Raw genomic sequence first — 141,862 nt, 5'->3', positions numbered from 1 at the left:
CCCTCTTCTACCACTGGTTTTTCAGCCACAAGCTGTTTCTGCACTCAGGAATATCCTCAGCACTATCAACTCAACAAAAGAGAGGATTCAGTTCTTCACAAATGCTTCTGACAAGCTGAAACAAACCCCCTCCTTTCTCTAAGGGCTTGAACACATTGGAGTCCCTTTCCACAAAAATGATCAGGGGGTTGGACCACCTCTGCTTCGAGGACAGGCTGAGGGAGCTGGGGGTGTTCAGCCTGGAGGAGGCACTGGGGAGACCCGATAGCAGCCTTCCGGTACCTGAAGGGGGCCTACAGGAAGGCTGGGGAGAGACTGCAAAAGCCTGCAGTGACAGGACAAGGGACAGGGGATTCAGACTAGAGAAAGGCAGATTTAGATTGGATATCAAGAAGTTCTTTACTATGAGGGTAGTGGAACACTGCAACAGGTCGCCCAGGGAGGTGGTTGAGGCTCCTTCCCTAGAGATATTCAAGGTGAGGCTGGTAGAGGCCCTGGGCAGCCTGATCTAGTTGGGGATGTCCCTGCTGACTGCAGGGAGGTCAGACTGGGTGAGCTTTGGAGGTTCCTTCCAACCTGGACCATTCTAGGATTCTTTCCTTCCCCCTCTAACATCCAAATGAATCCTTACCAGCTGCACATGGCTAAGTTCACCTCTGCCAGCTACTGTGCACTAGTGTCTTGCACATGGTTTGACTGGCATTTGCAGCATGAACAGACAACTACCATGAGCTAGAAATAAAAACACTAATGAGCCAATTCTCACAGTTTCATTGTGAACCATGCAACTGCTGTTTGCCCAGACCACGAGCTGAGGAACACTCCCTACCTGATGCTGTCCATTCCTACAGGCAAGTCTGAGGATGGAGACACTCTGATGATGAACTTCCAGAGGCTTCTCTCACATTTTTCATTTCCACTCCCACTCTTGTCTAGGCTGTTCCTCTTTGAACATCCTTGCTGCTGTTCTCTGTATCATTTCTAGTTCTGTATGCCCAGCATAAGAAGGACACAGAGCTGTTGAAGCAAGTCCAGAGGAGGCCACAAGGAAGATCCAAGGGCTGAAGCAACTCTGCTATGAGGACAGGCTGAGGGAGCTGGGGTTGTTCAGCCTGGAGAAGAGAAGGCTCTGGGAGGACCTTAGAGCTGCCTTCTAATACCTGAAGGGATCCTACAAGGGGGCTGCAGAGGGACTTTTCCTGAGGGTGTCTAGAAACAGGACAAGGGGGAATGGTTTGAAGCTGAGGGAGAGCAGGGTTAGACTGGATGTGAGGAAGAAGTTCTTCAGTAGGAGGGTGCTGAGACTCTGGAACAGGCTGCCCAGGGAGGCTGTGGCTGCTTCCTGCCTGGGGGTGTTGAAGGCCAGGCTGGATGAGGCCTTGAGCCGCTGAGTGTAGAGGAGAGGTGTCCCTGCCCATGGTGGGGAGGTTGGAGGAAATGAGCTCTGAGGTCTCTTCCAACCTGAGCCATTCTAGGATTCTGTGATCACTTCCTTCATGCTGTCCAGCAGAGGAGATAGATGGAAGCCATCTCTCATGCAATTCATCTCTAGATGGACAGCAGAAGGAAGGGAGTGATACTCCTCATTACTTGGCCTTTTTAACCCCAATTGGCCCCCAACTCCTCCTTGCCATGAGATCTAATTCCCAGTTATTAGGAGCTGTGTCCCTTTCTATCATGGAAATAGTTTTGAATATTCTTTATTGCTCTGTGGAGCTGTATTGTGCTTCCAATGATTACAAACCCTGCAGGACAGATGAACAGAGTGGAGTATATGAACAATAACAGGGTTTCTTAAGAGACATGAACTGCTTCTAGGCTGGCCTGGTTTTAAAGTACCAGTTTTAAATTTAAGGGAGTACAGATCACCTATTTCACCTCTCACATGAAGCATTTGCTGTGCACAGACCCCAGACACTTGGTGGCTCACAGAGAGTTCCTCAATCTAACACTGTAGCCCGTAACTCACAGCTTAGTTCACTGTAATCCCAGATCAAACAAGCATCAAATGCACTGGCCCAGCTGCAGGAACTGTTCACCTTCTCTGTACTCACTTTGGAAACAGTCCAGGAAAAGTTTCTCTCACACCTCTCACAGGGAGGTGACACACCTCCCTGTCACCACAAACCTCAGAGAAACCAGGCTGAGGGATGCATCTCTCTGGAGTCCTTTCACTTTCCCTCATCATTATTCAGCCTAACACCAGTTAGGTTCTGGATACCCTTCACCAGCTCACTGACTGAGCCACTGCAGTGGATTCCCCACTTGTATTCCTCATTCCCTCTTCTTCCAGCATTGCATCTACCCTGTGCCCCTCTTTGTTCCTTCTTGTGAACTCTGGGTCCAAAAAATTATCAATATAAGTGTGTGGAGTGGGGTTCAGAGGAAGCCATGAAGATGATCCAGGGGCTGGAGCACCTCTCCTACAAGGACAGACTAAGGAGCTGGGGGTGTTCAGGCTGGAGAAGAGAAGTCCCAAGGCCTAAGAGCAAGACCTAAGAGCAGCCTGCCAGTAGCTGAAGAGGGCTACAAGAAGGCTGCAGAGGGACTGTTTGCAAAGGCCTGCAGGGACAGGACAAGGGGCAATGGTTTGAAATGAGAGAAGAGCAGATTTAGACTGGATCTGAGGATTTAGATTGGGTGTGAGGAACAAGTTCAGCACCACGAGGGTGGTGGATTACTGAAACAGGTTGCCCGGGGAGGTAGTTGTGGCCCCATCCCTGAGATCTTCAAGGTGAGGCTGGACAAGGCTCTGAGCAACCTGATCTAGTGGGGGATGTCCCTGCTGACTGCAGGGGGTTGGACTGGATCAGCTTTGGAGGTCCTGTCCAACCCAAACCATTCTATGAGTGTATGTTAACAGAACAAATCCTGCATTATAAGGACCTGCATTTCTGTGGATGCTTTGACCTGGGATTAAAACCAAAAGACATGGGGGGTGAGGGAGAGCTAACTAGAGCACTACCAGTAATGGAGCTGAAGTTTAAGAAGCCATAGAAAATAATCTCCATACCTCTGGGAGATCATTCCTCTTATTCTTATTGTAGTAATTACCAATTCAGCAAGGAAGAGGTTTTCCTCCTAGCATCTACAATATCAAAAGACCAGAGAAGCACATTTCTTTTCCTCTTTTTGACCCTGAAATGGCAGATGTGCCTAAAGCAACCCTTTAATCAATCTGCATTTACACAGCACAATGTGATATACCCTCCCCTGCAAGAGGCAATTCCTAAGCACTGTAGATATTGAGAGTGTCACTAGGTGCATAAAGAAGCACAGAAAAAGGTGGGCTGGAGGTGAAGTTCATACCAGCACTGCTGCAAAACCATGTACACATCTGTTATAACAACAACATTTTCTTTCTCCTTATCCAGGTGATTATTTTGTCCCACTCTTGTTCTCCTACCTGAAAGCAGATACACAGAGCTGAAACTCTTCTCCAGTTTGCCCAGGAGCACAGTAAGAAAGCAGTCAGACGAGAGAGAGGTCACATCTTTAGAGCTTTGGTCATACACCACCACTTCCTGCTTGCAATCGATCTCAATCTGAAACACAAGGAATGCAGGGTCAGATATGAAGGGGGAAATTATTCAAGCACTACTTCATCACCCCTCTAAGGGTGCCCACATTTGCTCTGCAGCAGCTGGGGTACATGTACTGCATCCAGTACAGGAAGGACGTGGACCTGATGGAACAGGATCCAGAGGAGGGACACCAAAGTGGTCAGGGGGCTGGAGCAGCTCTGCTGTAAAGACAGGCTGAGGGAGCTTGGGGGTGTTCAGCTGGAGAAGAGAAGGCTCCAGGCTGATCTAAGAGCAGCCTGCAAGTATCTGAAGGGGCCTACAAGAAAGCTGCAGAGGGACTGTTTGCAAGGGTCTGCAGGGACACAACGAGGGGCAATGCTTTGAAATGAGAGCAGAGCAGATTTAGACTGGATGTGAGGAACAACTTCTACACAATGAGGGTGGTGGAACACTGCAACAGGTTGCCCAGGGAGGGAGTTGAGGCCCCATCCCTCGAGATATTCAAGGCCAGGCTTGGCAAGGCTCTCAGCAACCTGCTCTAGTGGAAGATGTCCCTGCTGACTGCAGGGGAGCTGGAGTGGATGAGCTTTGGAAGTCCCTTCCATCCCAAACCATTCTAGGATTCTATGGTTTCTTAGACAGCTGTATGCAAGCCAGTTTTTATTTTACACTTAATACACCTGATGAGCTTTAGTTCCTCTGAGAGTCTGTAAACTGATCATTTGCTCCAAGTTGAAGCTTGCTCTGCAAATTTCTACCATTAGATAATTTTAGGTCACTTGTAAAATGCTTCACCTTCAACTAGCTTGGCTGGTTTGTTTAAGAACTAAGCTTTTTAAAAGAAGGCCCTACCTCAGCTTCTGTTTCTGGTTGTTATTTTTGTCTAAAGAGATCTTAAATTGCCTCCAGCACACACATATTTTGGCCATTCAGACAACTTCATGTATAAAACATGCTTTAGATACTACTACTAGTAGTAGTAAGAAGCTGCAGTTTTCAACATCTCAAAGGAAGAATGTAATAGATTATTTCTGTACCCATTATATTTGCAAGAAGCATCAATGGATTAAAAAACCAAACCACACCACACCACAATCCAAACCCTTCCAACTACTCACACAGAAAGTGTTTTAAACAGCAAGTAGGACTGACAGAGCTGCAATTTCTTTGCACACTGTATGAGCACTTGCTAAGCAGCCCCTATCACCACAGACCCCAAAGAAGCCCTCCATGTTTAGCAGCAGAATGCTTCCTGCCTTCATGGCACTTTGTTGCATGGGACTGTCCTTGGCAAAACATTACAAGAACCCTGAGAGCATCCTGAGTAACTGTTAGGGTTGGAAGGGACCTCAAGGATCATCCAGTTCCAACCCCCCTGCCATGGGCAGGGACACCTCACACTACAGCAGGTTGCTCATAGCCACATCCAGCCTGCCCTTCAAAACCTCTGTATTTCTAAATCCCTCCCCATTATTCTGTCACTTTAGGGAGAGAGCAGGCTATGAAGAATCCCAAAGATCAGAGTCTCTTGGATCAGCACAGAGCTCAGCACAACTCAGTCTCCTACTTTCTGTGGGGTTTTGTAAAATGAAATACCTACAGATAGACTCTTTCAAGTTGCTTTCCAGGCAGTCCTTTAAGCAGATAGAAGGAATGAAGGGAAAATGACCCCTACCTTGTGTTTTGCTGAGTGCTGAATGAGCTCTGTAATCAAAACTTTGTCCTGCTGCAGCCTCCTCTTCATCAGCTTGGAGCAGTTGATGTTGATGGCATCCAGGATGTGGGACGTGTTGTACTCCACGAAGGGGCGGCTGTCAATCAGCAGCAATTTTTCTGTGCCTCCCTCCAGCAAAGCCACCAACTTCTCAGCCACCATCAGTTGAGTCCTGATCATCTCATCGGCCATGACAACAACGAGGCCTCTTCCAGCACCTCCCTGCCCGGTTTGCTGCGGTGATGTAATGGCTGTGCACTCAGAGGCTTAGCCACAGCATTGCACCAGCGGTGTGCGAGGTCATGCTGGTGGCGACCGGCAAAAGCGACCTGAAATCCATTTCCAGCGAAGAACTCTTCAGCTGAGTGGTTCCTCTTGCTTGCAGGGGATGTGCTGGGAGAGAGGGCTCACTCCACAAAGCAGCCCCTCACATCTGATTCAGCAGGAGGTGGCTATGGAGCAGCCATTTCACACTTCACACAAAAGATGCTCTCTGGCTGCTGCTGCTGCTGCTGCGTAACATCATTCTTTACCTTTGCTCCCACCCATCAGCCTTACACTGGACTGAGAGCCTGGAAGAGGAGAAAAACAAAACAAAACCCAAGAAAAACCAGATGAGGCCATGAAAATTTCCAGAAGAAAACACTGAGCTGTGTGGCTAGCTGCACAGTGATCTGTACCGGCCAATGAATACACTCCCGAGAAGCTCCCCTCTCTGCTGCCTGTGCCAAACACCTAGTGAGAGTATTTGCAAGCACAGCCTCTGAATCTGTTCCAATGATCTTGCCTGGACAATTATCTTGGATTTCAGGCAGCATACCCTGCCTTAATTGCAGACTTTTGTTGCCACTAGCTCTGCCTCTCCACCAGACTTTGTCAGAATATAATGAAGAGATACCGCACTAAATCATGGTGCTTCTTTCAATAGCAAAAACTAATTAAATGCATTTCAGCACTTCACCAAGTTGTAAAATGAGTTAAGATTGAAGATTTTCAAAGATCAAGGCTTTGGGAAGTGTTTCACAAACCAGCTCTGCAAGTCAGGGAACTCAAAGTGTGAAAAAGAAAGGGCAAAGCTTAGGTTCACCTCTCTCCTCGGAGAACGTGGACGAAGAGAAACGAGGGGAACAAGATGGACACCAGGACACAAGCATGGTGTTTGAATTAATTATTAGACACAGAAGAGAGGCCTCATGAGCACCTAGAGAGCAGGCCCAAGGAGCAGCCCTGTGGAGAAGTGTTGGGAAATGGTTTGAACATCTGTGCAAGTTAGGCCTTGAAGGATTTTCTGTTATTAATATAGCAATGGAGTAGGAGTTGTGGAAAAGTTTTGATGCTTGGTATGATGAAGTCAAGCTGCCCTTGAGAAGGAAGGCAAACAAGATAAGAAGTAGGTGAAGATCTGGGAAAAAGGGCAATTAGGAAATTCCACAGAGTAGTGAAAATAATGATGTAACCTTTTAGAAAGTAACCAATAGTGTGTGTTAAATTAGAATAGAATTAACTATGTATAAGATAAGACTATAAATAAGGAAGTGTGGAACAATAAAGTTGAAGCTTGCTTATCAATCATATTGATTGCTGCGAGTCTTTCCCTCACCCTCCTCGCCGATGGATTTCTCTTCCCGACAGAGAAGGACCTGGGAGTCCTGGTGGACAACAAGTTCTCCATGGGCCAGCAATGTGCCCTTGAGGCCAAGAAGGCCAATGGGATCCTGGGGTGCATTAAGAAGAGTGTGTCCAGCAAATCAGGTAAGGTTCTCCTCCCCCTCTACTCTGCACTGGGGAGACCTCACCTGGAATATTGCATCCAGTTTTGGGCTGCCCAGTCCAGGAGAGACAGGGATCTACTTGAGAGAGACCAACAAAGAGTTAAAAGGATGACTAAGGGACTGAAGCACTGCCCTGTGAGGAGAGGCTGAGAGACCCAGCTGAGGCTTAGTCTGGAGAAGAGAAGACTGAGAGGGGACTTAATAATTGTTTCTAAATATCTGAGGGCTGGGTGTCAAGAGGGAGGGGACAGGCTCTGCTCACTTGCACCCTGGGATAGGACAAGGGGCAATGGATAGAAACTACAGCACAGGAGGTTCCACCTCTATGCGAGGGTCACAGAGCACTGGAACAGGCTGCCCAGAGAGGCTGTGGAGTCTCCTTCTCTGGAGACTTTCAAGCCCCATCTGGATGTGTTCCTGTGTGACCTGTGCTAGATTCTATGGTCCTGCTCTGGCAGGGGGGTTGGACTCCATGATCTCCAGAGGTCCCTTCCAATCCCTAACATCCTGTCAGCCTGTGAATACACTGCTGAGAGGCACAGCAGTGAGCACTGTCTCTGGCTCACCTGGATCAGGTGGGACAGTTACAAAGAGGTGCAGGACACTTTTCACACATGCCAGATAATATCTGAAGCAAACTGCACTTCTTTAAGATTAGAGCCTGACAACACCTGAACCACATCTGTTCAAATGGCAGCAGCAGAGCAGCAGAAAAAAAACTGATGTTCTTCACCACTGATTTGTATTCCTGCCTCACAGCTGTCCTCAGGCATTTCAGAGACTCAAAAATTACACTTTGATGGAACAAGGCCCTGTAGGAATACTCCTCAAAGGAGCCACCACAAGAGATTTGACTGCACTTTTGCAGCCACAGACATAACAGCAAACATGAGTCAACTTGCTTTGCCCTCACAGTTCAAAACTTGGCCTCTTGGTGCAACCACAGATTTTGAGAGAGACAGCCTGCTTAAGGATGTGAGAAACCACCCTGGAGGAAACAGAAGGCACACCTTCAGCTGCCCCAGTACTCAGTACAACAGGGGACATCTGAGGGTGGTGACTTCTTCAGTGGAAGTTGCAGAGCTCACGGGTGAGAGCTGGTGTATAAAAGGACAAGTCGGACAGAGTTCCTCACCTCCGTAGTGTGGCAGACTGGAAGTGAGAAATCTGGGCTCAGATCAGCAGAGGGTAAAAGGCAGCCAAGCAAGAAACCAGGTTTCTCTCTCTCTCTCTGTGTATGTGTGTTTCACAAGCATTCCCCTTTCCTGGTTGGGGAAGCAATTTCAGGCCAGCAAAGCTAAGGCAACATTTCTTGTGCAAGGCTGAGTCTGTCTTCGAGCAGCTCTCAGGTCAGTTCTGGTGCGTGCCAAGCTACCTGTCACCACACAACTGTCACAAAATGGAAGTGGACAGAGAGAGAAAACAAAAATCCAATGGATTCACACTCTTGAGGCAGCAAAGTATTGGTCAACAGAAGCAGGGTAGAAGGATACAGCCCTGGAGTCCTCAACACAGAAGGACATGGACCTGCTGGAGTTGGCCCAGAGGACAGCCACAAATATAATCAGGGGCTGGAGCAGCTCTGCTATGAGGACAGGCTGAGGGAGCTGGGGGTGTTCAGCCTGGAGAAGAGAAGGCTTCAAGGACACCTAGTAGCAGCCTTCCAGTACCTGAAGGGGGCTACATGAAAGCTGGAAAGAGGCTTTTGACTAGGGCTTGTAAGGACAGGATGAGAGAGAATGGATTGAAGCAGGCAGATTTAGACTGGAGATTAGGAAGAAATTCTTTCCAGTGAAAGTGGTGAGACACTGGAACAGGTTGCCCAGGGAAGCTGTGGATGCCCCCTTCCTGGAGGTGTTCAAGGCCAGGCTGGATAAGGCCTTGAGCAGCCTGGGCTAGTGGAAAGTGTCCTTGCCCATGGCAGCAGGGTTGGAACTGGATGATCATTAAGGCCTCTTCAAACCCAAAACGTTCCATGAATCTATGAGAGCTCTAGTATTTACTTAAAGTAGGAGGCTGCCAGGTTCTCTTGTTTAGCAAGGTCCCAAGGAGAAGTCCCAAAGTGTGATAGTACCAGAAACAGAGAGAATGAAAACAGAAGCCCACTTAGAATCATAGAATTGTTAAGGTTGGAAGGGACCTCAAGGATCATCCAGTTCCAATCCCCCTGCCATGGGCAGGGACACCTCACACTACAGCAGGTTGCTCACAGCCACATCCAGCCTGGCCTTCAAAACCTCCAGGGATGAGGCTTCCACCACCTCCCTGGGCAACCTGTGACAATCTCTCACCACCCTCATGGGGAAGAACTACTTCCTAACATCCAATCTGAATCTACCCATTTCTAGTTTTGCTCCATTCCCCCCAATCCTATCACTCCCTGACACCCTAAAAAGTCCCTCCCCAGCTTTCTTGTAGCCCCCTTCAGATACTGGTAGGCCACAATAAGGTCTCCTGGGAGCCTTCTCTTCTCCAGACTGAACAGCCCCAGCTCCCTCAGTGTGTCCTCATAGGACACCTCACTAGTTTGAATTCTGAAGAGCCTTCTGAAACACAGATTGAAATCTGAGACAGCAAGCATTTAGAAACTAAGAAATACACCCAAAGTGAAAGTTGCAGATTGAAGTTTGTGTGTTTTTAACATTCTCTTCTTTGGAGTTCTGTAGTTTGTCAGCTGCTTTATTTTCCTGTTATTACTTGGCCTTTAAGTCAGCAATTTACCCATCAAAACAAACTGTCTAGCTCACGAACAAACTGTCTAGCTCACAAGGGAGCTGAAGCCAATTCCCACTAGAGCCAGTGGAAAAGTTTTCTTTGAGTTCAGTGGGGTTGGTATCTGGCAGCCTCTGAGACCACAATTCATGACAGGACACATTACAAGAAATCTGAAAAAAAAAGATAAAGCTGGGGGGGGGGGAAATGGACACAGTCATCAAGTTTCACTTTTCTCATCCCCTTACATAATGGCAGAGTCTTTTGATAGCTTAAGAGCTCTGGCTCTGTAGCATTAGAGTGAGGGCAAAGAGAAAACCTCATGGCTGTCCATGGGAAATCTCCAGCTCTTCTTGCAATGCTCCATCAGACTGGCATGAAACAAAGTTTCCTTCAGTTTTTTTTTCCCTTTGGGTTCTTGAAGTGAAGCTGTAGCTTTTGCAGAATGTAATTTCTTGAAGGCCAGTGACATCCTGGGGTGTGTTAGAATGGGTGTGGTTAGTAGGCAGAGAATTCAAGGGGGACAGGGAAACACAGGAGAGAGGCCAGTGGAGGGAAGGCCATGATGATTAGGGCACTGGAGCATCTCTCTTTATAAGAGAGGCTGAGAGACCTGGGGCTCTTTAGCCTGGAAAAGACAAGGCTGAGAGGGGATCTGATCAATGCTTATCAGTATCTAAAGCATGGAGGTCAAGAGGATAGAGCTGGCTATTTTCAGTGGTACCCAGTGACAGGACAAGGGACAATGGGTACAACCTAGAACACAGGAGGTGTCACTTGAACTTAAGGAAAAACTTCTTCACTTTGAGGGGATTGGACCAGGCTGCCCAGAAATGCTCTCTTTCTCTGGAGACTTCCAAACTCCACCTGGACATGTTCCTGTGCAACCTGCTTTAGGTGAACCTGCTTAAGCAGGGGGGTTGGACTCGATCTCCAGAGGCCCCTTCCAACTCCTACCATTCTGTGCTTCTGTGATCTCCCACACAAACAACAGTGGGTCTCCCACTGCTGCCACAAACTACAGGGTCTCTCTTTGCTTCAAGGATTCCTGTTCCCATCCCAGGTGGCTTAGATGGAGGGAAGCAGGCAACCACATAACTGGAAGCCTGACATTTAATATGTGCAAGTGATGATTCAGTCACCAACTCACATTTTGCATGGACTCCCAATTTCTAGTTCTACCACTTTGCCTCCAAGCAATTCCCTTCCATCACAGCACACCACCTGCAGTTTCTCTCAGCCTTTGGCTCCTCTGATAGCAACTATTTTGAAAGAGGCAGATGTGGTGAGAGTACATTTCTAACATTTCCAGAACGATGTTCCAATTCTACTTGGGCTAAGGAACTAGCAGAGAGCTTTAAGAAGCCTTCTTACAACAGCTAACAGACTTCTGCCTCACATAAGAGGACAACCTTGGGAAGCTGAACCTTGGTGTCACAAACACTCAGCAGTTTTGTTCCTGACATCACTAATGGCTGCTTTGTCAGGTGCCTGCAGCAGTGCTCCCACATACGTCACTGTGGCAGGGCAAAACACCAACAAAAGCACTTTCCAGCACCTGAACATGAGAAGGTCCTGAAGAGCAACCTTTTGCCTGCTCAGCCTGAGACACCTGCAAGAGTTATTATTTTATTTTAAAGGTGTCTTCTCTGCTTTCTAGAGGCACACAGATGCAGATGTGAAGGAAGAAATCTCTCCCCCTCCAGTCAAATCTCCTTCCATGTTTCTCAGAATGAGCACTGGCACAAGAGAGAAACCCAAAAGCTGAATCAAACCAGAAGCAGGAGAGCCTGAACTGCAGGACACATGCCACTGCTGTCACATCAGCTGTTTGCAAAGGACTCTTTGGCTTCAGTGTCATCAAGCTGTGAGCTGCCAGTGCCAATACCATCAGCAGCAGGCCCTCCTAGCACAGTCACATGTGATACTCAAAAAACAAGGCTGGATAAACCTCTGCAGCAGAGGTCTAGGGGGTCACAGGGTGAATTCCCATTCCTTCAGGGTGTTTTCCCCCCTCAACATGTATGACAGCCATAGCACTCTCTCATCAGCCTGAGACTGAAACAGAAGTTGCTCTGGACAGGTGCTTGGAATGTATACTACTAGGGACTGAGTGATGAGGAGAGGAGAGGAACAGTCCCTGCTCAAGTTGCCACTTAGCAGAGAAACACAAAGTGTCTATGGAGCACAGGGGAAGTAAGATTTGTAAGAGACAGTGAGGAGTGTCTACACTTCTGAATTCAGCAAGCAAGTCAATCCATTTCTGAGATCAACTCTGTAAGCCAATGTAAAGCCTGAGAAATAAAATGCAACTGAGGGTACAAGAAGCCTAGGTCTTGCCTGCCACTGGGAAGGACACACAGGAGGTTACAAATTATAGAATCAACCAGGTTGGAAAAGACCTCAGAGATCATCAAGTCCAAGCTATTACCTAATACCTAACACCTCATGACTACTGGACCATGGCTCCAAGTGCCACATACAATCCTTTTTTGAACACTTCCAGGGACAGTGACTCCACCACCTCCCTGGGCAAATCCCTGTAACTCAGAAGAGCTCTGTTAGCCAGGGTTTGTGTTCCTCAGCTGTGGAGAATGAGGGTGTCTTTCGTGTTTTCAGGTGATTCAAGTGTCATCATCTCACAAGCACATAATTTTCTTCACATTGCTTGGTGGGGTGGAAGAACATGGAGTATCCCTCACCATCCCTCCAGTGGCCTTCCAGTTATCTGAAGGGGGCCTACAAGAAGGCTGGGGAGGGACTTCTCAGGATATCAGGTAGTGATAGGACTAGGGGGAATGGAATGAAGCTGGAGGTAGGGAGGTTCAGGCTGCAGGTGAGGAGGAAGTTCTTCACCATGAGAGTGGTGAAGCCCTGGAATGGGTTGTCCAGGGAGGTGGTTGAGGCCCAGTCCCTGGAGTTGTTTAAGACCAGGCTGGCTGAGGCTCTAGCCAGCCTGATCTAGTGTGGGGTGTCCCTGCCCATGGCAGGGGGCTTGGAACTAGATGATCCTTGTGGTCCCTTCCAACCCTGAGTGATACTATGATCCCGTACACTCTCCACAGTGATAAAGGAGTGAAGAGCAGCAAGGAAGTCACCAGGAAGTAGAAAGCTAGAGATATGGGGGGTTAATTACACTTAGGTACTGTGTTCATACCAGAGAGGCACAATTTCCCCCTCCTTTCCCTTGCTTGCCTGTATGACCAGAATGGCTGCTTCTTTCTCTTTGCTTTCAGTGCCTCTGTACTTTAGATCTTTACCTGCAGCCAAAACGGACAGTGTTCATTTTCACTTCCCTGCAGAAAGGGCAGCCAAGTGCATTTTGTATTTCATGTTGTACAAGCATAACCCACTGGAAAAAGACAAGAATTTTCTGTTCAGTGCTCTTCTGACCTTCATCCTACTTGACCAACTACTCAGTTTTGATTCCTAGTCCTAACAAAAAGTCACCCCACTGCACTGTGCTCACCAATCTGAAAACTGAGACATGGAGAGAGTGAGTCACGAAAGGAATCAACTTCCCATGAATAAGATGCATAGAAGACTTCCAGTTTAGATTTTGAAGCTTGCTGTTTCTACACCTTCTGCTCAGCAACATCAGCAGGGCTCTAACAGGGTTAGACAGTACGAATGGACCTTCTCTGTAGAGAACAGTAAGCCACTGCTTGCCATACAAACAGTGGCAGTGGAAATACTCTCTTGTGTTCTACCAGCAAAACAAGCCCAAAAAACACACCACCAAAACACCACATTTTGCTGACTGACTCAACACAGCCCTCAAACACTTGCAGTCTTCTTGTAAATATCATCCATGCCCAATCACCAACACCAAGCAATAAACCAGATAATCATCGCTTCCATTTGCCAAGAAGCCAACCTTTGACATTCACTGTGGAACAATAAACATTTATAAAGCATTACAGCAGGAAAGCCTGACTGACAGAAGGTGAGCTCATGGGCAGTGGCAGAGCCTGCTCTTGTGATGTTACATCACTCTGTTCAACAGCTCAGAGACTTTAGCTGGGGATGGGACGAGCTTTGACAAGGCCAAGTGCCAGGTCCTGCACTCAGACCACAACAACCCCAGGCAATGCTATAGGCTTGAGGCAGAGTCCAACAGAAAGGTGGCACAGAAAGCCAATGGCATCCTGGCTTGGAGCAGCAATGGGGTGACTAGCAGGAGCAGGGCAGGGATTGTCCCCCTGGACTCAGAACTGCTGAGGCCACCCCTGAGTGCTGGGTTCAGTTTTGGGCACCTCCATACAAGAAAGACATCGAGGGGCTGGAGTAGGTGCAAAGAGGAGGGCAATGAAGCTGGTGAAGGGCCTGGAGAATAAATCTCATGAGGAGTGATTGAGGAAGTTTGGGCTGTTTAGTTTGAAAAAGAGGAGGTTAAGAGGAGACCTCATCACTCTCTACAACTACCTGAAAAGATGTTGTAGAGAGGCAGGGGCTGATCTCTTCCCACAGGTCATTAGTGACGGAACAAGAGGGAATGGTCTCAAGCTGCACCACAGGAGGCTGAGGCTGGACATGAGGACAAATTTTTTCCCTGCAAGAGTGGTGGTCAGGCATTGGAATGTGCTGGGAGGTGGTGGAGTCACCAACCCTGGATGTGTTTAAAGATCACTGGGATGTGGTGATTGGGGATACAGTTTAGGGGTGAATTTTGTACAGTAGGTTAATGGTTGGATTTGATGATCCCATTTCCAGCCTGAAGGATTCTGTGATTCCCTTCTCCATCCATACAAGCAAGAAGGTCTTTGCATTTCAAACACTGCAGGCTCACAGCATACAGCTCTGTGTCACCCAGAATGAAAGCTTACCTAATCCATTGCAGACAAATACTGGAATACAGAATATTTGGAGTTTCCTACTGCCTGAGACACCAAGGCAACCAGGAAAAGCACAAATGGAGTTTTGAGAGCTGATTCTCCCTTTATGATTTCCAAGTCAAAGCAACTGAAACTCCTGGGAGGACTTTTATATGAATTCATTACTGTTTTGTGTCGAAGGCAATTACTTACCCACATGTAAGACAAAACCTGAATAGGTAGAGCAGGACAGAGGGTGGTCCACATTGAAAGGCCAGCAGAGGGAAATACCTAAACATAAGAAAAAAAAAGTATAAAATCCTTATTACAAGACTCCAAAAAAACCACCCAACAACCCAGCAAATGAATTTTACTCTTTCAGTGAACCTGTTTGCTCTTAACTCTCCCAAACACATGAAAACCTAGAGGGAAAACCTAGGTGAAAAGGCTCTGAAATACAAAGTGATGTTATCCTGATTTTCTCAAATCAATCCAAACACCACCACAGCAAAGCAACTCTCTCCACTATCTTTAAAATGAAATTAAAAGGCTAGATGGTTAAAATAAACAAGAAGCAAACAAACAACCCACAGCAGCCCTCCAAACAATTTGACACATCACCCTGCTAGAAAATGAATCTGTAAATAGTATTTGCATCATTTCAAGCCCATTCACACAGTCTGGTTCAGTGCCTGTTAATGTGGGAGGCTGCCATAGTTAAGCCAAATTGCAGCTGTGTTCTGCACGGACAAACACAACATAGAATGGTTTGGGTCAGAAGGGACCTCCAGTCCAACCCCCCTGCAGTCAGCAGGACATCCCCCACTAGATCAGGTTGCCTCAAGCCATGTCCAGCCTCACCTTGAATAACTCCGGGGCTGGGGCCTCAACTACCTCCCTGGACAACCTGTTGCAGTGTTCCAGCACCCTCATGCTAAAGAACTTGTTCCTCAGGTCCAATCTAAATCTGTTCTGCTCTCATTTCAAACCACTGCCCCTCATCCTGTCCCTGCAGGCCTTTGCAAACAGTCCCTCTGCAGCCTTCTTGTAGCCCCCTTCAGGTAGTGGCAGGCTGCTATTAGATCTGCCTGGCGCCTTCTCTTCTCCAGGTTAAATAACCCCAGCTCCCTCAGCCTGGCCTTAAAGCAGAGCTGCTCCAGCCCCCTGATCATCTTTGTGGCCCTCCTCTGGCCCCTCTCCATCAGGTCCATCTCAGGTAATCAATCTCATTCCTCCATATGCTAAAAATATCCAACACTGGAAACTGGCAGCCCTGGTGCCCCCCATCATTACACAGTCATACTCACAGAGCTTTCATGCCAGACACCTGCTGTTCATACATGGACAAATTAAATTACAGCCTTCACATCAAGAAGCAAAAATAACCTTAGTGTCAGTTGCAAACTGTTTCCTAGGCAGCTAAAAACATGATTCAAACCATCACTATCAAGAGATGACAGCTCCACTGAATTGCTGTAACCTAAACCGTGATGATCACTTCTTGCCAAGCCCTGCCTCATTACACAGCCCAGGAGTGGCTCTGCACCACGTAGTAAATGATACAACAACCACAGAGAGTCACTGCAGCAAAGGGCTGAGCACACAACACCACTCAGGGAAGAGTTTCCAGACCCAAGGCATCTCATAAGGAAAAAAAGAGTTGCAAGCATTGCCTCCCTCATTGAGCAACTGTTCTACAAACCTTGAGAATGCCAAGAGCAGAATATGGGGCTGGAGTGCTTCAGACAGAGGAGTGACGAGCTTGCCACCCAGAACACCCTCTGCTCTCTGGAGTGGACATCTCCTTTTTATCACCAGAAGGTCCTAGCCTGGAGATCTTCTCACTTGTCCATCATTTGCACACAGGTGTATGTGTGGGAGAGCAGCAGGGCAAAGGAGATCTGTTGAAGACTGTGCCAGGTCTGTTTCTCCCCCTACCTGCTCCAGCCGGCAGATACCCTTGTGAATTCCAGAAATAGGCTCACCAGATCTCCCTTGCTTGTTCTCATCCAGCAGCAGATGCCAAGCAGGAGGCAATGCAGGATCCCAGAATGGCTCAGGTTGGAAGGAACTTCAGAGCTCATCTACTCCAACCTAACCCCTGGGCAGGTACACCTCTCAACTAGACTTGGCTGCTTAAAGCCCCATTCAACCTGGCCTTCAGCACCCCCAGGCAGGAGGCAGCCACAGCCTCCCTGGGCAGCCTGTTCCAGAGTCTAACCACCCTCCTACTTCTTCCTCAGATCCAGTCTAACCCTGCTCTCCTTCAGCTTCAAACTATTTCCCCTTTCCTGTCTCTAGACACCCTCAGGAAAAGTCCCTCTGCAGCCTTCCTAGAGGATCCCTTCAGGGATTGGAAGGCAGCTCTAAGGTCCCCCCAGAGCCTTCTCTTCTCCAGGCTGAACAACCCCAGCTCCCTCAGCCTGTCCTCATAGCAGAGGTGCTCCAGCCCTTGGATCATCTTTGTGGCCCTCCTCAGCAAACTTGCTGAGGATGAAGAGCTCATCCTGCTTATAGCAGTTGCTGTTACCCTCTTAGCTCATTCCTGGAAATCAAAGCTAAACTGGTGCTTAAGGCTGGCTAGGCTCTGCCTAGATACTAGACCCAAAGATCAGTGATCACCTTGTGACAGTCCAAGGAAACAAAGCACTGGGATGAAAGTCATCTCCTTCTTGTCCCTTAGTACTTCCTATTGTTTCTGAAGCATCTCTGAAAACTGCCAGGTACTCTTCACACTCACTGGAACCTCTCCAAAGTCCTTCCAGATGCACCAGCTACCACCTCAGCAAACCACATGCTGTTTTTTCCCACTTTCATGACTGGAAGTAAATCAGGAGTTTAAAGGACACCCCCCCAGAGCCCTCATTTCACCACTGGGCACAATGAATGCTGCTGAAGAGCCGTTGAGAAACAAAGCAGATACTTCATTTCAGCAGGGCTTACTGGAAGGAGGTGTCACGTTTTCAGAACAGGATCTGCTGGTGATTGAAGGCTGAGCTGCTGCAAGCTGAGCCCCAAGCACTTAGTGCACTCGGAAATTCCCTGGCAATGCTGTTAAAAAGGAGCAGACATTTCCTGTAATTTTCAGAAACATTTTATATCTCCCCTCCTCCTTTGTAGCCTTGGTGGTAAGAAGGGGGAGAGAGAGCATACCACATTGCCATGAAGTGCAATATGAATGAATCACTCAGGTTCAAAGTGGAAACCTCAGCTACCTGAGCTCAGGAGAAAGCTTAAAGCAAACTTCTCTCATCGTGAAGAGGCCAGGATTTTTCTGCTGACTTTAGGAAAAGCAGTATGCACACTTTCAATTGCAGGCAACTACAAAAGGATGTGAACTTGCCTTTTTATTCACTGCTGGCAAAGGAGAAGTCCTCCAGGCCTTCCTGAAATACCCTTTTCTGTTTGCTAGATTTAGCAGTGCAAGCCTTTTGTTCTCCTCTCTTGCTCAGGACCTTCCCTAAACAACCAAATGAACCCACCCAGTCAGGTCACACAGAGTGTTCTTCCCACAGCTATGCAGTGCTGCTGCATCAAGCAACCTAGAAGCCAGAGACAGACTCAACAGTCAAGCACGTCCTGCACTTGGGTCATGACAACCCCAAGCAATGCTGCAGGCTTGGGGCGGAGTGGCTGGAAAGCAGCCTGGTGGAAAAGGATCTGGGGGTGCTGGTGGGCAGCTGAACATGAGCCAGCAGTGCCCAGCTGGCTAAGAAGGCTGAGGGCATCCTGGTCTTCTCCCAGGCAGCCAGTACCAGAACAAGAGGACACAGTCTCAGGCTGTGCCAGTGGAGGTTTAGGCTGGATGTTAGGAAGAAGTTCTATACAGAGAGAGTGATTGCCCATTGGAATGTGCTGCCGGGGGGGGGGTGGTGGAGTCACCATCATTGAAGGTGTTCAGGAGGAGACTCGCTGGCTTGCTTGGTGCCATGGCTTAGTTGTTTAGGTGGGTTGGATTGGTTGATAGGTTGGACACGATGATCTTGAAGGTCTCTTCCAACCTGGTTTATTCTATTCTATTCTAAACCCAGTGTGTCCAGCAGGAGTAGGGCAGCGATGGTGCCTCTCTGCTGGGCCCTGCTGAGGCCAAAGCCTGAGCACTGGGTTTAGTTCCGGGTGCCACAGGCATAGGCCTCCCATGAAAGATGCTAAGATGGGACCTTCAGGTAATGGTTAACCTTGAAGTCTCAAGGCTTTTTGCCTAGTGAGGGATTTCAAGGGGTAGACATTCAAATAATATGGGTCTGCAAATAAGCAGCCAAAAATTTAAAACCCAAAGTAAAAAAGAAGGTGCTCTGCTTTGTAGGCACTCTCTGATGCAAAGAGCAGGAGCATCTGAAGCCTTGTGCAAGAAGCAGGCCGGATTAAAGCCAGGGCATAATGATGGCAATTTTATTAGGGAAATAGATCAGAATAGCTTCTGGGCAAGGCAGGGGTGAATTTCTTGCAACAGGCTTTTTAATGACTCGTCTCTTACATGAAATTGAATGACTAAGGATCAGAGTGAGTCAAACTCCTTGAAGCACAAGAGGCTCCTGACCCGCCTCGCACTGCGGTACACTGCGGGTTAAAAGGGTTCTGCTCCTTCACCCATCTGAGGAAATGACACCAGCTCCCCCGGAAGACAACGTCCACGTTCAACCCCTTCACACCAGGGCATGAGAAAGTTGGGAAGGAATTTCTTGCATTTTTTTTTCTGAACTGTCAACATTAATACTTTGTTTCTTCCTGCTTGTGTCTGAAAACACAGCCCTGCTCGGCGCTGCCTGCACGTCCTGTGGGCTGCACAGGGAAACAGCTAGGAGGTTAAAAATGTAAATAGAAAGAAGCATTTATTAAATCTCATGGCAAATTCATGAAAAACAAAACCCTCTGCAGACTGAAACCAAAACAAGTGTTGTGAAAAGGGAATGGTACCTAGTGATAGAAGCACACAGGAGCATCAAGGAAGGCACGCTGAGACCAATAGACGCCGGCATTACAGAGGGTCCCAGAATGGCTCAGGCTGGAAGGGACCTCAGAGATCATCTCCTCCAACCTCCCCACCATGGGGAGAGACACCTCTCAACTAGACTCAGCTGCTCAAGGCCTCATCCAACCTACCCTTCAATAACCCCAGGCAGGGGGCAGCCACAGCCTCCCCGGGCAGCCTGTTCCTGGAGGCTCCCTTCAGGGACTGGAAGACAGCCCTAAGGTCCCCCTGGAGTTTTCTGCAGGCTGAACAAGTCCTGCATCTCAGCCTGTCCTCATAGCAGAGGTGCTCCAGCCTATGGATCATCTTTGTGGCCCTCCTCAGCAAACTTGCTGAGGATGAAGAAAGAGCTCATCCTGCTCATGGCAGTTGCTGTTATCCTCTTAGCTTATCCTTGGAAATCAAAGCTAAACTAGTGCCTAAGGCTGGTTAGGCTTTGCCTAGACGCTAGACCTAAAGATCAGAGATCCTCTTGTGACGGTCCAAGGAAACAAAGTAATGGGATGAAAGCCATCTCCTTCTTGTTCCTTAGTACTTCCTATTGTTTCTGAACTTCTTCCTCAGATCCAGTCTAACCCTGCTCTCCCTCAGCTTCAAACCATTCTCCCTTGCCCTGTCTCTAGACACCCTCCTGAAAAGTCCCTCTGCAGCCTTCCTTTAGGATCTTGGTTCTAAAAGGATTCTGAATAGCACAGAGAAACCAAAGGTGTTCCCTTACATGCCATTTGTATTACCCTGTTTGAAGCACACTTCCAAGCATGCACAGCTCCACACAAATCCCTAAACAGGGATTTGATATTGCTCCAGAATTTGCAGAGGTGCTCTGCTTTACACAGCCCTTTAAGAAGGAACCAGGGAAATCCTAAGCTAGGGCAGCTCAGTATGCTCCAGTAATTGAAGTAACGTGGCAAGAGAATGGATAGATATGGATGTGCTGGAACGTGTCCAGAGAAGGGCCACAAGGATGATCAGAAGCCTGGAGCTCCTCTCCTATGGGGACAGGCTGAGAGAGTTTGGGCAGTTCAGTCTGGAGAAGAAAAAGCTCTGAGGAGACATTATTGTGGCCATTCAGTATCTGAAAGGGGCCTACAAGAAAGCTGGGGGTAGACATTTTAGAGTGTCAGGTAGTGACAGGGGAATGGAACCAAGCTAAAGGAAGGCAGATTCAGATTAGATGTTAGGAAGAAGTTCTTCACCATGAGGGTGGCAAGATTGCCCAGGGAGGTGGTGGAAGCCTCATCCCTGGAGGTTTTTAAGGGCAGGCTGGATGTGGTTGTGAGCAACATGATGTAGTATGAGGTGTCCCTGTCCAAGACAGGGGGGTTGGAACTGGATGATCCTTGAGGTCCCTTCCAACCCTAACAATTCCGTGATCAGCTTCAGTGAACATGGAGCCAACTAAAACATTTAGAAAGAAGCGAAGTAGCTGCAGACTGCAGGATCCTTGTACTTCCTAGGTGCTCAGCAACAGAAGCAGCACCAGTCATTTGTCAACAATCATGGCTGCATCAACATGTAACACTTCTTAGGTTTATAATTCCTTACTGATTATCCATCAATTCCTGCTAACACTGCTGGGATCACTTTCAGACAGACTTCGAGGCCACACGTGAGCAGAGCAGAAGAATGAGTAAGATTCTGGTACACAATTCTGAGGTTTTTACCTCCAGGAAACCGATCCTGAAGGATAAAGGTATATGATGGGTGGTCCTCAATCACTTCCTTTATGTGAGGACTGAGGTCTGAGCAGGAAAAAAAGAGCCAAGGAAGGAAGTCTGCAGCACCCCTCGAACACACACGCACCTTCCTCATCAACTCCTTCAACACTTCAGATGGTTCAACTTGGAGCTGAGCCTCAGCAGTCAGAGGCTGGGGCAGAAATAAACAGCTTGCACAAGCAACACTCTCTGCTATTAAGTTTTCAGAAGCGACTTAAAAATTAGGTCAGTCTAATTTGTGGCTGGGACTTTGTTCTTTCCCTGCTATGAACTCACAATGATGTCAGTCTCATGTTCAAACATGCCACATTTAGCAGCATGCAGGCTTCCTGAGAGACTCTCTCAGCCTTCCTTTGTGCAAAAGACTTCTGCCAGATTCTTAGCTCATACCTCCCTGACTCAGCCATGCCACTCCAGTTTCAAGGGAGTTGCACTGGCTTCCCGTCAAACACTGCAGAGTTTGGAGGAAGGGAGAATTTGTTTGGTGGTTTCTGGGGCTTGGGTTTGTTTGCTTTTTGTGCATTTGACTTTTTTTTCCTTTACTCACTAAATGCTTAAGAACATGTAGCCATCTTCAGGTTATCATTTTAGGCTCCAGCTTCATTACACAACACCCAGCAGAGTACTGGTCGTTAAAGGGTGCATGGGAGAAAAGGTGTTTGGAACTAATTCAATCCACCCTTCAGTACTTAAAGGGGGCTTACAAGAAAGATGGCAAGAGACTTTTTAACCAGGGTCTGTAGATACAGGACAAGGGTTAATCACAGAATGTGAGGGGTTGGAAGGGACCTCCAGAGAGCATCCAGTCCAATGCCCCCTGCCAGAGCAGGATCACCCAGGGCAGGTCCCACAGGAACAAATCCAGGTGGGTTTGCAATGTCTGCAGAGAAGGAGACTCCACAACTCTCTGGGCAGCCTGCTCCAGGGCTCTGGCACCCTCACCATACAGAAGTGTCTCCTTGTGTTGAGGGAGAACCTCCTGTGTTCCATTGCTCCTTGGCTCATCACTAGGCACCGCCACAAAGAGCCTAGCACCTTCACTTTGACACCCACCCCTCAGATATTTACATACAGACACTGATCAGATCCCTTCTTAGCCTTCTCCTGTCCAGACTAAACAGCCCCAGGGCTCTCAGTCTTTATAGCAGAGATGTTCCAGACCCACAATCATCCTCATAGCTCATATTTTTTAAGCATGACAGCTTGTGAAGCACAAGGATGATGTTGTCTGTCCAGATACAAAACTCCATGTAAGCCCTGGACCCAGGAGTAAGCTTTTGCAAGTATCTTCAACTAGACCCAAGTGAAGCAGCTGTTTGAACCACCACTGCTGTTTGTCATTCCTGGATGGCAAAAGACAAAAGAGAGATTTTAAAAGCAGTTATTAGTTGCTTTCCCTTCTCACCTACCAGCAGGAGACCCACTCTGAGGTGCCACCCAACCTCTTCCCCTCTGCTTTCCCCTCATCCTCTCAGGCAGGTCCTATCAGCCTTCTCTTAACTCGAGGGCAAAAAAGTCAGGGGGGAGTAAAAGAAACCCATCAAAAAGTACAAAAGTACTTCAAGCACTATACTTCTCCCACTCTCTTGTTCATGATGCTGAAGGTCCCAGCTGGTACAAATATTTGTCTTTGGGTTTGGTTGGTTTTGAACTATCATCTCAGTATGTTCATCAACATGGTTAGGAAAGCATCTCACTGTCTGAGGAGAAGCTGCATTATCTCAGGGGCACTTCCAGCACCACAATAAATTCCATCTGCTCTATGAAAGGAAACATGCAGGTGTGGTTCACAAGAGCTGCACATCCAACAGACCCCCCATGATTACAGAATCAGCCAGGTTGGAAGAGACCTCCAAGATCATCAAGTCCAACTTATCACCCAACCCTAACTAATCAACTAGACCACGGCACTGCGTGCCTCACCCAGGCTTTTCTTAAACACCTCCAGGGATGTTGACCCCACCCTGGGCAGCCCATTCCAATGGGCAATCTCTCCTTCTGTGAAGAACTTCTAAGATCAAGCCTAAACTTCCCCCTGTGCAGCTTGAGACTGTGTCCTCTTATTCTGTCACAGGCTGCCTGGGAGAAGAGACCAACCCCCACCTGGCTACAACCTCCCTTCAGGTAGCTGCAGACAGCAATAAGGTCACCCCTGAGCCTCTTCTTCTCCAGGTTAAACACCCCCAGCTCCCTCAGCGTCTCCTCCTAGGGCTTGTGCTCCATACCTCTCCCCAGCTTTGTTGCCCTTCTCTGGACACGTTTAAGCAACTCAACATCTTTCCTGAATTGAGGGGCCCAGAACTGGACACAAGACTCAAGGTGTGGCCTAACCAGTGCTGAGTACAGGGCACAATGACCTCCCTGCTCCTGCTGGCCACACTGTTCCTGATCCAAGCCAGGATGCCATTGGCTTTCTTGGCCACCTGGGCACACTGTTGGCTCATGATCAGCCTACTGTCAACCAGTACCCCCAGGTCCCTTTCTGCCTGGCTGCTCTCCAGCCACTCTGTATCTGCAACTGTCCAAGGGTACTGGAAAAGCAGAGAGAGGAGACTTTTTTTATGAGCTTTAAGAGGGACAAAATGAACCCAGCCCTGCGCCCCAGCAGGCACCAAGCCCTTCCTTGACACAGAAGAAAAAACCAAAACTTCCAAAACATCTTCACATCCATCTTGTCCTCCTTCCCAAACAGGAAAAGAAGTGCAAGGCACATCCTGAAGTATGTCATAAATTACCCAATGAATGGCATTCCTCATGGAAACCGCCTGGCTGAAGCTGTATCACTGCAAAGATGCATTAGAGGACAGCAAGAAAGCTACAAGATAACCTCCTAAAGAGGTTGGAGTTCATACCAAAGCAAGAAAGTCCTGGAGTCATCAGAGAGTTCCTAGATTTGTGGTACATTGTTCCCATAAACAAACTTCTCTCTGGATTACAAAATTGTTTATTGTTATTAACTCAGACTCGACCTAGATTTGGATTGATATTCACTGGGCTTGTTCCAAGTTTTAAGTGGGGTTTGTGTTTCTGAAACCTCACTTGCCTTTTTTGCTCTGGTGAGACCTCTCCTGCAGTGCTGTGTCCACCTCTGGAGCCCTCAGCACAGGAAGGACATGGACCTGATGGAGCAGGTCCAGAGAGGACCACAAAGATGACTCGGGGCCTGGGGCACTTCTGTTGTGAGGGCAGGCTGAGGGAGCTGAGGGTGTTCAGCCTGGAAGGCTCCAGAGAGTCCTAAGAACAACTTTCCAGCAACTGAAAGGGTCTCCAAGAAGGCTGCAGAGGGACTGTTGGCAAAGGCCTGCAGTGACAGGATGAGGGACAATGGTTTGAAAGGAGAGAAGAGCAGATCTAGATTGGATGTGAGGAACAAGTTCTGCACCAGGAGGGTGGGGAAACGCTGCAACGGGTTGCTGAGGGAGGTGGTTGAGGCCCCAGGCCTAGAGATCTTCAAGGTCAGGGTCAACAAGGCTCTGAGCAACCTGCTCTAGTGGAGGATGTCCCTGCTGACTGCAGGGGGTTTGGACTGGATGACCTTTGGAGGTCCTTTCCAACCCAAACCACTCTAAGATGTTTCCCTGTATTCTTAGTGCATACTCAGATTCATATAGGGATGAGTGGCACGAAAAGACTGACCCGAGTGAGTAGAAGTAGTCATTCCACAAACACACTCAAGAGCAGCCATTTTTTACCAAAGAGTGCCAAAAGCATTTCAGATGTGCAGCCCTAGATGAGAAATCTTTTCCAGAAGAAGCTTCCTCCCTGCCTGCATTTGCCCTCTCTGCTAGGATTCTGGCACAGGTCAAAGCATGCAGGAAAAGAGCTGAATGCAGCCACAGAAGTGGAGGTGACAAGGAAAGAGGGGAAGGAGAAGCACTCCTTCCACCCCCTTCAGGCGTCTTACTCTGCAGCCATACCACCATGCTCAAGCCAGAGCAGTGAACTCCTAGGGCATGCACTCTAAAATCAAGTAATCCATGGCCTGGGAGCTGGGCAAATGCAAGCACAAAGCCAAGGAATTTTGTAGAACATATCAGGCTTCATTTATCTTAGACTGCTTGCACCTAGAAGGAAATGTATCTAGTCTATCTGTAGCTACAATGCCTATTCAGGACAGAACCATTCTTTAGTTGATTAGATGGTGTCGCATGATAGGTTGGACTCTATGATCTCAAAGGTCTTCTCCAACCTGGTTAATTCTATTTTATTCCCAGTCTTGTGCTCACCTTCAACCTGAAGTGTAATTTTGCCAAAGTTCAGCTTTATGGCACTGTACTGAAAGCATAACCACACAGGACCACAGGATGTTAGGGGTCTCCAAGTCCAACCCCCTTGCCAGAGCAGGAGCGTATGATCACACAACAATAACTCTGAGAAGCAGCTTCAGGTTTGCTAGGGAAACCACCTGGCACCAAACGTCTGCCTATTGGTATGCCCATGGCCACAGGCCTGCAGCTCACTCAAAAGACAAAGAAGCTGCAGAGATACATATTTTTTTTTAACTACTATTTTTTAACATGTATGGCAGCTAAATTTTCCTGATACTGCAAGAAAGCTTCAGCGCAGGGCACAGGCAGTGTGCAGAGGAAGCACAGAATCACAGAATGGTAGAGGCTGGAAGGCACCTCGAGAGATCAGCCAGTCCAACCCCCCTGCCACAGCAGGATCACCTATGCCAGATCACACAGGAACTCATCCAGGCAGGTCTTGAATATATCCAGGGAAAGAGACTCCACAACCCCCCTGGGCAGCCTGTTCCAGTGTTCTGTCACCCTCACAGGGAAACAATCCTCCCTCCTGTTTCCATGGAACTTCCTATGCCTCAATTTCCACCATTGCCCCTTGTCCTGACATTGGGCATCACCCAGCAGAGCCTGGCTCCAGCCTCTTGGCACTCACCTTTCACATATTTATCAACAGGGATGAGATCACCTCTCAGTCTCCTCCTCTCCAAGCTACAGAGCCCCAGCTCCCTCAGTCTCTCCTCATAAGGAAGATGTTCCACTCCCTTCATTATTTCATGGCTCTGCACTGGACTCTCTCAAGCAGTTCCCTGAGGTCCTTCTTGAACTGAGGGGTCCAGAACTGGACACAATATTCCAGATGTGGCCTCACTAGGGCAGAGTAGTGGAGGAGGAGAACCTCTCTCAATCTGCTGGCCACAGCCCTTCTAATCCACCCCAGGCTACCATTGGCCTTTCTGGCCCCAAGAGCACATTGCTGGCTCATGGTCAACCTTCCATCCACTAGGACCCCCACATCCTTTTCCCCTTCACTGCTCCCCAGCAGATCAATCCTCCACCTATACTGGTCCATGGGATTGCTCTTTCCCAAGTGCAAGACTCTACACTTGCCCTTGTTGAACTTCATTCAATTTCTCCCTGCCCAGCTCTCAGCCTGTCCAAGTCTCTCTGAATGGCAGCACAACCCTCTGGTGTGTCAGCCACTCCTCTCAGCTTGGTGTCATCAGCAAACTTGCTGACAGTGCACTCGGTGCTCTCATCGAGGTCATTGATGAATATATTGAACAGTACTGGTCCCAATACTGACCCCTGAGGGACTCCACTAGATACAGGCCTCCAACTAGACTCTGTCCCATTGACCACAACTGACTTCTTCCCTTCAACCAGTTCCCATCCACCTCACTGCCTGATCATCCAGAGGAGATGCTTAAATCTAAGCCTCACCAGCTAGCTCTGAACTAAGCCACCAACTTCGTGTTTAAACTTAGTCTTTGATAGGAAGGTGAGTTTATGACATGGCACTGCCACAGAGCTTACCACCCTTGGGTTGAATGCTTTCTCCACAGCACAGTGCAGATGGATGAGGCCAACCATGCCAAGCTGTGCTATCCCCCTCACCACCTCATCCAGAAGGATTTGTTCTGCAGTTTCTGCTGTGTGCCACCACAGTACCAGACACCAGAGGAAGCACATGATCTCTTCAGCTTCTGTTACTGCTTCTGCTCAGACAGACAGCATAAGGAATGGAAAAATCAGCTCCCCTCCAGCACACAGAAGCTGCTGCAGACAGCTGAAGCGGTCTGCACATGTAACTGAGTGCAAAGCAAGCTGGAAGGAGAGGGGAAAAAATGCACCAGTGCCCTAAAAAATGCACCTGGCTACCAGGCATTAGGCTGTGACACCCACTGCTGTCCTTAGAGATGATACACCTTTACCTTTAAACAAAGCATGCACTGCCTAGATAGGAAAAGGGGCTTTGTCCACCAGGAACTCCTGCCCCAACAGATGGTGCCTGCTGCCTGGGTCTAGAGACCTAAAGCCCTGTGGCATAGTTCATAGCAGACCATTGCCACTTATGCTCAGTGGCCTTAGTTTTGTGGTGTGTTGCAGGTAAAACCCAAGCCAATTAATGCTTTCAGCACATCTGCAGAGGCAATATGAGACAGCACCAGCATGGAGATTGTTCATGCAGCCTTAGCACAGCGTCCTTGGTCTTACCCAGCACAACAGGGATGGTCCTTACATAGGCACCTTCCTCAGGGCAGTACTCATTCACTTGAGGGCTAATTACTCAACCACAATCCCATCTGCTTTGCATTCACCTTAAAGAAAATCTTATGCAAAAAGGTAAGAGCTTGGCTAGGAGTCTTTGGCCCAAGATCCTCATACCAGTGCTGTGCTGCTTGCCAGGTCATCAGTGAGTGCAGTCCAGGAGTTTGCAGCAGACAGATCATGCCAAACTGGAAGAACTTTGTCAGTAAAATAAAATCTTTAAGCCTAACAGCAGAAAGTGCTCTTTGTGCTTCACTAATCTTGCCAAACTATACTGTAGGCAGCTACAATTAATAAAAGTGTTCTTAGGAAGCTTAATGACAACATTGGAGTCATGGTTTCTCTGCTTCAGGTAGACTGGAATGAAGAAAACCAAAAAGTTTTCTGCAGAAATGTCTCCTCCTGTACTGTGGCCCCTCAGAAAGGGAGAAAATACTCCCAAGGGAGATGGCTTCACTACAGATAGCAATTGAAGGGGTACAGGTCTACAGCAACTGAAGGGGTACATGTCTACCCAAGAACATCATCTTCTCTGCCTCCCCATGGGCAATACCCATGAGGAGAGACCTCATTGCTCTCTACAACTACCTGAAGGGTGGTTGTAGACACCCTGGGCAGCCCATTCCAATGGGCAATCACTCTCTCTGTGTAGAACTTCCTCCTAACCTCCAGCCTAAACCTCCCCTGGTGCAGCTTGAGACTGTGTCCTCTTGTTCTGGTGCTGCTTGCCTGGGAGAAGAGACTGACCTCCACCTGTCCACAACCTCCCTTCAGGTAGTTGTAGAGAGCCATACATTGGCATTTCACACCCACTGCTGGACCTCACTCAAATATCTTAAAGCAGTGGCTCCCAGACAGGACAGTGAATGGTCTGGGCACTGATCTGGTTTGACTAAACCACAGCCATATCCAAACTTCTTTTGGTGAACAACTGACATCAAGCAAATGATAGGACAAGGGACAATGATTTGAAATGAGAGGAGCAGATTTAGAGTAGGTGTTAAGAACAAGTTCTATACCATGAGGGTAGTTGAACACTGGAACAGGTTGTCCAGGGAGGTATTTGAGGCCCCATCCCTGGAGATATTGAAGGTGAGGCTGGACAAGGCTCAGGGCAACCTGGTCTAGTGGAGGATGCTGACTGCAGAGGGGGTTGGACTAGATGACCTCTGGAGGTACCTTCCATCCCAAACCATTCTATGATTTACTGCCTTAACATTAATGTTTCTTTTCAGGGAGAAAAGATCACAGAGGACCAGACTAACTAATAATCTGAGTACATTCTTTTACTATTTTAGAGGCACAATTAAATACTCCTGGAACCTTCCACAGACTGTCTGCCCATCCAGTAAAGCTAAAGGCAATTCCCGTGGTGCTCCACCTAACACTTGCTATTTTCACACTTTAAATACATTCAGGTTTTGCCATGAGAAAGCTTTTCTGAGGAGTAAGTTCCATGTCTGAACTCAGCAATTGCATTACCAATAATTTCAGACACAGAAAACTCTTAAAACCCATCTCTACAGTGCTGATAGTCCAAGCAGGAATGGTGTGTTGCACCCACCATGGCAGAAGCATTCAGAACTTCACAATGAGGTGTGGTGAGTAGGTGAAGAGAGGTTCTCCTCCCACTCTACTCTGCCCTGGTGAGGCCACATCTTGAATATTGAATCTGGTTCTGGAACCATCAGGTCAAGAAGGACCTCAGGGAATTGCTTGAGAGCATCCAGAACAGAGCCACAAAGCTGCTGAAGGAAGTGGAACATCTCCCTGTGAGAACAGGCTGAGGGAGCTGGGGCTCTTGAGCTTGGAGCAGAGGAGCCTGAGGGGTGCCCTCATTCTTGGTGATAAAGATGTGCAGGGCAGTGTGGGGAGGATGGAGCCAGGCTCTGCTCAGGGATGTCCAAGGACAGGACAAGGGGCAACGGGAGCAAGGTGGTGCCACAGGAACAGAAGGAGAAACTTTGTCACTGTGAGGGTGCCAGAAGAACAGGCTGCCCAGAGAGGTTGTGGAGTCTCCTCCTCTGGAGGCATTCCAAACCCACCTGGATGTGCTTCTGTGTGACCTGCCCTGGGTGATCCTGCTCTGGCAGGGGGCCTGGACTGGATGTTCTCTGGAAGTCCCTCCAGCCACTACCATTCTGTGATTCTGTGAAGCAAGCAGCCAGTGTGCCACCACCAGGTTACTATGACAGGCATCTTCTGATTTTCTCCCAACAATTAAGAAAACCTTAAAGTTAAAAAATTATGAAGGAGAAGAACAACTCTGGGCCACCAGAGTCTCACAGGTTTCAGCTCAACTATAAAGAACAGGAGATTTTAAACCTGCTAAAAGGTCTGGTTATTTTATTACCCTATTTATAGTATTATCATGATCAACTGTATTTTGATTCTAATTTCTGAATCCAGAGCTCAAGTGTTTGAGGTTGGCAGCCAAGCTAAGAGGGAAATGAACTTGTGGCATCCTACACAAACAGTTCAGTGAAACCCCAGCATTACATCCTAGCACTTGACTGGCATTTTAAAGACACAGAGCTGAAAGCTCAGCCAGAAAGCTTCCTGAATCCTTGGAGCTTTGAGCTCCCTAAAACAAAATACCTTGGAAGCAAATCTCAGTTGAACAGTTGTGCACGACGGCACTAAGTTCATGTGCACTGCTTCACCGAGTTCACAGAGAACACAGTTAATAGCAGTGGTCAAAGGGATGTGTCCTACTGGAGCAAACCCAAGTTCACACAGAGACTGTTTTGAGGCTTGTCAGGAACTACCAAATGTAAACCCATCATTTCTGACCCCTCATCTTGCCTTAAGATTGCTGTCTCCAAATTTACCTCTCAAGGTCTTCTAGCAACACCCCCCTGCAGTCAGCAGGGATATCCCCCACTAGATCAGGTTGCTCAGAGCCTTGTCCAGCCTCACCTTGAAGATCTCCAGGGATGGGGCCTCAACTACCACCTTGGGCAACCTGTTGCAGTGCTCCACCACCCTCGTGGTGCAGAACCTTTTGCTCACATCCTATCTAAATCTGCTCTTCTCTCATTTCAAACCACTGCCCCTCATCCTGTCAGTGCAGGCCTTTGGGAACAGTCGCTCTGCAGCCTTCTTGTAGCCCCTTCAGGTACTGGCATGCTGGTATCTTCTGTCCCTTCTCCAGGCTGAACAAGCCCAGTTCCCTCCCCCAGATGATGAGGAAAAGTCTTTTTCTAGGAAAAAATAAATTACAAAACCAAACAAAAAACCAAACCAAAGAGCCTGTATGTGACTGCTGGAAGAAGAGGAGGCACACGATGGAAGAAATCACTCCAAACCTGGTGGTTTTGAGTCAGGAAAACATCAGAGTTCTTGCAGTTCCCATGAACCAAACAAGGAAAAGAGGGAAGAGTCAAGCCAAACCTCTTTAAAGAAGGAAGTAAAAGGAATACCAAGCCAAATTCAAGAGGAATTTAATTTGAAGGAGAATCAACACTCTACTTCAGCCTAACCACAGCACGACATGCCAAGGGATGTTTTTCATTCCATATTTACTCTTTACCTGGAAATAAGAAACTAAAGCTTTTCCCCTGCTCCCCACTGGAGTGATCTCAGTGCTATGTCACCAAGCCAGTTGTTTGCATTAGTTCACTACTAAAGGACAGTGGCTACAATGCAGCCAAGTTCACCACACTCATGGAAGGAATCCTACCAAAACTAGTATCACCCTGTCATGGTTCAGAAAGGGCCATTACAGAATCACACAAACCCCTGGGTTGGAAGGGACCTCCAAAGGTCATCTAGTCCAAGCTTCTGCAGTCAGAAGGGATATCCTCCACTAGAGCAGGTTGCCTTGAGCCTTGTCCAGCCTCACCTTGAAGATCTCCAGGTATGGGGCCTTAACTACCTCTCTGGGCAATCTGCTGCAGTGTTCCACCACCCTCACAGGGCAGAACTCGTTCCTCACATCCAATATAAATCTGCTCTGCTCTCATTTCAAACCATTGCCTCTCAGCCTGTCACTGCAGGCCTTTGCAAACAGCCCCTCTGCAGCCTTCTTGTAGCCCCCTTCAGGTACTGGCAGGCTGCTATTAGGTCTCCCTGGAGCCTTCTCTTCTCCAGGCTGAACACCCGCAGCTTTCTCAGCCTGTCCTCCTAGCAGGCCCCTGATCACTTTTGTGGCCTTCCTCTGGATCCACTCCATCAGATTAAGACACAGCCAGGCCAAAAGATCCTCAATTTAAGAAAAGAGAGGAAATTAAGAGCTGGATGTTTAGTTTCCAGCTGAGTCTGAAAGTTGTGGAAGGTATACATAGCACTTCACAAGGAAAGGGAACAGGAAGCCAGGGAAGAAAAGAGTCATTATGTTCAAATGGTAACATTTTCATGAGGTTACACAGGCCAAATGAGCATATCCCAGAAAAATGTGAATCCAAGCATGGGTGAAAAAACAGAAAGCAGAATGTGAGAGCAGATAGGGGGATGGAGGGGGAAGAGCCTCAGAAGAGCAAAGTCTATCAGAGGGGAACGTGTATCCTCACAAAACGAAAGACTGCAAGAAATGGTGCACAAAAATGGAAGGGTGCAGTTACATTGGATACTAGCAACCAGGTAATAAGAGCTGAGAAAGCAAAACCAGGTTTCACTAGAAAAGCTTCTCCCACACAGGATGCTGGCAAAAGTTAAGTTTGAGATGGACTAAGATGATCTAATGTCAGGAGTGACCTACTGAAGAAAAGAAAGTGATTAACACTACAGAAATTGGTTAACACTAAGCTACAATGTCCTCAAGGTTTATTAGGGAATTAAAGAATGTAAGGGCTGATCAGAAAGCAGAAATATGTGATGCTCCTTAAAGCTGTGCTAGCACAGGTACACAGGGCTTGTAAAACATGCTGGAGGCTAGAGACAAAAGATAAAAAAGAAGGGGAAGGAGGAAAAGCACACATACAAATTACAAGCAGGGCAACAAAACCCAGGCTGTGCCTTCCTCGAATGACAAAAGCCCTCCGCTGGCAAAACGCTGCCAGTTACAAGATCGGCACCGAGACGCCACAGGGACAGCAAGTTCAGCAGTAGGATGCTCTGGATTCCTACCTGCCCTATACATGATCTTTGGCAACACCATCTCTTGAAGTCTGGATGACACTGCACTACAGCCATGCAACAGCAGCTCTGCAGGGCTCCAGCTAAACCAGCCCAGAGTAAAATGGTTCTGCAAAACCCCAAGAATATTCATAGACTGGTTTACATTGGAAGGGACTTTAAAGATCATCTAGTTCAAAGCCCCCTGCCATCTAGGGCAGGGACACCTTCCTCTAGATCAGGCTGCTCAAGGCCTCATCCAGCCTGGCTTTGAACACCTCCAGGGAGGGGACATCCACAGCCTCCCTGAGCAACCTGTTCCAGTGTCTCACCACCCTCACTGGAAAGAATTTCTGCCTTATCTCCAGTCTAAATCTGCCCTCCTCAAGCTTCAATCCATTGTCCTTGTCCTACCTACAAGCCCTTGTCAAAAGTCCCTTCCCTGCTTTCTTGTAGCCCCCTTCAGGTACTGGAAGGCTGCTCTAAGGTCTCACCAGAGCCTTCTCTTCTCCAGGCTGAACAGCCCCACCTCTCTCAGCCTGTCCCCATGGGGGAGATTCTCCAGGCCTCTGATCATCTTCGTGGCCTCCTCTGGACCTGCTCCAGCAGCTCCATGGCCCTCTTATGATGGGGGCACCAGGACTGGACACAGTGCTCCAGGTGGGGGTATCAGCCTACTAGTACTCTAAGTAAATGCAAAGAACAATCAAAAACTCCAAATTACTTTGAAAGAATTTAAAAAAAAAAAAAGAGTGTTATGATTAATAAGGAGTCAGAAACACTCCCTGAAGAGGAATGGGAATGCTCAATCAAGTTGTGAGTTTAACCAAGCCCTCCCCCAGAGCAGCCCAGCAGAGATGAGCCAACCAACTAACAAATGAGGAAAATGAGAAGTCCACAAGGAGAATCCTGAAGACACTTGAAGTATTTGAATCAATATAAGGGGAAAAGAAACAAACAAACAAAAAACCCCAGCTAGGGTGGGAAAAAACCCCACACCAAACCAACCATTACTAGCCATCCATTCTCAAAGCAGAAAAGTGATGTTTTGTTTTAAACCAAGTAAGCATGGCACTTAAAAAAAAGATGCTTTCAAGCTTTCAGTAGAAAGGGACCAGATGTGAATGTCATTTTCCTTTGAATGATCAAGAACTGCTCAGAAATCACAATCACATTCAACACAGATGCACCATAAGCTCACATTTTGGGAACGCTCAAAATTTACCTGCCTGCTTCAGCACTGTGACCACTACAGTTACAGACTAAGTATTCTGTGATGACCAAGTGTTCATGTACCCTCTCTATTCCTTACACCTAGATGTAGCCTAGGAATGCTGATAAGCAAGGCTGTTCTCCTTCACTAGCTAACTAATTGCTTCTTTTACATAAACCAGCAAGAAATCGCTTTGCATGAAAGCTTTGGCAGACAGAAGCTGCTCTGCACAGAGCATGCAGATGAACACAGGCACACGTTCATGTATGCACAGATGAAAAACCAACACACACAGAAAAAGTAGTGAGAGCAGTAAGACAGGGAGGGGATTCTGCCCCTCTGCTGAGACCTCACCTGCAGCACTGCCTGCAGTTTTGGTGCCACCAGCATAAGAAGGACGTGGAGGTGCCGGAAGAGGGCCACAAAGATGATCCAAGGGCTGGAGTACCACCCTTATGGGGACAGCCTGGTTAGAATTGGAGCTGTTCAGCTTGGGGAATAGAAGGCTTCAGGGAGACCTTAGAGCAGCCTTCCAGTACCTGAAGGGATCCTACAGGAAGGCTAGAGAGGGACTTTTCATGAGGCTCCATCAGGTCCATGTCCTTCCTGTGTTGAGGGCTCCTGAGCTGGACACAGCACTGCAGGTGAGGCCTCGCGAGAGCAGAGGGGCAGAATCTCCTCTCTCCACCTCTGGCCATGCTTCTTTTGATGCAGCCCAGGCTGCCACTGGCCTTCTGGGCTGCAAGTGCACATTGATGGCTCCTGTCCAGCTTCTCACCCACCAGCACCCCCAAGTCATTTTCTGCAGGGCTGCTCTCAACTTCCTCATCCCCTAGCCTGTGTTGGTATCCAATGCTGTTTTCTGCCAACAGGTAGACTTGTCCAGCTGAGCTTTGATGTGGAACAATTGACATTTGAAAGGGAGAAACCTTTCAAGGAGGAAGCTCTGCTTGTAGATTTTCACTTTGCCAACATAAGCAGAGAAAAATGAGGTACATAAATGACAAATAGCTAGGTAAGAAGAACATTTGTACCCCCAGTTGCACCAAATACGAAGCCTTACTTTGGTGACTACAACAGGAAGATGTTTGTAGGTGTATTTTCACAGTATCAAAAGTATCACAGTATCACCAAGGTTGGAAGAGACCTCAAAGATCATCAAGTCCAACCTGTCACCACAGACCTCATGACTAAACCATGGCACCAAGTGCCACATCCAATCCCCTCTTGAACACCTCCAGGGACGGTGACTCCACCACCTCCCTGGGCAGCACATTCCAATGGCGAATGACTCTCTCGGTGAAGAACTTTCTCCTCACCTCCAGCCTAAACTTCCCCTGGTGCAGCTTGAGACTGTGTCCTCTTGTTCTGGTGCTGGTTGCCTGAGAGAAGAGACCAACTCCCTCCTGGCTACAGTCCCCTTTCAGGTAGTTGTAGACAGCAATGAGATCTCCCCTGAGCCTCCTCTTCTCCAGGCAACTGAGTTCTAACTCAACTTAGTTCTAACTTAGTTAAGCAAAGATACATTAAGAATGTGCTACATTGGATATCTACACCAGTATTAGGCAAGTTCCAGTTCAGGGAAGGCACATGAAATTATTTTTTCCTTCCTCAAGACCTATAACATCTCTTATATGCTTAAAAGTGTTGGGGTTTGTTGGGTTTCTTTGTGGGTTTTTTAACCCAAAATTGAACAGCAGACCACTCATGTTAATACTGAGGTGGAACTACTGCTGAACAAGTAACCACACACAAACTTAAACGCTCAACATCCCTCCCAAGTTAATCCATAACATAAATTCTTGGCTTTGAAATAGTCAAAGACCTAAATCATCAGCAGCATCTTGACATTTTCTCTGAATTATCCAGCAAGCCATTTTTTTCTGCCAAAGTACACAGCCTCTTTAAGGAAAAGGGAAGAAAGGGGGAAAAAATGAAGAAAAGAGGGGAAACCACCAGCAGCAGCCTTTTGAAACTCCCAAAACAAACACTGTGTCTCTCTAAGCTAGCAATTGCTAACAGTGTCCCTGTATTCAGCTTTTTTTGAGTGCCTGCCACTAAGCAGCACATAGGAACAGATAGTCCCAAAGCTTCCTGAAAGGACAAGACCTGAACCTTTAAGCTGGATCAGACCCAATCCACCCACCTCCCTTATTGCATTACTTCCATACTGCTGACTGAAGGAGTAGACAAAGTCAGTGACTGTAAAGAACATTCTGCCTATTTTAATGTGAAATCTTGAAAATCCTCACCACAGTGCAATTAGAAAGATCAGATGATCACTGGTGGAACCCTCTCAAAATCCTGTAACTAGAAGGGGGGAAAAAAAGAAGAGTGTTGAGCAGCAGCTGCATTTTCACTTAGCTATGCAGACATTTCATAGCCACTTTGCCATACTGGCTTATGTCTGGGGCTCTGAATAAAAATAGCTAATGTGCCACTAAATAAAGTGCACAAAGGAATTGCCAGGGCTGCTTTTGCCCATGAAAGGCAATGGTCATTAATAGCCTGTATTTGCAGAGGCTGTCAGAGGAGCAGCGTGCCTGAGCTTCCTCCCCAGCTCCCTATAGGTTTAGCCATAGATGAGGCAGCAAGGAGAAGACATTTACACATTTCCTCGGTCCAGAACAGGTCACACCTGCAGGAGAGCTGGCAAATCAAACAAGCTTTGGCTAGAGAAAAAGATTCAAGTCCTGTGAATTTGAGGGGGCAGAACCATAGAATCATGAAGGCTGGAAAAGACCTTTAAGATCATCCAGTCTCAGCTACCATGACCACTAAACCATGTCCTGAAGCACCACATCTACAGCTTCTTGAACACCTCCAGGGATGGGGACTCCACCACCTCCCTGGGTAGCCTGTTCCAACCTCCCACCACTCTCAAGAAGTTTTTTTTTCATGTCCAACCCTGGCACAACTCAAACCCATTTCCTCTCATCCTGTTGCTGGTTACTTAGGAGGAGAGCCCAACACCAGTCTCACTCCAACCTCCTTTCAGGTAGCTATCAAGAGCAATAAGATCTGCCCTCAGCCTTCTCTTCTCCAGACTAAACCACCCCAGCTCCCTCAGCTGCTCCTCACATGACATGGCCTCCAAACCCCTCAGCAGCTTCAAAAGATGTCTCTTCATAGCAAGAGTACCTTGGGGAACAAATGCAGCGCTAGTATTAGGTAGTGTTAGCATTCCAACACTTTCTTTTGCTGTCCCAACCAGTATCTTGGAGATTGCCACTTTTAATGACTATTATTTTTACATCCATTTTGTGTTTGAAGGAATTGACTTTCAACTATACTTTGAGGGGAAGTAGGTAACAAACTGGCTACTCATCCAGTCATGACTGAGCTGCATAAACAGATTTGGATGTTACGAACAAGCTCTTTAGCATGATGGTAGTGGAACAACCACAACAGGTTGCCCAGGGAGGTGGTTTGGGCCCCATCCCTGGAGACATTCAAGGTGAGGCTTGACATGGGTCTGGGCAACCTACCTAGTGGAGGATGTCTCTACTGACTGCAGGGGGGTTGGATTAGGTGAGCTTTGGAGGTCACTTCCAACCTAGCCCATTTATGATTGTATGATTTTTCAGGTACCTTCAAACAGGTCCACCTGGAAATCACAGCAGGCAGGCTGTGAGGCACACCGAGGGAAAAAGGCTTTGGCAACTGGGTGGTATTCAAATATGGACCACCTAAGAAGCAGAATGGAGGACTGAGGTGCCAGCATGCTCACCATGAGTCAGCCATGAGAAGTCAGGGATTTTCAGCAGCTGGACAAGAGAGCTCACTCTTCTTACTAGGGAAAATCTCTCATCATACATATTCAGATGAAATTGAAATGAAAATGAACATTGAATTGAATTAAAATTACATGCTTGTAAAACCAAAACAAAAAAGGGAGACAGCAAGCCACAAACATGCCCTAATTAAGTCTCCCACTATCCAGGAGAACAGGAAATTTACCAGCTCTCAAAAGGATGGTGTCCACTTGCCTTCATCTGATGTGTCTTCCTGAGCTATGAACCTGTAGGTCAGTGATTGCTGCTTGCCTCTTCTCAGTAAGGTCTCAGAGCACTCTGTGTACAGCTTGAGAGCTTTTAGGAAATGGAAATTACATGGGAGCAGCTTGGGAGAAAGGGCAACTACTACATCAGGCCAATATAGGAAGGACATGGAGCTGACAGAGAGGGTCCAGTGGAGTGCCATTGAAAATGATAGGGGGTTGGAGCAGCTCTGCTACAGAGGGCAGGCTGAGGAAGCTGGGGGTGTTTAGCCTGGAGAAGAGGAGGCTCTGGGGAGACCTGATAGCAGCCATCCACTACCTGAAGGGGGCTACAGGAAGGATGGAGAGAGACTGTTTGCAAAGGCCTGCAGTGACAGGACAAAGGACAATGGCTTCAAACTAGAGAAGGGCAGATTTAGATTGGATACAGGAAGATGTTCCTTTTTCTGTGTGGTGGGTGGTAGAACACTGGAACAGGTTGCCCAGGGAGGTGGTTGAGGCCTCTGCTCTGGAGATATTCAAGGTGAGGCTGGACAAGGCCCTGGGCAGCCTGATCTAGCTGGGGATGGCCCTGCTGACTGTGGGGAGGTTGGATTGGATGACCTTTGGAGGTCCCTTCTGGCCTGGACCATTCTATGACTCTACTAAGGCCTGCTGCTATGAGAAGAGACTTTGTCATCAATGCAGAACTCAAGCTACGGGAAAGGAGATTTTCAGAGCACACCAGCCTTGCACTCAAGGTGTTGGGATAGGCAAAGTAAATCCTACCCAAAGTGGTGACACCATTTGTCTTTTGCTAATCTGGATTCAACCCAGTGCATACCTTCAGATTTACTGGGACCTAAAACATCTCAATCCAATGCACAACGATTCGTGCTCTAATCGTTTGCTGCAATATGCTTTGTCCTGGCTTCAATGCTGTCAAAGCTTTATGAATCCTCAACATTAAGATCTAGTTTGTTCTGTTTGTTCCCCAAGTATTCCTAGTAAGAAGCCTCTACTTCAAGTCTCTTCTTTCAGAAAGGCACTTCTGAGCAAGATGGAGTCAGAAGTGAGATGCATAACAAAGTTTTTTTCCTTTCCAAGTCACTTCTCTCCCAGTCTTGCAGAGCTCAAACAGCCTCCCATAGAACTATCAGGGACAGCAGGGGTGCAAAGCAAGTAAAAACCACCAAGTCTCAAGCATAATTTGGAAAGAAGGAAGGTAGGAAATCGCCACACCTAAGCAACACCAGCAGGTGTTTCCACCTGCAACAAAAATCCTTGAGGGAACTGCAGAAGTGATAGGTGCTGTATCATTCCCAGCCAGCATTAATACGACGAGTGGAAATTAATCTCTGCTTGTTCTCTAGGCAAATATTCTTCATGCTTATGACCCACCTCTGAAACCAAGTCTTGTTTCAGTAGCAAGATGGCCTGCTGAGAGAACCTAAACCTCCCCTGGCACAACTTCAGGCCATTTCCTCTACTTCTATCACCTGATACTAGAGAGAAGAAACCAACCCCACATTGCTCCAACCTCTTTTCAGGGAGTTATAGAGAGCAATCAGGTCTCCCCCTCAGCCTCCTCCTCTCCAGACTGAACACCCCCAGTTCCTTCATCTCCTCATCAGCCCTGCTGCTCTCCAGGCCCTTCTCTGGTCCTGATCCAGCCCCTCAATCTCTTTCTTGGAGTGAGAGGCTCAACACTGAAGCCAGAATTTGAGGTTTGGCCTCACCAGTGCCCAGTGGAGGGGCACAATCACTTCCCTGCTCCTGCTGGGCATAGATGAGATCCTCCATCTCCTTGCAGGAAAGTAGGAAATGCTGCAGGAAGAGCAGCATTACCACTCTGGATAGCACATGAAAGACCTTATGGAAGACAACAGTGACATGTATTCACCACTAATGCAAGCCCCTGCACACCACCACTTGCCTGTCTTTATTTGCTGAACAACTGACAGATGCTTGTAACTTAAGCCAGAGACTAAACAAGGGCAAAGATTTACCTGAGGAGGTCAGTGCAAGGAACTGGGTTTTAGTCTCTGAGAAACAGGATGAAAACTTGAACTACACAGGGCAAACTTGGAGTTCCAAGAACACACTGAGGAGAAGCTACATAGGTTACTGGCAATGTATGGCTCATACTGTGACCAAGAAAGAGCAGAGATAACTGACTTCCTCTCAAAGAAAGACCTTGTTTCAGCAGTTCCTTTCAGACAGCCACACAGCATAAATGTTACAGCACAGAAAAGCAGCAGCACAGGAGCTGGGGTAGGTCTGTGGCCAAAGAGATCATCCTGCATGCCCACAGCCCCACAGGAAACCTCTCAGAACTGAGGCACCACTCCTTCCCCTCTCTCCTAGCCTGCCCAATTATTAATTTGGGTTTGTTGGGGGTTTTTTTCAGCTGCCAGAGCATTTCGTAGGGACACAAGCTGGAAAGCTGCCAGCCTTCCCAGAGCCAAGTCTGAGTAGGTCAGTCTTGGCTCAGCAGCAGACCACATAGCACAGCAAAAGGAAACACAAAGGCCTTGAACTCCTGCCCATCTTTCCTCTCGCCCTCCACACACACACCCTAGACGCAGCTCCTCTTTGATCACCGAGCAACAGTAATTCACTGGTGGCCAACACCATCTCCACTGGAGACTCTGGCAGCTGCCAACAGACCCTAGCCATGAGCAAATCAAGAACTGCTCAGATCCAAATTATGCAAATACAGCAGTTGCCAAACTTCACCATTAATGTGCATTTTTGGCTTCCTTCAGGTGTCATGGGAAGTCAGAGAGTAACTAGAATGGGGAGTTCTTATGTGGAGCTGCCAAGCTAATACCAGCCTGAAAGGTTCAGTGAGGAAGAGAAGTAGTGATACAAACCTCCCTGCTCCCTGTCTTCAGACAGCAGCAACACTGCAGCAGCAGAGGACAGATCAGCCTCTAGCCTTCCACCAGAACCAGCTTCATCTCAATTAGCTTTGGTATCAGATTTCGATACTATTACACTAGTGATAAAGACAACTCCTGAGGATAGGATACCTACTAATAACTAGGAGGTAGCCTGAAGTTAGTGCTCATGAGCTGAGGTTGTTCAGCCTGGAGAAGAGAAGGCTCCAGGAAGACCTAACAGCAGCCTGCCAGTACCTGAAGGGGGCTACAAGAAGGCTGCAGAGGGACTGTTTGCAAAGGCCTGCAGGGACAGGACGAGGGGCAATGGTTTGAAATGAGAGCAGAGCAGATTTAGAGTGGATATGAGGAACAAGTTCTGCACCATGAGGGTGGGAGAACACTGCAACAGATTGCCCAGGGAGGTAGCTGAGGCCCTATCCCTGGAACTATTCAAGGTGAGGCTGGACAAGGCTCAGGGCAACCTGCTCCAATGAAGCATGTCCCTGCTGACTGCAGGGGGGTTGGACTAGAAGACCTTTGGAAGTCCCTTCCAACCCAAACCATTCTATAATTCTATGCCACCTGCATGCAAATGACTCCTGGTCTTCAGTTAATTGCTGGCTTTAGTCCAGGTAAACATCCTGATAGGCATCACCACGCCAGCTATCACCTATGGATTTTGATTCATCAGAAAGGAGAGGCGCATCTGTAATTGACAGCCCTAAAGAATGATGCATTCCCCTTTGTTTATGAAAGGGGACACCAAATACCACCAATGCTGATACAAAATGTACTGATACTTAAAACGTTCTACAGAAACCCTCCATGTTACTGCACCAAACCTGGCATCAGTCCCTAAGGAATTGTAGGGTAAGTGAGGGTACCATTCAACACATCAGGGACACTGAAAAGCAGCTTCTTAAATACCATGGACACACACAACCGTCCACAAAATCCTGCAAGAAGCATTCAGTCCTTTGATCAGCCTCACAACAAATCTGTAGGGGCAGGTCCACAGGATTTCCAGGCAGCAGAGCTGTGTCCTGGGCTGTATCAACACAAGTGTGACCAGCAGGACAAGGGAGGTGATTTTGCCCCTCTGCTCTGCTGAGACCCCACCAGAAATACTGCATCCAGTCCTGGTGCCCCCAGCATAAGAGGGACATGGAGCTGCTGGAGCAGGCCCAGAGGAGGCCATATTAGATGACTAGAGGGCTGGAGAACCTCCCCTATGTGGACAGGCTGAGAGTTGGGGTTGTTCAGCCTGGAGAAGGCTCTGGTGAGACCTTGGAGCAGCCTTCCAGTACCTGAAGGGAGTCTACAAGAAAGTGGAGAAGGGACTTTTTGCAAGGGCTTGTGGTGATAGGATAAAAGGGGACGGACTGAAGCTTTAGGAGGGAAGACTTAGACTGAGATTAGAAGAAATCCTTTCCAGTGAGGGTGGTGTGACACTGGAACAGGTTGCCCAGGGAGGCTGCGGATCTCCCCTCCCTGGAGGTGTTCAGCACTAGGCTGGATGAGGCCTTGAGCAACCTTGGCTAGTAGGAGGTGTCCCTGCCCATGGCATGGGGATGTGGAATAGGATAATCTCTAAAGTCCCTTCCAACCCAAACCATTCCATCTTTTGACAGTAATGACTCTATACCACCTGTCTATTAAGGACTGTCAACACTTGAACACTATCCATGATGGCTTCCTAACTGTTCTTGCAGGGGAATAAAGGGAAAAAACACACCTAGACAATTCAACAGCCACACTACAAAGTGAAAGCTATCATCCTGCCTTCTTGTTCTTGAAGGAAAACCCCCTTCAGCTGTCCTTGCTGTATGTCAGAAATACTCACTCTGTATTTCAAACAGAGTGAGTATTTCTGAACAGGACTGGGGATTAAGCCATCAGACTTTGCAAAGACAGATGACTGAGCAAGGCCCTCACCTTGCACAAGGCAAAGTTTTCTTGAAGACCAGTGAAAGTAACAGAAATCAGTGGCCAACCTGCCCACTCAGGATTTCTTTTTGCAGAGATCTAGAATCACAGAATGTCAGGGCTTGGAAGGCACCTCCAGAGATCACAGAATCACAGAACGTTAGGGGCTGGGAGGGACTTTGAGAGATCCCTAGTCCAACCCCGCTGCCAAAGCAGGATAACCTACACCAGTTCACACAGGAACTCATCCAGGTGGGTCCTGAATATCTCCAGAGATCACCGAGTCCAACCCTCCCACCAGAGCAGGATCACTCAGGGCAGGTCACACAGGAACATATCCAGGCAGGTTTTAAAAGTCTTTAGAGAACCTCAGTGTACCCTCTGAGAGCTTTTTAAGGCCTCCATGAAGTACTTATCTTACAGGCAGCAGAGAGGCTGACCTGTGCCACCATTCAGTCCCTAGGAACTCTGTATGCCGTCACTCACCCCATCTGCGGCCGCTGTGCAAGTAGAGAGGCACAGGACTCCCAGGACAGAGTTATTTTGCCAAAGAAGGTGCACAGGCACATGGCAGATACAACCACAACTTCTCCCAGGGGCTGAGGGCTGCTGCAGACCCAAAGGAGCCAGGGCTCTCAGGGAAATCCATTTAACACATTCCTGCACGGCTTCTGCCGGACCCGTTCCTATGGACAGTTGAAGCTATTCTGGCTAAAAGCAAACATCCTTGCCAAGCTCGTTGCCTTCACTGAAAGAGGAGCATGCATTTTACAGAAACAAAGATGAATTGAGCTCACTTTCTCCTACAGAAGTTTTGCTGGCGTGATTTGGTTCCATTTTATCTGCTTAGGTGGCTGTCAAAAGCAGAGCAGGAATGAAGGTATTTCTGCTTCTTCATACAACATGTTCCATTTTCAAATGCTTCCCTGGGTTTTCTGGCCCTTTATTAAGCCATGCAACATTTTGCAGCTGCCACCTCTAATTAGCACAGGAACTGTCACCTTCTCTGCTGCTTTTACTTCATTGTTCACTTTAAGAGAGGCTCAGAAACTGTGGATTAAGGTACACTGGAGGACTACTGTGTTAAACAAGTGTAAGGACCAGAATGTATCACACCTGGCTTTTTTTATAGACATTAATAAGCCTATTCAGTATAGGTAGATTTTTTTTTCTGAATAACCACTACTCTTTGTATCTTTTCTCCTTAAAAATTAAAGCTAAAAAATACTTGCACACCCTCCCTGTTGCACACTTCTCTCACATTCAAATGGAAATCCCCAGACGACCAACACAACTGACCACGATGAATGCTTCAGCCTCCAATGGGAAGTGGGATGAACATCATGAAAAGATATTAAAGCTTACTATTTTCCCCTCCTCTCCTCTCAAAACACAAGAGTCTAAACCAACTCCTTCTGGGTCAGTTGTGACCTTGCAAACTGTGCATCTACCAAACCACACGCCTCCAGGAATAGCTTCAATCTTAAAGCACGGATTACAAAGTTCCAGTTGGGGTTTTGGTGTGTGTGGGGGGTTTCTTCTTTTTAAGAACCCCCAAACACACACATCCTTACAAAGAAAATCAGTTCAATCTGCTCTCAGCTTCCCAAACTAGCACAGATCTATTTATTCTACAGGGTATATACACAGAATGTTTGGACACACACACACAAAAGTTAGTCGTAGGTCAGACAATGCAGCTCGCTACGGCTGCACCCCTCACTCGAAGGAAAACCCAAAGACTGATTCTGTTGTTTCAGCACGTTGAAACGACAACCAAAAGAAACAAAATTCTCCTGCCTTTCCTTTTCTAAAGAGAACAGCTTCCCATCTGACCACTACCTAAATGGGGTGTTTTTTTGGCCCTTGAAAAATTCAGCCATTGGTCAGGCTTTGCAAACAGGCACATCCCATACACCTTCACCGGCACGCAATGATGCACGCTCAGTTCCTCATCCCTGCTTCTTCTACAGCAGTAAAAAAAAAAAGAATTAAGCCAGCAGGGCATCTGTCAGGCCACATCCTGGCATCAGCCACGGAGCTATGAGTTTACAGGACCGCAATACCAGGTTAACAATTTGCAATGTGCTTCACTCCTCGACTCCACGGCAGCCCTCCATTTTGTCAGCTGCCTCAATTTAAATGTTTTCCAACTTGAAGGCAGAACTTCCAACATTTCTTCGGGAGCATCCTCGAGCATTTTAAGTGCAGGAAAGCCTCTTCCGAGCCAACACTGTTTCCCCCTAAGTTTAGAACCGCAAACGCGCACGCCAAAGCTTATCAGCAGCCTCCCCAGCCATCCCCTGCGGACGCTTTAGGGGCGCGCTGAAGAAGCCAGCGGTTTCCTTCTCACCCCTTCCACCGGCGAGCTGCCTCCCCTCACCCGCACCGAAGGCGCCCGGCTCTCTCTCCTTTCTCCCCCTGCCTTTAGGAGGAGAGGCAGGTGGATATCGGGAGGTGTGCCACGAAGGGACGACGAGGAGGTGGAGGCAGAAGCCACGGCGAGCAGCAGGCTGCCGGCCGGCCGCAGCAGGTAGAAGACGCGCAGAGCGAGCCGCCGCTGCCGTACCCTCCTCCCTCTCACCCCCGGCCCTTACTACCTGCGGAGGCGGCCGGAGCCTGCCCGGGCCGGGGCAGCGACCTGTCGGCTGCGGGCGCTCTCCTCCGGAGGTGAGGGGGCGGCGGGGAAGGGCATGCGGCAGGACGGAGGGAGGGGGAAGGGCTCCCGCCGCCCGCCTCTCCCTCACCTCCCTCCTCCTCCTCCTCCCCGCCCGGCCCGGCCCAGCTCGGAACCCCCCCGCACCCCTCATCCCCGCGTCGGCGCTGGCTACCATGGGCCTGTCCCAGGCGAAGGGTCCCTGAGCTCCTGCCGGCACTTACGGTTTAAGTCCCTGACTGTCTGTCCTATCCCCTTCGCAGACATAAAAGTTGTTGCCACCAGCCTCTCCGCTGCCGCCTGAAACAACTTTGTCTCCTTCCAGCAGCTGGGAAAGTTCTTTTTCCTCCTTCTTCAGTTAAAAAAAAAAAAAAAAATTAAAAATTATATATATATATATGTATTAAAAATATATATATAAACCAAAACAAATTATGTGTAAAAAAAAACCCCAAACACACCCAAAAAACACCCCAACCAAACACCTACCAAAAAAAGGAAAAAAGGGGGGCAAGCAAACCCCCAGCAATTAATAGAAAAACTATATTGGGGGCTCTTTAAGAGGAGGAAGAGTGAAGGAGGGAGGGCAGAGAAGAAAAAAGGAAACATTTGGAGCTTTTTCCCCTCCTCTCCTCCTTCCCCCCCTCCCCCCCCCCCCCGCCAAGATGGCTTGAGAAAATTAAAAGGGGACAGTGATGGAGAGCTGTGGGGGTGCGACACGGCACCGAAAAGCTTGGGAAGGAGGTTTGGGATCGGATCTTCTCGTGTTTCGCATCTGTTTGTTTGTTTGCTTTAAGCCTTCGGTTCCCCAAAGAACCCAAACGCTTACAAACAAGCGGGCAGAGCAGGCAGGCACAAGGCACAAGGGAAGGGAACGAGCGAGGGAAGAGTTTCGCTGGTCAGTAAACTTCAAGCTGCTGGGATGAGGTCATTGGTGTAAAAATAAAACGATGGCGTCATTTGAAACCAATCCCAGTGAATGAACTCAGCCGGGGGGTGAAGGTGGGGGGAGAGGGAGAAGGAGAAAGGGAGGAGCGGGGAGAGAGGATCCCTGCGGGGAGACGGAGGCCAGCGGCCGCCGCCGCGCAGCCCTGCCGGCGATGGTGGAGGGAGGGGAGGAGGTGTGGGGGGCGGCTCACGCTGCACCATGCAGGCACGGGGCGGGGGGGGGGGCACACGCGGCCGCTGACCCCGGCCTCCGCTGCAGCCGCCGGCCCGGCCCCTGGGAGGCGCCGGGGCCGCGGAGAGATTCAAATGAGGCGGGGCCGCGGCCCTTCACCGCCTCTCGACCGGTTGGGAAAGCAGGCCGGAGACGGCCTGCCCTCGCTCCTACAGCCCTCGCTCCTACAGCCCTCGCTCCTACAGCCCTCGCTCCTACAGCCCTCGCTCCTACAGCCCTCGCTCCTACAGCCCTCGCCCCTCTGCGCTGACCTCTGCTGTCCTGGCGCCGCAGGGGCCTGTCCCGCCTCATTGTCCCCCTCACTGTGGCGCCGGGGCCTGCGCTGGTCTCTGCGCCCAGCAGGGCGTGAGCCTCACTGGGTGCATGCCACAGCACGGCTGCCATGGGGAGTCCTGTCCCTCAGCAGCCTCATGTTGCCACTCCCGTGGTCCAGCCACGTTCTGCTCAGCACCACCCAATAAAGAGCCCTTGGTCCCACAGCAAAGATGCAGATATGTCTCTTCCAAAAAAACAGCGCTGTGCAGTGCCATGACGAACACTGAGGATGTGACACCTTCACATCCTCAACTCTGATGTGACCTGTTGGCCATGTGTCACATTGAAGGCTTTGGTCCTTTAAATAACCTTGTGAAATAATTTATGTTGGAAATGGAAACCAAATGAGGACAATGAAAGTTAAGATACACAGAAATACAATTAATTTTGTCTAACCCATACCTGTTCTGGCCAGTACCAATGTTTACTAGCAAGTTACATCCTTTGAAGGTTTGATGACTTCTGCCTTACATACTCCTTTTCTAAGTACACCAGAATGTTCTGCAGCCCTCCCCCTCAGGGGCATCACCTCCAGAGGCACTGTCCCTAAGAGGAACCTTGTGGCGTTGCTGGGTATGCAGAACGTCTTACACAGCAGAATTCAAATCCCAGTCAGTTACTTGCACTGGCTTTTGAATCCCTGAACTGTGACACAAAGTCTTAGAAGACAGCACAAGAAAGAGGGACATGGGTCCCTACGTGCTTGGTGGCTACCTTTTCCAACTAAGTGCCTTCGGAAAGGCACGTGGCTGTCGCCCATGGCAAAGCTGTTTGTGTGGTTGGTGTTTCAGGCAGCAGGCAACTCAAAACAAATTATGTGATGGTGGGCTCTGTCCTGGCAAAACTCAACAAGAACCACCTTGGTGAAGGCTCTGGTGTTGAGGAGTTGCAAGCTGTCTCTTTGGAGGAAGCCTTGTTGGCATTCATAGTGAACAGTTACTTGGCAAGGGAGTGTAGAGCCAGCATGGGAGACAGTATCATAGAATCAGATATGACTTCCAGAGGTCATCTCGTCCAACCTCCCTGCAGTCAGCAGGGACATTCCCAACTAGACCAGGTTGCCCACAGCCTAAGCAGAGTTGTAAGCAAGCCAGTCTGCACCAGGCAGTGACAATGCAAACTCAAAAGCATGAAGAAATGATGGTAAAGCCATTTACAGCAGTGCAGTCACTATGTTGTGTGTGTAGGTCTTGTAATAGCTAATAGCAGTTTAGATTTTTTTGTCTCAGGTCACCAGTGTCCCTGGAGATACCTTTCACAACCCTCCCAAGTGCCCACAGTGTTGAAAGTCTTCACAGTTAACTGCTGCTTAATGGAGCTAGGCCTGACCCATTTTACTGACAGGTATCAGAGAGCATGCCAGAGGAACTGGAGGTGACAGCCAGTGCCCCTGCTTATTCACACCAGAGCAGTGCAGGAACAAATAGTTCCAGCATGGTTCTCCTCACAAAGAGAAGTGGGGAGCAGTGGAGAGAGGCTGCATGGTGAGGAGGAAAGACCTTTCAGTTCTCTCTTCCCTTGTGCTGCCTCAGCTCAGTGACACCTTACATAACTGTGCTTTGTTGAGGTTTTTTTGTGGGTTTTGTTTTATGTAATTGGGAGACTGAAAATGGTTTCCTTACTATACAACTATAAGACTAAAAAAGCACTTATGATCTTTTGGGAATGTTTTTATTTTTAGCTGGAAAAAGGGATACGTACAGAAACCTCTAGGACAGCAAGCCAGAGCTTTTTCAAGCCAGAGTCAGAATATTTCTCTTTTTTAATGTAATAAAAGATGCAGCTAAGCCACAGCGCTGTCACAATTAACTCCTGCAGGTTGAAGTTCTCACTAAGAACAACTTTTTATTTTCAGCTGAGCTTGAGCTGTGAGGCTGCTCTGGGAGAGCATGGGGCAGCGGAACTCTTCGTGCTTGTTACCAACCTGAAGACACAAACAGAAGAGTCTGGAGGACTCGGGCACTGCAGCATCTGACCTTGCTTCATGGAAACGAGCAGCCGTGTCCTTTACCTCCTGCTCACAGTGGGTGAAGTGTGCGTGTCCTGGCAGCTGACATGCCTCAGCTGGCAGGTGGTCACTTCTGAAGGAGCATGTCAGAGTCTAACCCCATCTTAACTTCCCCCCCCACCCCCACGCTCTCTTGAAAGCCTTTCATTCCTTTCGTTCCTTCCTTGCACAGCAAGCTCCTGAAAACAATCTCAGCTGTAGAGCGCACACCAGGGGGTGAGTTTTTGGTCTGGTAATCACCTGAACCATCTGAGAGAGGGGACTGTCCTTGACTACTGACATGCCCTCTGGGGGTTGTCAGAGGTCTGTTAATTCTATTAAATGTATTTTTCTACATTTCTGGCAATGGATTTTTTTTTGGCTTCAGCATTCACTGTCCTTTTGGCATAAATGGGACTGAAAGAGTTAACATTAGCCTCTGTTTCTATTGCCTCCTTATCAAACTCATGAGATAACAAGACCTAAGTGCCTATATGAGGTAAAACAAGGGCAAAAGACGTTATGTTGGCTATCCAGCAGGCTCTGCAACAGCACTCGAACTTTGACACTCCCCCATGTCCTACCAGTTCATGCCTTGCTCCCGGCAGGAGGGGCTGTGTGTCCCCCCTCGCTGCCCCTATTGTTGGGGGCCCAAGAAGGGGGAATAGATGGGTCCTTGCAAGAGCTGGAGGTCATGTGCCTTGTTTACAAATGCTCCCTTCGTTTATTCATAAAAGCTGTCCCAGCGTTTTGTTCCTTTCCCAGCTAATGGCTCCTGTGGCACTTCACCTGGTTAATCAGTTAGCAGTGATTAAACAGGGGAGAGATGAATGACAGCTTGAGTGACGTCATTGTGGTTTGCTAGAGGAACCTCTTGTGAAATAAGTGAGAACTGAACTTAAAGCACAGAATTTACCACGCTTTAAAATCCCCTCAAGGGTGCTCACTTCCTCTGCAGGCTGAAGTGGGGCTGTTTAAGAGGTTACTGTTCCCAGACAGGTCTCAGTTGCTGTCACAGTTGTTTTCTACCAAAGGTTACCTCCTCTTCTTACCTACTTGCAATCCCTCCCAAACTTGTTTGGGCCAAAGTCAGCCAGAGCAGCTTAAGCAGTTTAAATAGTAGGTGTCACATGGATGATCAGAAGGCTGAAGCACCTCTCCTATGAAGACAGACTGAGAGTTGGAGCTATTCAGTCTGGAGAAGAGAAGGCTCTGAGGAGACCTTATTGTGGCCTACCAGTATGTGAAGGGGCCTACAAGAAAGCCGGGGAGGGACTTTTTAGGGTGTCAGGTAGTGATAGGACTAAGGAGAATGGAACAAAACTAAAAATAGGTAGATTAAGATTGGATGTTAGGAAGAAATTCTTCCCCATGAGGGTGGTGAGACACTGGCACAGGTTGCCCAGGGAGGTGGTGAAAGCCTTATCCCTGCAGGTTTTTATGGCCAGGCTGGATGTGGCTGTGAGCAACCTGCTGTAGTGTGAGGTGTCCCTGCCCATGGCAGGCAGGCTGTAACCAGATGATCTCTGAGGTCCCTTCCACCCCTAACAATTCTATGATTCTATGTCAGCTGAACTGTTTTGGTTTGGCTCAAATGGGGAATCATCTCAACTAGGGGAGGCCCAAATTGGCATATGGGAAGTGAGGTGATGACCTTGGGGCAGTGGTTAGCTCGGCCTAATCTGCTTTCAGAGCAAACTGCTGTACCAGACATGACTGTTACCAGCAGCTCTTCAGGGTATTTAAATATAGAAGGGTTGCTGAGATACCCGTGTTGAAACCTTCATAGCATTTTTAGATACTACTGGATTTGTTGGCATAGAGAGCAGGGTATGGCAGCTGGAACAGCACAGACTTGTGGGAGAGCAGCAACAGGAACATGAGGATTCAGAAACTGGGAGGAATAGAAGATGGAAGATGTAGGACTTGAGAGTAGAGAAGGAGATCAAGAGAGATAAAAGTTTACAGATGGACATCAGTGGGAGATCACAGAGCTCGGTCTAGAGAGGAGGAATCTGAGTCCTGTGAGAAATGCAGGCATCAGAAATGCAGGGTGCACGGTAACAACGCTCAGAGGGAAACAGTGAGCTGAGAACAACCAGTATCTCCCCACTCTTCCCTTCCATGTGTGCATCAGGCCTTAGAAAGCTCTACCCCTGTGGAAAATGCTTAAACAAAACCAGCCTTACTAGTCTGTCACTGCAGGAAGTTTTCCAGCCCCTACTTCCCTGTAGCTCCTTGAGCACTGCCAGCATGTCAAACGAGCTGGGCTTAGTTACTAAGCAAGTGGAGAGCTCTAGGCTCAATGCAGATACGTGGTTTTGAGCTTAGAGAAATGTAAGACAGGATGGAGCAATATTCTTCTGTAGGACCACAGTGCATCATTTGGAGCAGTGAAAGAGAAAGGCCTAGGAACCACAGCACCACAAAGTACAGAGAAACAGGAAGGAGAGTGTCAACTGCCTAATTCCCTGTACCTCCTTATCCATTACTCAGGAGGGGTTCCTTATCTCTGCAGTTTGAGTCCCCTTTACATTTGTAAGTCTTTTGTGGAACAGAAGGAGTGTCATGATCCTGTGTTTCATGGATATGAGTTGCTGAGATACAGTAACTCATTCATGGTAGTGTAGCAAGCTGGTTGCAGACCAGAGAACTGAACCAAGTTCTCTTCAATTCCAAATCTCATCGGTATTTCATCCTTCACCCCCTCTTCCCTCTCTCCAAATAACTGCTTTTTACTCCCCTAAGCAGGCACATTTTGCACAATTTAAACACTTGCACAAAGGTTTGTTGGCTAAGTTTGCAGTTACACACACACACACAAAGGCTGAGGACAACAGAAGACAATGAGAAAAGACAATCCCAGAATGGTTTAGGTTGGAAGGCACCTCAGAGCTTATCTCCTCCAATCTCCCTACCAGGCAGGGATGCCTTTCAACTAGATTCAGCTGCTCAAGACCTCATCCAACCTGACCTTCAACACCCCCCAGGGAAGAGGCAGCCACAACCTCCCTGGACAGCCTGTTCCAGAGTCTCACCACCCTCATGCTGAAGAGCTTCTTCCTACGGTCCAGTCTAACCCTGCTCTCCCTCAGCTTCAAACCATTGCCCCTTGTCCTGTCTCTAGAGACCCTTAGGAAAAGTCCCTCTGCAGCCTTCCTGGAGGATCCCTTCAGCTACTGGAAGGCAGCTCTGAGGTCCCCACCTCGGAGTCTTTTCTTCTCCAGGCTGAACAATGCCAGCTCCCTCAGCCTGTCCTTATAGCAGAGGTGTTCCAAGGAAGAAGTACCAATTTCTGATTCTATGCTTTCTAAAACTTTGGGGTTTTTGATGACTCCTAACAATCTTGAGGATCATCATCATCATAACAATGCAGCTATTTTTGACAGGTAAGCCAATTCTGTATGAAGCAGCAAGATGAAGTTTTGAGAAGGCATTTGAAATTGGAGATCAAAATAAATATTCTTTACAGAAAAGGAGCAGGAAACAGAACAATGAAGTGGTGTTCCCCAGGGGCAGCAGGTTCATACAAATCTACAGCCACTGAGAAACTCAACTACTAATTCCTCACCTTTCTGTGTGCTTTTATATATATATGTACATATATATATAATATTTAAATAACAATAACAACAACAGGAAAAGGTGCCACATGAAAAATTGCAATCACAAAGCCATTCCAGAAATTCAAAGAATTGTCACAATAAACCCCCCTCACCTGCTGTCTGTTATCTCTTACTCACTTGCTAGTCACTTGTCTGTAGGCTGCTGGAAATCAGCTTGTAATGGGCTGTGAGTACAGATGGTTGTAAGTCGTCATTGCTCAACTAGCACTGAAGTTGCTATGCAAATTTCTATCTGGAGAGCAGCTTTATGTCTTCCTGTTTTGCTTATGGCCAATGATGAATCAGAACTAAAATGTGTGTGTGTTTATGATGGGGGCAACATAAAATGCATGAGGTCTTTGTCTATTAATATCCCTTTTAACCTGCTGAATTCTTCAAATAATCACAGTATTATATCATAGAACCACTGAATGTTAAGGGTTGGAAGGGACCTCCAGAGATCATCCAGGCAAAGCTCAAGGCCTCATCCAACCCAGCCTTCAACACTCCGAGGGGGGGAGATGTTGCACCCACAATGGCAGAAGCATTGAGAACTTCACAAAGAGAGCAGCCAACATGCCACTGTAAGGTTACTATGATAGGCACCTTCTGATGGTCTTGTGACAATCAAGAAAACCCTAATGTTAACATCCCCAGGGAGGAGGCATCCACAACATCCTGGGCAGCCTATTCCAGAGTCTCAGCACCCTCGTCTTGAAGAACTTCTTCCTCAGGTCCAGTCTAACCCTGCTCTCCCTCAGCTTCAAACCATTCCCTCATGTCCTGTCTCTAGACACCCTCAGGAAAAGTCCCTCCGCAACCTTCCTGTAGGATCCCTTGAAGTATTAAAAGGCAGCTCTAAGCTCCCCCCACCACCAGTCTTCTCCAGGCTGAACAACCCCATTCCCTCAGCCTGTCCTCACAGCAGAGGTGTTCCAGCCCTTGCATGAGCTTTGTGGCCCTCTTCTGTGGAATCATTAAAATGCACTTAATAGATGAAAAATGGAAATGAAAAAAACCCCTAAGTTTTAAAAGGGAAAATAAACCTCAGTTAATTACTGCTTTTTTGTTGCTGTGGGAAAGAAGGACAAGAGCACTACAATGACCCACACTTAGAAGCTTTTGTTCATGTAAACCTTTAAGTGGATAACACCCAGGACATCAATATTTTGTCTTCACAGTAAAAACATTCATAGGGAGAAAAAACAAACAAGCAATCAAACAAACAAAACAAAGACTATTAAGAGGGGATTGGATGTGGCACTTGGTGCCATGGTTTGGTCATGGGGTCTGTGGTGACAGGTTGGACTCGATGATCTTTGAGGTCTCTTCCAACCTTGGTGATTCTGTGATTCTGTTTGAAGAGTGTTGGTCAGAAAACTGTCAGTCTGGTACCGGCCCCACTGTCAACAACATCCTGCAGGGTTTGTTGAGAAGGACAGGTGAAGAAAATCTCAGGTTGTGGGAAAAGAAGCCTGTGAAAATTTCAGAGCCTGTCCTTTTTATTTTGTTTTAGGATGCCAGGTTGAAATAGGCCTATTTTAGTAGCAGTCTGAGTCAAAACTCCAAGGTGGAGGTGAGGTGAAAGACTGCTTGTTTATTTTTCTTACAACCTCCTTGCCTCCCCTCTTGATACTCAGGAACAAGCTGTGTGTTAGGTATGGGTACAATTCCTTTAAGCTCCAGGGAGGGAGGCACATGGGAGAGGTATTCTAGCAGGAATGTTTCTGCTTCAGAGCATTTTGCCCCTTGTGCTCCTTGGAGCCTGAAGAGGAATCATTAATGTCCTGAAAATGTTTAAGACCCCAGGTTGTGTTCAGCCTGCTAAAAGAGAGAGCAGAGGGCTGCCAATTCAGGGCTGTATTTTCTATGGCAGAGTCTGCCTCAGACTTCTCAGGGCTGCTCTCACCTCACATCTACATTAAAACAAATTTGTCAAGGTCAGATGATGATGAGCTCCAGCTAAACTTATGCTGAAGAGTATGAATCTTCATGGCCATTTAAAACCTAAACAGGATATTATGAAATCAGATGGGGCCACTTTTTAAGAGTGGCAGTTTCTGATGGAGGACTTGACTTTCCAAAACATCAGTAGCTCTAAGAAAGAGACTTGGGGGTGTTGGTTGCTGAGAAGCTCCCCAGGAGCCAGCAGTGTCCACAAGCAGCCCAGAAGGCAGCTGTGTGCTGGGCTGCAACCAGAGGAGTGTGGGCAGCAGGGCAAGAGAGGGGATTCTGACCCTTGGTTCTGCTCTGCTCAGACCCCACCTCCAATCCTGCCTCCAGTTCTGGTGTCCACAGCAGAAGGAGGACACAGAGCTGTTGGAGTGAGTCCAGAGGAGGCCACAAAGATGATCCAAGGGCTGGAGCACCTCTGCCATGACAGGCTGAGGGAGCTGGGGTTGTTCATCTTAGAGAATACTCCAGATGGACCTTAGAGCTGCCTTGCAGTACCTGAAGGGATCCTTCAGGAAGGCTGCAGAGGGACTTTTCCTGTGGGTGTCTAGAGACAGGACAAGGAGGAATAGTTTGAAGCTGAGGGAGAGCAGGGTTAGGCTGGATCTTAGGAAGAAGTTCTTCAGCAGGAGGGTGATGAGACTCTGGAATAGGCTGCCCAGGAAGGCTGTGGCTGCCTCCTGCCTGGGGGTGTTGAAGGCCAGGTTGGAATAGGCCTTGAGCAGCTGAGTGTAGTTGAGAGGTATCCCTGCCTGTGGTGGGGAGGTTGGAGGAGTTGAGCTCTGAGGTCCCTTCCAACCTGAGCCATTCTAGAATTCTGTGGTATTTCTTGGTAATTGTATAAGCTTGGAAGATCTTCCTAGACAGGAGCAGATGAGAACAGATTCTTTTGAGACCCTGTCAGTGGAGACTTTTATGGGGAAATGGTAGAAATTCCGGAACATGAAAGGGAAAAGAATTCCCTGTCAGAAGGTCCTGTCTAATGGCTAAGTTGCAGAAATAGTATCTTTAGTCATCTGTTATTTAGTACTAGGACTGACAATTAAATTATGTCAGATACAGTTTAGGAAAAATAGTTGTTATTATAAGTGATGATTTATTTAAAATCCCTTCTTGCCATATACTGCCAGCAGGACAGCAGGATACAATTGCACTGACACTGTCAGCTGGGCATCACTGAAGGGTTTGGTCCTGTTTGGTTTATGGTGAACAAGGTCTTGAACCACTGCAGAGGTAGTCTGGGCACAAGGGTGCACAGCAATAGATGGGGAAAGAGTGAATCAATATGTGTCAGTGGCAGGCCCTACTCACAGGATTGTACAAAGCTTGAGAAGATGCAGGAAGGTGATTTGGCTGAGCCCATCTAACAGGTTGCTGATGCCACAAGTGATGCCCTAGCTCACAGCTTCTTACCCTCTGTTTCTAACTGTGAGCTCCTGCCCCTTCCCTTGCTGTGCATATGGCATTGTTAGAGGGTGATGTGAGCTGATTCATCTTGCCAGTCCAGCAGAAGCAGAGTGAGTTCCTCTTTTGGGCAGTCATAGAAATACAGAATGATAGAATGATAGAATAATAGAATGATAGAATCATAGAGTGTTTTGGGTTGGAAAGGATGTCAGAAGCTCATCCAGTCCAACCCCCTTGCAGTAAGCATGGGCATCCTCAATTAGATCAGGTTGCCCAGAGCCCTGTTGAGCCTCACCTTGAATATCTCCAGGGATGGGACCCCAACCACCTTCCCAGGTAGTGTTCCCCTACCCCCATGGTGCAGAACTTGTTCCTCACATCCAATTTAATCTGCTCTGCTCACATTTCAAACCATTGCCCCTCCTCCTGTCACTGCAGGCCTTTGGAAATAGTCTCACTGCAGCCTTCTTGTAGCCCACTTCAGTTACTGGAGGGCTGCTCTAAGGTCTCCTCTGAGCCTTCTCCAGGTTGAACAACACCAGTTCCCTCAGCCTGTCCTCATAGCAGAGCTGCTCCAGCCCCCTGATCATTTTCATGGCCCTCCTCTGGACCTGCTCCATCAGGTCTATTTCCTTCCTGTGCTGAGGGCTCCAGAGCTGGACACAGCACTGCAGGTGAGGTCTCCCCAGAGCAGAGGGGCAGAATCCCCTCTGTCCTTTACCTGGCAGAGCAAATAACACATTAACACCACACTTGAACTTAATCATTTGTATGGCCTTCAAAATCCCAATTGTCTTTATAGCATGCTGGCTCTGATGGCTAGTTTAGAGCAGATGAAGCTCTCTCATTCTTTAGGAGCTACTCCATGCTCCTTTGTAGCTCCTATACTCAGCTGAAGATTATGTCCAAGTGGGAATCAAATGGTGACACCAGGACACAGACAAGTGTGGCTTGGTGGTATTTGTGAACCTCCTTTGTGCCCAGCCAAACCGTGTGTGGCAGAGTGAACCTGTGAGAGATTCTGGCCCTCAGTCTCCATGTGGAACACAGCTGATCAGAATGAAGCTTGCTCTTTCAGTACATCTCTCTGCAGCCAGACATAACAATGCAGTTTCTTTTGGATGATTGGTTAATGGGAACGTTACTCCTAACACTCAGAGCATGACCCTGCCTATTTCTTCTTCATATAGTTTGAGAATTAAAGGATATAAAAATACTTAGGAATTTGCCACCTGTCTACTGAACACATTAGAGGGGGAAAAGGGTGAGTTGTATTCCATTTAAGAATGCTGTCTGAGGGGCTCTGAATAACATCTCTGACACTGTCAGGGGAAAATTTTCCATAGCAGTCTCAACACAGACTCAGCAATGGGTTCTTTCCTCCCTGACACAGCTAGACATTTAAAGGACACTAAGAAGGATGGGAGGAGAAGGAGAGAAGGGAATGATTTCCCTGGGAAGGTTTACAGTGCTCTGGGCCTGACACTTGATTCAGTAAGACAAGTCACTAGACAGCTAAAGACTGCAATCACAGTTAACATTTAGCAAACAGCTGTTGATCTGTGCATAGAATCCTCACTTCCCTGGTTAATATTTATAGCTGACATAGTAGCAGTTGGTTAATAAACAGTGTGAGGAACCCAAATGAATCTGTAACAAACACATAACGCACATATCCCCCACCTGCACTGATTCTTGTGAAACACCTGTCAGATTGACTGCTAAGCTGTACCAGGGTGCTGGGACTCTGGAACAGGCTGCCCAGGGAGGTTGTGGCTGCCTCCTGCCTGGGGCTGTTGAAGGCCAGGCTGGATGAGGCCTTGAGCAGCTGAGTGTAGTTGAGAGGTGTCCCTGCCCATAGTGGGGAGGTTGGAGGAGATGAGCTCTGAGGTCCCTTCCAATCTGAGGCATTCTAGGATTCTCTAGGATGGACAAGACAAGGCTCTGGGGAGACCTAAGAGCAGCCTTCCAGTACCCGAAGGGGGCTACAAGAAGGCTGCAGAGGGACTGTTTGCAAAGGACTGCAGTGGGAGGTAATGGCTTCAAACTAGAAAACAGATGTAGACTGGATGTGAGGAACAAGGTTTGCACCATGAAGATGCTGGAACACTGCAACAGGTTGCCCAGGGAGGTGGTTGGGGCCCCATCCCTGAAGCTACTCAAGGTGAGGCTCGACCAGGCTCTGGGCAAACTGATGTAGTGGAGGATGTCCCGCTGACTGCAGAGAAGGTTGGACTGGATGAGCTTTGGAGGTCTCTTCCAACCCAGACCATTTTATGATTCTATGATTCTGTTCTGTAGCATGACATCAGTTGGTCCTATGAAATGACCACTAAAGGGTCTACTCACAGCTTCTATAATTAGCTGCTTGCCTCTAAGTTGCAGTGATTTTGAGAAGGAGACTGATGTAAAGGCTTCAATTCAGTCTCTGGAGATGCCTTTGTAACCAAGCAGACTAACACCTAACATGGGCATCAACAGCACACACCTACGTCAGGCTTCCTCCTGCAGCTTAACCTAGACCTTAAAATCATGGAAAAGGCATGGAGAAAACTCATCCATGTCCCATTTGGGAACAGATAGCTGTGGATCTCAAAGAATCCATGCTTCTCTTGCTACAGGTTTACTGTCCTTGAATTACTTCACAGCCGAGGCAGCCAAGAGGGCCAATGGCATCCTGGCCTGCATCAGGAACAGTGTGGCCAGCAGGAGCAGGGAGGTCATTCTGCCCCTGTACACTGCACTGGTTAGGCCGCACCTCGAGTCCTGTGTCCAGTTCTGGGCCCCTCAGTTTAGGAAGGATATTGACTTGCTGGAACGTGTCCAGAGAAGGGCAACAAAGTTGGTGAGGGGTTTGGAGCACAAGCCCTGTGAGGAGAGACTGAGGGAGCTGGGCTTGCTTAGCCTGGAGAGGAGGAGACTCAGGGGAAACCTTATTGCTCTCTACAGCTACCTGAAGGGAAGTTGTAGACAGGCGGATGTTGGTCTCTTCTCCCAGGCAGCCAGCACCAGAACAAGAGGACACAGTCTCAGGCTGCACCAGGGGAGGTTTAGGTTGGATGTGAGGAAGAAGTTCTATACAGAGAGAGTGATTGCCCATTGGAATGGGCTGCCTGGGGAGGTGGTGGAGTCATCATCATTGGAGGTGTTCAGGAGGAGACTTGATGGGGGTGCTTGGTGCCATGGGTTAGTTGTTTAGGTGGGTTGGATTGGTTGAGGGGTTGGATGTGATGATCTTGGAGGTCTCTTCCAACCTGGTTTTTTATTATTATTATAATTTAACTCTCTTTCTAGAGATATGCCCCAGCAGACACAAAATGCTGATGGCCCCTTGTGAAGTGACATAGAGAGGGAGCCATTCAGGAACAAATAAAGCTTTGCTGTGTGCTGCTCCTCAGTCTGATATTACTATCAGAGAGTCTGATATTACTATCAGACTGTCAGAGAATGTGCAGGAATGGGGCAGGGTGCCACAGAGAGCTGCTGCATGCAGAGCCATGCTGCACAGTCTGACCATGGATGTTTTGTAGCACGAGATAGCAGAGACATAAACAGAATGGCTGTTTTTATACAGTTCCCTGAAACTCTGCTGTCAGTTCCCAGCAAAAATCCTCAGTTTCAAATTTGTATGGGGAAAGCTGAGGTAGAAGTGGGTTTTTTTTAAATGCTATTTGCTTAAAACAGAGCCTCTTTCCTCCTTCCCTTGGATCAGTCTTGCCCAATACTTAAGAGTACTGTAACATCTGAAAGGAAAAACAAAATAAGAGTCCAGAGTATGGTTTTTGATTTAAAATATGGTCCTTTTAAACACAGGGGAACCCACCTAGTTTTCAAACTAGTCAGTATTTCCTAATTTTGATCTTATAGAGTCCTAGAATGGCTCAGGGTGGAGGAGACATCAGAACTAATCTCCTCCAACATCCCCACCACAGGCAGGGACACCTCTCAACTACACTCAGCTGCTCAAGGCCTCATCCAACCTGGCCTTCAACAGCCCCAGGCAGGAGACAACCACAACCTCCCTGGGCAGCCTATTCCAGAGTCCCACCACCTTTGTGCTGAAGAACTTCTTCCTCAGATCCAGTCTAACCTTGCTCTCCCTCAGCTTCAATCCATTCCTCCTTGTCCTGTCTCTAGGCACCTCCAGGAAAAGTCTATCTGAAGCCTTCCTGTAGGATCCCATTAGGTACCAGAGGGCAGCTCTAATGTTCACCCCCTGGTGTCTTCTCTTCTCCAGGCCCAGCTCCCACAGCCTATCCTCATAGCAGAGGTGCTCCAGCCCTTGGATCATCTTTGTGGCCCTAAGTTACCAAGAGAGGAAGAACCCTGGAGCAGGCTGCCCAGAGAGATTGTGGAGTCTCCTTCTCTGGAGATATCCAAAACCCTGGATGCATTCCTGTGTGACCTACCTTCGATGATCCTGCTCTGGCAGAGACGTGGGACTTGATGATCTTTCAATGTGCCTTTCAGCTCCTACCATTCTGTGATTCTGTGATGTATGAAAGCCATCATGAATGTCCTCTGACCCACTTACAGCTCAGATCCAGCTTGCCATACAAGTCCTTCATTTTGTGCTCAGACAATGTGGAAACCTTGTTTGTGCCCTTGAACAAGACCATGGTATCAGACTGAGATTAGTAAATGTTTTGAGTGTGAAGCAGAGCCCATGTCACGGAAGCTGTGTCTGGCCAAGACTGTTTCAAAGGGTTTTCAAGCCTTGTGGAAAGCAAGAAGGGCCAGCTGCAGGCAGCAGCTCTCGGCTGGCTCCAGGCGGGATGCATATGCAGGCATATTTGTTGGCGTAGGCCAAAGGGGAGAAGCCTGTTGCAAAATATCTTCAGAATAAAAAATGACACTGAGCTGAAGGGGATTTTTAAACCTCTTGAGAGGGAACAAAATGCTTCTCTCCCCACCAGCTCTGCATAGAGATCAGTGTCCACAATTAAAAGCAAAGGACTAATCCTGCTGTAAGTTCACCTCAAGTATTCCATGAATTTCACATGATCCACCCACTTTTCTCTGTACCTCTGCAATTACCATATCAACACCAATAATTCTCTGTTGTTCAAGTGCCAGATGCAACATGGCTCTCACATTCCTGAATGTGGCATTATTGTGCTGCTCTGTTTGTTTGTTGTTTCGGAGCAAGACTCAGTTTCCTTCACTTGCACACCACATTGAACTTTCACCCACTCCTCATCATCTTCTTATCCAAAGATTTGTCTTCCTTTCTGCCCCTCAGGTTTTTATATGTAGTTTAAACTCTGCCTGCAATCCATGCTATTAAAATGTCTGGTTTGAACTATTCCTTGTGTTCCTCTCTTATGTGGAACTATCAATCATATCATAGAATCCTAGAATGGTTCAGGCTGGAAGGGACCTCAGAACTCAACTCCTCCAACTTCCCCACCACAGGCAGGGACACCTCTCAACTACACCCAGCTGCTCAAGGCCTCATCCAACATGGCCTTCAACACCCCCAGGCAGGAGGCAGTCACAGTCTCCCTGGGCAGTCTGTTCCAGAGTCTCACCACCCTCATCTTGAAGAACTTCTTCCTCAGGTCCAGTCTAACCCTGCTCTCCCTCAACTTCAAACCATTCCTCCTTGTCCTGTCTCCACACACCCTCAGGGAAAGTCCCTCTGCAGCCTTCCTGGAGGATCCCCTCAGGTTTTAAAAGGCACCTCTAAGGTCCCTCCCAGAGTCTTTTCTTCTCCAGGCTGAACAACCCCAGCTCCCTCAGCCTGTCCTCAAAACAGAGGTGCTCCAGCCCATGGATCATCTTTTTGGCCTCCTCTGGACTCACTGCAACATCTCTGTGTCCTTCTTATGCTGAGGACCCCAGAACTGGAGGCCTGAGTTGGGGTCCCTCAGCCTAACCTCATAGCAGAGGTGTTTCAGCCCTTGTGTGAAGAATATTCTCCCTCCTAATAGCTAGAAAATATGAAGTAGTTCTTTTCCAACTACAGCATGAAAATTTTCATGCAATATTTTAATTTACAAACAGTTTATCCCTTCTGCAATATAAAATCTTCTTGGACACTATGTGGTTTTCCTGTGTTTACCAGAGCTTTAGCACACATATATATGTATATCATACAGACTGGTACATAAATAAACATATTTTTGTCACTCTCCAGTGACAAATAATTTGACTGATGGGTATAAGTGACAAGCTGAGGGTGTACTCTTTCTCAGCGTGAGCAGAGTCTGAACACCAGAAGACAGAGAGTTTCTTCTGGATCTTAGGAAGAATTATTTCAGCATGAGGATGGTAAGACTCAAATAGGCTCCCCAGGGAGGCTGTGTGGGGAGGTTGGAGAAGGCCCCTTCCAACCTGCGTCACTCTAGAATTGTATGGTTCTTGTGCATCTAGAAATCCTTCTTGGCTATCAGATTAAAGGGTACAGGCAAACACAATTTCTTTACTGGTTGTACAAGAAACCCCCAAGCATGCAAAGAGTGGCTGTTCTTGCACAGTTTTTTTCCCTAGCAAATGAGTTATCATCTCTACTAAAGCAGTTGGCATCTTGGGACACTGGAAACCAAACAAGAAAATATCTGAACTGCATCCCTGTTTTCCTCTCTGTGAAGAAAGTGACATCGAAGACTCTGAATCTGCAGAGACTCCACAAATGGACACAGAGCAATTTCAGCAAAGTTCTGAGTCATGATACCAACAGGTTGCAAGAATTATTCTTATTTCAGGCAGGTTTTCAGAGGAACAGATTTCCATTTGCCCAGATCAGAGCATTTACAGTTCTAAAGAGAATAAACACCTCTTGGAGATGTGTTGACATCACTTCAAGTCTGAGCACATGGGCCTAAATCACCCCATGATTTATGTCTCCCTTTTAGTCACACTGACATAAGCAATGATTTTTACACTATTGCCTGATCACTGAACCCAGTTTATTTATATACCTCGAGTGTCTCTGGATCTGAAAAGCACAACTCTTCTTTCAATAAATTTAATTCACTTCAGCAGAGACCTGCCAATAGTTTGGGTTCAATAGAAAGCAGTGTTTCCTTGGTATGCATCACCATGACATAGCAATAAAACTGTCAGGATATCTTGTCTATTCCTTTTTTGAACCTGATGAACTTTCTGCCTTACAGCATCCTGGGGCAGTAAACTCCAAGGGTTTGCTATTTGCTCTGTGAAGTACTTTCTTCTAGCTGCTAAAATCAGTTTTAAACATCATAAGCTCATGTGCTACATATATCTGCATATGTAGATACATGATGCAATTCCACTCATAACTCTTCTTTCTGACAGACTTCCATTCAGTTTCCATGTTCATATTCAGCCAGAGTGGAAAAGCAGGCTGAAATGCATATTTTGAGTTGCTCTGTGTTAAAATATAGACGCTCTTAAATGTTTAGGCAGGGAACTTGTACCTATCATGGTCAGAAGCTGAGAACGCTGCTTCTTAAGTGATATAAAGAAGACTGGGTAGTGTAGGGTAATGTAGTGGAAGGAAAAGATGCAGCTGTAATTGTAATTTGCTGGTTAGAAGGTTTCTGGCCTTTCTGAATCGGTATCAGGGCTCTGTCTAATCTCCTTCCTCCACTCATGTTGCAACAGAGGGTTGCCTGAGTGAGCTATGTTGGCTCTTTGCCACTCAATATTTCCCTTCACCAGGGAAACCCCCAACTGGCTTTTAAAGCCAGCTTTATGGCCTCAGGATAGTACCAAAGGTGGTATGAGGCACTTCACCACCTTCTTCAAGAATTTGAAGGCAAAGATGGGGGAGGGGATCACAGGAGGCAACCTAGGCAAGCTCCTAGTGAGCTATTCCTTCCACTTCATTAGCTGATGCCTCTTGTTTATCATACTCATCACCCTTGCCTTTTTTCTTATTATTATTATATTTTTTGCTTTATTTCAGGGCTTGAGTTGCAAGAACTGATACTTTGGATTTGGACAGGCAAACAGGAAGCAGTGTGCAAACTGCCTAGTCTTTGACAACTGAAAAGCATATAAGCTTACAGAAAAGAAAGAAAGAAAAAAAAAACACAACAAAAAGTTTATAAAAGTGCTTTGTTTCTGCCACCCTCCAAGAGGAAGGTCTGTGATTCAGGGGGAAAATCCCATGACAAAGCCTTCAGCCCTAACAATTGCACGTAAGAGAGATTGAGTCATGGGAAACTCTTGTGAATAGAGTTGCATGAATAAAAAAGAAACATGCAGCAACATGAAACATGCCTAGCTTCAGCTTTCACTGTGAACATCAAACACGGGCAGTCTCGACAGGGCTGTGTGTTGGGGTACAGGCACCTTCTGAGCAAGCAGGGGCCCAATTTTCAAGGGACCCAAGAGGGGCATTAGTGCACCCCTTGGCTTAGCATCAAAAGCCTTCAACATTAACCTTTTCTGGGATATGTCAATGTGTAGAGAGGAAACCACGTATTTTCAAAGAATAGAATCATAGAATTGTTAGGGTTGGAAGAGACCTCAAGGATCATCCAGTTCCAACCCCCCTGCCATGGGCAGGGACACCTCACACTACAGCAGGTTGCTCACAGCCACATCCAGCCTGGCCTTTAAAACCTCCAGGGATGAGGCTTCCACCACCTCCCTGGGCAACCTGTGCCAGTCTCTCACCACCCTCATGGGGAAGAATTTCTTCCTAACATCCAATCTGAATCTACTCATTCCTAGTTTTGTTCCATTCCCCTCAGTCCTATCACTCCCTGACACCCTAAAAAGTCCCTCCCCAGCTTTCTCGTAGCCCCCTTCAGATACTGGAAGGCCACAGTAAGATCTCCTCAGAGCCTTCTCTTCTCCAGACTGAATAATTCTCAGAGAGGCTGCTTCTTCAGAGGCAGGGCCGCTTGGGACCTCAGCTCTTGGACACCATGCAGCACCCAAGTGACCACGGAAACTCAGCTGTCTCCAAGAGCTCGAAGGGCAAAGCATGGCAAGCAATAGCAGGAAACTTTATTTGGGGGCCGGTTTATTTGTTTGTCCTTATTCAGCTCTTCATCTGGAACTCTAATGGCTCTGTAACAATCACGAGAGGTTGCTGCCTGGCAGGGATGCTGCCAGCTAGCTTGGACACGGTGGCGAAGGAGGCACTGTCAGTACTTTTATCAGCGGCAGGAACGAGTCGGGCTAAAATAAGGGCTCAGAGCTCTGGAAAGCCTCTATGAGAGTCGGATCCGACAAGAAACAACCGAGAACCGGCACCCGGCGCAGACCCCTGAGCCTCCCACTACGCCTCAGCGGGAGGGCAGGGCGGGAACAGAGCAGCTGCAGCGCGCAGCCGTGTGGGGAATATAGTTCTCCCGCCCAGGGGGGCCGGGACCAAGGGCTGCACCGCACCCGGCCTCTCCCCGCGGGGCCTGCTGAGAGTTGTAGTTTCTTCCGCCCCACATCTGCGGCCGTCCAATCGTGATGAGGTCGTGCGAGACTACTATTCCCAGCATGCACCGCTTCGCCGGCCCGCCCCATTGCGGGGCAGGGCGGGCGGCTGTAAACAAACAGGGCGGTGAGTGATGGCGGCGGCGATGGGTCGCCGTAGTGGCCTCTGAGTGCTGGTGGCCGCCGGATCGAGGACGTGGGCGGCTCTGGTGCGGGGCCGGCGGCACACATGGATGACAGCAAGGTAAGCGGCTGAGAGGCCTTCCGGGGAGCTGGGCCTGGTTTGGGGCCGAGGGCAGCCGGTGAGGTAACAAGTTGGTGCGGGGAGGTCGGGTAATCCTCCGGCCTCTGAACTCAACGGATACAGGCGCCCAGGGGTGTGCAGTTGTGTGATATAACCGTCCCCGCAACGCCTCACAGCAGTTAGGGGGTAGCTGTGCGTGAAGCGAGTGCTCCTGCTGAAGGCTTTTGCAATAAACTGCCCTGAAATCCTTGGAAGGCCTCTGGTCCTTGCCGGCAGGGAGGAGAGGTTGTCCCTATCGTGCTCCCCGCATGCTGCCTCCAGTGGAGCACAGTGCTCGGATGCTGCTGCTGGCTTTTCCTTAAGGCTCTAGGCGTGGGCCAAAGTTTGGGTACAGATCAGTGGTCTGGTGTTGTGTGGGAAATCATGTTCCTATAACACCTTGTATTTCTTAGGTAAATAGCAGGTGTGGACAAATGCTAAGGCATTCGGGTAGGAGCTTGTGTTGCAGCCTTGTAATGGGTGATGGTGCTTCTGTCCTTGCTGTGTCTCGTGAGAAAAGCACACTGGCATCTCTGGAGAGGGAGATTTTCTGCTTATAAGCAGAGCAAAATATCAGCAGATGTGCAAAGGATGTCTCTTCTGCCTGCTTGCACTGGGGTGCCCCTAAAGCAGGATCTACATGGCACGTGTGAGGACTAAGGAAATAACTGCTATGTCCATTCAGTGCCTTATTTTGCATCTGAAAATCCCCAGTGAGTTTGGGTATTTCAGCTTACTACAGTAGTGGTTACGGTATTGTCATAGAATCATAGAATGGTTGGGGTTGGAAGGGACCTCTAAAGCCCATCTAGTCCAACACCATTGCCATCACTGGGGACATCCTCCAGGAAATCAGGTTGGTCAGAGCCTTGTCTAGCCTGACCTGAAGTATCTCCAGGCATGGAGCCTCAACTACCTTCCTGGGCAACCTGTAGCAGTGTTCTAGCACCTTCATGGTGCAGAACTTGTCCCTCACATCCAATCTAAATCTGCTCTTCTCTCATTTCAAACCATTGCCTCTGGTCCTGCCACTGCAGGCCTTTGCAAACAGTCCCTTTCCAAACAGGGCTGTTCAGCCTGGAGAAGAGAAGGCTATGAGAAACAGCATGGTAGCAGCTCCTCACCTGCCTGATGTTCTGGTGAAGGGGCATGGCTGTGACATGCTCTTGTATAGGACTAAGATTGGAGTTATTTTCTTGTTTATACATAAACAGTATGTGAATGGTGCCACATCCAGCTGGCAGCCAGTCACTAGTGGTGTGCCCCAAGGATCAGTGCTGGGCCCTGTGCTCTTTAACATCTTTATTGATGATCTGGATGAGGGCATTGAGTCCATCATCAGAAAATTTGCAGATGACAGCAAGCTGGGGGCAGGAGTTGATCTGCTGGAGGGTAGAGAGGCTCTGCAGAGGGACCTCGACAGGCTGGGCAGATGGGCAGAGTCCAAGGGCCTAAGATTGAACACATCCAAGTGCCAGGTTCTGCACATTGGCCACAACAACCCCATGCAGAGCTACAGGATGGGGTCAGAGTGGCTGGAGAGCAGCCAGGTGGAGAGGGACCTGGGAGTGCTGGTTGATGGTAGGCTGAACATGAGCCTGCAGTGTGCCCAGGCAGCCAAGAGGGCCAATGGCATCCTGGCCTGCATCAGGAACAGTGTGGCCAGCAGGAGCAGGGAGGTCATTCTGCCCCTGTACACTGCACTGGTTAGGCCATACCTTGAGTCCTGTGTCCAGTTCTGGGCCCCTCAGTTTAGGAAGGAGGTTGACTTGCTGGAACGAGTCCAGAGAAGGGCAACAAAGTTGGTGAGGGGTTTGGAACATAAGCCCTATGAGGAGAGGCTGAGGGAGCTGGGGTTGCTTAGCCTGGAGGAGACTGAGGGGTGACCTTATTTCTCTCTACAACTACCTGAAAGGAGGTTGTAGACAGGCAGATGTTGGTCTCTTCTCCCAGGCAGCCAGTACCAGAACAAGAGGACACAGTCTCAGGCTGCACCAGGGGAGGTTTAGGTTGGATGTGAGGAAGAAGTTCTATACAGAGAGAGTGATTGCCCATTGGAATGGGCTGCCTGGGGAGGTGGTGGAGTCACCATCATTGGAGGTTTTCAGGAGAAGACTTGATAGGGTGCTTGGTGCCATGGGTTAGTTGTGTAGGTGGTGTTGGATTGGTTGAGGGGTTGGATGTGATGATCTTGAAGGTCTCTTCCAACCTGGTCTGGTCTATTCTATTCTATTCTGGATGCCACATACAAATGCATAACAAATGGATGCCACATACAGATACATAACAAATGCCACATGGACAGTGGCATTGAGTGCAAGTTTGCTGAATACACCAAGCTGTGTGGTGCAGCAGACACGCTGGAGGGAAGGGATGCCATCCAGAGGGACCTGGACAGGCTGGAGAGGTGGGCACAAGCCAACCTCATGAGGTTCAACAAGACCAAGTGCAGGGTCCTGCATCTGGGTCGAGGCAACCCCAGGCACAAATCCAGGCTGGCCAGTGACTGGCTGGAAAGCAGCCCTGAGGAGAGAGACTTGGGGGTGCTGGTGGAGGAGAAGCTCAACATGAGCTCTCAGTGTGCACTTGCAGCCCGGAAAGCCAATCAGATCCTGGGCTGCATCAAGAGAAGTGTGGCCAGCAGGTCAAGGGAGGGGATTCTCCCCCTCTACTCAGCTCTGGTGAGACCCCACCTGGAGTAATGCATCCAGTTCTGGAGCCCCTGTTACAAGAGGGATCTGGAGGTGCTGGAAGGTGTCCAGAGAAGGGCCAGGAGGATGAGCAGAGGGCTGGAGCTCCTCTCCTATGAGGACAGACTGAAAGAGTTGGGGCTGTTCAGTCTGGAGAAGAGAAGGCTTCAAGGTGACCTAATTGTGGCCTTCCAGTATCTGAAGGGGGCTACAAGAAAGCTGGGGAGGGACTTCTCAGGATATCAGGTAGTGATAGGACTAGGGGGAATGGAATGAAGCTGGAGGTGGGGAGATTCAGGCTGGATGTGAGGAGGAAGTTCTTCACCATGAGAGTGGTGAAGCCCTGGAATGGGTTGTCCAGGGAGGTGGTTGAGACCCTGTCCCTGGAGGTCCCAGGCTGGCTGAGGCTGTGGCCAGCCTGATCTAGTGTGGGGTGTCCCTGCCCATGGCAGGGGGCTTGGAACTAGATGATCCTTGTGGTCCCTTCCAACCCTGACTGATTCTATGATACTCTACTATGATAATGGTGGGACTCCCACCTTGAGTGCTAGCTCATGCTTCTGGAGGGTCAGAACTCAGTGTAAAGGTTTGGTTTTGTTTGTGGTTTTTTTTAAGAGAGCTGGAGTGTGTGTCTCTACAAGACCTTATTTAGCTGTTGAATTCAAAGATTGAAACTACTTTATATTGGCACAGAAAAGTCTCAGGTGCTAAAAGTCTTTGAGAATGGAAGTACTGTGGCCGTGGTGTATCGTGCAATACCCCGAGGTGTTTGAGGTGCAAGTAAGAACAGACAGCAAATGGTGAGTGCCTCCTGTGTCCACTGACCTCCTGCTGAGCTAGGAGTAGGAATCACACCAAGGGTTAAACCTGAGTGTGGTTCCATCAGAAGACAGAACTGCACTTGGCATGGCTGAAAGGGGGCAGTGCTTTTCTTTCATTTATGCTTCTTCCAGGGGCAAGTGGAGTCCCTCAGGGATCTGCACTGGGTACAGTGCTATTTAACACCCATGTCACAGTATCACAGTATAACTAAGGTTGGAAGAGACCCCAAGGATCATCAAGTCCAACCTGTCACCACAGACCTCATGACTAGACCATGGCACCAAGTGCCATGTCCAATCCCCTCTTGAACACCTCCAGGGACAGTGACTCCACCACCTCCCTGGGCAGCACATTCCAATGGCGAACGACTCGCTCAGTGAAGAACTTTCTCCTCACCTCGAGTCTAAACCTCCCCTGGCACAGCTTGAGACTGTGTCCTGCCATTGAGTACACCCTCAGCAGCTGTGCAGGTGACACCAAGCTGTGTGGTGTGCTGGACTCACCTGAGGACAGGGATCCATCCAGAAGTATCTTGACAGGCTTTAGAAGTGGGTCAGTGCCAACTGCATGAGGCTCAACAAGTGGAAGTGCAAGGTCCTGCAGCTGGGTTGGGCCAATCCCAGGCACAAATCCAGGCTGGGTGCAGAGTGAATCTTGGAATCATGGAATGGTCTGGGTTGGAAGGGACCTCCAGAGCTGATCTTTGGTGGTTGAAGTACCTGAACTAAAGATATGAAGGAGAGCAGCTTGGTGGAATGAGTGGATTATTCAGTTATTCAGCTGCATTTAAGGCCAGGCTGGCTGTGAGCAAGCTGATGTAGTGTGAGGTGTCCCTGCCCATGGCAGGGGGCTTGGAACTAGGTAATCCTTGAGGTCCCTTCCAACCCTAACAATTCTGTGATTCTATGATTTAGCAGTTCAGATGGAGAGGTGCTTGTTTGATTGGCTTTTCTTTGCCTTTCTGAATGCATTGTGCTTGTTTTGTTACCTCTAGACCTCCTTTAGGTACTTTCTGTTCCTCTCTTTGCTGATGGTGGGCAGCTATTCCTGAATAAATCAGTTCAGGCAGTATGGAGAGGGTAGGATTCTGTTGGCATGTGATTGCTGACTCACTTTCCAAAGAAAGAATGGCCTCAATTGTATAATCTTGAGGTTTTGGTTGGTTGGTTGGTTTGTTTTGTTTCCCCCTCCGTTCTAGCACATCAAGTCACTCTGTTAGTGTTTTTATATTGCAGCCAGCTAAGTTTGTAGAACAAGTGACTTCTTTGAATGCCAAAGCTGACTTATTTGATAGCATCACACATTAAAAAGGGCCCTTTTTATTTTTCCATTGTGAACTCTGAGGGTTTGAGCACCACCTATTGAGGGGAAAAAAAACCCCACTACTGTATGCAGTATGGTGAAGCACTAAGCCAAGAGTTAAACACTTTTATGTAGGGGTGTGTGTGGGTGTGTGTGTTAGGTGTTTCTCCACACCCCCTCCATTCAAACACTGTGATCAGAATGCAAATAAAGAAAAAAACACTGACTTCAGAGGGAGGTGGGGGAGTGGCTGACCTAGTGCTTCCAGGTGGTGGGGTTGGACCTCTTGAGGTCCCTTCCAGCCTCTAATATACTGTGATATTACCTGATGGCCAGGGTACTGTTTCAGGCCAAATTTAAGGCTTTCTTATCCCATGCTCTCATGTTAAAAGTAAAATATTTGGGTGGGGAAGCACAGAATAAGTACTGAGGAAACAGTTCCTTTGTTTGGGTTTGTTTCATCTGTAGCAAAAGAAGCTTTTCAGACCTGTGACCTTGAGCTGGGAGCAGATGTTGATCTGTTAGAGGGCAGAAGGGCTCTGCAGAGGGACCTCAACCGACTGGACAGATGGGCATAGTCCAACAGGATGGCATTCAACAAATCCAAGTGCCAGGAGCTGCACTTTGGCCACCGCAACCCCATGCAGAGCTACAGGCTGGGGTCAGAGTGGCTGGAGAGCTGCCAAACAGAGAGGGACCTGGGGGTGCTGGTTGATGGTAGGCTGAACATGAGCCTGCAGTGTGCCCAGGTGGCCAAGAAGGCCAATGGCATCCTGGCTTGCATCAGGAATAGTGTGGCCAGCAGGAGCAGGGAAGTCATTGTGCCCCTGGACTCTGCATTGGTTAGGCCACACCTTGAGTCCTGTGTCCAGTTCTGGGCCCCTCAGTTTAAGAAGGACATTGAGACACTTGAATGTGTCCAGAGAAGGGCAGTGAGGCTGGGGAGAGGCCTTGAGCACAGCCCTGTGAGGAGAGGCTGAGGGAGCTGGAGTTGTTTAGCCTGGAGAAGAGGAGGCTCAGGGGAGACCTTATTACTCTCTACAACTACCTGAAGGGAGGTTGTAGCCAAGTGGGGGTTGGTCTCTTCTCCCAGGCAACCAGCACCAGAACAAGAGGACACAGTCTCAAGCTGTACCAGGGGAGGTTTAGACTCGAGGTGAGGAGAAAGTTCTTCACTGAGAGAGTCATTTGCCATTGGGATGTGCTGCCCAGGGAGGTGGTGGAGTCACCGTCCCTGGAGGTGTTCAAGAGGAGATTGGACGTGGCACTTGGTGCCATGGTTTAGTCATGAGGTCTGTGGTGACAGGTTGGACTCGATGATCTTTGAGGTCTCTTCCAACCTTATTGATACTGTGATACTGTAAAACAGAACACACACAAAGCCCTCCCTGAGCCCCCAAAACCCCACAAGCAAGCAAACAAACAAAGAAACAAACAAAGCCACAGAAACAAAAGAACCCAACCAACACAAAACCAGCCAACACAAACCCCCCAACCAACCACCAAAAAAGCCAGACCCCAAACCACCAACAAAAAAACCACCCCCCAAACCCCAAAAACCCAACCAACCAAAACAACAACAACAAAAAAACCCCAAACCAAACAAAAAAGCAACCACAAAGAGGGGGAAAATGATTTCCAAATCTGCTCTCCATAGGAGAAGAAACTGGGGGGCTACATTTCTGCAAGGGAAATGTGAATTTCCCAGGCTGTGGTAACAATGTTTTGAAGGCAAACATAGCCAGCTAGAATGGTTAGGTCCAACTAGAATGGTGGCAGCAGGGGTAGGACTCAGTGTAACTGAGTTGCCTGCTTAGTAGAAAACTCTCAGGAGAGTTCCTTTTGAAATAAGTGGAGCCTGAGGAATAATTCTGACAAGTTTCATCTTTAGAGCAGGCTGGAGCTGTGGGTGAAGTCGTTGGAGCAAAGCTAAGCTTTGGGTTCTGTTGGGATGAATGATTTAGTTTCCTTCCAAGTGAAAGTGTTAAGCTTCATAATACAGCATTTCCAGTGCTGGCAAGGGTTAGGGCTTGTTGGTAACATTAAAACAGTTTCACTGCAAGTTGGCCATTATCTCTGACTTCTCATGTGCCAGATGTCCTCCTAGTTATCTGAAATAGTGTGTCTGCTCCTGCCCCACCCAGCACAAGAGAGAAATGGAACTGCTGGAGAGAGCCCAGCAAAAGGCCACTAAGGTGATGAAGGGACTGGAGCATCTCTCTTGTGAAGAAAGGCTGAGAAGGCCTGGAGAAGGAAGAGAAAGCTCAGGAGATCTCATCAGTGTGTACATATACTGGAAAGGGAGGGGTATTGAAGAAGACCAGGACAGGTTCTCTTCAGTGGCAGCTGGTGCCAGGACCAGAGTTGATGGATACAAACCAAAACACAGGAGGTTCCCTCTTAACACTGGGAAGTGCTTTTTATTGTGAGGCTGACTGAGCACTGGCAGAAACTGAGCTTCTAGAAGGCTTCTGGAATCTCCCTCCTTGGAGATATTCAAAAGCCCTCTGGACATGGTCCTGGGCATCTACTTCTAGGTGGCCCTGCTTGAGCAGGGGCATTGGACCTGATGACCTCCAGAGGTCTCTGCCAAGCTCAACCATTCTGTGAAGCTTCTCCCAGTCAGATTAGTAGCATTTCCAATGGGGCTGCTTAAGTACCAGCCTCACTATGAAATCCTGCCTTTCCCTTTTTGTGTTGATGCCATTGCTGAAAACTTCCCACCACAGCCCCCCTGTTTCCTCTGTTGTTCAAGAAGCAGTGAAAGTATGTGCAAGATTTTCTACTCGAGACACCCAGCAGGAACAATGACCTGGTTACAGCATTAGAGTCATAGAATTGTTAGGGTTGGAAGAGACCTCAAAGATCATCCAGTTCCAATCCCCCTGCCATGGGAAGGGACACCTCACACTACAGCAGGCTGCTCACAGCCACATCCAGAATGGTCTTAAAAGCCTCCAGGGATGAGGATTCCACCACCTCCCTGGGCAACCTGTGACAGTCTCACCACCCTCATGGGGAAGAATTTCTTGCTAACATCCAATCTGCATTTACCCCTTTCTAGTTTTTTCCATTCCCCCTAGTCCTATCACTATCTGACACCCTAAAAAGTCCCTCCCCAGCTTTCTTGTAGGCCCCCTTCAGATAGTGAAAGGCCACAATAAGGTCTCCTCAGAGCCTTCTCTTCTCCAAACTGAAGAACGCCGACTCTCTCAGCCTGTCCTGGTAGGAGAGGAGCTCCAGCCCTCTGCTCATCCTCATGGCCCTTCTCTGGACACCTTCCAACACATCCAGATCCTTCTTGTAACAGGGGCTCCAGAATTGGGCACAGTACTCGAAGTGGGGTCTCACCTTTGCAGAACAGGTTTTTAACTGTGCTCTTCTTTTCCAGGTGGTTGGAGGCAAGGTAAAGAAACCAGGCAAGCGGGGTCGCAAACCAGCCAAAATAGACTTGAAGGCAAAGCTTGAGAGGAGTCGTCAGAGTGCAAGAGAGTGCAGAGCCAGGAAGAAGCTGAGGTACCAGTACCTGGAAGAGCTGGTTTCCAGCAGGGAGCGAGCCATCTGTGCTCTCAGAGAAGAGCTTGAAATGGTAAAGACAGCCATCATTGAACCTAACCCTTCCAGTACCTGAAAGGTGCCACAGGAAAGCTGGGGAGGGTCTTTTGACCTAGCTTGTAGTGCTAGGATGAGGGACAGTGACCTTGAGATGGAAGAGGGGAGACTGAGGCTGGAGATTAGGAAGAAATTCTTCACAGTGAGGGTGGGGAGACACTGGAACAGGTTGCCTGAGGCGGTTGTGGATGTGCCCTCCCTGGAGGTCTTTCAGGCCAGGTTGGATGAGGCCTTGAGCAGCCTGGGCCAGTGGAAGGAGTCCCTGCCCACGGCAGGAGGGTTGGAACTAGATGATCTTTAAGGTCCCTTCCAACCCAAAGCATTCTGTGGTTATTTGGGACCTGTCTTCATGGGCAGTTCTTGCAATTACTGTGACTGAGAGTGGGATTTTGCTAGCCATGAGGTATGAAAACATCACTAACAGATGCCTTCAGCTGTTTGCCTACATTGCCTCCTGAACCTCATCTTGCAAGTTAACCTGCTGGTATTGAACTGGAAGCAAGCAAAGAGCCTGTCCTAGGAAGGGTTTGTGTTGGAAAACCTCTGACAGAGGAGGTAGAGGGTGAACAGAGATGTTTAAAATATCAAGGGGGAAGATCTATCCAGTGTGTCACTGCTTTCTGCAGAGCTTTGTTTCTGCTGGGGAGCTTGAGTCTTGCAACATACTCTCTGTAGAGGGTTGTACAGCTGTCCTGTGTTCCAGCACCTGTAGGATGGGTGTCTTGGCCAAGGAAGCTACATTAACTGAAGAGATTGTCTCATTTGGAAAGAGAGGCTCAGCTCCTCAGTGATGCCGAGATGCCATTGCAAATTCACTGGAGCTGAGGATGTTTCCTTGACCTTGCATTAGGTTTGTTGGAAGAGACAGGGCTGTTGGCCACAGGTGAATAGGGCTGGGATTAAGTGGAAGGTCAGGCAGGTTTTTCAGTGTGCTTTAGGGTTTGCCAGTGAAGAACGAGGGAACTAGGAGTAAGGCACATGTGCTGTAACCATGCCTTGCACAATCAGCAAGGACCTTTTAGCAGCCAGTCATGTGAAATATTTGGTTTTAACAGGCCATGAACTGGAACAGAGTTCTGGCATGCCAGCAGCAAGCACTGCACAAAGTGTTCCATGTTGTTTAATAATTACAGCATTGTCTCTGCCACTGCCACTGAGCAACAGTTCAGTGGCTGAAGCAGGATTTACTGAGGGCAGGTATGCCACCTTGGCTCATTAGTGCTCTGCAGCTCTGGAAGAAGCTTCAGCCCAGTAAATTCAAACCTTAAATGAGTCTAGGGGAAGGCAGAAATTAGAGCTCTGTTTTGTCTGCTGGTGTGCTCCTGGCAGTTGGCTGATGCCTGATGTCTTTGCACATTTCAGTACAAGCAGTGGTGCATGGCGATGGACCAAGGGAAAATCCCCTCTGAAATAAAAGCCCTGCTGACTGGAGAGGAGCAAGGCAAAGCACAGCAGAACTCCACCAAACTTGCCAAGGCTGTGAAGACAGAAGCAAACAGCAGCAATCCCTGTAAGTATCCAGCCTGTGATTAATCCATATTTTGTTCCATCTTTTGTGGTGTAGGAGGATGGCTGTGCTGTAGCAAGCGATACAAGGATGTGCTTTTGGGCACAAATAGTTGATTGAAGCAAAGAGCTCAGTGGGTGGTACAGAGACTCTGTGTGATGTTTACATGCAGAACTCAGAAACTGCACTAGCTAGGAAGCTGGGCAGTCAGTTTAAAGGAAGACTCAATCTGTGTGTTTCACCAAGGCCTGTGGAGACCTGTGAAGATTCCAGGCCTTAATCTTTTACAGCCTGGTCTGGTAAATGCATCACAGAACACAGACCTGAGTTTAAAAAAACAACCAACCTCAAGAAAGCATTATTCAAGCACTCAAAAGTGAGGACTTGGGATTTCCTGTGCAATCTTCTTTCTGCCTCACTTGTGCTTGTCCAGGGAATGAAGATAAGGTTCTTGTGGGGGCTGAAAGAAGAAAAGAGTTTGTGATCTAAAGTCCGTGCAAGGGAACAGAGTTCGGTGTAGCACAGGCAGTTCTCTAACTGATTTTGTAGAATGGCACTTAGCTGGAAGGTTTTTAGAAACAGGGGTTGCTAGCTTTTGTGTTTCCCAGAAGCCATGTGAAAGCCACCTTTGTCAGTGTAACTACCTTCCCCCATGGTGCATCCTTTGCAGAAGGCCAGCGCAGGACCTTCGGCGCTGCAGCAGAGAGAGCTTGGTAGCTAGCAGAAGAATGCTGTGGTGGGAGAAGTGGATGCACCCCCAGATGCAGGGCCAAGGATCCCCTTCTGCTGCCTTCTCTTTGCTCCTCCCCCCACAAAACTCTTGGACTGTGGTGTTCCTAAGCCTGCATGGAGTGGAGCTTTTGGAGTAAGAGGTGTTTGTGTAAGGGGAGCCTTATTCTTCCCTTCTCCTACACCACCCTCCCCGAATAGAGGTAGGGCAGGTTTTGGGCATTCACAAGAAGAGATAGGGACTATTTTGTGTCAGAGCCCCGGAATTAGACTGGCATTGTGGTTGGTAACCATTGTGGGAGTCTGAGAGGTTCTGTGAAATGTAGAAGCAAGAGGAGGATCTTATAATGGCTTTGCTAAGGCTGAATGGAGAACTGTAGATGAAGGAGAAGGAACTGAATCAAAAGCTTTGAGTAAGAATGTAACAGTGTTGTCATTTGTAACCCGAATGAAGATGTTGCTCTCAGCATCCTTTTCTAATGCAGCATTTCTTTGTTATTGGGACTCTTAAAGAGAAGTGCCAGACCTGCTCAGTGCTTTGCCCGTACTACTTTCACAGGATGCATTTCCCACCCCCCATACTCACAGTGAGGAAGTCAAAGCTTCTTTCCACTTTGCTTCCAGCAGTGGAACAACCACTCTCTCCTCCCACCCCTTGTGCCCTGCTATCTTTCTGTATCTACCTACTCTGTGGGCCCTAGTACCTTTCTAGACTGCAACTGCATCCAGTGCTGGAGCCCCTACTACAAGAAAGATCTGGATGTGCTGGAATGTGTCCAGGGAAAGGACATGAGGATGATCAGAGGGTTGGAGCTCCTCTCCTATGAGGACAGACTGAGAGAGTTGGCGTTCTTCAGTTTGGAGAAGAGAAGGCTCTGAGGAGACCTTATTGTGGCCTTTCACTATCTGAAGGGGGCCTACAAGAAAGCTGGGGAGGGACTTTTTAGGGTGTTAGGTAGTGATATAGGACTAGGGGGAATGGAAAAAACTAGAAAGGGGTAACTGCAGACTGGATGTTAGGAAGAAATTCTTCAGCATGAGGGTAGTGAGGGACTGGAACAGGTTGTCCAGGGAGGCGGTAGAATCCTCATCCCTGGAGGCTTTTAAGACCATTCTGGATGTGGCTGTGAGCAGCCTGATGTAGTGTGAGGTGTCCCTTCCCATGGCAGAGGGGTTGGAACTGGATGATCCTTGAGGTCTCTTCCAGCCCTAACAATTCAATGAACTTCACCTGAATCCTGCTGTGCTATGGTTTCTCAGCCAGCAAGAATGCCAAGCACTGCTAGCAAGGAAAATAAGCTGCAGCAGTTTGGTTTTCTGATGCAAAGTGATGGCAGAAGTCTTGTGAGCTGATTTCCTCACCCTAGCTATCACCAGGGAGCTGGCCCCTTTCTTTAGACTGCTGCTTGTCCTGGACAAGCTTCTCTGCATTGATCTGATTGATGTGGAGAGTAGAGCTCTGAGGATTTTCAGCAGGGCTTTAGCTTGCTCACTCTTTGTGACAGTGTCTGTGTTTGTGTGTTATGAAATGCATGGAACATAGTATTATTATTACTATTATTTTTCATCTTGTGTTCTTTCTGTTTGTTTCATAGAAGAAACATTCTGATGAATGGCTTCCCTAGACTGAACGTCGCCTTCTTTTTGTTGAGCTAATTGGGGCTGTTTAGCGTTCTCTCAGCTCAGGATTAATGGGAAGCAGTGAGAATAATGAAGTGCCGTATTCCAGTGTCCAACACAGCTGTTTTCAGCATGCCATTCTGAGCACTCATGTGAATCCTGGTTTGAAGTTTATGCTCTAGACCCTCCACAAGTGTACTTTATTTAGCAATTGCTACAAATAGAATCCTTGAATCGTTCAGGTTGGAAAGGACCCTTGAGGTCATCAGGCCCAACCATGAGCCCTGCTCCACCAAGGTCACCACTAAACCACATCACTAAGCACCACATCTGAACAACCTTTAACACCTCCCTGGGCAGCCTCTTCCAATGCCTGACCACTCTTGCAGGGACAACATTTGTCCTAATGCCCAGCCTAAACCTCCCCTGGTGCCGCTTGAGGCCATTCCCTTCTGTTCTGGCACTAATTCCCTGTGAGAAGAGACCAGCCTCTACCTCTCTCTTGTCCTTCCAGGTGGCTGTAGAGGGCCATAAGGTCTCCCCTCAGCCTCCTCTTCCTCACACTAAACAGTCCCAGTTCCCTCAGCCACTCTTCATCAGACTGATTCTCCAGTCCCTTCCCCACCTTAGCTGCTCCTCTTTGCACCTGCTCCAGCCCCTCAATGTCTCTGTCCTATGGAGGTGCCCAAAACCCAACCCAGCACCCAGGGGTGGCCTCAGCAGTGCTGAGTACAGGGGGACAATCCCTGCCCTGCTCCTGCTGGTCACCCCATTGCTGATCCAAGGCAGGATGCCACTGGCTTCCTGTGCCACCTGAACACACTACTGGCTGATGTTCAGCCTCTTGTTGATCAGCACCCCCAGGTCCCTTTCTGCTGGACACCTTTCCAGCCACACTGTCCCAAGCCTGTAGTGCTGCACAGGGTTGTTGTGGCCCAAATGCAGGACCCAGCACTTGGCCTTGTTGAAGCTCATCCCATTGATCCAACCTGTCTAAGTCTCTCTGTAGGCCTCCTTACCTTCAAGCTGCATGGACATGGAAAACTAATGAGAGGTTAAATACCAGTGAGGCAGAGATGGGGCGGCTGTGATGGTCATGACCCCACAGACCTGCTGTGTTAACTCAAAGCTGCAGTTTATTCTGAAAGCCAGCAGCAAAGCCAGCCTGGAAGTGCTGGCATTTTTGTCTCTTGAGTTCTTGCCTGTTGTTTTCCTGGATTCACAGATTCTCTGAAGCAGGGGAGAAGAGCCACCGCTTGGCTCGATGTCCAGAACTATTTCAACTAGTTGGATTTTGTGACATGATCATGCCAGAAGTGTAGCACTTCTCATTTATTTATTTTTTTTAATTAGAATTACACATGTAAACTGTGTATTGTGGTTCCACATATTTCAAATGTTATCTCTGTGCTTCAGTGCCTTTTTGAATCAAGGATGTAGAAAACATCCAGAGAGGTTATGGTTTGCATGACCGAACAGCTCCGCTCAGCTCTAGGCCAGGCTGGATGTGGCTTTGAGCAACCTGATCTAGTGTGAGGTGTCCCTGCCCATGGCAGTGGGGTTGGAACTAGATGACCCTTGAGGTCCCTTCCAACCCTATCAATTCTATAATTCTGTGTTACAAATGCAGCTTTGGTCTCTCCAGCCAGCAGTGCCCTCATGCAGCCCAGAAGGCAGCTGTGTGCTGGGCTGCAGGCAAAGGAGTGAGTGCAGCAGGGTGAGAGGGGGGATTTTGCTCCTTGACTCTGCTCTATTGAGACCCCACCTCCATTGCTGCCTCCAGTTCTGCTCACAAGAAGTACACAGAGCTGTTCGAATGAGTCCAGATGAGGCTCACAAAGATGATCCAAGAGCTACAACACCTCTGCTGTGAGGATAGAATGATGGAGCTGGGGTTATTCTCTTAGCACCACATCTCTGCCTCTTTAAACACCTCCAGGAATGGGGCTTCAGCCACCTCCCTAAGGAGCCTGGTCCAGTCTTTGAGAACCCTTTCAGTGAAGATGATGCTTCTTATAACCTAAACGTGCCCTGATGCAACTTGAGGCCATTTTGTCTTGCCCTGTCACCTGTTACTAGGGAGAAGAGACAAACCTCCACCTTGCTATACCCTCCCTTCAGGTAGTTGAAGAGAGTTCTAAGGTCTTCCCTCAGCTTCCTTTTCTCCAGAGAGGTGTAGCCTTCCACCCATTTCTCCTGCAGTGAGTGTGTGCAGCTGTTTCACTCTCACAAGTATTGAAGAAAGGAAATAATTCTGGAAGTGCTTCATTTTCCCACCTGCCATGAAATCTAGAACCATTTGCTGAGGTGGGTCTCCCTTGGAAACTGCCAGAAGTCATCAAGAAATGCTGTCTGTAGTATTTGGTGTTTAAAACACTAGAACTCTGTTATAGAAAGGTATAAGACAGAAAGGATGTGGACCTGATGGAGCAGGATCCAGAGCAGGGCCATGAAAATGATCAGGGGGCTGGAGCAGCTCTGCTATGAGGACAGGCTGAGGGAGCTGGGGGTTTTCAGCCTGGAGAAGAGAAGGCTCCAGGGAGACCAAAGAGCAGCCTTCCAGTACCTGAAGGGGGCTCCAAGAAGGCTGCAGAGGGACTGTTTGCAAAGGCCTGCAGTGACAGGATGAGGGGCAATGGTTTGAAATGAGAGAGGATCAGATTTAGGTTGGATGTGAGGGACAAGTTCTGCACTGTGAGGGTGCTGTAACATTGCAACAGGTTGCTTGGGGAGATAGTTGAGGCCCCATGCTTGGAATTCTTCACAGTGAGGCAGGACAAGGCTCTGAGCAACCTGCTCTTAGTGGAGGATGTCCCTGGTGATGACAGTGGTGTTGGACTGGATGAGCTTTGGAGGTCCCTTCCACCCAAACTGTTCTATGATAACAAAGGTGAGGTAAGAGTGAGCCCGGATGGTGCTGCTGGACTTAAGCAGTGCATAGTCATTTTCTATCATCCTTAAGGAGAAGGGATGATGGGGATGATGAGCATTTCCAGGCTCTCTCCTGAGGAAAATCTTGCAAGGAGTCTCAATTTATACGAGCTCTTTGTATGCTTTGTGCAGAGAGCCCTGAACAGTGGAGTGAAGTCACTTCACTGAGAGCCTTTTGTAATTGCATGTTAAAAACCCTCATCAGCCTGCTTTCATAATCTGGTAATGAGTGTTTGTCAAGGCATCTCTGCTCTGGTGAGTGCTTTTCAAAAGGTGCCTATCTTACATCACAGGTGTTTGGGATTTTATTGTCTTCAGATACATTGCAAAGAGCTTTTCTCTTGCCTGACAGCTGAAACCTGCCCAGCTCTGTGAGAGCACCTGTGATGCAGTTGGGTTTGTACAGAATCACAGAGTGGTAGGGGCTGGAAGGGAGCTTGAGAGCTCATCCAGCCCAACCTCCCTGCCAGAGCAGGATCACCTAGAGCAGATCACACAGGAACTCATCCAGGCAGGTCTTGAATGCCTCCAGAGAGGGAGACTCCACAATTCCCCCTGGGCTGCCTGTTCCTATGGTCCATTACCCTCACAGTGAAATAATTCTTCCTTCTGTTTCCGTGGTACTTCCTATGCCTCAATTTCCCTTTTTCTTTTCCCCTTCAACATTTTTAGGGTGAAGATGAATCCACATCCCCAATTCATCTGATTCTTCCTGTCACATCATGAAGAGGTGGAGAAGCTTTGGCGTCAAGAGTCCCATTGACTGCTTCCCAAGAAGTTCTAATGTCTGTAGTGAGCTCTAAAGCTGCTGTTTAATATAAGGACCAAATTTTTGAGACTAGTCAAAGAAATGCAGAGAAATCAGAGGAAAAGCTGAAGTCAGAACCCTAAGTCCTTCTCATTATGCTTAAGAGTGTCCTGCTGTAGGTAAGCTTGGGATTGTCCTGCTCTTTGTGCCACTGAGCATTCATTTCCCTGCTAGGTCATGCCAGGAGCTGAGTCTCTTGTATGTGTCTGTTGTGGATTCCCATTACAAAAGAGGAGCTTCTAATCTGCAGGAAAATCTGAGGCATCCCACATGAGTGGACTGAAACCTGACTGCTGGCCCTGTATTTATGGCATGTATAGGATTACAGGTGGGGAGTTTTACTGCCAGTTGTAGCCATTGCCTTGAGCAACTTTTGTTGCTTGGTGTTCTTTATCCTGTCGTGTAGTTTCTTGGCCTCATTTTAAGTTGTAGCTAGAAAATGCTGTCCTTGTTTACCTGATGATTTTCAGCAACACTTCATTAAAAACAAATAAATTAATTAACACCACCCCCCCTAAGCAACTGCCTTTCAGTGTCTTTGCTTTCCCTCCATAGAAACCACCTAGGGGGTGGAAGCTTTGAATGGAATGGAATGGAATAGAATAGACCAGGTTGGAAGAGACCTTCAAGATCATCGCGTCCAACCTATCATCCAGCACCACCTAATCAACTAAACCATGGCACCAAGCACCCTATCAAGTCTCCTCCTGAACACCTCCAATGATGGTGACTCCACCACCTCCCCGGGCAGCCCATTCCAATGGGCAATCACTCTCTCTGTATAGAACTTCTTCCTAACCTTCAGCCTAAACCTCCCCTGGTGCAGCTTGAGACTGTGTCCTCTTGTTCTGGCACTGGCTGCCTGGGAGAAGAGACCAGCCCGCACCTGGCTACAACCTCCCTTCAGGTAGTTGTAGAGAGCAAGAAGGTTTCCCCTGAGTCTCCTCCTCTCCAGGCTAAGCAACCCCAGCTCCCTCAGCCTCTCCTCACAGGGCTTGTGTTCCAAACCCCTCACCAACTTTGTTGCTCTTCTCTGGACTCGTTCCAGCAAGTCAACCTCCTTCCTAAACTGAGGGGCCCAGAACTGGACACAGGACTCAAGGTGTGGCCTAACCAGTGCAGTGTACAGGGGCAGAATGACCTCCCTGCTCCTGCTGGCCACACTGTTTCTGATGCAGGCCAGGATGCCATTGGCCCTCTTGGCTGCCTGGGCATACTTCAGGCTCATGTTTAGGCTCATGTTTGCTTCCATAATTAGTGCAAGATCAGCCCTGCTCTTTTCTGTGTCTGTCTGTAACTCACAACTGGCTTAATCAATGCTAATACTGCATTCTGCTGGCAGCACAGCTCCTGCTGTGAGGGCCAAGGGCCACATCCCTAACATCCCTCTTCTTAAGGAAAATGAAAGGGAACTTCAAGACTTCATTCTGGGAAAGATGTCCTGGATTCATACAAATGACCAGGTGAATGACATGGCAAGATCTGTGTCAAAGTCTGCAGAAAGCAGAGCTCCTGCCAGTGCTGAGAGAATCAGGGCTATTTCTGCTGCTTTTACAGCAAACTGATCGATAATCTGAAATGTAACTCTGGATAGGGCTTAATTGTTTTGCTTCCTGTCTTTGGATCACTACAGAGAGGGACTCTGCAGAGGATGCATGTCAGGGGAGATGGTGAATATCCAGGGCTGCAGAGAAGTGCTGCAGTACCTGTGAAAACAGGGCCTCTGCTGGACACAAAGGATGAAAGTCCTTTGTCAGTCCCTCCTCATCAAATCACAGAATTGTCAGGGTTGGAAGGGACCTCAAGGATCATCCAGTTCCAACCCCCCTGCCATGGCCAGGGACACCTCACACTACAGCAGGTTGCTCACAGCCACATCCAGAATGGCCCTAAAAACTTCCAGGCATGAGGCTTCCACCACCTCCCTGGGCAACCTGTGCCAGTCTCTCACCACCCTCAAAACAGAAACAAAAGAGTCTTTTGCTCTTGCTTGTACACACAGTGAAAAAGCTATAGTCTGGCCAGACATGAGGCAAGGACCAACTAAATCGTTTGGTGATGTCATCATCTTGTATTTTTTCCCCCCCTATTCACCTGCAAACACAGGCTCAAGTCAAGAGCTGGTCTACAATGGTTGAGATGCCGAACACAAAGCAATTATTGCTCTCTGTGCCACTGCTGAATTTTACCCAGAGACTGGTTTCATGAGGAAACTAAAAGAAGACTTTGTGTGCCTATGTGCTAGCAGTAGTGCAGAATGAATCTATGATTCAGTTCAGGCTGCTCCCCAGAAGGTGCCATTTATCTAACCACCTTCCAGCAGGTGTGTTCTGGTTTATTAGAAGCCAGCACAAATAAAACTCATGTGATTTATAATGGCCAATCCCACAGCACTTGCTGGGTTGGAAAGAGCCAACTGATAAAGACATATTAACTCACAGAATCCTGTATGCCTTCCTTTGAGCATATGGATCTGGTTTAACACAGTTCAGCTCTGCCTTTTGTTCTTTTAAACAGATATTGGGCCAGGCTGAGCACTAGGGATTTCAGCTAAAGTTGATGGCCTGCATTCAACACCTGCTCCTAAATCATTGGCAATTAATTCTGAAGTCAAGCTGGTTGAGTTGAGGAGACTGGAAAAACTCAGGCAATTCTTAACTGGACATATGGAAGCTTTTAAGTCCCATTATGGGTGATAGCTACCTTACTATCACCTCCAGGAAGCTGTCTGAAAAGCAGGTTCAAGCAGTGCGTGTCTCCTCCTCACTAGCTCCCACCCTTCAGCTAGAAATGTGTTCAACCAACAATCCAGCTGCCTGTTGAATTGTCTGTTGACATCATTTGACAGTTTGAAATAGTAATTCCCAAGTGCAAGCCACTTCATACCAAAAGTAAACAGCAGTGATGGAATTTCCACTTAAGTGGTGTCCATTTAGTAGAGAAAAATAGTTGTGTGGTTGGTGCTGTCGTGGTTTTGGGACAGGAAGCATTCCAAGAGTAAGGGGTGAATGGGGCAGAGATCCAGGAGTCAGGAGTCCTCTGTCCCAGTCCTTCTCCTGTGCAGATGGGGCTGAGATATGTTTGTGAGTGGGGAGTGTTTCTTTGTTCTTTGCTTGGGGGTTCCAATAGACAAGTGGCTGAATATGAGGCAGCAGTGTGCCCAGGTGGCCAAGAAAGCCAAGGGTATCCTGGCTGGGATTAGAAATGCTGTGTCCAGCAGGAGCAGGGAGGTGATTGTGCCTTGTACTCAGCTCTGGTGAGGCCACACCTCGAGTATTTTGCCCAGTTTTGGGCACCTCAGTACAAGAGAGGTGCTGGAGCCAGTGCAGAGGAGGGCAAGGAAGCTGGGGAAGGGCCTGGAGAATAAACCTTATGAAGAGCAACTGAAGGAGCTGGGGATGGTTAGTTTGGAAAAGAGGAGGCTGAGGGGAGACCTCATTGCTCTCTGCAACCATCTGAAAGGATGTTGTGGAGAGGCTGGTGCTGGTCTCTTCTCACAGGTAATTAGTGATAGGACAAGAGGGAAGGGTCTCAAGCTAGGACTGGGTAGGTTTAGACTGGTCATTAGGATATTTTTTCCCAGAAAGAGTGGTCAGGGATTGGAATGTGCTGCCCAGGGAGGTGGTTGAGTCACCAACCCTGGATGTGTTTAAAGGTCATTTGGGTGTGGTACTTGGGGATCTGGTTTAGGGGTGAACCTTGTAGAGTAGGGTTCTGGATTGGACTTGGTGGTCCTGAGGGTCTTTTCCAACCTGAATGTTTCTGTGATTCTGTGATTCAGTGTCAAGCCTCCCCTAAAGCTTCAGCCCATGTCTGCACGCTGATTTGCTCCTCACACTCTCACAGACACCCCCAGGTACCCATGCAGGAGCAGCACTCAGCAACTTGGGCAGCTAACCAACCTTTCTGAGTCACAAGGGGTGTCTCCAGAGCTCTATGAAGCTCCTCTCACTTGTGCTTCATGGTGGAGCCTGGCTTTGTGGACTGAGACATCTGTTGGCCAGTTAGCAGCTGAAGCAATGGGTGTTGTTTGGTTGCTCTGGGTTTCTTTTTTTAAGCATGAAGAAAGCTGCCTTAGAATGGCTTGGGTGGAAAGGACCCTCTGAGGGTCATTCAGTCCAAACCTCTCTGCAGTTAGCAGGGACATCCTCCACTAGAGCAGGTTGCTAAGAACCTTGTCCAGCTTCACCTTGAATATCTCCAGGGATGGGGCCTCAATCACCTTCCTGGGCAACCTGTTGCAGTGTTCCAGCACCCTCCTGGTGCAGAACTTGTTCCTCACATCCAATCTAAATCTGCTCTTCTCTCATTTCAAACCATTGCCCCTCATCCTGTCCCTGAAGGCCTTTGCAAACAGTCCCTCTACAGCCTTCTTGTAGTCCCCTTCACCTACTGGAACGTGGGGATTAGCTCTCCCTGGAGCCTTCTCTTCTCCATGCTGAACACCCCCAGCTCCCTCAGCCTGTCCTTGTTGCAGAGGTGCTCCAGCCCCCTGATCATCTCTGTGGCCTTCCTCTGGACCCTGCTCCATCAGGTCCATGTCCTTCCTCAGACAAAATGCTCCTGCTCAGATGGGGCCTGAGCAAGCAGAGTAGGGCTACTGGTCCCACCTTTGGGACTTTGAGACTTGGGCCAGATTTACTGAACAGCATCACTTTTTGTCAACTACACTGTGAAGGGTGCTAATTCTTATCAGTGATGGTTGGAGGTTTGAACAAGCAGGAGCCTGCTCTGTAGTTTCACTGCTTCCTGTGCTTTATCCTCAAGCACCCACTGATGATGAATGATAGTAGGATGGACAGGCTTCTACTCGGAACCCTGTGGGTCTCTCCTGTGTGTGTTAGAGGAAGACAACATGGAAACTATCCCAGATGAGGAGTGCAGTAGGCTAGGCTGGATTTCCCACACTTTCATCTTGTGGGACCACACTGATGCAGCAGAGTGAGGGGAATTCAGCAGCCAGCTGCTGCTGCTGACCTCACTTGGTGGGGAGATAGTTGTGTTTTCTAAAGGCGTGCTGCTGTGCTTCTGGGCACTGCTATCAGAACTGAGACAGTGAATCAATACTGCACACAAACCCTTGGTCCACTCATTATTAATGAAGTTGATAATTGGAAGAAAAAGAATAATTAAATAATAATAAAAAAGGTTTCTCCTTGGGGAAGCATTTGATGCCTTTGGGTGGGTCTATGCAGTCATACACTATGGCAGAGCTGGCTGAGCTGCCTTAGCAGCCAAACACCACCCTCCAAGCCTCCTGCCCCGTACCAGCAAAGCCCAGGATCAGCCTCTGCAGGGCCTGCATGTAGGTGGCTGTGTCCCCCATGCCTTTTGTCACCACCAGTGCCCTTTTTGTCACAAGCATGGCACTGTCATGGGTTGCAGAGGGGTGTGGAGAAGACCGTGCCTCTGCTCACAGAATCATAGAATCATGGAATCATAGAGTCATAGAGTCACAGAATGTCTGGGTTGGAAGCTCATCCAGTCCAACCCCCTCTGTAGTCAGCAGGGACATTCTCAACTACACCAGGTCACCCAGAGCCCTGTCAAGCCTCACCTTGAATATCTCCAGGGATAGGGCCTCAACCACCTCCCTGGGCAACCTGTTCCAGCGTTCCACCACCCTCATGGTGCAGAACTTGTTCCTTGGTCCCATTGGGTTCTTGTGCTGAAGAGAAAAGCAGCAGGAGATGGCTCCACCTGCAGCCACAGCTTTCTGCCACGTATACAGTCTGAGCAATAAACTGCTGAACTGGTCTGAGATTGGATCCAGCAGCAACTAAGCTACTCTCTGAGATGGAATTTAGAGAGCAAGGGGATCCACTCTGAAAACATGCTGGCTCAGCAGGAGGCCACCTTTAGCCTTCCTATTCCCAGCCTCTCTGAAAATCATCCTAACCTGTCTGCTTTTCTCTCTACTCACATATTTCTCTCTATTCATAAAAGTATTTGAATCCAAGGTTTTTAATCAAGTTGCTCTATTTTAAATAATATAGGGACCTTGCCATCAAATTGAGCCTCAGTCAGCCCTTGCTGATTTTCACTACTTTTTGTTGAATTCATTTCAGTGATGCTGTGAAGCTGTGCTTTGTCACATTATTTATACATATATAGGTTGGACTTGATGATCTCTGGGGTCTTTTCAAACCTGGTTAGGAACTGGCTGGAGGGCCGAGCCCAGAGAGTGGTGGTGAATGGTGCCACATCCAGCTGGCAGCCAGGCACCAGTGGCGTCCCCCAGGGATCAGTGCTGGGCCCCATCCTCTTTAACATCTTCATTGATGATCTGGATGAGGGGATTGAGTCAGTCATCAGCAAGTTTGCAGATGACACCAAATTAGAAGCAGATGTTGGTCAGTTAGAGGGTAGAAAGGCTCTGCAGAGGGACCTTGACCGACTGGACAGATGGGCAGAGTCCAAGGGGATGGCATTTAACAAGTCCAAGTGGCAGGCCGCAACAACCCCATGCAGTGCTACAGGCTGGGGTCAGAGTGGCTGGAGAGCTCCCAAACAGAGAGGGACCTGGGGGTGCTGATTGACAGCCACCTGAACATGAGCCAGCAGTGTGCCCAGGTGGCCAAGAGGGCCAATGGCATCCTGGCCTGCATTAGGAGTAGTGTGGCCAGTAGGAGTGGGGAGGTCATTTTGCCCCTGGACTCTGCACTGGGTAGGCCGCACCTTGAGTCCTGTGTCCAGTTCTGGGCCCCTCAGTTTAAGAAGGACATTGAGACTCTTGAACATGTCCAGAGAAGGGCAACGAGGCTGGGGAGAGGCCTTGAGCACAGCCCTGTGAGGAGAGGCTGAGGGAGCTGGGATTGTTTGGCCTGGAGAAGAGAAGGCTCAGGGGAGACCTCATTGCTCTCTACAACTACCTGAAGGGAGGTTGTAGCCAGGAGAGGGTTGGTCTCTTCTCCCAGGCAACCTGTGACAGAATAAGAGGACACAGTCTCAAGCTGTGCCAGGGGAGGTTTAGACTCGAGGTGAGGAGAAAGTTCTTCACTGAGAGAGTCGTTCATCATGGGAATGTGCTACCCAGGGAGGTGGTAGAGTCACCATCCCTGGAGGTGTTCAAGAGGGGATTGGATGTGGCACTTGTTGCCATGGTCTAGTCATGAGGTCTGTGGTGACAGGTTGGACTTGATGATCTTTGAGGTCTCTTCCAGCCTTAGTGATACTGTGATACTGTGCTACTGGTTGATTCTGTGATTCTGTAATTACTAACCTGCCTGGGGAAGCCACATTGCTGCCCCTCTGTGGGGTGAGGTGCAATTCACTTGCTGCACAGCAAGCAGAGTCCTGAACTGGGATTCTGCAGCCACTGAAATGACTTGAAAGGAGCGTCTCAGCTCCCCCCACGCCAGACACAGAGCTGGCTCAGCTGCTTTGCCAGCCCAACACCTCCCACTGCAGGCATTGCAGCTGCACCGCAGACGGCACTCAGCCAGGAGCACACTGAAGTGAAGAGGTTGAGGAGTCCCTGCCTGCTCGCCTGCCTGCCTAGGAGAGCCATGACACTTTCTGACCAGCTGGTCTTCTCCCAGGGAGTACCTGCTTCTGGGTGAGTGCACCAGGCGGGGTGTGGAAGCAGCTTGCTAGGAGGTGGGGAGGGAATAGGATCATAGGCTCACAGGATGTTGGGGATTGGAAGGGACCTCTGAAGATTATTGAGCCCACCCCCCCTGCCAGAGCAAGACCATAGAATCTAGCACAGGTCACACAGGAACACATCCAGATGGGTCTTGAATAACTCCAGAGTAGGAGAGGGCTTTTCTTAGGCAGTTTAGACCACAAGAGCTCTGGAGAACTTCAACAAAAGCTTTCAGTGATGGCCTGATGTTGACTCCGCCATGGTACTGGGGATTTTAGCATGGGTGTCAGGGACCTCAGAGATTTGCCCACCTGTGGACATATTAATCATGGAGTTATCACAGAATCCTAGAATGGTTCAGGTTAGAATCATCCTCAGAGATCATCTACTCCAACCTAAGCCCTGGGCAGAGACACCTCTCAACTAGACTTGGCTACTCACGGCCTCATCCAGCCTGGCTTTCAATACCCCCAGGGAGGAGGCAGCCACAGCCTCCCTGGGCAGCCTATTCCAGAGTCTCAGCACCGTCAGGCCGAAGAACTTCATCCTCAGATCCAGTCTAGCCCTGCTCTCCCTCAACTTCCAACCATTCTCCTTTGTCCTGTCTCTAGACACCCTCAGGAAAAGTCCCTCTGCAGCCTTCCTGGAGGATCCCTTGAGCTATTGGAAGGCAGCTCTAAAGTGTCCCCAGAGCCTTCTCTTCTCCAGACTGAACAAGCCCAGCTCCCTCAGCCTGTCCTCATAGCAGAGGTGCTCCAGCCCTTGCATCATCTTTGTGGCCTCCTCTGGACCTACTCCAACAGCTCTGTGTCCTCCTTCTGCTGGGGACCCCAGACCTGGAGGCAGGGTTGGAGGTGGGGTCTGAGCAGAGCAGCGTCAAGGGGCAGAATCCCCTCTCTTGCCCTGCTGCCCACACTCCTCTGGCTGCAGCCCAGCACACAGCTGCCTTCTGGGCTGCATGAGGGCACTGCTGGCTCCTGGGGAGCTTCTCAGCAACCAACACCCCCAAGTCTCTTTCTTCAGAGCTGCTCTCAGCCCACTCTGCACCCAGCCTGGATTTGTGCTTGAGGCTGGGCCAACCAGATGCAGGACCTTGTGCTTTGAGTTGTGCTAAGAACAGACCAAGAAGGCAAACGCCAGTGCAATGCTATTGACAGGGGCATGACGAAAGGCAGTGCAGAGGGCTTGGGGTGCATGTGATGTTTCTACACCGTGGCCAAGGCACAGGAATTCTGAAAAGGGCTTGGGGTTTTTTCCTTCCCTTTTTTTTTCCCTCCAGAGAGTGTAATAACTCTGTTTTGTAGAAAGCTTGTGCTTGTGATTCTGGGAGGGCAATTCCAAAGGGCAGAAAGTGACTGAAATAACAGAGACTGGACACATCAAAATCAAGGCATTTAATAAAATAAACCATCTCTCCTTTTTTTTTTTTTTCATGTTTTTTTTTTTTTCTCCCTAAAAGCTGTGTTAAAAATATGTAACCCTAAATGGGTTCCAAACTGGGGACCAGCTCCTGGTTCTCAAACTGGGGAACAGCTCCTGGTTCCGGGGACACACAGCAACTTTTCAGAGCACTGGAGCCACCTAGACAAATGTATTGGGGGGATTGGACTGAATGGGCCAGGCAAGCTTTTTTTCCTTTGCTTCCCTGTTAAAAGCTTCGTAGATTGAGTCTTTGGTGACAGTTTTGGCTGGAGCTGGGATGTCTGCAATCCCAACGTGGTTTGTTTTGGCTATCCTGGAGCTGGAGGTGATAGTGTAGGCGTTGCTCCTGTAGCATTTCATGGCAGACATGCAAAAGGTTTCTTTCATTCCTCTTCTGAAGTTGGCGTTGTACACGGAGTAGAGGGTTGGCTTAGAGGCTGAAGAGCTGAAGGAGCTCCAGGTGATCGCCAGGAAAACCAAGGAGCTCTTCCTGTACTCTGTTTCCTGCGGGTGCCACAGCTGCACCACGTAAAAAGGGAGCCAGGAGAGGAGAAACACCGCATTTAACATCAAGAACATCTTGATGGTTTTCACCTTTGTTCTGGGGACAATGTTCATTGTCCTCCTGACAGTCCTGCCATCCGTGCCTATTCTCCAAATGTGCTTGACGACCTTCTGGTAGAAGAGGATAATGAGGAGGGAAGGGATCAAGAACACCACCAGGAGGTGGATGACACCGTAGAGGGCTCCTTCCCAAGTGGCAGGGAGGAAGAAGTTGCAGTGGTCATCGCTGTTGGAGCCATAGAAGAAGAAAGCCGGAGATGCAAACAGAGCCTCAAAGAGCCAAGAGGCCAGAATCATTTTCTTGGCTTTCTCCCTGGACACTTTGAAGCTGAGGGGGTAGACGATGGTGTAGAAGCGATCCAGGCAGATGGAGAGGAGCACACCCATCTGCACCCCGGGGGTGAGGTACTGGATGTACCTGACCAGCTTGCACATCGCACTGCCCAGCACCCACCTGCCGTGGGCGAACTGCAGCAGCACGAAAGGCACACTCGCCACGCTGATCAGCAGGTCTGCACAAGCCATGGAGACCACAAAATAGTTGGTGGTGGATTGTGTCCTCCTGCTCCTGTGGATCACTAAGCAAACGAGGGAGTTGCCGAAGAAGGAAACCAGCCATAGCACTCCCAACACCACGCTGGCTGCTGCGATTTCCCCCGGCCGCAGTGCAGGCTGCAGAACGCTGTGGTTCCTGCTGGAGCTGGCTCCTGGGGGCGACTCTGTCATGCTGTAGCCAGCAGGAGGGATGGAGGCTTCAGGGTAGCTCTTGTTCTGCAGCAGGAGCAGTAGGGTGGGGAGAACGAAAGGACCGCTGCTGTTGTCCATGCTATCGGCAAATCCCAGCAGGTCTTTTGCTCAGTCTGTGTACAGAGAGAAAAGAAAAGGTTTGAGGCACCAAGTACGTGTGAAAAGCCTGCCTTAAGCAGTGAAACTAGCAGAGGTCCTACTCAGGGTTGTAAATTGCTAGATGGAATCACAGAATCACAGAATGTCAGGGGCTGGAAAGGACCTCAAGTGATCATCCAGTCCAGCCCCCCTGCCAGAACAGAATCACCCAGGGCAGGTCACACAGGAACTCATCCAGGCAGGTCTTGAATATCTCCAGAGAGAGACTCCACAAGCCCCTTGGGCAGCCTGTTCCAGTGTTCTGTCACCCTCACAGTGAAATAATTCTTCCTCCTGCTTCCATGGAACTTCCTCTGCCTCAACTTTCACCATTACCCCTTGTCTTGTCATGGAGTTAGTAATTTAGGCAGACGGTTGGGTTTACCTTAGCCTTCTACAGCGATAAAGAGGAAAACCATTTAATACTGTTGGCTACCTGTCTGCAAACTCATTGCCAGAACTGATGCTCTAAAAAGGATCCTTTTGATCGAGCTGTTGCCATGCAAAGGCTCTTACTAGAAAGCAAAACTCTTTCTCTGGGTATACTGTGTGAATGCAGAGTCCTGAGACTGTGCAAGACAAATCAGGATTCAATCTATGACCAGAAGATCAAAAAATTCATCCCAGAAACCAAACAGAGATATTCCAACAGCCACCACCACCCTCCTCATCTTTCCAAGGGATCCAGTTCCCAGCTCTGCTTTCTGAGGTTTATTTCAGTACTTTGCTCTGCCTACTCTAGCTCTGCATCTATTACCAACTGCATCCTTCTTGTCTGCCTACTCAGAGCAGAGCCTGGATGAGTTTGGGATGTTGCTCCTTGTGATGCTTGGCAAGTCATCTTCAATAACACAAAGCAAAACAATAGTCAGCTGTGGAAGAGCAAAAGATATATTCATTGCTGGATGTGGTTAGAGAAGATTTTTTTTTTCCCTTCTAGCTTTTTAGACCCTGCATTCATTAGCTGTGCTGAGTATGACACTCTGTGTTTCACATGACCAGGCTTGATTTCCCACCAGCTGCACAGCACAGGCATAAACTGAGCATCCTTGAAAATGCAGAGTGTGCTCGAGACTAGACTGCAGCAGTACAGTTTAGGAGTTCATCTGCTGGAGAGCAGCCCTGTGGAGAAGGACCTGGGAGTCCTGGTGGGCAACAAGTTCTGCATAGGACAGCAATGTGCCCTTGTGGCCAAGAGGGCCAATGGGATCCTGGGGTGCATTAAGAGGAGTGTGTCCAGCAGTTCCAGCGAGGTTCTCCTCCTCTGCTCTGCCCTGGTGAGGCCACACCTGGAACATTGCATCCAGTTTTGGCCTCCCCAATTCAAGAGGGACAGGGACTGGAGAGAATCCAGTGGAGAGCTACCAGGATGATTGAGGGACTGGAGCACTGTTCTATGAAGAGAGACTGAGAGCCTTGGGGCTCTTTAGTCTGCAGAAGAGAAGACTGAGAGGGGATTTAATAAATGTATCTAAATATCTGAGGGCTGGGGGTCAAGAGGGAGGGGACAGGCTCTGCTCACTGGAACCCTGGCGTAGGACAAGGGGCAATGGATAGAAACTACAGCACAGGAGATTCCACCTCAACATGAGGAGGAACTTCTTCACTGTGAGGGTCATAGAGCACTGGAACAGGCTCCCCAGAGAGGTTGTGGAGTCTCCTTCTCCGGAGACTTTCAAGAACCATAAGTGGGTTGGATTTGGTTGATAGGTTGGACACGATGATCTTGAAGGTCTCTTCCAACCTGGTCTGGTCTGGTCTGGTCTGGTCTATTCTATTCTATTCTATTCTATTCTATTCCATTCCATTCCATTCCATTCCATTCCATTCCATTCCATTCCATTCTATTCTGATGTGTTCCTCTGTGACCTGTGCTAGATTCTATGGTCCTGCTCTGACACGAAGGTTGGACTCGATGATCTTTGGAGGTCCCTTCCAACACCTAACAACCTGTGAAAGTGGCACAGCCAGTTTGTGATGGGTTGCCACAGGACCCCACTGCACCTCTCCTCCATGCCTTGCACTGTATCCAGCTGCTGACTCTGTGTCACTGGGAAGTGGGTCAATGCATGAGTCACCAAGGCTGCTCCCAAAGCAGCTGGCCTTATTTAGCATCTTTCACATGCAGGCTGTGTTGGAGAGCAGAAAACATGACTCAAATTAAAACTGGACTTGGCAGAAGCAGTTTGAGGCTGGTAAGAACTGGGTTTGTTTCAGTGGGGTGTGGTAAACAAGGAATCTTGCATTGCACTTCCCCCTGCCCCCCATCAAAAACAGCATTTGGAGACATCAATAGTGCGACCCAGCAGTGGAGGATGTCATGAGAGCTGCAAGGGGCACCATCAGGGGGTGATACATTGCCTCTCATCCCTAGAGCTGGAGGGCTTTAGGTGCTGCCCAACCCAGTCTCCACCTTCCCTTCTCCCTTTGTTGCTTTGCCTCCATCGCTTTCTTAGTAGCTTTGCCTGGCAGAGGATTCCTGGTTTCTCAGACTGCTCCTGCTTGCCTTTCCCCACCCTTCATCAGGTGAATCTGCTCTGCTGGAGGTACCCTGCTACCATCAGCTGTCTACAGGGTTATTTGGGCTGCAGTCTCTGGCAGAGTGACAGTACAACATGCTAAATTACATGGTAGAACTATCTGTAGTAGGAATAAAACATGTGGAGCCTGTTAGAAAAGAACATTATGGGCTAACTTTCTTCCTTAATTTCTTCCTTAATTGCCCTTCTTGAGTTAGCACTAAGAACCCTAATGACTATGGCCCTATAGATCCGTGTCCAGTTCTGGGCTCCCCAGTTCAAAAGGGACAGATAAATACTGGATAGAGTCCAGCAGAAGCTATGGGGATGATGAAGGTACTGAAACATCTGTGTGATGAGGCATGGCTGAGAGACTGGGGCTGTTTAGTCTGGAGAGAAGGCTGAGAGGGGACCTTATCAATGATTATAAATATCTGAGGGGTGGGTGTCAAGATGAAGGGGTGGGTCTCTTTTCACTGGTGCCCAGTGGTAGGACAATGGGCAATGGGTACAAACTGGAACACAGAAATTCCACCTCAGCGTGAGGAAAAACTCCTTTGCTGTGAGGGTGACAGAGCCCTGGAGCCTCCTTGTGGAGACTCCTTTTCTGGAGACTCAAAACCTACCTGGATGTGTTCCTGTGTGACCTGCCCTGGGTGATCCTGCTTTGGCAGAGGTGTTTGACTGGATGATCTCTAGAGTTCTCTTCCAACCCCTAACGTCCTGTGATTCTATGACCTTTTTCCTCTGTGGGCAAATCCAGTTATTTTATGGTGGAGATTTAAACTTCTGCATTATGAGGAAAGCTCTTAATGGCATCACAAATAGGAGCAGCTCAGCATATGCACCACTCTGTGAGCAAAAGGGATGCACTCTAGGATGCAAATAACCAGAGATTCTGTACCTTTGCTGTCTTGCTACACCCTGATACAAGCCTTATATGTCACCAGTCCCCCCATCCTCCTTTGCTGACACGTGGCTTAAGTGCTAATGAACTGTTCAGCTTGCAAACATTAAATCCACAAGAAAAGGGTCATTGGATCTTTAGTCTCCTTTTGCTGTGCAAGCCAATATGCAGGTATTGGAAACACAAAAAGTGAGACCTATGGAGAGCCAACATGTGAGGCCTACTTTCATTTTGCTTTAACAGCAATGCTTTGGTTTGTTTTTTGCAAGTCTGTGTAGATGCAGAGATCTCAATTTTTGGGGTGCATCAACAAAAATGTGGCCAGCAGCTCTAGGGAGGTTCTTCTCTCCCTCTACTCTGTCCTGGATGAGACCACACCTGGAATATTGTGTCCAGTTTTGGGCTCCCCGGTTCAAGAGAGAGAGAGACCTGCTGGAGAGAACCCAATGGAGAGCCATGAGGATGATCAGGGGATTTGAGCATCTCCCCTGTGAAGACAGACTGAGAGCCCTGGGGCTGTTTAGTCCTGTGAAAAAGAAGACTGAGAGGGGTCTGATCACTTATCCTTATATTCCAAAATCTCACTTTCAAAGTTTTGAATATTTTAGAGTGAGAATCCTTTTAAAACTGATATGAGGGCTTCTTGTATTGCTGTTGCAAGCTCTGAATCTTTTGCATTTGTTTGGGAAGGAGAGGAAAGAAAAAAAAGAAAAAAGAGGTTGTGAAATGACTCAAAATTGTCAGAGAGGTTTCCTGGTGCCAGTTCCTGTTTTACAGTGTCACAGGACATTAGAGGTTGGAAGGGACATCCAGAGATCATCAGTTCCAACCCCCCCTGCCAAAGCAGGATCACCCAGGGCAGTCCACACAGGAATGCATCTGGGTGGGTTTTGAAAGTTTCCAGAGATGGAGACTCCACAACCTCTCTGGGCAGCCTCCTCCAGGGCTCTGCCACCCTCACTGTAAAGAAGTTTCTTCTCATGTTGAGGTGAAATCTTCTGTGTTCAAGCTTGTACCTCTTGTTCCTTGGCTTATTATGTCTGTGCACCACTGAAAAGGGCTTGGCCCCCTCCACTTGACAACCACCCCTCAGATATTTATAGACATTGATCAGATCCCCTTTCAGTCTTCTTAAGACTAAACAGCCCCAGGGCTCTCTGTCTCTCTTCATAGGGGAGATGCTCAAGTCCCCTAAGCAACCTCATGGCTCTATGTTGGATTCCCTCCACCAGGTCTTTGTCCCTCTTGAATTGGGGAGCCCAAAACCAGACACAGTATTGCAGTTGAGACCACAGGTGTGGTCTCAGCAGGGCAGAGTGGAGGGGAAGAAGAACCTCCCTAGACCTGCTGGCCACGCTTTTCTTGATGCACCCCAGGATCCCATTGGCTCTCTTGGCCACCAGGGCACATTGCTGTCCCATGCAGCACTTGCTGTTCATCAACGCTCCAAGCTCTTTCTCTGTGAAGCTGCTCTCCATCAGGACAGGCCTTAACCTGTCCTGGTGCCTGCTATTACTCCTCCCCAGATGCAGGACCCTGCACTTGTCCTTACTGAACTTCATGAGGTTTGCCTGCACCCAGCTCTCAATGTGCCCAGATCTCATTAGATGGCAGCACAGCCTGACAGGTGTCAGCCACCCCTCCAGTTTTGTACCATCAGTGAAATTGCTGAGGGTACTCTCAATGCTCTCATCCACATTGTTGATAAAGATATTGAACAAAACTGGATCCAGTACTGATCCCTGTGGAACACCACTGGCCACAGGCCTCCAAGTTGACTCTGTGCCTCTGATGACCACCCTTAATTTACAGTTTCAAGGCCCAAACACTCCATTTTCAGGGTTATCCCTTTGGGTTGATAGCAAAGGGAAACATTCTTGCTAGGTCTCCAAAACAGAGCTGTTTAGAGGAGAAGTATTTGAGCCAGAAGAACTTCACAAAGTCACTGCCACATCGGTTTTGCTGTTGCATGGAGCCCATAGGGCACAGTTAATGTGTTTGCACGTTTATGTAGCATGCATCACAACTTGGAAGAGGAAAATCCAATAAGATTTGTAAAGGAATGCAATAAATGCCTTCTAAAATGTTTAATCAAAAGAATAAGCATTTTCTTTTCCCCCAGTCACTGGGGGTTTCTTTTTTAGGATTAAAAAGGTATCTGAAAAAACAGATCATTGAACTCAGCCTGGCATTGTCAGAAAGGCTTTCTTAATTCAATGTATTTTACTTCTCTGCATCAGAACTGCAAGCTTTGTCACAGCAAATTGTGTATGGTTTGCCATGACCTTTGGACTGCCTGTTTCTTCCATCTCCTCTGCTCTTGCCCACAGCCTAAGGGCAACAAAGCTGGGGAGGGGTCTGGCACACAAGCCTTATGAGGAGCAGCTGAGGGAGCTGGGGTTGTTTAGCCTGGAGAAGAGGAGGCTCAGGGAAGAGCTTATTGCACTCTACAACTACCTGAAAGGAGGTTGTAGCCAAGTGGGGGTTGGACTCTTCTCCCAGCCTACCAGCACCAGAACAAGAGGACAGAGTCTCAAGCTATGGCAGGGGAGGTTTAGGCTGGATGTTAGGAAGAAATTCTTCACAGACAGAGTGATTTGCCATTGGAATGTGCTGCCCAGGGAGGTGGTGGAGTCATCATCACTGGAGGTGTGTAGGAAGAGACTGGATGGGGTGCTTGGTGCCATGGTTCAGTTGATTAGATGGTGTTGGATGATAGGATGGACTCAATGGTCTTTTCCAACCTGGTTAATTCTATTCTATTCTATTCTAGTCTAGTCTAGTCTAGTCTAAACTCATTTTCAGCTCTGTTGTCAGATCAGGTTCCACCTACTGGAGCTGTCCAAGAAGAGTGCAAAGGAGTTTGAATTATACCTTTGCAGATGACTTGCCTTCCTTGATGGGGATTGGATCTTGGTCCTTGGACACGGCCAGGCTGGAACTTCTCCTGGTTCAAAGGCAGAAAAATAGCTACTCTCTCCCACAGACATTAATTTTTGGCAACAGCAGGCCCTGCTCACAACACATTATGCTCTGCTCCTTAATGTGAGGAACGCAGTGCTTACAGGGCTGCCTTGCCGTGGTGGGTGTTGACAGATGAGCCGTGATGAGTCTCAAGCTTGGCTGATTTCTCTGCCCATCTCTTGGAAATTCTCACCCTCTCCCCAGTGAGTGTCCTCTCCCTCAGAGGGAGCTTCAGTGAGGACTTTGGCAGCTTAGCTCACCTCTCTCACTAGCAGTGAGCACAGGGAAAACCTTAGATTTTTGGCATTGTCTCTATATGAAAAAGTCACGTGGAAATGAACTCTGGATGCTAACTCTTGTGAAGCTCATGTGGTACCAGGATTTTTGCATTGAAACAAACATTAGTGCTGAGATGGATGAGCTCCTGTCACAGGGTTCCTCACCCTCACAATGAAGTGAACCTAGTGCTCATGTAACACAGGTCACCTGTGCCTGCCATAGTGACAGAGTGGGGTGGCACTGGTAGCTAATAATCATCCCAGAATAGAATTGCCAGAAGTCTTAAAAGGCTTCCAGAAGGACTTTTCCCATGAGAAGAGGACAAGACCTGAATGAGCAGTAGGAGAACATTCCCATGGGATTCCATCAGAGGATATGGCCATTACTGAGAGCATGTAATAGCCTTCCTCTGCTAACTTTGCTGGAGAAACTGGGAGTGTTGAAGGCTGTGCAAAGTCCATGGTTAGGTTGGAAGGGATGTCTCAACTGAGCTAGGCTCAGAGAGGACAAAAGCAGAGTAGGAGAAGCCACCAAGGCAGGATGGTGGCTTGCTGATAACCCCTGTACTGGAGATGTCTTCTTGGGCAGGGTGCCAGTTGATGCCTGTCAGAAGGAAAGTCCAGGGAATGGTGGAAGCTGCTGGAAGGGAGAAATCCCAAACACATGAGTGCTGTGTCATGTTCTCATGCTGGGACAACTGTGTTTGTGGTGGGGAGGTTAAGCAGACTCTATTTGAGGATGCTATTGGCTGTTTGATATTGCTCTCAAATTGTTGAACACCTGAAGGAGAGTGCCTGGTGGGGCTGCAAAGGCAAATGTGGATGGAGATCATATGGTGTGACCCAGATGGGGGAATTGCACTGCACAGTTTTGTAAACAGAGGCTACACAGGAAAATTGCTGGGGAGTGAGATTCTGCAAGCTCTTACTTTAAGCTAAGGAGCAGAGCTCCCCAAACATGGCTAAGGTATGGCAGTTCCTCCCTGTACTGGCTCAGCTGAGACCAGGCTGTCTAAAACAAGCTAATAAATTAAGCTTCCAAAATCCAAACATACAGACTAGCTTTCATAGATTAGCTTTTAAGGATGCCTCTGGGTTGGCATCCAATTTTTCTGCAGACCAAGCCACTTACTGAAGTGATTAACAGTGCCTTTCACAACAAACCTTTAAGAACCACATTTGAGCATCCTTGCCAGAAGGAACTGGCTATGAATCCTGCCTCATACACACGAATGGCCTTTTAGAAAGCAGTAGGCAGTTTTACTTCTCCAGAACTCCATGGAGCCAACATACTGCTTGACATGCTGGATAAATAGACAACATTGCCATGTATGTGCCTGAGTGACGAAGAACACCATAACCTTTTGGCCTCTTTCTGGCTACAGAAATCAAAGATTACTATGCCCGTGGTGTTTCCCTAAGCAGATGCATCCAGGAACCCAGACAGAGAACAGGAGACAAGGCTTTCAGAAAGGATGATTTCAAATTAACCACTGAAGGAAAAAAAAAAACCACAAAAGCAGCTCTTTTAGTGTAGTAACACGAGGAGGGAAGATGCTGTTTGAATGTTATCTAGAGACAGGAAACAAGCAAACAAGAAAGGCACAGGAGCAGATTGGTCTGCTCCATCTTGGTACAAGTAATTTTCTGCTTTCATGGAACTGGTCACATCAAGGGATTATATTTTTTTTCTTTCTTTTTTTTTCTTTTAAAGACAAACTGGTGGCCTAATGCAAACATAATGATTATAGGTATGCAAGAATGTAAATTCATGTAGAGAATACAGGTAGTCATTCTGCAGCAATTCTACACACCTCTGCTTTCGGCACAATCAGCTTCCAAGTCAAGCTTTGCACAGCATTTGCTGCTGAGGAGTGAGCCCTCCTTGCTAAACGCCAAGGGTTTGGAATGCCCATAAGGACACACACAGAAGATAAATCCCCGGCAAAGCCCATCCTGCTCGGCTCTGCCAAGAGATCTGTCCCCCGAGCCACAGTGCTGCCCATCACAGCCCCTAGCCGTCCACCTACCTGCTCCAAAGCATAATCCCAGAGGCGTCGTTCCCGTCCTTTCTCCTCGTTTCCGTCCTTCTTCCCTTTGTTATCCCAGATGAAGGCACCTATAGGAAGGTGAAACCCACGGAGAATATTCCCATCTGCAGCAGCCTCTGTCCGGCGATTTGTAAACCTGATTGAGGAGGGGGGAGGGGGTGTTCTACCCTTCTTCTTTGACGGAGGGGGAAAAAATGACGTTTCGTAGGGCAGGCTGCTGCCGCCCGTTTCTTTCCTTGTCATGTGGGATGCGGATCATGTGCCCGACCCTTCCCAGGACGCTTCCGCCCCGGGTCCTCCTCCCCCGGCCCCGTCGGGGACTGTCAGCACCAGGGACAGCGGAGCGGCCTCCTGCGCCCCCGCCCCGAGGCCCCGACGGGGCAGGCGCGGCGCTGCCCACCCCCGGTACCGCCCGGGGCGCCGCCGTCGCGGCCCGACCCGCTGCAAGAGCCTAGCGGGGCCGGGAGGGTCAGCCTCGGGGGCAGTGCCGCTCCTGGGGCCGCTGCGGGCTTTGGCCGCCGGCGCTGACGTCCCGGTTGCTATGGCGAGGCGCGGCTGCTGGAGAGGATGCTTTTCTTCCCCGATGGTCGCCATGGGACCCCGCCAATTGAAAGAAAGGAACCGGCTGAATAAGGAGAAGGAGGTGGAGAGAATATTTAATTAGCTTCCTCTGGGAATTTGTGCTCTGGGGCTGTTCAGTCTGTGAGAAGAGAAGCCTCCGAGGAGACCTTATTTGTGGCCTTCCAGTATCTTAAGGGGGCCTACAAGAAATCTGAGGAGGGACTTTTTAGGGTGTCAGGTAGTGATAGGACTAGGGGGAATGGGAAAAAAAAAAGAAATGGGTAGATGCAGATTGGATGTTAGGAAGAAATTGCTCACCATGAGGGTGGTGAGACTCAGGAACAGGTTGCCCAGGGAGGTGGTAGAAGCCTCATCCCTGGAGGTTTTGAAGGCCAGGCTGGATGTGGCTGTGAGCAACCTGCTGTAGTGTGAAGTGTCTCTGCCCATGGCAGGGGGGGGGGGTGGTGTGTGGAACTGGATGATCCTTGAGGTCTCCTCCAACCCTAACGTTCTATGATTATTTTTTTTTTAATTCCCATGTAGATACTGAAACTTGCTAAGGAAAAAAAAAACGGCCTGTCTGTTCCCCAATCATAAAAGCAGAGAACCATGAAGGCTGGAAAAGACTTCTAAAGATTATCAAGTCCAAGTGGCCACCCAACACCACCATGCCCACTAAACCCTGACCCCAAGTGCCATGGTTTTTGAACACCTCCAGGAATACTGACTGCCAACTCCCTGGGCAGCCTGTTCTGATGCCTGGCCACTCCTGCAGTGAAGGAAGTTTTCCTATACCCAATCTAAACCTCCCCTGGCACAAGTTGAGGCATTTGGCACATGTTTCTTTCTGAGGAGTGGCACTGGCACTATTTCCCTGTGTTCTCTTCTACCTACACCTCATTAAGCAAAGCAGAGCATTTGCCACCCTCTCCAAATCTCAGCAGCATCTTACAAATGTTTGCCCCACAGAAGCACAACAGCTACATCAGTTGGGTTAACCCTGAAGTTTAAAAGCAGGGATGTCTAATTTTAGTCCAAACAAATTCTCTGTCTGTGAACTAATCATGAACTGCTCCTGCAAGAACAATCTGGCCTTCTGTAGAGATTCCTTGTGACTCTTGGTTCTCCTTCTGAATTGCAGAACCCAGGCAGAGGAAAAGGCAAGAGGTGCTGAATTTTACCTGCAGATGTGCATCTGCTGGCTGTTGGATTTCAGCAGGATTTCCACACAAAGCAGCCAGCACTCACTGGCCCTTGAAGTTAATATACTGCGTTATGCATTCTAATAAATGACACTTCTTGTGACCTACATGCACAGAGTGCAGCTGAGATGAGTCATAGTTCTGTGCCTGTGACTGCCACATCTTCTGTGTTCTCAAATCAATGCCTGTATTTGAGAGTGAGAGGGGAGGACTGGTGCTGAAGTGTTCCTTCAGAAAGCGGCAGTGAGATCTGTACCTGCTGCAAAGCAGAACTCTTTCCTTGGAGACACTGATCTAGTGCCTCTTACTCAGAGACAGTTTCCAGTCACACAGTGATAGAATCCTAGAATCCTAGAATGGTCCAGGCCAGAAGGGACCTCCAAAGGTCATCCAGTCTGACCTCCCCACAGTCAGCAGGGACATCCTCAACTAGATCAGGCTGCCCAGGGGCTCGTCAAGTCTTACCTTGAATAGCTCAGGGAAGGAGCCTCAACCCCCTCCCTGGGCAACCTGTTCCAGTGTTCCACCACCCTCAACTTTTTCCTGATACCCAATCTAAATCTGCTCTTCTCTAGTTTGAAGCCATTGCCCCTCATCCTGTCACCACAGGCCTTTGTAAACAGTCTCTCTCCATCCTTCCTATATCCCCCTTCAGGTTCCCCCTGTAAGGCTGATATTAGGCCTCCTCAGAGCCGCCTTTTCTCCAGGCTGAACACCCCCAGCGCCCTCAGCCTGTCCTTGTTAGCAGAGGTGCTCCAACCCCCTGATCATTCTCGTGGCCCTCCTCTGGACCCTCTCCATCAGGTTCACGTCCTTCCTATATTGATGTCAAAGTCAGATTGTCAAGATCAAGACAGGAAGAATTTCTGGCAATGCCAGTCAGAGAATCCTAAGCAGTGGAGAAGTGCTGTGACAAGCACAGGAAGCATGGATACTTGAGTGCAAAGGGAAACCAAGTCACAGTTTGTTATTTTAATCTGATGACCTGGTTTGAGGCCAGGCAGATCCTCTCTTGCCCCTGAGAGGGGCAAAAGAATGACACTCTCACAAATGGATTGCAGAAGTGATGGAAAGTTTAAATGGAAAAGTGATTACTGTTTTACAGAAGTTGCAAGCATAGTGACAAAAGAAACCCCAAATCTACAGAATCCCCTATAGCACACCCAAAAGCCTCCCAAACACTTCCCTTCTCCACACCTGAGGGTATACCCGAAACCCTCAGGGCTCTTTCTTTCCCCCCACTGCTAGGCTAGTCTCAGGCTGGCCAGGTCTGAGACCAGCCCTCCCCCTTCTCCTCCTGGCATTAGGCCTAGCCAGGCCTAAGAGGCCTTGAGATACTCCCCCATGGTTACCCGATAGGGAGCAGAGAGGGAAGAAAGGGGAAGAGAAAGCCTTTGCAGCTGGTTTTATAGGGTGCAGGATATTATTGGTAGAAATACACTATGTCCTGTGTCCACCTACGGGGTTGGACACTCAAGACACTGGAGGTGTAACCTGTGTGGCAGCAACAGGAGGCACCCAGCCTAAACTGCCACATCTGATAACACACTTCTGATTGAACATGGCTGAGTGGGAGATCTTTTTTTTTGGATTGTTCAGCTACCTACCTTCCACTTAGCAAAGGGGGAAAAAAAAAAGAGAGAGAGCTTTGAGTTTCCCACTGCAGAGCAACATTTTTTGATTTGGGTTTGTGGGAGAGAGCTGACAGAGATGGTGTCTTGTAGATACAGCAAGTCAGAGAATCACAGCTTAGTCGGGGGGCTTTGTGTAGACCAGAACTAGTGATGTGAACATGCCTTAAACCAAAGCAGATCAAAACAACCCCCACTGAACCCCAAATCTATGAATTGCTTTGATCTACCTACCTTCAGATAAGAAAAGTGGATGCCTGTAGCCTTCCATGGCTCTCCATAGAAGAACTGTCCCCATTGTAAGTTTAATATGCTGCTCAACGAGCAGGATTGGTTTCCCACAGCGTTAACCTGGCTTTGCAGCAGCAGCAGCAGTCTGCTGGGATGCAGAAACCTGAGCTGGCTGTACATCAAGGGTGTAAAATGTTAACACTGCTCCTGTCAGCAGGTCTAATTTGACAGCTGTATGGAGGGCCATGAGGAGGTGGTCTCCTTAACTGCTGTGTTACATGGTTGTGTTCAGACGTGAATGTCTGCTACAGATTGGCACAGCAGCACAGAAGTCTGCCTGCTTCAGTGCCAGAGACCAATGCCTAAGGTGTGCAGGTATTTAAACAAATAATAGTAGAATGGCTTAGGCTGGGAGGGACCTCAGAGCTCATCTACTCCAACCTCCTCACCATGGGCAGGGACACCTCTCAACCAGACTCAGCTGCTCAAGGCCACATCCAGCCTGGCTTTCAACATCACCAGGCACGAGGCAGCCACAGCTTCCCTGGGCAGACTATTCCAGGGTCTCACTGCCCTCATACTCAAAAACTTCTGTCTAAGATCCAGTCTAACCCTGCTCTCCCTCAGCTTCAATCCATTCCGCCTTGTCCTGTCTCTAGACACCCTCAGGAAAAGTCCCTCTGCAGCCTTCCTGGAGGATCCCTTCAGGGATTGGAAGGCAGCTCTAAGGTCTCCCCAGAGTCTTCTCTTCTGCAGGCTGAACAAGCCCAGCTCCCTCAGCCTGTCCTCACAGCAGAGGTGTTCTGCTGCACAGATCTTACTAGAGGTCTTTCTCTTACAATGCTGTGACAGTTTAGGCTGTGCCTTTAAAAAAATTCTGAGCATATCTACACTTGGGTGTAGAAAGGAAAACAAAGATTATTCTAAACGAGTTTCATTGGTCAGATGTGAGATGAAATCTCCCTCACATTTTTTTACAATGCACAGACCCACTGTAGCCCCAGACTTATCCTGTCACATCCTGATAACCAGCAGCCCTTAGTCCTCATCATCTTTCACCCAGTAAAGGCTTTGACATAAACTTTTAGCCAGTGAACCAAAAACAAGCTTAGGCATTCAGGAGAGCAAGCGCTCCTCACTTGGCCGAGGCAAACAGGGCATCTTACTGTTTGAACAATCACTAACCTGGACTTCTTGAGTTTTCCCAGGAAGGAAAACTAAACTGGAATGATTCTGATCTACACTGCCAGAAGCATTTCTGCATGTTAACATTGAATGCATTGGCTATTTTCAGATGTGTTTGGGTAAAATCTTTGCTCTGCTATAGTCAGGGTCTTGTCTCTGCTTCGGAGAAGGAGTCAGGGAGTTCTCTGTGCAGCTCGAACACACATGAGGTCCCAATGACCTTCTCATCTTGCATGCATTCTCACCATGCCTTTTTAGACATGGAGACCCTTGCTTACACTATGATGGAGTTCCTTCAGCAGATCTGACATAGGGCTTAGGAGTTCTGTTGTGCTCCCGTTATCTTTATTCACACCCCTCTGGCCAGGCCTGGCTGACAATCACGCCTGGAAAGTCAGGTCCATCTGTTCCCTCCAAAGGATGCAATCAAATGCCTTTAGCAAGGAAAACACTGCCAAAGATGTTCTACAGCCTTGCCTGCTGCTTTCAGCTGCTGTTGAGAGGCATGTCAGCTTATTCACCAGTCCTTTATGAAATATTTATCAATGCCTTATCTTTAGACACCTCAAGCAGCAGAAGTAGCCTCTGTGTTAGAAATCTGTGCACAAATCTGGGACACTCAAGTCACTTTTGAGGTCTGCAGAACACTCTCTTGGTGGCTTGAATGTTACTGTGAAACAGATAGCCTTGTGACAGTAGAAAGCCAACTTCTTTTCTGGCTTAGCTTTACCATTGTTAAGAAAGAAAAGACAGTAAATAAAAAGAGGTGGGGATTGATTTCAAACAAAAAAATGTAACAAACAATGAATAAGCCCTGAGAACAGACACCAGGTTTTGCCACATATTTATTGCTGTTTCCCCTCACCTCTGAAATCTGCTCTTAGAAGAGTGTGTGGGCTATTATAAAACAGCCATTACCTGTCACTCAGTGTGGCCACCGGGTTCTCTTACTTGGACAGAAATGGTAATTTCTTTCCCTCTACTGTGCAATAAACTCTGAGGCTGTTTGTGAAGCACTCCTGCCCTTAGTTTCAATTCTGTCTTGCTGCAAAGGACTTAAATAGAGCCAAGCCTTTGAAATGCCAATAGCTGTGCTGATGGACTCAGGTCCTTTGTGTTCCCTGGGTGAAGCAGTAGCTGCATACCAAATCTCGCTGTCAAAGAGAGAATGGAGACCCTGCTGATGCAGAAAGCTGAAGGTGACTGCAGAGACATCAGCTCTGCCTCTGCACCAAGTGAGGAGGAGGCAAGGCTTTGGAAGGTGGTGACACCAGGATGTCCACTTCTGCTTAAAGTGCCATGATCTGGATTTGGTGGGCAGGCCCTTGTGCCAGCACATAAATTCCTCCCTGGACTGTCAGCTCAGCTTCCCCAGAAAGGCTCAGGCTTAACTCTGTGAGCCACTCTCTGAAGGCTGCTAGGAGCTGAGAAAGCTCACAGAGTTGTATGGCTCTTAGGAAGGGCTCTAGCAGTGCCCTGGCAGCTTGCCTTGGGAAAGGATGGAGGACGCACATTGCAGGCATCCATTGCCCTCCCCACTCTCCCCCTCCCCCCCACCCCCGGCTCCTCAACAGGTTGTCATGGTCATGGCAGAGAAAACTCTCATGTGCATAAAACTGTATGAGAGAGAAATGCCCTCCAAAGAGACACAGAAAACAATAGCCAGAGGTGGTTATTGTTATTTCCCATGAATAGTCAGCGTGCTTTTGGGACAGTGATGTTCGAAGGGACCTCTTTCTTGTCCCAGCCTCCTGGCCAAGAAGACTTCACCACGGCCAGTTTGATTTGAACGGTTTATAAAACAGAGAAGAATGCACCCTAAATGTGCCAAGGCTGCAATTTATTCTTTCTCGGTGACACTCCAGGGTAGCTTTTCACACTTTCACCCAGACAAACCCCCACAGCAGCTTTGTGGGGTTGCTCCCAGAAGCTCCCTCCCTGAAGGAGGTCTCAGCGCTGCGCCTCAGCAAGCAAATCAATGCTGCCCTCCCGCGGCCCCGGCTGCTGCCTGCCGGGAGGGAGCTGCTGGTGATCCTCCGCCTCTCCGCAGCCTTTCTCTGCTCTGCTGACTTTGTTGTATTGGAAGGCGGAATCTGGCTTTGCAATGACCCGAAAAAGTCTTGTGGAAAGCTCAGTCCAGACAAAGTGAAACCCAACAGCTCTGACCACCCCTTTCTCTCTTCTAGCAGCATTGCTGGGACTGGCTTCTTACACCCTATTTCTCTGGTTTTGGAGAGTTTTACAGGTTTGCTTTTGTAAAAGAGGCCCAGACTTTGCTTTCATTTACACTGTTGGATGCTTGCTTGTTTCAATGTGGTTCAGCTCTACTAGAGCTTCTGTAAGCAAGACAAGACAAACCACAGCTGGGCTTATTGTAGATGAGCCACAGGTGAGGCTAGAGGCATGCCTGTTTCAACAGACACCTTGAATGCCATGGACAGAAGGACACCAGGCTTTACTGTGAGGGTGATGGAGCACTGGAGCAGGCTGCCCAGAGAGGTTGTGGAGTCTCCTTCTCTGAAGACTTTTCAAAACTCACCTGGATGTGTTCCTGTGCAACCTGATCTAGATGAACCTGCTTTAGCAGAGGGGTTGGATGACATGGTTTCCAGAGGTCCCTTTCAACCCCTACTATTCTGTGACTTGTGTGTGACTCTGTGACTTCTCTCCTCATGTATAAGTCCTGCTAAAATCCAACAGCCAGGAGGTGCACATCTGCAGGTAAAAATTTGGCATCTCTTGCCTCTTCCTCTGCCTGGGTTCTGTAGCGGAGAAGGAGAGCCAAGAGCCCCAAGGAGTCTATACCGAGGGCCAGATTGTTCTTGCAGGAGCAGGTTTCCTGGGGGGTTGACTAGATTTTAATGCTTCTCAGGTGAGAAGTTCATAGAATGAATAATGAAGGCTGAGGGAGGTATTGCATGTGAGGTGCTTGCCAGCTTAGAGGGCTGAAGTGAATTTTTGATAGCATTTGGCTCTGCTTGGTCCCTTGGCAGCTGAAGGCTGTGTTCTTCCTCATCTTCACACTCTCCTCTCTTCCCTCTTTTCTTTACACAGTCACAAGTGGCTGAGATTGGAATGAGCCTCTGAAGGTCATCTGGTCCAGCCTCTTGCTCAAGCAGATCAACCTCCAGCAGGCTGTCCAGGGCCATGTCCAGTCAGGTTTTAACTTATCTCCAAAAATAGAGACTCCAGAGCTTCCACAGGCAGCCTGGCCTTGCCTCCTCCTGTCCTTCTCCAGCCTCTGTGCATTCCTTGCTTCAATCAGTAGGTGACAGCAAGCTCCAGCCAATGTGCCCAGGGCCACCAGACTGTCTCCCAGGCATCGAGTGTTGAGAAAAACCCTGGTGAAATCTGGAGGAAATGTGTGGCAAAGAAAGGGGTGGAGGATGGAGTGCAAGGACAATAATGTGCCAGGGAGAGGAAGTGTTTGGGGAGTTCCTCCTCAGCAAGTCAGAATAACAGGGAAAGAACAACCTCATAGACCAGCATAGGCTGGGGGCTGGTCTGTTGGAAAGATGCTCTGGGGAAAAGGACCTCCTAGGGGTGTTGGTGGACAGGATGACCATGAGCCAGGAAGCCTGTCAAAAATTAGCAGGAACCTGTTGTCTGCTGAAAGACAAAACAAACAAACAAACACCCCCCACCCCAAACAAACAAAGAAACAAACAAATCCCAGCATATTCTGGAGCCCTGCCTTGGAATTTCTGAGCATGAGTAATGAGGACAGGTGACAGAAACTTGGAGGTCCTGCAGCAGTGCCCTTAGCACTTGGGAGCTTTGCTGTACTACCCTGTACCCTATAGAAGAGAGGTCATTAATCCACTTAACTCCTGGGCACCAAATGTTTGACTTCAGGAAGGAAAGGATCTAATATGAGGCTTAATGTCTCAAGTGGGTTTCATAGAATCATAGAATCCCAGGATGGTTTGGGTTGGAAAGCACCTCTGAAGCTCATCCAGTCCAACCCTCCTGCAGTCAGCAGGGACATTCTCAACTAGATCAGGTTGCCCAGAGCCTTGTCAAGCCTCACCTTGAATAGCTCCAGGGATGGGTCCTCAACCTCCTTCCTGGGCAACCCTTAGGCATGAAATTTTTCTTACAGAGATTAGTTAGATTACTCAATGGAAATAGCAATCAGAATACCAAGACATGGTTAAAGGAGGAAATGGTGGGGAAATGGTGTAATAGCAATTTTTTTCATGGAGGGTGGGAAGATAAGAATGTATTCTGGGAGGTGCAGGGCAGGTCTGGTTTGTGGTTGTTGTTTTGTGTTTTTTAGTGAGGAAACAGTACTGTACTTTGAAAAGCCATGATGTGAGTGGGACAGAAATGGAGGATATGGAGAAACATCCCATGGCCAGCAGGGTGAGGGAGGTGATTCTCCACCCCTGCTGTACTCACCCAGTTGTGAAGCCCCTATTACAAGAAGGATCTGGATGTGCTGGAAGGTGTCCAGAGAAGGGCCATGAGGATGATCAGAGGGCTGGAGCTCCTCTGCTATGAGGACAGACTGAAGGAGTTGGGGCTGTTCAGTCTGGAGAAGAGAAGGCTCCCAGGAGACCTTATTGTGGCCTTCCAGTATCTGAAGGGGACTACAAGAAAGCTGGGGAGGGACTTTTGAGGATGTCAGGGAGTGATAGGACTGGGGGGAATGGAACAAAACTAGAACTGGGCAGATTCAGATTGGATGTCAGGAAGAAATTGTTCACCTTGAGGGTGGTGAGACACTGGAACAAGTTGCCCAGGGAGGTGGTGGAAGCCTCATCCCTGGAGGTTTTGAAGGCCAGGCTGGATGTGGCTGTGAGCAACCTGCTGTAGTGTGAGGTGTCCCTGCCCATGGCAGGGGGGTTGGAACTGGATGATCCTTGAGGTCCCTTCCAACCCTGAACAATTCTATGATTCTGTGATTCTAATTTGGAAATTGTATGCTGGATCCAGCAGACATCAGTTGTGGGGCAGGCTCAGCAGAGGGAGCCTTGGGTTCAGTGCTGGAGCAGAGGGAGGCAGCAGACTTACTGTAGTTCAGAAAGCAAATTTCCTTTTCTTCTCTCAGCTGGGAGCCTGAGCTTGCTGCTCAGCCTGGGAAGGGCTCAGCACCATCAGACAGTTCCCTAACAGATGTGTTTGTCTGAATATTTTACATCACACATGAGGTTTATGAAGCACTTTGGTCCTGCCCCTGTGATGTTGTGCTCCAAAGCTCAGCTCTCCACATCCCTGGGGTAGCTTTCATTCTTCTGGCAAAAGGACGTGATGGAGGAGAGCTCCACATAGAATTGGGCTGCACTGTCCAAAATTGTTTGCTGTTCAGTGTAGTTCTAATACTTTGAAACTGTCCAGAGATCCTCGTGCATGGCTTTGGCTTCACCACTGAAGGGCTGGTGTGTGCTGGCTGGACTGGGGGTGTTGCTCTTACAGGGACCTGGCGTTGTTCAGCCTGGAGAAGAAAAGGCCTTGAGGGGACCTTATTACTGCCTTCCAATAGCTGAAGGGATCCTCCAGGAAGGCTACAGAGGGACTTTGCAGGAGGGTGTCTAGAGACAGGGCAAGGGGGAATGGTTTGAAGCTGAGGGAGAGCAGGGTTAGACTGGATCTGAGGAAGTTCTTCAGTACAAGGGTGATAAGATTCTGGCATAGGCTGCTCAGGGAGGCTGTGGCTGCCTCCTGCCTGGAGGTGTTGAAGACCAGGTTGGATGAGGCCTTGAGCAGCTGAGTGTAGTTGAGAGGTGTCCCTGCCCATGGTGAGGAGGCTGGAGGAGATTGTCTCTAAGGTCCCTTCCAAGCTGAGCCATTCTAGGACTCTGATTCTACATGGCAGCTCCCAAAGGGCCTCCCTGTGTTAACTCATTGCTGCTGATCTGCAGTGGTGTTGGATGATAGGTTGGACACGATGATCTTGAGGGTCTCTTCCAACCTGGTTTATTCTATTCTATTCTATCTTTCATGGCATTTTCCTGTGTGTGCAGCTCTCCTAACACACAGAGGCACGCTTTGGAGTGGGATGTGAATTTTCTGACTGTTTCACTGGGGGTTTTTTGATTGCCAACTCAAGCTTTTGGCTCTATGCTTTCCCCATAAAATACTTTTGGTCAGAACCTCACATTTCTTAACTTCTTCAATCTGAAAGGCTTTCATTTCTGCCACAGTCGTTGTGTGAAAACATTTGCTTCTCAAGTTAGCAGGCTTTTATTTTCAACAACAATTAGGCCTTTATTTTGGAAACTTCCTGTTCCCCAAAGTTTTGTGTTTGGGCAGTCCCCTCTGCCCAGCCCTCATTCGATAAAAGCCAGGCCAAGAAGCAGAGGAGAAGATGGGCAGCAGTGGTGCCTTTGTGGCTGCCCATTGTTCAGGAGAGGAACCATGCATGAGGCAAAGATGGCTTCAAAACAAAACCAGCAGAGAGCTAATTTCTGGTCAGGTTTGCAGTGACAAACCTTTCTTTCTTCTTCACCCCAGCACTTCAAGGTCTGAAATGTTTTCAGGTAAGATTTGAGTGTGGATTTTTTAAAAAATTATTTATCCATAACCCAACTGAGATCAATCAGTTACTAAAAAGCTTTGTCAGCAGTTGACAGGAGGGGAAGCCCCAGCCCAAAGCTTCAGACATGGCATTGCTGTGAGCTCCCTTTCTTCATCTCCTACCTTTTTCTCTTTGCAGTGAGTGAGGAGCCTGCCCCTTGCCGGGTCTTAAACTGAGTTTTGATGCAGTAACCTTACAACCTGAGCTAAAACTGGTTTGTGTGTTCCAGCAGGGAAGAGGCAAGACAGCAAGCCCTATTGGAAGGGTCTGTGGCAAGTGCCAGTCCCAGGCAGAAATCCAGGCTGGGTTGAGAGCAGCTCTGAAGAAAGAGGCTTGGGGGTGTTGGTTGCTGAGAAGCTCCCCAGGAGCCAGCAGTGCCCTCATGCAGCCCAGAAGGCAGCTGTGTGCTGGGCTGCAGCCAGAGGAGTGTGGGCAGCAGGGCAAGAGAGGGGATTCTGACCCTTGGTTCTGCTCTGCTCAGACCCCACCTCCAATCTTGCCTGTTCTGGTGTCCCCAGCAGAAGGAGGATACAGAGATGTTGGAGTGAGTCCAGAGGAGGTCACAAAGATGATCCAAGGGCTGGAGCACCTCTGCCATGACAGGCTGAGGGAGGTTGGGGTTGTTCATCCTAGAGAAGAGAAGACTCCAGGTGGACCTTAGAGCTGCCTTGCAGTACCTGAAGGGATCCTCCAGGAAGGCTGCAGAGGGACTTTTCCTGAGGGTGTCTAGAGACAGGACAAGGGGGAAGGATTTGAAGTCAAGGGAGAGCAGGGTTAGACTGGATCTGAGGAAGAAATTCTTGAGTATGATGGTGCTGAGACTCTGGAATGGGCTACCCAGGGAGGCTGTGGCTGCCTCCTGCCTGGGGGTGTTGAATGCCAGGCTGGATGAGGCCTTGAGCTCTGAGGTCTCTTCCAAACCAAGCCATTCTAGGATTCTAAGATTAAGCATGATGGAGACTTTGTCCTAGATGCATGCAGGGTCTGCTAGCACTCATAAAAATGAGGTAATGATGGAGCTGCCTCCCTTCTCATGTAATTAAGGGCAGTTGGTCACAGTGAGGTTATAGGACGAACAAAATACATCTTCACAGGGATTCTGTGCTTTTCTCTGGAAGTTAGCAGGTGCTCCTGGTCACTCTGCAAGGCCTCAGTGAAACTATCTGCACACCACTGAACTGAAGTGACTTCAACCCAACCCCTGTGGAGAAAACCCCATCCTTTGCTTTTCTTTTGCACAAATAAATGGGCAGAACCCACTCAGCTTTGGGTTTTCATAGTGATAGAGTGGGAGCTTTCATCACCATCCCAGTGCTGGACCTCATCTGCTGCAGTCTTATGGAGACAGGGGACTGTTATTAGAAGCTGTGTGAACAATCTACAGCAAGGAACTGAATAGGAATGTTTGGCTATTTTTTTTTCCCCCTCCCTGTTTTCAAACTATCTGTGAGCCTGCCTGGATGTTCTTGAATGTGTGTATTGTTTGAAGGAATACTGCCTATCATTTCTGTGAATAATCATTTATTTGTATCTTGCTTACATCCATTTAGATAGTCAAAACCTCGTCTCTGTTCCGTGGTTGTATGGGTGTGACTCTGAGATTGCCACCAAGAATCCCCACAGTCAGCAGTGGTAAGTTCCCTTTCTGCAGAAACCTAGTAAATTCTTGTTGGGAAATGTGTGTTCATCTGCAGTATTCATGGGGGAAGGGGGGGAGGAGAGAAATAAAAACAAGAAAGAGGGGGCAAATGTAGTTAAAGAACAGTTCTTTGTAAAGCATTTAAAAGTATTTCCCATGATTCTTTCTATGGCTAAATGGATAATTTAAGCTTTGATGGTTTGCAGTCTGGAGCCACTCACTCAGGGATAAGTGTGCTTAGAACCTTTCTGCTTCAGCCAGACACAATCCCTTGGCCCTATGGCTCCAAGAGGGTGTCTGAGTGCTGTAGCCGAGACCTGAAGCATCTCTGGACTCCAGAAGTTGTGTACTGAAATACTCAGGCCTCTCAAGACTGTAAAAAGGTGAAAATAAGACCTCATCATTTAGTTTGCAAGTGGGGCTTATCCCTGACATAAAGGTTCAGCCTGGCTGCTGAGGTGATGCTGTCCTCATCTGAGCCTGCTACCTCATTTCTTCCACTACCCAGGGATTTGGATACCACCACCACTGCCATATCAGCTGCTAAGCTTTCAAGAGAAGCAAGATACCTTTCCAGGAGGTACCAGGGGCATTTGCCATGTGCTCATGGGACCAAGGCAAAGACAAAGATAATATTTCACGCATAGAATCATAGAATTATTAGGGTTGGAAGGGACCTCAAGGATCATCTAGTTCCAACACCCCTGTCATGGGCAGGGACAGGGCCCCATCCAGCCTGGCCTTAAAATCCTCCAGGGATGAGGCTTCTTGGTGAGACCCCACCTGGAGCACTGCATCCAGTTCTGGAGCCCCTATTACAAGAAGGATCTGGGTGTGCTGGAAGGTGTCCAGAGAAGGGCCATGAGGATGAGCAGAGAGCTGGAGCTCCTCTCCTATGGAGACAGACTGACAGAGTTGGGGCTGTTCAGTCTGGAGAAGAGAAGGCTCCCAGGAGACCTTATTGTGGTCTTCCAGTATCTTAAGGGGGCTTACAAGAAAGCTGGGGAGGGACTTCTTAGGGTGTCAGGTAGTGACAGGACTAGGGGGAATGGAACAAAACTAGAAATGGGTAGATTCAGATTGGATGTTAGGAATAAATTGTTCATCATGTGGGTGGTGAGACACTGGAACAGGTTGCCCCTGCAAGCCACAAGCCTCCAGAACTTGTGGGGATGCACCTGGTGGGCAGCCAAAGGGGCAACAGGATTTTGGAACCTCCTGGCTCTGCAAAAAATTGGTGCCCAGAGCACTTCAGTCTCTGGGCTGTTGCAGCCACTTGGCCAGTAGCATCCAAAGTAGGTCTTCGACAGCCAACAAGCTCTACTAACAGCTCTGCAAGGAGTTTCACTGGCAGCATTGTTGAACAGCTGCCCAGGCAGGACTAAAGGAGCTTTAGATAGGAGGGGATGGGTTGGAACAGCTCTTGTGTCTGTTTTCATCCATAGCCTTTCGGTACCAGGCATGGTTGGATGGCTTTGTGATAAGGACACATTGAAGGCTAAGCTGCAGAGGCATATTAAGAAATAAATAGCTAATACACAGGCTCAACACCTCCATCCCAATCTGACATGTTTTTGTCAAGAGAAGAAATAATATTTTGCAAACAAACAAATAAAAAGTGCATGAATCCATTTTGGATTTCTTCCATTTTCAAATGAGTTTAAAATGAATTTTTCTGTTATTATTTTTATTTGGTTTTAATTTAATTTGTGTAAAAATGTTAATTTTTACATTTTTGAATAGTATTTTTACCTCTGGAAATTTATTATTTTAATCTTCTAAGTTTTTAATTTTTTATGTTTAAAATTGTAATTTTATTTAAAGAAAATATTTTATTTTAAAAATTATTTTCTTTAATGTTTAAATTTTATTTTACATTTTTCTTCTTTTTTTAAAAAAAAAATTAACATTTTATTTTATTTTATTGTATTTTATTTTATTTTATTTTATTTTAAACAGGCTTCCTGTTTACCTGTTGCCCTCTGAAAGAAATATACTACAGAAAATGTGTTTGTTTATTGTTTTTTTTTCTCTGCAGATAAGTCCTGAACCTTCTGTTTTCAAACAGATCTTCTCTGGATTGTGAGTGGATTTGAGTTTGCAAAGGAATAGAATAGAATAGAATAGAATAGAATAGACCAGACCAGACCAGACCAGACCAGGTTGGAAGAGACCTTTGAGATCATCGAGTCCAACCTATCACCCAACACTATCTAACCAACTAAACCATGGCACCAGCACCCCATCCAGTCTCTTCTCCAATGATGGTGACCCCACCACCTCCCTGGGCAGCCCATTCCAATGGGCAATCACTCTCTCTATGAAGAATTTCTTCCTAACCTCCAGCCTAAACCTCCCCTGGCACAGCCTGAGACTGTGTCCCCTTGTTCTGGTGCTGGTTGCCTGGGAGAAGAGACCAACCTCCCCCTGTCTACAGCCTCCCTTCAGGGAGTTGTAGAGAGCAATAAGGTCACCCCTGAGTCTCCTCTTCTCCAGGCTAAGCAACCCCAGCTCCCTCAGTCTCTCCTCACAGGGCTGTGCTCCAAACCCCTCACCAACTTCATTGCCCTTTTCTGGACACGCTCCAGCAAGTCAACCTCCTTCCTAAACTGAGGGGCCCAGAGCTGGACACAGGACTCACGGTGCGGCCTAACCAGTGCAGTGTACAGGGCCAGAATGACCTCCCTGCTCCTGCTGGCCACACTGTTCCTGATGCAGGCCAGGATGCCGTTGGCCCTCTTGGCTGCCTGGGCACACTGCAGGCTCATGTTCAGCCTACCATCGACCAGCACCCCCAGGTCCCTCTCTGCCTGGCCGCTCTCCAGCCACTCTGCCCCCAGCCTGTAGCACTGCATGGGGTTGCTGTGGCCAATGTGCAGAACCTGGCAGTTGGATGTGTTCTCTCTTGGCACACCAAAGAGCAGTGTGGGCTCTCAGTTTTTGTCAGGTGCAGCTACCCTGACAGAAAATCCTGGCAGACACAGGGCAAAGGCAAGGGCTTGCCAGAGGCCTGATCAAGATCAGCTTGGCACCTGATGGCCTTTAAACGGCACCTCAGGGTCTAGGCCCTTAGCCTGCAATTGCCCCCTGCTGATCACAGTTGAGACTTGATTAGGGTATAAATGGAGCCCCAGCAGAAGCAAACAGGCTTGGCAGTGGTCTTTTGCCTGCAGACTGGGATGCCAGGTAAGGATTCTTCCATAGGTGGAGTGAGTCCTCACTTCCACTTTGTCACAGAATCCTAGGATGGCTCAGGTTGGAAGGGACCTCAGAGCTTATCCCCTCTAACCTCTCCACCATGGGCAGGGACACCTCTCAACTACACTCAGCTGCTCAAGGCCTCATCCAGCCTGGCCTTCAACACCCCCAGGCAGGAGGCAGCCACAGCCTCCCTGGGCAGCCTATTCCAGAGTCTCAACAACCTCCTACTGAAGAACTTCTTCCTCAGATCCAGTCTAACCCTCCATTATCTGGGTAGCTATTGCTGCCTGTTTTGTAGGTTGTCTATGTGACACAAGTGTGTTGTGTCATGAAAATGCTTAGCAAGGCACGTCAGCTCTAAGAATGGAGGCTGTTGTCTCTTTCACAACCCAGACATCCCCAGAGCAATGGATTTTGTGGCATTTTAAAGCCCTAATTTCTGATATCTTGTAACTTGCCCAAGTAACACTCTGGGGGGACCTTAGAGCTGCCTTCCAATACCTGAAGGGATCCTACAGGGCAGCTGCAGCGGGACTTTTCCTGAGGGTGTCTAGAGACAGGACAAGGGGCAATGGTTTGAAGCTGAGGGAGAGCAGGGTTAGACCAGATCTGAGGATGTAGCTCTTCAGTGTGAGGATGGTGAGACTCTGGAATAGGCTGCCCAGGGAGGCTGTGGCTGCCTCCTGCCTGGGGGTGTTGAAGGCCAGGTTGGATGAGGCCTTGAGCAGCTGAGTGTAGTTGAGAGATGTCCCTGCCCATGGTTGGGAGGTTGAAGGAGGTGAGCTTTGAGGTCCCTTCCAACCTGAGCCATTCTAAGACTTGGTATGACAGAGACTTTGTTCAAGATACATGCAGGGTCTGCTAGCAGCCATAAAAAAATTATTTAATGGTGGTGCTGGCTCCCTTCTCATTAATTAAGGGCAGTTGGCCACAGAGGGGCAACGCAGGCCAGACTGGGAGTTAGGTACACAATTAGTTTTGACTCTGGTTCCCTATAAGAATGACTGTGCTGCTTTCACGGGGGTTGTGCGTGACCCAAACAGATTTTGGATGTGTTCTGAAAATATTCTCCATCCTGTAATCTTAGGGGATTGTGGCATGACTGGAAAAATAATGGAGAGGCTCTGGGTGGTTCTGTGCTCCTGTGACTCTGCCTAACTTGTGTCATAAGTCTTACATTGTCACTAATTAGAGAAACAATCTTGGAGCAGAGTTTGACTGATGGACAGGATGGTCAAGACCGAGATACTCCGTAGTCCTTGTGGATGGCTGTGCCTCCAGGCTTTCTCTTCACAGCCTGCCCCAGCATGCTGATTGAGTAGGCTCTTAGGAATTGACCAGTGTAGGAATAACCTGGCTTAATGGCTCATGTTGCAATCTTCTCAACAGATATATTTACACCTGGACAACAAGCTTTGCTATCCTTCTGATGAAGATGAATGTCCACATCAGTGTCTGACAAGTGAGAATGAGGGAATTCAGGAGAAAAAACACTTTCATCCAGTCCCAGAAGGTAAGGCTATGTTTGGATAAGTGTGACTGGTGGCTTAGTGTACATTTTCCCATCCACTCCTTGCTGAGGGCAAATGTAAGGTTGAATCCATACAGCTGGACAGGGTAACAAGCCAGAGGGCCAAGAAGGCATGATAAGACATGTTTGCTCAGCAGAGGAAGAGGCGTGACTTTCACACATGCCAGCCTGAGCAATGAGATCAGGGAGGAGACAGGCACTGGGGTTTGGTATGTGATTGGGACCTTCCTTCAGAGTGAAGTGCTCTCTGTGCTTGCTGCATGGCTCACCTTCACTCTCAGAGTTAAATGTCAAATAGGTAGGTTAGTCAAGCGTTTAAGTCTTCAGTTTTATCTCCTACACCATCAGTTTTCAGCGGCAGAGACAAAAATCAGTTGCTGGAATGCTCTTCCTGAAGACCCTCTGGATCATTTGTCCTGGCACTTCATGATCCTAGAACACCATTGGACTGGGCAGGACTGGCTTAGAATCAGCAATGCCTTGGGGCCAGGATGAGGGTTCACTGACCAAACAGTGAGCAGGAGATCTTGCCTGGGCCTTGATTTATTGACTTGCACTGCTAGTAAAGCTGGATGCATAAATCATAACAATGAAGAAATCTGTTCTGTCCTCTTGGTTTCTTGCTTGCATACTGCCTGAGCAATTTCTTAGCTGAATTTGTTCTTCAGAGTTTTTTCACTGAGCAATTTGTGGAGATAATTCTTGTGTGTTTATCTTGCCTGGGAAGTTATGCTGTGTCTGCTGTTGGAGCTGTTTCCATTAGAGACATCAATCTTCCTTTTGTTGTTTCAGAATCACACATCCCATGCTACCATTTGCAATGACAAATATGAAACTTGCATTCTTTGACTGTTCTTCAACACCCATTTATCACTGGCAGCTCCAGCTGCTGTTGAAGTGCTAGCAAACTGTATTCCCCCCTGCCCCATTTGGGACTGAACACCATACCAAGAGGCAGAAAACAAAAAAAAGGGGAACCTCTAAAGTTTCCTTTCTGGAGGGGTTTACTAGAATTTGTGTATCTACTCTGTATGTTGTCCGAGTACCAAACTGGTGCACAGCACAAAGGTGAGGCTGACCATGGGTTGCCTATGCTGATGGCATGTGTCAAATCATGCAGCATTGCCATCAGCCTTGCTCTTTCCTCCCCAGTTAGTAATGCATCAATATCTAGTCAAAATGGCCTGCACAGGCACAGACCTGAGAGAAAAGGCAGAAAGAAAGAATTCATTACTTTGCTCTGATGAGACCTCACCTGCAGTGATGCATCCAGGTCTGGAGCCCTCAATATAGGAAGGACATGGAGCTGATAGGAGTGGATCCAGAGGAGGGCCATGAAAATGATCAGGGGGTTAGAGCAGCACTTCCTCAGGCTGAGGGAGCTGGGATTGTTCAGCCTGGAGAAGAGAAGGCTCCAGGTACACCTGAGAGCAGCCTAGCAGTACCTGAAGGGGGCTACAAGAAGACTGCAGAGGGACTGTTTGCAAAGGCCTGCAGGGGCAGGACGAGGGGCAACAGCGTCTAACTAGAGAAGAGCAGATTTAGATTGGATGTGAGGAACAAGCTCTTTACCATGAGGGTAGTGAAACACTGTCACAGGCTGCCCAGGGAGGTGATTGAGGCCCCATCCCTGGAGATATTCACGGTGAGACTTGATGGGGCTCTGGGCAACCTGCCTTAGTTGAGGATGTCCCTGCTGACTGGAGAGGGATTTGGACTGAATGACCCTCAGAGGCCCCTTCTAACCCAAACCTTTCTATAATTATGGCAGTGATCCTTCAAACAGGGCATATTGTGATATATTCATCTGAGCAATGCTGGCCCAGGCTCAGCAGGAGTGGTGAGGAAGGAGGCTGGCTGGATATCTGGTCCCCAGCTGGGTGGCAAATGCTCATTAAGGGCATCCTAGGAGACTGAGCCCCTGTAGCTGGAAAGGAAAGCAGCTGCCTACCTTTCTAGGCCAGTGCTCTAACCAACAGAGCTACAAAGAGAAAGGAAGAGAGCAGGAAGGTGAGCATGGACCACTGCTTCACTCTGTGCTTTAAAAGAAAATGTTTGCCACCACAGCCTTTTGGAGGGAGGAGAATCCTGAAAGCATGCTTTGAGAATGATCACTGGGTGAAAAGCCTCAGGGAAAAGAGGAGGAGGAAGATTTTGTTCCTTATTGTAACTCTCTTTAGACTCTAAGTTGCTCAGACATCTTTGGGCATGCAGACATGGAGATTACTTGTCCCTGGGATCAGGCTTCCGTTGTGAAAATGTTTCTCCAGGACAGTTTTTGGAACTGGGTAGCCAAATTTCCCTTGAAGTCTCACTGCCTACAGTTTCTGTGACCTCAGTTGATATAAGTGTAAGACTTTGGGGCATACTGCTCCAAGATGAGCAGAGAAATTTTGATCATGAAAGGAGAGGCTAGGACAGAGAAACAGCTTAGTAGAGGAATTTTACCATTGTTGCTGTGAAGGAATATTTCAGTGGGGTAACAAAAGGATCACAGGATGTTAAGGGTTGGAAGGAACACCTGAAGATCATTGACTCCAACCCCTGTACCAGAGAAGGACAGGTCACACAGCAATGCATCCAGGGGAAATTTTCTGCCAAGCTTGAAGTTCAGAGCATTCACCTTGAATTCAGCAAGGGGTGGCAGCTGGTGGAATGAGAGTATCTGAACTCATAAGCAAGCCAATGTGTGCATGCAAAAACATTTGGCAATTGTTGAGTGGAACGACAGCCTTAATAGCACAGCATTAGGCAGAGGGCCAAGAGGCAAAAAAGATTTGTAAATAGGGTTTGCTAATTTTTTCCACTGGCAAACACTGCAGAAGAAGGAGGGGAGAATTAGTGCTCTGAAGAAGCAGGCTTGGGAGCACATGATCCTCTACGTTTGTGAACAGAATCCCTCTGGATTCATGTCCCAGATGCCAATGAGAAGTGTGTGTGAGTGGAGAGCAGAGGGGTATGAAGTTGTAGTAAGAAGTCAGGGGTATGAAGTTGTAGTAAGAAGTCATTTCTCCAGTTCAGAAACAGGAGCTGGACAATAACAAGAACTACAGAAAGAACCTTCCTCCTCTCCAAGAGGATGCCAAGGCCTGGCAGGCAATGCTGAATATTTCTGCTTGAGGCCTTTTGAAGGCTCTCTCAGGGTGCTGATGTCTGGGAGCTGTTGGAGTGGCTGCTTCTGCATCTCAGCTCTTCTTCCTCTTCTTCACAGCTGCCTGCTGCTGTGGCTGTCCAAAGTGGTTATCAAGCTTAGGGACGTGCTCTGGGGCACGGCAAGGTGATTTGGGAGAACTGTAGGAGAATCAGCCAGCAGCTGGGCCTGGATTTACTGTTTCTCTTTTGACAGGTTACTTGCAGTTGTCTGTTCCCCAATCCCTCTGCTTTTAGAAAGAAAATCTCTGGAGCAGATCCTGTCTGTTCCCAAGAGTGCTGAGGCTGTTGGCAGAGGAGCTTGCCAAGCAGCTTTCCATTGTCTGTCAGCAGTCCTGGTTAACAGGGTGGATGTCAGATGATTTGAGACTTGCCAGCATGACACCCATCTACAAAAAGGGCCAAAAGGAGGATCTGGGGAACTCCAGGCTTGTCAGCCTGACCTTGGTGCTGGGAAAGCCTCCCATGGGTGCGCTCGCAAGGCAAGTGCAGGGTGGGCTGAGGTCAGTGGGATGAGGTTTACCAAGGCCAAGTACTGGGTCCTGCACTTGGGTCATAATCCCAAGCAATGCTACAGGCTTGGGGCAGAGTGGCTGGAAAGCAGCCTGGTGAAAAAGGATCTGGGGGTGCTGGTGGCTGAACATGAGCCAGTAGTGCCCAGCTGGCCAAAAAGGCCAAGGGCATCCTGGCCTGTACCAAACCCAGTGTGCCCAGCAGGAGTAGGGCAGTGATGGTGCCCCTCTACTGGGTCCTGGTGAGGCCACAGCCTGAGCACTGGGTTCAATTCTGGGTGCCACAGGACAGGAAAGACATTGAGGGGCTGGAGGGTGTCCAGAGAAGAGCAACAAGGCTGGGGAGGGGTTTGGAGGGCATCATATGAGGAGAGGCTGAGGGAGCTGGGATTGTTCAATCTGGAGAAGTCTGAGGGGAGGCCTCATTGCTCTCTACAGCTGCCTGAAAGGAGGTTGGAGTGAGGCTGGTGTTGGTCTCTTCTCCAAAGGAACCAGCAGCAGGATGAGGAGAAATGGTTTTGAGTTGTGCCAGGGAAGGGTTAAGTTGGACGTGAGGAAAAACCCTGTTGAGTGAGAGAGTGGTGAGGGGTTGGAACAGGCTGCCCAGGGAGGTGGTGGAGTTGCCATCCCTGGAGGTGTTTAAGCAGCTGTGGTGCTTCAGGACATGGTTTAGTAGTCATGGGAGTTGGGTTATGGTTGGACTTGATGATCTTTTCCAGTCTTGGTGATTTTATGGTTCTATTCTGTGGCTTTTGCTGCTGCTCACACCTGCACAGGGTATAAACCTGAGCTATGTGTTGCTGACACAGAAACGTACAGGAGTCATTGGGGATGGCACTTCAGTGTAAATCAAGACACTAACCAGTCTGATTCCAAAACAACAGAGCTCTGCCAGTTTGTTTCTGGTCACAAACAGATGTACTTTTCACAGGAGTCTCAAAGATGGGCTGAAATTCTGGAAGAGCAGCCATTTGTCTCCTTTCTGACATCTGATTGTTGGGTAATAAGGTTCAATTTTGAGATCCCCTTTTGCTCCTTGCCACAGTAAGAATGAACTTGACTGAGGTACAACTTTATTACAGAGAGGAGTAGGCCATAACAGTTTTATTTCTTTTAACTGATGCAGTAGACTAATTAAATGAACTCCCCAAATTCAACATCAGACTACTCATGTTCTTGACCCTGAAGCAGAACTCACCTCATTTTAGCATCCAAGGGAGTGATGCTTGTATCTTAACCTGACTTAAATTTTAGCCTTCTGAGGTTCAGCTGGAGGCAGGGATTTTCTATTGCAGTTTAGGCAAAGCTCAAGTCATGAATAATTTGTATCTAAATAACACAAAAGGAGGCATACAAAACTCTTACCAGAGCCCCAAGGTGATTAAAGGTTAGCCTCCTCTTAACCCAACAACCAAAAAGAAATAAAAAGGCCTCTTCAAGGTGGCAAGAAGGAACTAACAAGTGGTTTACACAAATGATGCTGATAGTTCAGCAGTGCTCTGCTGTTCTTTCTCCCTCTGAGATAATCTGAGCATATCTGAAGAAAAAGAAGTGTTCAAGAGAGAGCTTGCAGACCGAGCAGGGCTTCAGGTGGGACTGGGAGCAGAGGTAACACACAATGTGTTGAGCTGCAATTATTATATGATGAGTAATAACTTCCTGCTGGCACATTTAGTTTTTCTTTGTGGTGTTTTGCATCACAAAGTTCTTACTTGTGTGAGGAAAAAACCAAAATGAGAGACGGTGTAGAAGAGCTTTGGGCATCCATCCTATCTCAAACCAAACAATGTGCTGCTGCATCCCTGCTGATGTAGGGAAGGGAGGAATGGTTCTTACAGTCAACCACTTTGGTAAAGGTTAAAGCACAGATTCTTACATCTACTTTTGGATTTCTCTGCTGCATGCCTGAAGACTCCATGAAAGACTGAGCCAAATTCCCTATCAGTTCACTGCTGCTGCACTGCAGCTTACTAGCAGTGTAAGCATTGCACCATCCTGATTTTGGAGGGGAGCTTGGCAGCCATGCAGGAAACAGGAAAGCTAGCTGAAGTATCTTTGGCCTTCATCAGACCTTTCCCATCCCTCCTTTAGTCCTAGGCCAGTGAGGTGGTGATGTAGGTTCAGTAGCAAGCCATCCAGTTTGGTCTAGGGGCTCCTGATTGCCTGCAGGCTTTGGGCTTCAGGTGCCTAGAACTTAGTCCTAGGAGTCCAAGAAGTTGCACTTCTTAATGCATTTAATAACTATTGGAAGACCAAGAGGGCCCAGGCTGCCCCTCACGTGAAAGTGTGTTTGCTCTTTGCAGAGGGAGACTGAGAAGCAAGGCCCCCAGCTCACTGCTTTTGTAGCCTGTGACAGAATCCCACTGAAACCAGCTTGTGATTTATTTCAGCTGCACAATAATATTACAGAGCTGTAAAAAAATAAATGCATATTTAATGATGTCCTTGCATTAAATGGTGTGTCCTGGCTGGCTACCAATGGCTCTACAGACCCACTGGCGCCTGTGTCCAGACTCGTTCTTTCAGGGTGGGGAGAGACATTAAACACCATGATGGAGCCCTGTGTGCCACCAGGTTATGCTGCACAATTCATTTCCATTAGGCCACTGCAATTTTGTTATGCTAATAAATAGGCTTATGCAGGGGGACCCAATTTAAACAAAAAACCTGACACAGGAACTCTTCTGGACACAGCCAGAATGGGACATCTGGGCCTCATCATAGCCAAAGACCTCTTCTCTCACCCTTTCATCTTAACATCTCATCTTCAAGGCTCCAGTATGAATTTGCTATTTTCACTGTTAGCTGGGGGGGGAAAAAAAATCAGGCAGTCTCTGTTGAGAAGAAGAAGGGAAGAAGGGTTTGCAATTGTATAGGGAACTGGAGGAAAAATGAGGAGGAGAGGGATTTCAGTGGTGGGATAGAAATCATTTATCAACCTCTTCCTTCTCAAGGCATTCAGAAGCATTTGACAAACTGGGTACAGATCACTCCTCCATGAAAGAAATGCTGCTCTCTCTCTTGGGCAAAATGAGAGGGGCCAGGCTTGCTCTGTGTGTGCTGGGGAATACCCCAAACAGCAGACCTGAGCAGGCAGGATCAAAGCCCACTGCTGGGTAAGCCTCAAAAGCCTGCTTCTGTGTAAAGTGCAGTGGCACATGCTTGCTAGGGTCTGCATTTGCTGTCCTTGCTGAGCTGTTTGGGGTAGGCTGGAAGGTGCTTTTGAGAAGCCAAAGTGAAGTAAGTAGCTCTTCACAGTACATTAGAGGTTGGAAGGTGACCTCCAGAGATATCCAATCCAAACCCCTTGCCAAAGCAGGATCACTTAGGGTGGTCCACACAGGAATTTATCCAGATGGGTTTTGAGTCTCCAGAGGAGACTCCACAACCTTTCTGGGCAGCCTTTTCTCCATACATACGACCACGTTCTGATCTGCTGTGGAAAAAAACCTGGAATTGTTTTCACATCACATCATCTGCTGTGTCCACCTTGGATAACACCCAGCAACCCACACCAAAGCTGCCCATGCTGTGGGGTCCCTCAGCTTAACCAGTCTGCCCTGTTCCTATCAAGGGGTGGCACAAGCAGATAGGGAGATGATGAAGTGCCTGGAGATCAGAAGCAGAGCATCTGAGGGTGGCAGTGATGAACTTCTGTTTGAATAAATGCCAAACAGAGGAGGGAAGAGGGCAGGCAGGGCAGCTGGCTTCAGACACAAAACCTCAGCAGAGCTTCCAGGGCCTGGAATAGCTGTCAGGGGCTTGCAGTGTAGAAATGAAGCTAATGGCCAAGAATGATACCTCCCCAAAGGTCCTCAGTGCTATGCAAAGGGCTAGGTTCACCTCTGGCTCAGGGAGAGGTTTGCACACACTGAGTTAAAAGTACAGCTTTCTGTAATGCTTGTGTTTTCCTGGACAGCTTCCCATCCACTGCAGTAATTCCCTGGTTGCAGGGGTCTTGGTAAAAGGATAAAATGGTAACAATGAACACATGCTGAAGTAAAATGTTTAATAATTGATTGCTTTCTTTTTAACTCATACATGGGTAAAGGGGAGAAGGAGAAAGAAGAGAGGGAGGGGAAGGAGGAGAAGGAGAAAGAAGAGAGGGAGGGGAAGGAGGAGAAGGAGAAAGAAGAGAGGGAGGGGAAGGAGGAGAAGGAGAAAGAAGAGAGGGAGGGGAAGGAGGAGAAGGAGAAAGAAGAGAGGGAGGGGAAGGAGGAGAAGGAGAAAGAAGAGAGGGAGGGGAAGGAGGGGAACCCAGCATTTCTCCCTTCCCACTGTGCATATTACTAAAACAGCAGGTCAGGTCTAGCCAGTTCTGTAACAAAAATACACAGAGGATCCCAAGAGCTGGGGGGTGGCACTCAGGGAAGCTGGCTGGCTAGGTGCAGGGTCTAACCTTTCATCTGTCTCCTTTGCTCATCCAGGATCTCTTTCAAAGGCTCTTTTTATTTTTAATGCACTCTAACGTTCTGCCAATCACAAGCTGTATTTCTGAACTCCTGAAAGAACTGTTTCCTGTCTCTTGTCGAAAAAAGGAGGGGAAGAAAAAAAGTATTTAAAGTCAAACCAAAATATTTGTTTCCAGCCTAGTGCCCAAAGCCATTGCCACTCTGGGCAGAGCTCTCTGGGATGGTGTCAATGTGCTGTGTGCAGGGGCTTTCAATCCTTTCTCCATTCAAGAGTCAGCTTTGCTAGCTTGCAGTCAGAGGCAAAGAAAAGTCTGACGTAATGGGCTCCATGCTCAACCCATCCTTCATGGCAGCCCCAGAGCTCCTCTTCTGTAGAGTTAATCATTGACATGAAAGAGTCCCCTGGATGCTGATGGGCTGGGGAATCACAGAATGGTTTGGGTTGGAAGGGACCTCCAAAGCTCATCCAGTCCAACCCCCTTGCAGTCAGCAGGGACATCCTCCACTAGAGCAGGTTGCTCAGAGCCTTCTCCAGCCTCACCTTGCAGATCTCCAGGCATGGAACCTCAGCTGCCTTCCTGGGCAACCTGTTGCAGTGTTCCAGCACTCTTATGGTGCACAACTTGTTCCTCATATCCAATCTAAACCTGCTCTTCTCTCATTTCAAACCACTGTCCTTTGTCCTGTCACTGCAGGCCTTTGCAAACAGTCCCTCTGCAGCCACCTTGGAGCCCCTTCAGGTACTGGAAGGCAGCTCTAAGGTCTCCCTGGAGCCCTCTCTTCTCCAGGCTGAACAATCCCAGCTCCCACAGCATAGCAGAGGTGTTCCAGCCCCCTGATCCTTTTCAGCCACAACCATGTACAGAAACACTTTTAACCCTTCTGGAAGGCAATGTGTAACACCCTCCCCCACAAGCTGAAGCGGTGGAAATTTTTCTCTTACCCAGCCACTGAAAGCTTGAGGAGGTGCTTGGCACCACCAGGAAAAAGGCTCTTTGACGGGAGCTGGATGCCAGCTCCCTGTTTGGAGGTGCCGGCTTACGCGTAGCAGCTCCCCACCACCACTCAGCTAATCTCCATTCCCTATCTGCAGACAAAACAGCTCCTTGGCATCGCGTTGCGGATGTCTGCAACTTTTGCCAGGACGTTGAACAGGGGCCAGGAACTTGGGTGGAGCCAGGAGGTCATCTGGGGTTGCTGCTCTTTGTTAGAGCGAACTAACGCTGTGAATGCATTAAGCCCCTTTCTGTGCACTGATTCTTTTCTTTCTTTTTCACAACGTCTTCAATAGCGTGGGGTGGGGTTTGGGGTTTGGGGTTTTTTTCCCTCCTCTCGTTGTTGTTGGTTTTTTTTTTTCGTTCCACAAATACGCAAGGCAGAGCAGTCTGCTCATTTGCACTTAGCATGGAACCCTGAGTTTGACGGTTTGGAGAGAAAAAAACAACTCACGAAACAAACCCCGAAGCTTTGCTCCGAGAACAGGAACTTGGGCGCTTTGTCATTCCCTCTCTTTCAGCCACCCACCAGGCACTCACCTTCACAAACTGTCAGATGATCTCCTCATTGTTCCTTAAGAAGCTGGAAGTGAGCCGAAGCAAACTGTGGCACATGGAATTGCAAAGCTGCCGCTGGATCCCCCAAGCCCTGCTGAGCACAGGCACAGCACACTGCTGGAACATCCTTTGGGGACCGAAATACGGCACAAGGGAGCTTTGTGTTTTATACGACTGATGTGGTTAAAAAGAGGTCTGTGCCGGCAGGGATGCTGGTTCTGCCCTGTAAGATGCCAACGTGTGGGTACCCTTCACTGAGTTGGTAGCATAGATCTCCTTCATAAAACAGGCTGCAGATGAGAGATGAATACCTCAGCAATGCAAATTAATTTCTTCCCCAAATAGCAGACAGTAGAAAATGACCATTTAAACCAACACCCCCCCACCCCAAATCCTGTCACAGTCATTTTAATGCCACAGCAACTGAATGGCAGGGTGGGCACGGGGAGTCCTTGGGATTCATGGCTGGCATGGGTTTAGCCAAGTGACCCTGCTGACCCCACGCTGATGTCATGCCAGCTGCAAAGTGAAAGTGCTGGCCGGAGCAAAGTGTCATGGGGCTTGTAGTTTGGATTGGAACATCAGAGGCTTCCTGTTTCCAGTTGCTGCTTCTGGTTTCAGAAAGTTTGCTGACTGTACCAGACTGGGAGGCTTGGCTGAGACACCTGAAGGCTGTGCAGCCATTCAGTGAGACCTGGACAGACTAAGAGCTGGGCAGAGAGGAACCTAATGAGGTTCAACAAGGATAAGTGCATGTGGGAAGGAATAATAAACTGCAGCAGGACAGGCTGGGAGGTGATCTGCTAGAGAGCAGCCCTGTGGAGAAGGACCTGGGAGTCCTGGTGGACAAGTTCTGCATGGGACAGCAATGTGCCCTTGTGGCCAAGAGGGCCAATGGTATCCTGGGGTGCATTAAGAGGAGTGTGTTCAGCAGATTGAGGGAGGTTCTCCCCCTCTACTCTGCCCTGGTGAGACCTCACCTGGAATATTGCATCCAGTTTTGGACTCTTCAGTTTAAGAGGGACAGGGATCTGCTGGAGAGAGTCCAGTGGAGAGCTACCAGGATGATTGCGGGACTGGAGCACTGCCAGGTGAGGAGAGGCTGAGAGCCCTGGGGCTTTTTAGTCTGTGGAAGAGAAGACTGAGAGGGGATATAATAAATGTATCTAAATGTGTTCTTGAGTGGTAGAATGGTTTGGGTAGGGATGGACCTCCAAAGATCATCCATTCCATCCCCTTCTGCAGTCAGCAGTGACATCCTCAACTAGATCAGGTTGGTCAGAGCCTTGTCCAGCCTGACCTTGAATATCTCCAGGGATAGGGCCTCAACTACCTTTCTGGACAACCTGTGGCAGTGTTCCCCCACCTTCATGGGGCAGAACTTGTTCCTCACATCCAATCTAAATCTGCTCTGCTCTAGTTTGAAGCCAGGGTCTTTGGTGTTGGGGAGCTACACTGTTCTCTTCTAGAGAAGAGAATTTAGGTGTGAACATCCCCATTCTGTTTTTCCTTCTGCACATGTGCTTTAACCATTTTTGCCCCTGACAGACAGCACCCAGTAAGATAGCAAATGCACAGGACAGCCTTACAACACCACAGATATTCCCTGCAGTGTTTGGGACTGGAGGCAAACAAATGCTGCTGGCCAACAGAAAATCCCACATTAGCTTAGAAGGTGTTTTCCAAATCACCTTCTGTGATGGACACCCTGCTGGTCTTTGGTATCAGAGAATCACAGAATGGTCTGGGCTGGAAGGAACCTCTGAAGATCATCTAGTCCAACCCACTCTGCAGTAAGCAGGGCATCCTCAACTAGACCAGGTAGTCCCAGAGGAGCTTCTGATGTGTCCTTTGCAAGGCTCCTCTGTCAGGAAGAGCTTTGTGTTGCTTTGTGATTGCACAAAAGGCAATGCTAGTTCTAGGTGTTCCCTATCAGCTGTTCAGGTTCATGCCTGGAAAAAGATTGCTTTGCATTGGCCAAAAGAGTCCTTGTGTCTAAGATGCAACCATATCTGTATCCCTCTCTGATTACACAACAGACACATACACATAAAACATCTGTATAAACATTTTATTACTTATTAAATAACAGATATCTGCTTTTATCTATTTTTTCACCCTGAAGTCTTGCTGGGAGCAAGGTGTTGTAACATAAAATGTTTTAACTGATGGCTATGTTTATCCAGACTGGCACAGCTTTCCAGAGGCATTATCTGATCCCAACATCTGAGATAATCTCAGAATAATAGTCAGTGGGAACCACAGATAACAAAGGGAGAAAGACTGTGGAAAGGTAAAAAGGCTGATCTTGATTTGCATCAGGTGAACAAAGAATTCCCTGAAGTCTCTCAATCCTACATCCCAGCATCTTTGTGCTGCTTTGCTGTTTAGTATAGCTTTTTTCTTTCTTTCTTTTTTTTAAGGACAAGACAAATTGTCCAGCCCCAAGAATTCAAACAGTGCTTTTAATCTGAGTGAAAAAAAATGTGCTGTACTCTTTGGCTGCCCTGGAAGTCTACTATTGTGATGCTACAGCAAAAGGTACATTCATAGCAAGGGGAAGTGTGGCTTAATGTAGCTGCCCCATAAAGATTCCTTATCGCCACTGCACTTGATTGACAGTTCCTAGATTTATAGAATGGTTTAGGTTGGAAGGGAGATTAAGAGATCATCCAGTTCCAACCCCCTGTCAAGGGCAGGGACACTTTCCACTAGCCCAGGTTGCTCAAGGTCTTATCCAACCCAGCCTTAAGCACCTCTAGGGAGGGGGCATCCACAACCTCCCTGGGCAACCTGTTCCATATCACCCCACCCTCACTGGAAAGAATTTCTTCCTAAATCTCCAGGCTAAATCTGCCCTCCTCAAGCTTCAATCCATTCCCTCTTGTCCTAGCACTACAAGCCCTTGTCAAAAGTCCCTCTCCAGCTTTCTTGAGGCTCCCTTCAGGTAGTAGAAGGCTGCTCTAAAGTCTCCCTGGAGCCATCTCTTCTCCAGGATTCACAGCCCCAACTCTCCCAGCCTGTCCCCACAAGGGAAGTGCTCCAGCCCTTGGATCATCTTTGTGGCCTCCTCTGGACCATTCTTATTTTTTTCCTGGCTAAGAAACCTCTAAAGGTGATGCCTGCCATGGAGATGGAGGGAGGGCTGAGGGTACACTGCTCCCCTTGCCCAAGCAGCACCGACCCCCATTGTCCCACACCCAGCCAAGGCAGCTGCCAATTGCTGCAGTTTTTAAAATGCCTCCACACTAAGGTACAGATCCAGATACTGGAAAGAAGGGAGCCAGATGGGCTCTATTCCCCCATGGGAACAAACACAGGATGCAGATGAACTGAAACAATTGGAGTTGGAGGTTTCCTATCAGAGAGTTTTAAAGAGCTTTCATTCATCATATATCATATATGGCACGGCTCCAGCTCCAAGGACGTATCTGCTATGTAACAGAGAAGTTCTGCTCCCTAGAATGTTAGGGATTTCAAGTGTAAAATTGATTCTTTAAAGCCAGAAGCGAGTGCTAGGCATCACCTGGTAAGTTTGCCTCTTCTGGTGGGATGATAAGAGTGTTTCTCTACTTTCCTCATGCTAAGGAAATACTTAGGAAACTGAGCCAGCAGACCAATGCCACAATGGTTTTGCTGACAGCCAGGGTGATCTCTGCACATCTCTGTTTTCTCCATGTTGCCTCCTTGCTGCTTATGCTTTCTGAGGATGTGTATAGTGCTTGTTTATTTCAAATGTTTTGAACTGATCCTTAGATCCTCTCCCCAAGTTTCAGGGACCACCAGTGGCCCACAGCCAGGGCTGCAAAACACTTGCCCAGGGCTCTCCCTTCCAATGTCCACCTTACCTTGGCCCATCAGTGCTGTAGCAGGACCAATTGCCAGAGTCAAAGAATGGTCTGGGTTGGAAGGGGCCTCCAAAGGTCATCCAGTCCAACCCCCTGGCAGTCAGCAGGGACATCCTCCACTAGAGCAGGCTGCTCAGAGCCTTCTCCAGCCTTACCTTGAATATCTCCAGGGCTGGGGCCTCAACTGCCTCCCTGGGCAACCTGTCAGTGTTCCCCCACCTTCCCGGTGCAGAACTTGTTCCTTACGTCCAATCTAAATCTGCTCTTCTGTCATTTCAAACCATTGCCCCTGGTCCTGCCTTGCAGGCCTTTGCAAACAGTCCCTCTTTGGCCTCTCCCTGATGTACCTGTGCAGGAAGGTATGTTATGGTTGTGCCAAGCTGGGGGAAATTTTATGCAGCAGGTGCAGGTGCTGGTTTTACCTCTTCAATCCTGAAGCTCCTCAGTGCTTTGCAATGCTCCTTGCCTTTATGGTGGGGATTAATAGGTGGTGTTATGGTTCCTCTCCTATAAACACAGCTAATCCCATGAACCCACCACTCCTCAGTGCTTCCTTTTGAGAGAAAGACAGAAAAAGGGACCTGGAAAACCAGACCTTTAAATCTGTATTCAGTTCCTGAGCTGATGTGGTTTTTTTCCTTCAGAAGTGTTGCTCCTAAGTAACTCCCCCCAGTTCAGGAGAAGGCATTGCAATAAACCAATCTGTGTGTACACATGCCATGTGCTGTAAGTCACTTCACCTCCTATGGAAGCGTGGCCACTTCTGGGTTAAAACACAACATGTCACAGCAGCTCCCCAGAGCAAATTTCAGTGGGCCAGGAAGAAGGCCATGGAAGTGCAAGGAGGATTTCGTTACGTGAGATGGAATTACCAGAGTTGGACTACATCCAGGACACTGGGGTAAACCCTCCTGCCTTTGCAAATTTGATTTTAACAGCTTTAATTTTAATTAACTGATAGTCTCATTTCTTGCCAAGAAAACAGACTGATGAAAGTAAAAGAGGCAGAATTTCCTAAGCAGAAAATGAGGGAAGTGGGGGGAAAAAAATGTTTCCTCTTGTATGATTTGTGACATCCCAGTGGGAAACCATGAAATATCCACTGCAGAAATACATTTTCTAGGCTGCAAGTCAGCTTACCTTCTCTATTAGCCAACATTCTGTGCTAATATTATTAGCTAATATTACTCAATACATCAGCCAATGTTTTATGAACTGCAGAAAGTGGAAGAGCCCAGGGAATCAGCGCAGGGAGGCCGGGTCAGAACAGTGCAGAAACAAACTGTGGTGGGTTGAAATTATTCCCCTCAACTAATTAGAGAGAATAACCCCCCCAAAATAAAACAAAATTGCCAGACTAGCTCAGTGGGATGGAAGCAAATGAAGCTATATGAGTCCAACATGATGGCATTCAACAAGTCCAAGGGCCGGGTGCTGTACTTTGACCACAACAACCCCATGCAGAGCTACAGGCTGGGGTCAGAGTGGCTGGAGAGCTGCCAAACAGAGAGGGACCTGGGGGTGCTGGTTGACAGCTGCCTAAACATGAGCCAGCAGTGTGTCCAGGTGGCCAAGAAGGCCAATGGCATCCTGGCCTGCATTAGGAATAGTGTGGCCAGCAGGAGTAGGGAAGTCATTGTGCCCTTGTATTCTGCACTGGTTAGGCCACACCTTGAGTCCTGTGTCCAGTTCTGGGCCCCTCAGTTTAGGAAGGACATTGAGACACTTGAAGGTGTCCAGAGAAGGGCAACGAGGCTGGGGAGAGGCCTTGAGCACAGCCCTGTGAGGAGAGGCTGAGGGAGCTGGGGTTGTTTAGCCTGGCTCAGGGGAGACCTCATTGCCCTCTACAACTACCTGAAAGGTGGTTGTAGCCAGGAAGGGGTTGGTCTCTTCTCTCAGGCAACCAGCACCAGAACAAGAGGACACAGTCTCAAGCTGTGCCAGGGGAAGTTTAGGATGGAGGTGAGGAGAAAGTTCTTCCCAGAGAGAGTCGTTCGCCATTGGAATGTGCTGCCCAGGGAGGTGGTGGAGTCACCATCCCTGGAGGTGTTCAAGAGGGGATTGGACATGGCACTTGGTGCCATGGTCTAGTCATCAGGTCTGTGGTGCCAGGTTGGACTCAATGATCTTTGAGGTCTCTTCCAACCTTGGTGATACTGTGATACTGTGATGTATTTACAAGCAAAGCTACAATCTAGCAATATGAAATGCAATGAATTTAGACCTTATCATTATTTTTCTTTGGCATCCAATGGTAATTTACTTACATTCTACCACTTTCTACTCAAAAATCTGTGGAAAATCTCCTAGGCATCAGCCTGAAGCTGCCACAATCCACCCCTTCTATATAATCCCATTGGGCTGACAACTAAATAAAGTTAGTTGTATAAACTGTTTCTGTCTCTCTTTCTTGGCTCTTTGCTTCAGCAGATACTAGCTGGTGGCTTCTGCTGGCTTGCTGACCTTGGATGTGTTTCTTTGTTGTGGCTAAGTACTAACAAGATACTCTCTGCTCTTCTTCTCTTTCTCTTGTCTGGGTGAAGGGGGAGAGGAGGAAGCTCTGGTAGCCCCCTGGTTTTGTCCAGGGGGGTTCTTGTGTTGTTTATAAATGGTAAATATTGTATATTTTCATATTCATTGCATTTCATATTTCTAGATTCTAAATATAGCTTCATTTTATTTTGTTTTTTTTGGGGTAATTCTCTCTAATTAGTTGGGGGGTAATTTTAACCCGCCACACACACCAAGAACATGCTTAAAAAGAAGACAATTCTTTTGCTATGACAATGTATTTATGCACCAGCTTTTATTGCAGAAAGCAACAACCCAACAGTTCAACATCCCAAGGTGCTTAGGTGGAATTCAACAGTGTCTACAAATTGGTAACGAAACAAGCAAGGCAAAATGAACATGTGAAAGAAAACATCTTGTCCCACGCCGACTCTCTGAATCTCCAGAAGAACCTTGTTAACCTCAGCTGCCCCTGAGAGCACAGCACATTAATTTCCCACGGGAGTCTGCAAGCTTTGGAATAAGCAAATCCTGATCCTGCTTTAGGGCAGGGGGGTGGAGTAAGTGACTTTCAAGGTCCCCTTGCAGCCAAACATTTCTGTGAAATTAAGGCCCACTCCCAAAGCCTTGTTAATACAAAGGATTCAAAAGCTAATGGTGAAATAATAAAGTATCTCCTGCTTAGAAGAGGCCTTAAGATGCTGGAGTCCAACCATAACCTAACATCTACCAAAGCAAGTTGATAGTTTCTTCAGGTAACCAATACTACCCTGCAGAAGGGCACCTCACAACAGTTTGCAGAGGAGTTGCTTTAAATAAATGAAAGCTGCACTTGCATCACCCTGAAAATAACTAGAACCATGTGGAGAACCTCTTCTCCTGGCTTCTTCATCCAAATGAAACAACTTCCTCCAGTTGCTGCTGAAAGGAATGCAATGAAATGAGAAATAATTTTCCATGTTTGTACAAAACAGAGCAGCAATGCTCTGGAATGGCTTTGTCCTGTTTACAGCTCATGGGGCATGTTTGTCTGGGATGGAAACTGCATCCCTAATGCTAGGCACACCTTGCTATCAGCGGAAGCTAGGTCATGGCTGTTGAGTAATATATGGCCCTGAGTCATGCATGCATCTTCTAGTCAAAAAAGGGAAGGAACTGGGCTCAGATAGACATAGTTGTACCTACTTAGCAGCATTCCAGGATTCCAGGATGCTATGGACTCCTGTCACAGTCTCCCTTTTGCTGTGCAACCCTCATGGCCACTTCATCAGTGCTACTACCCTGTCTTTAATGCACCAAGTCTGAACACATCCCCTTGCTTCTCATGAGAAGAGTGAACCTCTTTGGGGTTTGCTGGATGGCTACAGAACCCTGCAGGCTTAGCAAACTCTCAGGACAGCAAACCAGCCTGCAAGAGCTTTGTTACCTACCATTTGAAAAAAGAAGGCTTATTATTACTGCTTTGCTCTCTACTGACACCTCCCCTTGTGCCCGCTGCGTTAAACAAGGCAGTGTCAATCCACATGTTGAACAAAACAGTGAAATACTTCTCCAGCAGCACAGCAAGGAAACACAGATATGCTTTATCCACCCTGCTGCTGAAGAAGCTCAGACACTAATCAGAAGCTTGCTGTTATTTTTGGCTGTCACACTCTAAGACGAAACCACTTTTCTTCACCTCCTAAGCAGCTCTGTAAGTAGAAAGTAGGCAATGGCTTTGCACAGCCAGCTTGCCCAGTTAGCCTGTAAACTAAAAGGACTCATGCAAAACATCTCAGCCTCAGTCTCCTCTGGTGCAAATCAAACAGGTCCCACACAGAGGAGTGGAGCTGTAATACAGTGCACACCACAGGTGATTTCTCATCTCCAGTAATGGTTTTTCAGGTGACAAAATATTAACATCACCTTTTGTGAGCAGCAGCAAACTCTTGTCTACCCTAGCCCTGAGCTCCCACTCCCAATCACAGCTACCTGAGATGCTATGAACACAGACAGGCCAAACGCTCAGCTGTGATCTCCACCTTTCAGTCTGAATACAGTGAAAATCCACTTGAAGGCCAGTATCTGTGTTGGAATGCAGAACTTGTACTTCACAAATTTCTATGGCATTATAATGTCCTGATTACAAAACATTAAAGGCAGGGATTTCCTTTTAAATGCACACCTAAGCACTGAGCTGTTTTGGAACAAGTATTACCAATTATAGTAAATCCCTTCCTGTTTCTTTGGGGCAGCTATATATTGACTGCCACTATTTATCTTAAAAAAGAGAAGCTAGATCACAATAACCTCATGCATGGCCACCTTTAGGGCTTTTATGCACAGCTTCTGCCACCCTGGTCAAGAAAGGAATCCTGCAATTAATCTTGCTACAAACCCAAGAGGTGCACAGTGTCATTGGTCTGCTTTACAATTACAAACACGTGGAGAAACATTTGTGCAATCTTTCTTAATTAAGTGAAAAATCTCACCAAACTTTAGAACAGTAAACAGATTAGATTGTTTTCAAGCAAGGTTTAAAAACAACCCCTAACATACCAAAAACCCAGCCACACACCTTTATGCTACATCTCAACAGGCTGAAGAGCTTGCAACAGGCTGGCCTGGCCCGCAAATACATCCAGGGCTCTGTGAGTAACAGTTGCCAGGCTGGCCCTCATCCTGCTTCATTTGGGTAAAGCTCCCTTTAGACACCAGGTAGAGCAAGGTTTATTATTAACTGTATCAAAAAATCAAGAGGAGAAAAAAATCACATCTAGCTGGAAACAGGCTCCAACCCTGCTATCTGCTGAGTATCCCAGCTCAGCATGCAGAAACAGACTGAAATCACTGTCTTGGGTCATTTGGGGGGAAACCAAACTATTACTAATGTCTAAACACTTCTAGCTCTTAATGGGGCAAAAAACCAACCACACTGAACCATCCTGATGTTGCAGGAAATGCAGGGCACACAACCTGCTCACACAGCTTTCTTGTGCTTACACCTGACACACACAAGCATGCAGTATTTTCACTGCCTCTGTTTAAGATGTGAGATGAAATGCAGCAGTTTAAATCTGTGTTTAGATCCGAGATGAAAAGCAGCAGCCCAGCATCTCCTGTCCATCGAACAAACCTGACACTAGCAGAGCTCATTGAACACTGCAGCATCATTTAGGTTGCACAGTTTAGAGGTTATGGGGGTTTTATTTCTGGTTTTCTCACTGATTATTATGTGCTGTAAAATTTAAATTATCCCAGCCAGATGGGGGAATAAGACCAAAAAAAATGGCAAACAAGAAGTGCCTCATGGAAAAAAGGAGATGTTAACAAACACCACAGAAAAGCAGTGTGTGCCACACCAAGGCTGTCAGGAGTTATTAATGCCCTTCTTCTTCTTACAGGAAGATTGATAGCACAAAACCCAAGCAGGAACTGGCAACTAAACCATCTCCCTCATTCTTACTGTGTTCTTACAAGCAACAGGCATTTTAAAACACCATGGACAAATGCACAGCCAATTTTACCTTCATTTTTCCTGTGCATACTCGTAGGCCTCAATGGAACAGCACAACCCAAATGAAAGGCTGCATTTGGCCCAGCTGGGAGCAGGAATAACTTGAAAGACACAAGAATATATCTGCAGATTCTCCCCCATAATATCCACGTTTAACAACCAAATTCTTATGTATGAGACAGATTTGAAGGGCTGAAAAGGCTGCTGATGTAAATGGAAAAGTTCCCAGCTACTCTGAGTTTGTTCCACTTACATCCCAGCATTTGGCACCCAAGTGCTGAATAGCTGCAAGCACAAAATCCTCTACCTGAAAAAAAAAACCCCAAAACTAAAAAAAACAACCAACCATCCAAAAAAAACCCCAAACCCAAACAACAAAAAACCACCACCAAAACCCAAACCAATAAATCACAGAAAGGGATGGCAATGGTTGGGTTTTTTCTAGTGTCAGGCCTTAGTAAGCTGTCCCTGCTAAAACCAAAACAAGAGGGGATGTAAAGATGTGACAATGTGAAAGGCCTCAACTGCACAGTGACCACAGTGACCAAGCTCACTATTACACATAGAGACCTTGAACTGTTTACAGCTTTCCCACCTACGGTGTTTTGGTTTGGCTTGTTGGGGGTTTTTACTTCATGTTAAACCAGTGGTTTTTAAGGCCAGTAATTTCTGATCAAAGTGATTCCAGTTGATGCAGCCTGAACCCTGACTCCTTGCTGTCAAGAAGCTGACGTCTTTGCAGCAGCTTGCGTATTCCCTTTGCCTGGCTTCTTTGCAGAGCAGCAATCTGGAGAGCAACACAGAACAAGAATTAGGGCTACAGCAAGGATGAGGGCCGCTTCTCGTGGCATCTGTCTTGGGTTTATGTTGAAGAAGTCATTCAGACTTCTCTAAGGCTCAAGAATGAACAAAAAGAATACCTTTAGCATGTTCCACATAAAGCTATGTAAAACCAACCATAACAAAGGAAATGTGCTGGCTTTCATCCAGCTGAGATCAAAAGACTTTGGACCCTCTTATGCAAGCAGAGCAATGTGACATTTCACTCCAGCTCTAAGATCCACTGCTGCAGTGCTTTCCAGATAGAAATAGTGGTGTTGGGTTTTTATTTCCTTCTTAAAAGTAACAAAAAATATTCTGTAAAAAACATCAGAAAGCACAAATCCAGGCTGGATGCACAGTGGGTTGAGAACAGCTCTGAAGGAAGAAGCTTGGGGGTGTTGGTTGCTGAGAAGCTCCCCAGGAGCCAGCTGTGCAAATGGGGCAAGAGAGAGGATTCTACCCCTTGGCTCTGCTCTGCTCAGACCCCAACTCCAATCCTGCCTCCACTTCTGGTGTCCCCAGCACAAGGACACAGAGCTGTTGGAATGAGTCCAGAGGAGGCCACAAAGATGATCCAAGGGCTGAAGCACCTCTGCTGTAAGAGACTGGCTGAGGGAGCTGAGCTTGTTCAGCCTGGAGAAGAGAAGGCTCCAGGGGGACCTTAGAGATGCCTTCCAATACCTGAAGGGATCCTCCAGGAAGGCTGCAGAGGGACTTTTCCTGAGGGTGTCTAGAGACAGGACAAGGGGCAATGGTTTGAAGCTGAGGGAGAGCAGGGTTAGACTGAGGAAGAAGTTCTTCAGCAGGAGGGTGGTGAGACTCTGGAATAGGCTGCCCAGGGAGGTTGTGGCTGGCTCCTCCCTGGGGGTGTTGAATGCCAGATTGGGTGAGGCTTTGAGCAGCTGAATCTAGTTGAGAGGTGTCCTGCCCATGGTGGGGAGGTTGAAAGAGATGAGCTCTGAGGTCCCTTCCAACCCAAGCCATTCTAGGAGTCTATGATTCTCTTCTGAAAACATGTGGGAAAGTGTTAAACTGTGCAGTGTGGTATTTTGGTTTCCACGTCCCCTGATGAAATGGTTTTTTTCCTGGGGAAAACAAAACAAGAAAAATATCCCCTGGAAATCTATGCATAGTTTCCTCCCACACACCTAGTGAGAGATTTACAACTGAACAAACCATCACAACATTGCTCTGAATTAAACTTCTGTACTCCTACCTGTAAATTATACTGTTAATTAGTTAATGGCTGTAATGTGCTCTGGAGGAAGAAAGAGTGCTCATTAAATAGCATTGTTCTGTACTCCAGTGTGAAATGTTCCACTCTTCATTCATCTCCCAACTTCTTCCTGAACCTCTTGTTAGCAATTAAGTTTCATAGCCTCAAATAGCAAATTAGTCTATTGTCTGACTTGAGTGAGAACATCACAAATGCTTCCTGAAACCTTAGCTTCAATTATCTTCTAGGTAATTTCAGCCTGGTACCTCACACCAAATGCCCCGCGAAAATTCTTGGCCTGTGTTTTGAAAACATCAGCCCTGGATAAACCAAACCCCTAATATGGCCAAGGGATTAAAGTTATTGAGAAAGCTCAAATCCCATTGTGAAGATAAAAATAAAAGTGGGGCCAGATGTTCAGAAGAGCTTAGCATGCAGGGTGCTTGAGGACTTTCAAAAACTTACAAGGTCTTACAGATGCCCAAACCCACTCCCGGCAGTGAGTCCTGGCAAGAGGCATTTGAAAAATCTGGTCCCCTCTGCCACCTGGCCAAGTTCTAGGTACATTTGTCCTTAAAATTCCTGGATGCCTTCACTAAAGATAATCTCCAAGATGAAGTTAGCAGGAGACCTGGCTGCTTTCTCTGGTTTCTGGTATTCCTCCTAAGGCTTAGCAGGCTGGACAGTGTTCCTCACTGCACTGGGGACAGGGCACACACGGCCAAATCTATAAGCAAGCAAAAAAACAAACCCAGTAACTCTCTCTCTGGTGGGCAACTCTTGTCCCTCTGCAGGGCTCCTACTTGAGGCATCACCTTTCTTAGACTGCCTGTTAAACACCCAGCCTTCCTAACCAGTCCACCTACCCTCATGTGATCATTATCTTATTGCTCTGACAGTGACAGGTCCTAAACAGAAACCCAGGGCCAGAAAAAACACACAAGCCTCATGCCCATCAGTCTGGAGTGTGCCTTCCTTCTCCTTCAGCTGCACTTTCACCAAGCAGCACCACTTTATGGGCCCATCAAAGAACCTCTAAGAATCTGCTGAGACCAGGTTTGATTGTCTGAGCCACACCAGAGTCACACACACCCCTCAAAGACATCTGTCTTCCTTTCTTCCCTCACAAGATTCTCCTGCTTCCCTTTTTCTTGCCAATGTTGGGATTCTCAGTCAGCGTCACCTGGGCAAGGTGGTGACTCGTGACCTCCCTGCCCAGAGGCCACTTCATGTGCTGCAGTGGTGTCCAAGGATCTCTTACCATGCTGCTGTGGTAGAAGGCAGGCACCTCACAGCCTTCCAGCTCTTCCCAGTGCAGGAGCCCCTCCACTGGCACATCTTGGAGGAAATCAAAGTTCCACTTCTGCTGGGCCCCCTCCACGCTGCTGTGCAACACGTGCTCAAAGTCCTGCTGAAGCTGCTCACGGTCTGTGGGGCCAAAGAGGTTCCTCTGGACCTGGGCTCTTTTCCTCAGCCTCTGCTCCATCTTTTTCCTAGGGTGCTGCTCTGGGGCGAGTACACATAGCAGTGACTCCCTGCCAAGGACAGAAAGACCATGAGCCACCCTTTGCACATTCAGGTTAGTGAGCACTACCTACTCCTTAAGGGGAGTGTGGCGGCAACCCTAGATACTTCAGGTCCTGCTACAGAAAACCTTGGCTTGTTTGGAAAGAAATTTATCCCAGTCTTCAGTCCAGTATGAACATTCCCTCTAGGATGTGTCTATAGGATGGGGAGGATTAAAAAGGCCACATTCACCTCTTTGGTCCATCCTTATGGATATGGTTTAGGAGTGACGCTTGTAGAGTAGGGTTATCGGTTGGACTTGGTGATCCTGAGGGTCTTTTCCAACCGGAATGTTTCTGTGATTCTGTGATTCTTATTTCAATGT

The 141,862-nt window shown here is 48.3% G+C and overlaps 4 protein-coding genes and 2 long non-coding RNA genes across 6 annotated transcripts in view; 2 read left to right on the top strand and 4 right to left on the bottom strand.

Annotated features, from left to right (window-relative positions):
- DUSP16 (dual specificity phosphatase 16) overlaps window positions 1–5,495 on the bottom strand; it is a 29,632-nt gene extending 24,137 nt beyond the window's left edge. The window contains exons 1-2 of the mRNA XM_009905260.2: window positions 5,200–5,495; window positions 3,407–3,545 (exon numbers count right to left, since the gene is read on the bottom strand). Of these exons, the coding sequence (XP_009903562.1) occupies window positions 3,407–3,545; window positions 5,200–5,430 (370 nt within the window). The 5' untranslated portion in view covers window positions 5,431–5,495. The remainder of the gene's footprint in view (window positions 1–3,406; window positions 3,546–5,199) is intronic.
- A 247-nt stretch (window positions 5,496–5,742) lies between these two features.
- LOC128898599 (uncharacterized) lies at window positions 5,743–45,489 on the bottom strand. Its single transcript, XR_008462912.1, has 3 exons — window positions 45,400–45,489; window positions 14,750–14,827; window positions 5,743–5,810 (listed from the first exon to the last, which is right to left on the bottom strand). It is a non-coding gene; the product is annotated as an uncharacterized LOC128898599 (long non-coding RNA).
- A 19,884-nt stretch (window positions 45,490–65,373) lies between these two features.
- Window positions 65,374–82,086, top strand: CREBL2 (cAMP responsive element binding protein like 2). Its single transcript, XM_054173774.1, has 4 exons — window positions 65,374–65,512; window positions 73,757–73,954; window positions 75,340–75,487; window positions 81,437–82,086. Exons 1-4 carry the CDS (start codon window positions 65,498–65,500, stop codon window positions 81,439–81,441), a joined length of 366 nt encoding a protein of 121 aa, XP_054029749.1. The 5' UTR covers window positions 65,374–65,497; the 3' UTR covers window positions 81,442–82,086.
- Window positions 82,087–90,613: 8,527 nt separating this feature from the next.
- GPR19 (G protein-coupled receptor 19) lies at window positions 90,614–101,088 on the bottom strand. The gene is made up of 2 exons (XM_054173773.1): window positions 100,730–101,088; window positions 90,614–92,006 (listed from the first exon to the last, which is right to left on the bottom strand). The coding sequence occupies exon 2, from the start codon at window positions 91,969–91,971 to the stop codon at window positions 90,742–90,744; it is 1,230 nt and encodes a 409-aa protein (XP_054029748.1). The 5' UTR covers window positions 91,972–92,006; window positions 100,730–101,088; the 3' UTR covers window positions 90,614–90,741.
- Window positions 101,089–113,313: 12,225 nt separating this feature from the next.
- On the top strand, window positions 113,314–118,637 carry LOC128898600 (uncharacterized). The gene is made up of 3 exons (XR_008462913.1): window positions 113,314–113,712; window positions 115,758–115,801; window positions 118,310–118,637. It is a non-coding gene; the product is annotated as an uncharacterized LOC128898600 (long non-coding RNA).
- A 9,684-nt stretch (window positions 118,638–128,321) lies between these two features.
- LOC128898598 (cyclin-dependent kinase inhibitor 1B-like) lies at window positions 128,322–141,500 on the bottom strand. Its single transcript, XM_054173775.1, has 2 exons — window positions 141,233–141,500; window positions 128,322–128,368 (listed from the first exon to the last, which is right to left on the bottom strand). Exons 1-2 carry the CDS (start codon window positions 141,455–141,457, stop codon window positions 128,357–128,359), a joined length of 237 nt encoding a protein of 78 aa, XP_054029750.1. The 5' UTR covers window positions 141,458–141,500; the 3' UTR covers window positions 128,322–128,356.
- Window positions 141,501–141,862: the final 362 nt, after the last annotated feature.

Source organism: Dryobates pubescens, chromosome 27 (genome assembly GCF_014839835.1).
Source record: "Dryobates pubescens isolate bDryPub1 chromosome 27, bDryPub1.pri, whole genome shotgun sequence".
Classification (NCBI taxonomy): domain Eukaryota; kingdom Metazoa; phylum Chordata; class Aves; order Piciformes; family Picidae; genus Dryobates; species Dryobates pubescens.
The sequence above is the reverse complement of the archived record's forward strand: the minus strand, read 5'-3'. Positions and strand labels throughout refer to the sequence as shown.

Bases quoted from the DNA above. Each gene is read 5' to 3' on its own strand.
- LOC128898598 (XM_054173775.1), bottom strand. From the start codon at position 141,457: ATGGAGCAGAGGCTGAGGAAAAGAGCCCAGGTCCAGAGGAACCTCTTT.
- CREBL2 (XM_054173774.1), top strand. The intron at 73,955-75,339 runs GTAAAGACAGCC...TGCACATTTCAG, and splicing joins TCAGAGAAGAGCTTGAAATG to TACAAGCAGTGGTGCATGGC.
- GPR19 (XM_054173773.1), bottom strand. From the start codon at position 91,971: ATGGACAACAGCAGCGGTCCTTTCGTTCTCCCCACCCTACTGCTCCTG.